The sequence below is a fragment of the Bufo gargarizans genome, chromosome 2 (assembly GCF_014858855.1).
Source record: "Bufo gargarizans isolate SCDJY-AF-19 chromosome 2, ASM1485885v1, whole genome shotgun sequence".
In the NCBI taxonomy this organism is placed as follows: Eukaryota; Metazoa; Chordata; class Amphibia; order Anura; family Bufonidae; genus Bufo; species Bufo gargarizans.
In genome coordinates, this window is record NC_058081.1 from 326011190 (window position 1) to 326155368 (window position 144179).

Here is a 144179-nt window from a genome sequence, read left to right on the forward strand (position 1 = left end):
GTGTGTGTGAAGTTATTGAGAATGACCCTATGTGCACCTTGAATCTTATATACCCTTTTAGGGATAGATTTAAAGGAGGTCTGATACAGCAGAAACCACTAATTTAGAGAATTGCTAAATTGGGAATTGTATTTCAACCCAGAACAAAAACTGTGCTTTGACGGACACGAAATAACTTGACCAGATACAGCAATAACCACAGATTTAGCTGACTATAAATTTGAGGCCTATTATTTAGGCGCTGGGTGACAGGTATACGTTTACAGACAGAATTAAACTGGGATATGCACAGTAGCGTGTGCGTGAAGTTATTGAGAATGACCCTATGTGCACCTTGAATCTTATATACCCTTTTAGGGATAGATTTAATGTAGGTCTGATACAGCAGAAACCACTAAATTAGGAAATTGCAAAATTGGGAATTGTATTGAAACCCAGAACAAAAAGTGTGCTTTGACGGACACTAAATAACTTGACCAGCTACAGCAATAATGACAGATTTGGATGAATATAAATTTGAGGCCTATTATTTAGGCGCTGGGTGACAGGTATACGTTTACAGTCAGAATTAGACTGGGATATGGCCAAAAAATAACCACACTATTGATGGTTAAATGCACTTGGTGTGACAGCTTGACCCTGATGTAGGATATAGCCAAAAAACAACCACACTATTGAGGGTTAAATGCACTTGGTGACAGCTTGCCCCTGATGTAGTCTATGGCCAAAAAATAACCACACTATTGAGGGTTAAATGCACTTGGTGGCAGCTTGTGCTGGCACACCACAATACACAAAATGGCCGCCGATCACCCCAGAAAAAAGTGACTGAAAAACGCTCTGGGCAGCCTAAAAACAGTAAGCAATTCAATAGCAGCAGTTCAATCATACACAGCTGCAGATCGATCTCTGAATGAAGTCTTTTGGAGGAGTTAATCACTGCCTAATCTCGCCCTAACGTCGCAGCTGCAACCTCTCCCTATACTGATCAGAGCAGAGGGACGTGCGGCGCTACGTGACTCCAGCTTAAATAGAGGCTGGGTCACATGCTGCACTGGCCAATCACAGCCATGCCAAGAGTAGGCATGGCTGTGACGGCCTCTTGGGGCAAGTAGTATGACGCTTGTTGATTGGCTGCTTTGCAGCCTTTCAAAAAGCGCCAAGAAAGCGACGAACACCGAACCCGGACTTTTACGAAAATGTCCGGGTTCGGGTCCGTGTCACGGACACCCCAAAATTCGGTACGAACCTGAACTATACAGTTCGGGTTCGCTCATCCCTAGTCAGGTATATATATATTTACACATGTTTGGGTGGGATTTTATTATGTGTGGAAAAAGGATTGTCCGGGCTAGTACTCTATTGTTCCATGCCTCCAATCACCTGTGTTATTTTTTTTTTCCTCTCCCCCTCCCCCCCCCCCCTATTTTTATTTTTTTCTCTCCTCCTCCCCGCATCTGATTGGAGGATGGGTCTTACAAGTTCGTCCGAGTTCCGGCCATTTACAGATCATTAATAAGAACCGTCTGGTTCGAAACATGTCAGTCTGACAGGAGGTGAAGGGAGGTGATGACCACTGCTTTTGTACATTGACTGTATCTACGATGGAATAAAGATAATGCAGCGTTTCAACCTACTACGTGCTGGACGTTTCTTCTGTTTCAAGTGTCTATACTGAGCCAGTCTTGGCTTGTCTGTGCACTGTGGATTACTAGTGAGCTGGACTATTACTCTTTCTATTGTATAAGTTATACATACCATTTACACAGTACTGAAGCACCTTTGACACAGATTACAGCCTCCAGTTCTTGTGTATAATGTTACAAGGTTTACACACCTGGATTTGCTTATTTTCTGTCATTATTCTCTGCAGATCCTCTTAAGCTCTGTCAGTTAAGATGGGGACCGTCGGTGGACAGACACTTTCAGGACTTTCCAGAGATGTTTGATTGGGTTCAAGTCATGGCTTTTGCTGGGCTACGCAAAGACATTCACAAAGTTGTTCCTAAGCCACTCCAGTATTGTCTTGTCTATGTGCTTAGGATCATTGTTTTGTTGGAAGGTAAACCTTCAGTCTGAGGTCCAGATCTCTCTGGATCAGGTTTTCATTAAGAATATGTACTTTGCTCCATTAAGCTTTCCCTCAATTCTGACCCTGTTCCAGCCACTGAAAACACCCCATACAGCATGATGCTACCACTAGAGATGAGCAAATTTCTAAAAAATGCAATTTGGCCGGTTCGCCAAATTTTTGTAAAAAATGTGGTTCAATCTGAATTTATTCGCGGCAAATCACATTAAAAAACGTCTATTTCCTGGCTTCAGAGAGCCATTATAGTGGTGTAGAACACTGTGCTTGCAGTAACACGCATAGGGAGTCTGCTGTGGTAGTGAAATAATACTGTAAGTCAGTATGACAAACACATGACAGGTGTCGCTCTTAGAATCACTGCACACTTCACTTATTTAGGCAGTAACGGGGCCCAAACTGACCAAATAACTATGAACTCAGCCTTACAGATCAATGTTAGCATCAAGAAGAAGTGCACTCCTTTCACACTGTCGTCAGTTGACATAGATGTCTACAGAACCTGTTCTATTCAACGCTTATACAAGTAGAGTCCCCCGACAGAGTGTAGAGGGTGTCAGCAGTATGTTTCTGTTGATATTACTGATTATTTTGCCCTTCCTCTGATCCGTCAGAGCAATAACTCCAAAAAAACGGATCCTGTCTGTTGAGCATCCACCTTCATTCGGTCAGCATTTGGTCAGTAATCCATAAGTATTGCTAATGCCAAAATAAACAGGAGTGGATCCAAAACAGAGATGACTGAGTCAACCATTCAAGAACCGCTGGGTTGCTGGTCAAGACTCAACCGCTAGATGACACAGGGAGCTCAGGCCTCTCACTGCGACTCCTGCTGCCACACCCAGGGCCAGCGCTACCATAAGGCAGACCAAGCGGCTGCCTTAGGGCGCGCCCTGCGCAGGGCGGAAGAATGAATGAATGAATGCCTTTTTTTTTTTTTTTTTTAGCACTTACTTGTGCCGCAGCGCCGCCGCCGCCCGTTCACCTGCCCTGCCCCCAGCCTGCGTGTGCCGGCTTTCGGCCGCAGCGCTCGTAGTCACGGCAACATTACACAACACTTTAACATAGGCTCAGGCTGCCTGCCACGGGGGCCTGACTGGTGTGTGAGCGCCGTGGTGGCGGGTAGCGCAGGTACCATAGGCGAGACCCGAGCTGACTGATTGTGTCTGAGTCAGACAGACACAGGCAGCCGTCAGCCAGATTAGATCAGATAATTCAGATCAGAGTCAGACTGACACTGGCAGCCAGCAGCAGCAGACGTGGTCAGGACAGACAGGTCAGGACTTGTTAGGTTAAGTCCGAATTGAATTTTAAATGGTATTTTATAATAATTAATATGATAATTTGATTTTAAATGAATTAAAAATCACACAAACTAGTGCCAGAGCAGAGGCGCTCAGGCTTAGCACGGCATCAATGATGTGTTTGTTTAAAAAAAGCAATTACAAAACAACAATCAATAATATTGGGGGGGTATCTCCCCCCCCCCCAATATTAATGATTGTTGTTTTGTAATTGCTTTTTTTAAACAAACACATCGTTGATGCCGTGCTAAGCCTGAGCACCTCTGCTCTGGCGCTAGTTTGTGGATCGGCGGGGGAAAATGATGTGCCATGGGGGGCAAAAGGTGACACAATAGGGGGTAATGATGTGATCATGGATGTGGCCAGAGCCGTCCGGGTGGGGGGGGATTAACTGCCATGGGGGGGAGAAATGTGACACAATAGCCTATTGTGTTACATTTCTCCTCCCCTCATGGAACATCATTCCCCCTCCCTGGCCGGACGGCCATGGCCCCATCCATGATCACATCATTACCCCCTATTGTCAATAGGTGGTAATGATGTGATAATGGACGTGGCCAGGGCCGTCCAGGCGGAGGGGTAATTTTGTGATCATGGATGGGGCCAGGGCTGTCCGGGCGGGGGGGGAATGATGTGCCATGGGTGGAGGAGAAATGTGACACAATAGGGGGTAATTATGTGATCATGGATGGGGCCAGGGCCGTCCGGGCGGGGGGTAATGATGTGATCATGGATGTGGCCAGGGCCGTCCGGGCTGGGGGGGGTCGATGATGTGCCATGGGGGAGCGCCAAAATTTAGCTTCGCTTGTGTTGGCAAAAATCCTTGCACCGGCCCTGGCCACACCCCCTTACTCTGCTGTAACCAGTGACTGCACCAGAAATATTTAGGTCTCTGGCACTCCCCTGTGCAGGGGCTGGCACTTCTTTGTCTGACATACTGTTAGATCAGATAAAGAAATAAATAGGAAATTAAAACACCCCAAAAAGGGCTGTAATTTTCTCACTTCACCACACAACGGCAAATATTTTTTTATGCCCCTAATACACGCAATAAAGGACTTTATAACATATAACTACACTGCTGAACGGCAAATATATTTTTCTTTTGCCACTAATACACAACATAAAGGGCTTTAGAACATATAACTGGCTGCACTGCTGAACAGAAAATATATTTTTCATTTTTCCACTTATACACTCTACAAAAGCCTTTAGAACATATAACTGCACCGCTGAATGGCAAATATATTTTTCTTTTTTCCACTTATACACTCCAAAAAAAGGCTTTAGAACATATAACTGCAGCGCTGAACGGCAAATGTATTTTTCTTTTGCCACTAGTACATGACAAAAAGGGCTTTAAAACATAAAACTGCACCGCTGAATGTCAAATAGGCCCTTATTTTTTTCCACTCATGCACTCCACAAAAGGCTTTAGAACATATAACGCACTAATACACGACAAAAAGGGCTTTAGAACATATAACTGCACCTGCTGAACAGCAAATATATTTTTCTTTTGCCACTAATGCACGATAAAAAGGAATTTAGAATATTTAACTGCACCGCTGAACGGCAAATACATTATTTTTTGTGCTACTAATACATGCCAAAAAGGGCTATAATTTTTCCACTTCACCACACAAAGGCTAATAAACCCCTTTTTCCCACTAATACAAGCCAAAAAATGCTTTAGAATATATAACTGCACTGCACAAGAGCAAATAAGACGTATAAATATTTCCTTGTAATAAACCCTGTTAATGGCTGTATCAAACAGTACTTGCACCCCAATAAAAAGAATGATTTTCTGGAATTGCAGAGCTATATAATGGCAATTTGGATCCCCAGTCAGTGCAGCAAGGTGTAATAGGAATGTTCCTATTACCCAGGCTGTAACTTCCCCTACTGAACCCTGTTCTACATAAATGCTGTGGAATGATTCCTCACTATCCTTTCCCTACACCTTGAATAATCTTTCCCTGAACTTGTAAATATATATTTTTTTTTTTTAGCAAAATGAAGTCTTCCCTAGCATTGTCCCTAGTGCCTGCTGATATCTCTCTCCCTGCACTAAGTACAAATGGCAAATGGAAAATTGCAGAATCCAAGATGGCTGAGGTTATTTATAGGGCTGTGACATCACAGGGCTGGCTGGCTGCTGATTGGCTGCATGCATGGCATTATGGGTGATCCCCCATCCCCAGAGTTACTTGCTTCATGTCCTCACATGTGCAGCAGCCATTTTACGAAAAAATGTGATTCGTTACCACAAAGTGTGAGGAAATTCGGATTCGGTTAGAATCAAATTTTTCCTGAAATTCGAACTGAACTCCACTTCGCAACTTCGATTCGCTAATCTCTAGCTACCACCATTATGCTTCACTGTAGGGATGGTATTGGAAAGTGCCTGGTTTCCTCCAAACATTATGCTTAAAACTGAGGCCAAAAAGTTAAATCAGAGAATTTTGTTTCTCCTAGTCCTTTAGTATATCTGTAAAGAATAAATCAAGGCAACTGGACGTACTGGACGTACTCAGCCAGGGAGAAATCTACAGTACGTCCAGTTGCCTTGATTTATTCTTTACAGATATACAATGACCTGGATAAATGAGAACCTTCACAGACCTAGTCCTTTAGGTGATTTTTTGCAAACTTTAATGCATCTTACTGATTAGAGGCTTCTTTGTGGCCACTCTGCCATAATGCACAGATTGGTGGAGTGCTGCAGTGATGGTTTAGCTTCTAGAAGTTTCTCTCAGCTTCATACAGAATCTTTGGAGCTCCTCCAGAGTGACGATTGAGCTCTTGGTCACTTCTCTTACCAATGCCATTTTCTCGCAATTTTTTACTTTGGTGGAGCGGCCAGTTCAAGGAAGATTCCCGGTTGTTTCAAACTTCCACCTTTTAAGAATTATGGAGGCCACTGTGCTCTTGGGAACTTTCAGTGTAGCAGAATTTTTTTGGTACTCTTTGCCTGATCTGTGCCTCCATAAAATGTGTCTACAGTCTCTGGGCTCCACAGGCAGTTTTTTCTCCTCGTGTTTTTTTGCTCTAATATGTATCGTCAGCTGTAAAACCTTATAAAGACAGGGGTGTATCTTCCCAAATCACATCCAATCAACTGAATTTACCATAAATTGCCTCCTATCAAGGTGTAGAAACATCTAGGAGAAACGAGGCCTCTAGAATGAAAGTCTTGTCATAGCAAAGGGTCTGAGTGCTGATTGGTATTTGTTTTATTTTATCACAAGGCTGCAACTTAATAAAATAAAAAGTGAAAGGGTCTGAGGACTTTCCAGATGCACTGTAGATGGTGTAATGCCAGGAGTCAGTCTCCCACTGATCTGATATTGATGGCATAGTCTGAGTATAGATTATTAGTGTTGTGCGAATCAAAGTTAAACAAATTGACTTCAATCCAAATTTCAGGAATAATTTGATTCGCCACAAATCTGAATTTTTTTGCAGGGTAGCATATAATATTTTTCCCTAAAATGGCAGCTACACATCTGATACCCATCCCTTGTGATGTTACAGCCCTATAAAACCCTCATCCTGTACAGTCTCCACCATTTCACTGTGAACTGAGCGTGGGTAGAGACGTGGCAAGTGCTAGGGACAGTGTGTTAGAAAGCTTTCAATTGTAGAATATTGGATAGGGACAGTGCACGGATAGTGCAGTGGCAGTGTAGGGAAAACATAGGAAGAGTTTTTAGACACTGTAGGGAGAGCATAGGAAGACTGCATGGACAATGCGGGCTCAGTTTAATTGCACTCTGTCTGGTAGCCAGAGAGACAGACACAGTCTGACCGGAAGCATGTCACCACGCAAAGACGTGTCTCTCATTCTCCCAGGGGTCTCTGGCCCTCCAGCGGGACATCCCTGACCTCTCGCTGGCAATGAAGGGTGGGTTGTCACTTCCGGAGGGCGCCCATCACTCTGTGGAATCCATTCTCGATCTTAGTGCTGCTGGGAGATGGGATGCAGTCATTCCCAGCGCTGACGCTGGTCAGGGGTCCTGGGATGTCAGAACCCCTAGTGTCAGCTGTTGCCAGGGAACCTCTGTTGTCATGTCTTCTGACTTAGACATATGATGGGAGGTTCCTTCCTCTGCACACTCTTAGCCCTCACCTGTGCTTCACTGGTCTGAGGGTGGAGATTGGGTGTGACCTCAGCTGTGTCAGGAAATCTGTGGAGGAATATTTAAACCTGGTCTTTTCCCCCACTCACTGCTGATTATTCATTTTCTTCCCTGGCTCTGGATTTGAAGCTATCTGGTGAGTGGTTTCTGTGCTTATTGACTCTGGCTTTGGTTTTGGTTGTCTTCTGGTTCTTGTGCCCTGGATTACGTTTACTGACCTTTCTCATGTTTCCCTATTCCCCATTGCATAGTGTCACAGTATTTACTTAGGTTTTTTTTACCCAACTGTGGCCGGTGTGCCCAGCCACCAGCCTCCCTGCTATTTGACACCTGGCAAGGGCTCTGTCAAAGTCCCCCTGCTGGAGGCGGGTGAAGAGTACATCGGCCCTCAAGGGTATTCAGAGTGTGACGGCTTCTGCAAAGTGTGTCTGGTATGCCGCATTTGCTGGCCGTCAGTTTGGCTTTATCATTTCATTAGCATTACACTGTGTGCATCTTGTTCACCTTCTGCGCCATTCATGCTTAAAGTGTAACTGTCAGATGATTTTTTTCTTTGCTAGTTTATTAGAGCCAGGCATGTATACTTGAGTTAGTCTGTCAATGATTGTCAAAGATCTGTAATAACCTTATACTAACATCTTTCATTAATGTCCCCTTGTCTTTTTCCACTGGTCCCTTAAAAGACCATTGCTATGGCTTTTCTGTCTTCCCTTTAGTATAACCAGAAGTGAGTGGGATATTGTATGCCTGCATTAGGCTTCAGATTGAGGAGGCGTGTCTCCCAGTAATCCAATCTGATTGGCTGGCAGGAAGCCGCTCGCTACAGAAAGTGTGTATGAGAAGTGAGGGTAGTTTTGGCCTCAGAGAAGTGGCAGAGAAGCCATCTGGAGAACATCCTCATTATGTAGAGGTTAAAACAGCCATAACTAAGGGAAAAACAGTGGTATGTGAAAAAACTAAAGATTGCTTTATGCATAATGCTGCAGCAGTAGTAACATATGCTGAAATAGTTTTACCGTGCATCAGACTGAGTCTCAACAAGCGGTCTAATATATAGGCACAATTATCTAGTTCATTTGCTGAGACATGAATAATTAATCTGTTGTGTTATAGATAGGCACATTGATTAATAGATAAGCAATTCAATTAGGCCCTGATTCACAAATTGGCGTGATATACTTGTCTTATTATCCTTTTTGTGGAGTGTCCGCATTGATATTTAACTGCTTCTATTAGCCAAACAGCTAGGCCTCCTGTACACGACCGTATGTTTTTTTCAGTATTTTGTGGTCCGTTTTTAATGGATCCGTTGTTCTGTTAGCTGCGTCCGTTGTGTTTCAGTTTCCGTTCCGTTCCTGTTCCGTAGTTCCACAAAAAATCTTGGTATGATTTCCTTATGCGATCCGTTGTTTGCAGATCGCAAACAGAAACATAAAATTTTTACTCATTAATGTAATGTACAGTAATGTGTTTTAACAGTATACATATGGGAAAAGTTGGCATGGATCCGCAAAAAATGGATGACATACAGATGTGTTCCGTATGCATTCCGTATTTTTTGCAGACCCTTTGACTTGAATGGAGCCACAGATCGTTGCGGGCAATAATAGAACAAGTTCTATCTTTCAGCGGAACGGATATACAAAAATACGGAAACGGAATGCATAAGGAGTACATTTGTTTTTTTATGCAGAACCATTGAAATGAATGGTTCCGCATACGGACCGTAAACAGAATCCGCAAAAACGGAACGGAAATTAAAAAAAAGAGGCCTTACTGTGATTTAGTGTTGCAGAGTGGTCTTATTTAACACCCTGTCGGCAGTGCAAATAAATGTATTTCTTCGCTCAGAGTTGCCCACAAGTTGTCAGAAAAATTATGCTTTTACATGAAAAAGTATTCTTTTAGCAAAAACATTAGTCCTGGAGCAAATAAATAAATAAAATAAATTAGTCTGCTCTAGTATTACAATATACGAACCCTATGACATACAATGTTGAGCGGGTAATCAACACCTGTTAGCAAAGGTTGACACACGGCGATCCCTTTAGTGCAGCATGTGCGTCACAGAACAGTTAGTCCTGAACGCCACTTGGCCCTTTGGGAAATTGGATGTGGAATGCCTAAGGTCAAATAGCTCCTTGTTTTAGGGTTAAAACCAGATGGGCCGAATTTGCTTATTTGTTTTACAGGGTCAGCTCACCTGCAGGCCCTCACATATAATGTTTTACAGGGTCAGCTCACCTGCAGGCCCTCACATATAATGTTTAACAGGGTCAGCTCACCTGCAGGCCCTCGCATATAATGTTTTATAAGCTATATTTCTATTAAGACGGCTCAAAACGGAATGCCTCTTAAATACTTCCATTTTTACTTCTGTCTGATGGATTCCGTTATTTTCCGTTATAACCATGTTATAATGAAAAGCCAAAACGAAATCCATAACACAGATGTGAATCCACCCTAAACCATCAAAATTCGGCAGTCACCTATACACTGAAACAGTAAGAGTCAATTATTAAAGACCGGCATTTCACACTTCAGTCTTAATACAAATCCAACAGGAGTAAGAGAGACCAATTTATTTAGGTGCACACTTCTTAAAAATTTGTTGCATCTTCTGTTCTCCGGGCACCAAAAACTGAAATCTAATCTAGCTAGGAACTCGAGTAGATTTCAGTAATAATTAGGGCAGCTTTCCGGCGTAAATGATAGAAAATGCGTCAGTCCACTAAGCCCCACACACTATTAAAATGTTTCAGTAGTGACATAGTTACATAGTACATAAGGCCAAAAAAAGACCTTTGTCCATCCAGTTCAGCCTGTTTTCCTGCAAGTCGATCCAGAGAAGGGCAAAAATAACCTCTGTGAGCTAGAAGCCAATTTGCTCCACTTTAGGGGAATAAAAAAGAAAACAAAAAGTTGCAACAGCTCCCTTAGCAACAACTTTTGCAGCTTTTTCTATGCCAGAAACCTGGCGTAAAGGTTTGGCAAATGACCCCCATTGTGTAATTCATTTAGAGATTTTACATTTTATAAACATTTTTACTTTGCAACGTTTTAAAAGATATGGGGTCATTTTTCAAACTAGTGTAAAGTAGAACTGGCTTAGTTGTCCATAGCAACGAGATTCCACCTTTCATTTTTTACAGCTCCTTTAAAAAATGAAAGGTGGAGTCTGATTTGTTGTCTATAGGCAACTAATCCAGTTTTACTTTACACCAGTTTGATAAATGAAAGTTTACTAAAAAGACTATTATGTTTCATGTGAAATACATAGAAAAGCACATATTTAATCCTAAAGTATGAATATTTGCAATGTATTTGCCTTTTGTGAAAGCTACAGTACTGTACATAGATTACTTAAAGAGGACTGTTCTCATGGGTCTCAATAAATGCTTGTATTCCCCATAAAAAAACTATTTAGCTTTTTCAATAACAGCTTTTCTTCCTCTGTTATTCCTGGAAATTTGTGAACAAATTGACAACTAGATATAACTTATTTACTTGCTAATAGAACATGTCCTTACACACTGAGACACTGTGCTGTCAGTGCTGACAGTGCCAGACTTACATATAGCAGTGCATTACCAAATCTTATCAAGTACAGTATATGGAAAACAACAAAAATCATTTCAGATCAGTTTAATTAAAAATTATCTTCATAAATGTTTAGCTGTCTGATTTGGAAATATTAGCAGTTGTTTCAACAATTAATAATGATGATTACTGAGAAACAAAGAATTATGGAATTCAATATAATTTTATTTAATTTTATATTATATTAAATTGCTACATTTATTTACTAATGAATGTATTTGATTATACTAACAGTGCTAACTCATCTGATATTTCATATGTTAACATACTGGCAAACACTGAAAAAAATCAAAATCTCACCGAGTCTATGACCTGAGACGCTTGGACACAGGCAGCCAGTCACGATGATGTCACCACACTGTGCAGGCAGGCGAGATAATGTTATCACTCACACCTGTGCCAGGATTTACTGTCTCAGAGATGTCAGGCATACTAAATCCGAGGCCTATAAGGGAGAACGGAGGAGCAGGGAACCATGGGCTACCAGGCCCAGCTGTTGTATCCAACTGCATCGCCATATATACAGTTGAATTCAGAAGGGGACTTGCGATTCCAGCATTAATTAATTCTGGGAAAGACAGATCACTATATACCAAGCCTGTGGTCATGCGTAGTTGTTTGGGTAGCCCACTGGGCATCGACCCAACAGGAATCATCCGAGTAGGGTCTATAACCAGTCCACACCTGATACCTGGCTATGTCAGCAACTCCATTTGCAGAACTAAATCAATTACTTAGTGGAATGCTACCCCCTAACTTCCTGGCACCCTAGGCACATGCCCTTGGCGCCCTTATTAAAGATATGGTCTTGCATTTTTTTCTTTTTTGTGTCAATTTTGGGCATTTTTTATTTTTTTACAAAGGCTACATAAAATATTTCCTGTCATATTTACATAAAAAACAACCCAAAGCACTATAGATAATGTTGCAAAAATGCACCAGAAAGGCTATATGTGAATACATCCTATAAAAGTTGCTAAATTCTGCATTACATCGTGAAGCCATAGATATATAGGGGTCATTTACTATCCAGAAATACTCCTATAAAGAAGTAGGTGTGGCGTGGGCGGGGAAAGGAACGTGCCAGGAGGCCATTCCCTACATGTGCCGAAGTTATGTAGAGGCCTGTCTAAAACGCTGGTCTTAATAAATGACTCCCATAGTAATTAGTGTAAAGTTCTGCGCTGCTTGAACACCAAATGCAAGGGTTAAAGTTAAGTGCTTCTACAGACAGTAATAACATTTCACAGTGCTTCAGAATCCACATGTGAAGTAAGTGTGTAAAAATGTTCTCTCCAAAGTTCAAAGATTTTAAATCTACTAGACCTGTCACTGTATGTTAAATCAAAATCTGTAAGTAATGTCAAAATCTTAAAGGTCCTCTTTCTCAAATTGCAAATCTGTGTGAAAGCCATGTTTTCTGGACTCTCCTCCCACCTATGTTCTTATGGCCAGCTAGTGTGTGCTCCTTCATACTGTCTATTGGGCACAGTGAGCCAGGATCAACTTGTACAGAAACAGTCAAAGCCCGCATTGTACAAGCATGGCTATGCCCCTACAATAAGGAATATAGGACAGGAGCATGGACCAGCTATGTCACTATTAGTTTTGGCTTTGGGATAATCTGAGGGGTAGGGTCTAAGGAATTAAGTATATATTTATTTTCAAGTTAAAACCCCCTCTTACAGGGGTAAGTTTCTTGCAGGTAATCCTCAGTTCTTTTCTCTGGAATATCCTCAATGAGTAGTTTCAGGTTTAGCGCTTTTAGTGCATTTTTCCTAGTGTGTTTTTTTTTCTAAATAAAATACTATGGCCAGGTATTATCTGTAAGACACTGTGGAAATATTAAACACACTACAGTTGTTTCACTCACTTTTGGATTATATTTTGAGTCGATAGTATATTTTTTTTTCTAAATGTGGCATGTTTGAGGTTTGACAATAATGTATGCATAAAAAATGCCATCCAATAATGCTTTGTAAACAATGGATTTATTTAATATATTTTTTACAAGCCACAAAAAAGATCACAAAAAAACTATGGCTCTGATTTCTCAAACTAATTTTGTCTCTATTTGAGACAGGCCACAGTTATTTTTTGCTCCTGCTAAGTTGACTTCAGAAATCCAGCTGTTTTTTGGGGTTACTATATAGTATGTTGGTTGGTTTTTGGCCTTTTTTTTATCATAGGGATTGCCTAAAAAAATTGGTCTCAAATGCACTCCACTCCTGACCTGCTGTAGCTGCAGCAGGGGAAAATAAGTCAGATTTTTTTGCTTGTGCGAAATGTAACACATGCTGCGTGACACTTTCATAAATCTGACCATTCACAAATAGACAAATTTGAGACAAACTTCAAATTGTTCCCTGTTGCTAAATCAGGGCCTATGTGTCAAGGAAGCCTCTTTGAATATTCTCTGATAAAAAACTTTAATGGCCTACAGATGCATAGTTGCCAAGTAGTCAGGGCCAGGTTTGTGCAAATTTAAGGTTGGTCCTGGTGACGGGAAAGTACTTGCCAACTATGCAGACTGTATTTTCAGAGTAAGATGCCAGAAATGATAAACAGAAGCATGGTCATGCACAGGGGCGTAACTAGAAGTGACTGGGCCCCACAGCAAATATTTGTAAGGGCCCCCCTCAGCGCGCTTCGCACCTCCCTCCTCCTGTGTAAACCCCACTCCTTTGCCACAGTGTAGCGGTATACTGTATATTGTGGGGCACAGTGTATGCTATATGTGTATAACATAAACATATTTCACATGAAAACTTACAATTACTTGGCTTGACCCTTGGGGATCTCGGACGCCACTTCCACACTTTGGCCGGGGGCTCGGCGGAGCTGATGATGTGTTTTATCCTAATGAGAAAGATTTCATAATAAGGATTTGGAGAAGGGGCAGAGGGATAGCAGAGCAGGGAGATGCTGGTGCTGCTACTAGGGGGGTCATACCATGGGGGAGTAATAAAGCCCACCATAATGCCCCCCCAGTAGTAATAATTCTCCTTAAAATGTGACAGTGCAAAAATACCCCATTGTAATGCCCCCAGTTGAGCTAATGTCCCTATAGTGCCCCCATAATGTGCCATTATAAAATACCCCTATATAGTGCCCCCAGTAAATTCCCCCATAGTGCTCATCTCCCCCCTTCCTGCTAGTGCCCCCCCATAATGTACCAGTATAAAATGCCCCATATATAGTGCCCCAGTAGATGCCCCTCAGTGTCCGGCCTCTGATAGGCTGCCGGCCTAGTGTCCCCCATAATGCCCCTCAATAATGTGCCAGTAAGTGTCCCCATAGATGCCCCCCCATCATGTGCCAGTATCAAGTGCCTCTCCCCCCCCACATGTCCCAGTATCATAGTGCCATGTCCCCCCTATGTGCCAGTATCAAGTGCCTCTCTCCTTCCCACTCCACATGTGCCAGTATCATAGTGCCAACCCCCCATGTGCCAGTATCATGTGCCTCTCTCTTCCCCCCATGTCCCAGTATCATAGTGCGATCTTCCCCCCTATGTGCCAGTATCAAGTGCCTCTCTCCTTCCCACCCCCCATGTGCCAGTATCATAGTGCCAAACCCCCCCCCCATGTGCCAGTATCAAGTGCCTCTCTCTTCCCCCCCCATGTCCCAGTATCATAGTGCCATCTCCCCCCCAAAAACCCGCATTGTACAAGCATGGCTATGCCTCCCACTCCCCCATGGCAGTAACAGTCGGGTATTAAAAAAAATAACAAACACTTCTACTTACCTCCATGTCAGCAATGCGATGCAGCCTCTTCCTGTGTCCCGCCTTGTATTGTGTCCCACTCTGTATGTCCATATATGGAGTCAGTGCTTGTATTTCAGAAAAGTTTCTGGTGGGATTCGAACCCACGACTTTCTGCTTCAGAGGCAAAGCATTTAACCACAAGACCATACCAGCTGCCTTGCTGTTGACTGAAAAAATATGAGACTTCTACTGTTATAGCTGGCTAAGTGTACATCTATACACATGACAGCTGCTCATATATAGAGATATAGCAGAGCTGAGTGTGCTGGGACAGCTGTCATATACAGATATAGCAGTGCTAGGTGTGTTGGGGCAGCTGTCATGTGTATAGATGTACATTTAGCCAGCTATAACAGTAGAAGTCTCCATCAGTTCCAATGCAGCCTTTATGGCTGTGTGGGTTAATGCTTTGCCACTGATACATTGGAGTTTGTGGGTTTGAATCCCAGACACACTAGGAGTCTTTAGGAGACAGTAAGATTAGATCACTTTAGCGAGGGGGCCTGGTCAGCCGCGGCTGCTGCTGTGAAGGAGCCCTGAACACGATATTTAACTAACTTGAAAATAAACTGTCACACACGCCGGGGGGGGACCCGAAGCAGCTGCTTCCCCGGTAGTTACGCCACTGGTCATACAAATACGAAGTTTGTACTAAGCCTTTTTTTTGTTTTGTTTCATAGCTGCATTCTAAGAGACATAACTTTATTTTCTCATCTATGCAACTCTATTAAGAGATTGTTTTTTGTTTTTTTTTGTGAGATGAGTTATATTTTTCAAAGGCAATATTTTGTGGTACATATAATTTACTGAGTAACATTGAATTTGGGGAAACATTTTTTATACTGTTTACCATGCAGTATATGTTCTAGCTTGACTGCTCAATAAAATAATTTTTTAAGGAAAAACTATTTTTGGATCACTGCATTTCAAAACAATTATTTTTTTCTTTTGATGAAGTTTTATGAGGGCTTGATACAAGTAAAAAAAAATACAAATCCTAAGACGCCTCAGAGTGTCGTACACAAATTTTAAGGTCAATTGGAGCAAATCAGGTAGAATCAACTCGGACCTAAACCCATTTAGCTTATCTCTACCTGTCTCCTCTTCTGACATGTCTGTTTTAGTAAGTACTTGTATTCCCCATGAAATAATATTTGATCATCTGTTTTGATAACTCTGTGTTGTTGTTTTCTCTTGTTTTTGCTGATAACAAACTGAATTGAAATTTAAGAATAAATTGGCAACTGGCTATTAGCATTCCTCTTGTCAAAGGGGTGTTTCCTTACATAGTCTGACAGTGTAAGCACTAATTGGACACGCATCCAACCATTAAGAATCAGTTGTAAATTTATTCATGAATATCTAGGAGAAAGAGCAGTGGATCAGCTCAATGTAAGGTTCTAAGAAAAGATGCTCTACAATAAGAATTATACCAGGAATTCAACCAGACGTGAACAAAAGGTAAAACCCTTGTAAGAAGGTACAAGGAATCATCGTGGATGATAGGTACGTGTCACAGAGGTTCCTGGCTGGTTTTTATGTTCCAGCAGAAGTTGATGTTGGGTTTTGCCAGGCATAAAAAACTGCCAGCACTTCCAGGTGAAGAGAATTACCTCCATCTGACAGTGGAGCTTAGGAGGTCTGTGTGCTATGGTCTGAGGTCTGTGTTGAGCCGGGCTCAGACCCCTGTGAGGGCGAACAGGCCGCCTAACGCCTGCCTGTGGACTTGACAAGGCTGAACTTCCAACAGTGTGTGAAGTAACACCCAGGAGAAAAGGTGACTTTTGTATATTAACTTTTCATGTGTGTGAACGACCACCAAGCAACTTGCATTTTTGTTTTGCTTTCATATGTGAATAAACACTGATGTTTTGAACCAAGAACTTGTACTTTGCCTCTGTGCTGCACCCGCTAATCCTAACTACCAGAGCGAATCCCCAAATTTGGTGGAGGATACGTGCAAACGCAGTGAGGCTGGCGTGAACGCTGATATATATTTTTGGTTTGCATTTTTGGGCACGGTTGTATGTCGTACATCAAACCAGTGGTTTCACAACCCATACCCCAGGACAAAATGGAGGCTGTTGTGAAGGCCTTCATGGAAGCTAATCTACAGACGCCAGAGACCAACCTGCAGCAATGGGAGGCTAATAAGCAGCAACAAGAGACCAACCAGTTGCTGCTAAAACATGTGATGGCTTTGCAGACAGCAGAAGCAACCCCAAGCATCCACTATGTGGATAATATTTTGTGGAAGCAGGTATATCGCACCGCTCATTCTGTATTTTGTGTAAGCAGGTACAGCACAGACCAAAAGTTTGGACACACCTTCTCATTCAAAGAGTTTTCTTTATTTTCATGACTGTGAAAATTGTAGACTCACACTGAAGGCATCAAAACTAAGAATTAACACATGTGGAATTATATACATAACAAAAAAGTGTGAAACAACTGAAAATATGTCATATTCTAGGTTCTTCAAAGTAGCCACCTTTTGCTTTGATTACTGCTTTGCACACTCTTGGCATTTTCTTGATGAGCTTCAAGAGGTAGTCACCTGAAATGGTCTTCCAACAGTCTTGAAGGAGTTCCCAGAGATGTTTAGCACTTGTTGGCCCTTTTGCCTTCACTCTGCGGTCCAGCTCACCCCAAACCATCTCGATTGGGTTCAGGTCCGGTGACTGTGGAGGCCAGGTCATCTGGCGCAGCACCCCATCACTCTCCTTCATGGTCAAATAGCCCTTACACAGCCTGGAGGTGTGTTTGGAGTCATTGTCCTGTTGAAAAATAAATGATGGTCCAACTAAACGCAAACCGGATGGAATAGCATACCGCTGCAAGATGCTGTGGTAACCATGCTGGTTCAGTATGCCTTCAATTTTGAATAAATCCCCAACAGTGTCACCAGCAAAGCACCCCCACACCATCACACCTCCTCCTCCATGCTTCATGGTGGGAACCAGGTATGTAAAGTCCATCCGTTCACCGTTTCTGCGTCGCACAAAGATGCGGTGGTTGGAACCAAAGATCTCAAATTTGGACTCATCAGACCAAAGCACAGATTTCCACTGGTCTAATATCCATTCCTTGTGTTCTTTAGCCCAAACAAGTCTCTTCTGCTTGTTGCCTGTCCTTAGCAGTGGTTTCCTAGCAGATATTCTACCATCAAGGCCTGATTCACACAGTTTCCTCTTAACAGTTGTTCTACAGATGTGTCTGCTGCTAGAACTCTGTGTGGCATTGACCTGGTCTCTAATCTGAGCTGCTGTTAACCTGCGATTTCTTAGGCTGGTGACTCGGAAGAACTTATCCTCCGCAGCAGAGGTGACTCTTGGTCTTCCTTTCCTGGGGCGGTCCGAACAACTCTAGAACATCTCTAGAACAACTGTTAAGAGGAGACTGTGTGAATCAGGCCTTGATGGTAGAATATCTACTAGGAAACCACTGCTAAGGACAAGCAACAAGCAGAAGAGACTTGTTTGGGCTAAAGAACACAAGGAATGGACATTAGACCAGTGGAAATCTGTGCTTTGGTCTGATAAGTCCAAATTTGAGATCTTTGGTTCCAACCACCGCATCTTTGTGCGACGCAGAAACGGTGAACGGATGGACTTTACATGCCTGGTTCCCACCGTGAAGCATGGAGGAGGAGGTGTGATGGTGTGGGGGTGCTTTGCTGGTGACACTGTTGGGGATTTATTCAAAATTGAAGGCATACTGAACCAGCATGGCTACCACAGCATCTTGCAGCGGTATGCTATTCCATCCGGTTTGCGTTTAGTTGGACCATCATTTATTTTTCAACAGGACAATGACTCCAAACACACCTCCAGGCTGTGTAAGGGCTATTTGACCATGAAGGAGAGTGATGGGATGCTGCGCCAGATGACCTGGCCTCCACAGTCACCGGACCTGAACCCAATCGAGATGGTTTGGGGTGAGCTGGACCGCAGAGTGAAGGCAAAAGGGCCAGCAAGTGCTAAGCATCTCTGGGAACTCCTTCAAGACTGTTGAAAGACCATTTCAGGTGTCTACCTCTTGAAGCTCATCAAGAGAATGCCAAGAGTGTGCAAAGCAGTGATCAAAGCATAAGGTGGCTACTTTGAAGAACCTAGAATATGACATATTTTCAGTTGTTTCACACTTTTTTGTTATGTATATAATTCCACATGCGTTAATTGATAGTTTTGATGCCTTCAGTGTGAATCTACAATTTTCATAGTCATGAAAATAAAGAAAACTCTTTGAATGAGAAGGTGTGTCCAAACTTTTGGTCTGTACTGTATATCAAACCCCTCAATCAGTATTTTGTGAAAGCAGGTATATTGCAATGCTCAATCAGTATTTTGTAGAAGCAAGTATATCACACCCCTCAATCAATATTTTGTGGAAACAGGTGTATAGAACACCTGAATCAATATTTGGTGGAAGCAGGTATATCGCACCCCATAATCGGTATTTTGTGGAAGAAGGTATATCCCACCCCTCAATCTGTTTTTTGTGGAAGCAGTTATATCAAACCCCTTAATCAGTATTTGGTGGAAGCAGGTATATCACACCCCTCAGTAAGTATTTTGTGGAAGCCGGTGTATTTCAGGCTTCAATCAATATTTGGTGGTAGCAGGTATATTGCACCCCACAATTAGTATTTTGTGGAAGCCGGTGTATAACAGGCCTCAATCAATATTTGGTGGAAACAGGAACAAACCGGATTCCCAAAAAGTTGGGACACTATCCAAATCGTGAATAAATACTGAATGCAATGATTTGGAGGTGCCAAATTCTAATATTTTATTCAGAATAGAACATAAATCACGGAACAAAAGTTTAAACTGAGAAAATGTACAATTTTAAGGGAAAAATATGTTGAATTAGAATTTCATGGTGTCAACAAATCCCCAAAAAGTTGGGACAAGGCCATTTTCACCACTGTGTGGCATCTCCCCTTCTTCTTACAACACTCAATAGACGTCTGGGGACTGAGGAGACCAGTTTCTCAAGTTTAGAAATAGGAATGCTCTCCCATTCTTGTCTAATACAGGCCTCTAACTGTTCAATCGTCTTGGGCCTTCTTTGTTGCACCTTCCTCTTTATGATGCGCCAAATATAAGTGAAAGATCTGAACTGCAGACTGGCCATTTCAGTACCCGGATACTTCTCCTACGCAGCCATGATGTTGTGATTGATGCAGAATGTGGTCTGGCGTTATCTTGTTGAAAAATGCAGGGTCTTCCCTGAAAGAGATGACATCTGGATGGGAGCATATGTTGTTCTAGAACCTGAATATATTTTTATGCATTGATGGTGCCTTTCCAGACATGCAAGCTGCCCATGCCACACGCACTCATGCAACCCCATACTATCAGAGATGCAGGCTTCTGAACTGAGCATTGATAACAACTTGGGTTGTCCTTGTCCTCTTTGGTCCGGATGACATGGCGTCCCAGATTTCCAAAAAGAACTTCAAATCGTGACTCATCTGACCACAGAACAGTCTTCCATTTTGCCACACTCCATTTCAAATGATCATTGGCCCAGTGAAAACGCCTGAGCTTGTGGATCTTGCTTAGAAATGGCTTCTTCTTTGCACTGTAGAGTTTCAGCTGGCAACGGCGGATGGCACGGTGGATTGTGTTCACTGACAATGGTTTCTGGAAGTATTCCTGAGCCCATTCTGTGATTTCCTTTACAGCAGCATTCCTGTTTGTGGTGCAGTGTCGTTTAAGGGCCCGGAGATCACGGGCATTCAGTATGGTTTTACGGCCTTGACCCTTACGCACAGAGATTGTTCCAGATTCTCTGAATCTTCGGATGATGTTATGCACAGTTGATGATGATAGATGCAAAGTCTTTGCAATTTTTCGCTGGGTAACACCTTTCTGATATTGCTCCACTATCTTTCTGCTCAACATTGTGGGAATTGGTGATCCTCTACCCATCTTGGCTTCTGAGAGAGACTGCCACTCTGAGAAGCTCTTTTTATACCCAATCATGTTGCCAATTGACCCAATTAGTGTTAATTGGTGTTCCAGCTCTTTGTTATGCTCAAATTTACTTTTTCCAGCCTCTTATTGCTACTTGTCCCAACTTTTTTGGGATTTGTTGACACCGTGAAATTTTGAATCAACGTATTTTTCCTTTAAAATGATACACTTACTCGGATTAAACGTTTGATTTGTCATCTACGTTCTATTACAAATAAAATATTGACATTTGCCATCTCTACATCATTGCATTCAGTTTTTATTCACGATTTGTATAGTGTCCCAACTTTTTGGGAATCCGGTTTGTATATTGCACCCCTTAATCAGTATTTTGCGAAAGCAGGTATATCGCAACCCTCAATCAGTATTTTGTGAAAGTAGGTATATAGAACCCCTCAATCAGTATTTTGTGGAAGCAGGTATATCGCACCCCTCGATCAGTATTTTGTGAAAACAGGTATATAGAACACCTGAATCAATATTTGGTGAAAGCAGGTATATTGCACCCTTAATCTGTATTTTGTGGAAGTGGGTATATCAAACCCCTTAATAAGTATTTTATGGAAGCAAGAATATTGCACCCATCAATCAGTATTTTGTAGAAGCAAGTATATAGAACCCCTTAATCAGTATTTTGTAGACACAGATATATCGCACCCCTCAATCAATATTTTGTTGAGACAGATATATAGAACCCTTGAATCAAAATTTGGTGAAAGCAGGTATATTACTCCCTTCAATCAGTATTTTGAGGAAGCCGGTGTATTGCAGACCTCAATCCATATTTGGTAGAAGCAGGTATATTGCACCCTTCAATCACTATATTATGGAAGCCGGTGCATTGCAGCCCTCAATTAATATTTGGTGAAAGCAGGTATATTGCACCCCTTAATAAGTATTTTGCGTAATCAGGTATATAGAACCCCTTAATCAGTATACTGTAGAAGCAGGTATATCCCACCCCTCAATCAGTTTTTTGTGGAAACAGGTATATAGAACACTTGAATCAAAATTTAGTGGAAGCAGGTATATCGCACCCCTCAATCAGTTTTTTGTGGAAGCCGGTGTATCATAGGCTTTAATTAATATTTGGTGGAAGCAGGTATATCGCACCCATCAATTGGTATTTTGTGGAAGTAGGTATTTACAACCCATTAATGAGTATTTTGTAGAAGCAGGTATATTGCGCCCCTCAATCAGTATTTTGTGGATACAGGTATATAGAACCCCTAAATCAATATTTGGTGGAAGCAGGTATATCGCACCCCTCAATCAGTATTTTGTGGAAGCAGATATATCAAACCCCTTTATCAAAATTTTGTGGAAACAGGTATATCGCACCCCTCAATCAGTTTATTTTGGTATATCTCACACATATTGCAAATAGTTGTTCCAATAACGCTTGTCCCTCTATATATCTGCAGTATCGCAGCAGAACCGCACACAACTGCTACACAATACAAATGCTCTATAATATACTTTCTATGTTAGAAAGAATATTATAGGCATATCACACTCCTCAATCAGTCTTTTTGTGGCAACAGGTATATCACACCAGTTGCAATTAGTTATTCCAATAGCGTTTGTCCCTCTACAGTTGTGTTCAACCCCCACTGAAATTGAGTGTTTTGGCCAGTTTGACATTGATTTTGATCATTTCAGTCATCTTGTTTACAATTAAATCAAAGAGGCACTTGTAAGTCAGACAAATATAACATAACATTTATAATGAAATAACCACAAATGTCTTTTCTGTGCTCACATTATCAGTTTTATTCAACCCCCAAGTGACATTCAATCTTAGTACTTAGTACAACATCCTTTTCCAGTTATAACAGCTTTTAAAAGTGAAGCATAGCTTGACACAAGTGTCTTGCAGCGATCTACGGGTATCTTCGCCCATTCTTCATGGGCAAAAGCCTCCAGTTCAGTCACATTCTTAGGCTTGCACGCTGCAACTGCTTTCTTTAAGTCCCACTAGAGGTTCTTAATCGGATTTAAGTCTGGTGACTGTGATGGCCACTTCAAAATGTTCCAGCCTTTAATCTGCAACCATGCTCTAGTGGACTTGGAGGTATGCTTGGGATCATTGTCCTGTTGAAAGGTCCAACGTCTCCCAAGCCTCAGGTTTGTGACGGACTGCATCACATTTTCATCTAATATCTCCTGGTACTGAAGAGAATTCATGGTACCTTGCACACGCTGAAGCTTCCCTGTACCTGTAGAAGCAAAACAGCCCCAAAGCATGATTGACCCCCCGCCATGCTTCACAGTAGGCAAGGTGTTCTTTTCTTCATAGGCCTTGTTCTTCCTCCTCCAAACATAGCGTTGATCCATGGGCCCAAACAGTTCTAATTTTGTTTCATCAGTCCACAGAACACTATCCCAAAACTTTTGTGGTTTGTCCACATGACTTTTGGCATACTGCAGTCGACTCTTCTTATTCTTTGGAGACAGCAAGGGGGTGCGCCTGGGAGTTCTGGCATGGAGGCCTTCATTACGCAGTGTGCACCTTATTGTCTGAGCTGAAACTTCAGTACCCACATCTGACAAATCTTTTTTCAGTTCCTCAGCAGTCACACGGGGACTTTTCTCCACTTTGCGCTTCAGGTAGCGCACAGAAGTCAAAGTCAGCATCTTCTTTCTGCCACGACCAGGTAGCGTTTCAACAGTGCCCTTTGCCTTGAATTTGCGAATGATGCTTCCTATGGTGTCTCTTGGTATGTTTAACATCTTTGCAATCTTCTTATAGCCATTGCCCTTCCTGTGAAGAGAAATCACCTCTTCTCTTGTCTTCCTGGACCATTCTCTTGACTTCACCATGTTTGTAAACACTCCAGTAAATGTCTAGAAGGAGCTGAGTATCACAGTCCTTTTAAATCTGCCTAATTGGTGCTTATTATGCTTGATTGCTGCTCCTTGACATCCACAGGTGTTTTCAATACCTGATCGAAAACACTTGAATGAACCTCTGTTCTTAAGAGTGGTAGTCTTTAAGGGGTTGAATAATTGTGTCAATGAAGAAATCACAAAAAAAAACTATTTAATACTGTATTACAAAAACAATTGATGTCATTTTAGTTGCATTTGGTTCTTTAAAAAGTCCTTGTAAGATTTCATTCTGAACACAATTACAAATGTACACTAAATTCCCTAAAACCCCTTACAGCATTGGGGGTTGAATAATTTTGAACACAACTGATTATAGCTGCGATATCGCAGCAGAACCGCACACAACTGCTGCACAATACAAATGCACTATAATATACTTTCTATGTTAGAAAGTATATTGTAAGAATAGCACACCCCTCAATATACCACACCTATCGATAGCACACCTATACCAGTCCTTAAAATGACTTTTGGGGCCCTATTAGCTTGCTTTTGGTGTCCCTAACAGTTTGTCTCTGCTCCACAAACAACCTCCCCCTTCACTGGCAAAACACAGAATGTAAAATGGCTGCCAGATCTGGTTCTGTTATAGGGTGGAGGTGTTTCCACGTGCTGAAATGTCTCAATTGGCTGTCCTGTCTGACCTGATGGATGTGTAATGGGTCAAAGTTCAGCGCATTGCAAAAAAATATGATGCATGCGAACATTGCCATATGTTCGCATGTTCGGCAAATCCCGAGCAAGCAAAGTTCAGCGCGAAATGACCGTCGGGCGAACCGCAAGGCCACCTCTACACAGGAATAGTTATCTATTCCAGTGTATGGAACCTGTCACTTTACCCCTGGCTTTATAGGCTTCTTTTTGCGTTACACTGCAGATCTGCAAGGGTTTGTAAGACCTCAGTTGCCATAGCAACCATCAGAATCCTGCGATTGCATCACTGGGGGGGGGGGCAGACCCTCCCTCCGTAAACCCCATAGATGTAGCAATCGATACGGTGTGTGGCTTCTAAGGGGTTAAATGGATAGGATCAGCTCTATCATTGATCTCGGCCATTGTAACGTATGTGTATGTGACAGCTGACACCCTTTGTAGTTAGCACTGGGTCGGTTACTGAGCTAGCTCCATCGATATGATGTAAATATACGGCATGGTGCGGCAATGTGATAATTGCCATGCTATTCAATAACAACATGGTGCGGGAAGGGCTTAAAGGGGTTTTCCATTTTAAAAACAATAGGGGGGAATTGTATAAAATAATAAAAGTTGCTACTCTCTGTTTTCTGTTTATTAGGCTACTGTACATCGAAAACATGTGAACACTGCAGCCAATTGATAGGAAATTTAACATGTAGTTAAATCATCTTTTTTAATTTTATACTATTTCCTGCCAGCCAAGTTTTTAAAACGATAAAAGAACTGCTAAATAAAATACAGAACAAATGCAATCTCAAACTAAAATGAACATGTTTCCTATAGAATGAGGTATGTTAAAGGGACCTGAAGTGGGCTCAATGCCACGTCTCTGTATTTACTGTATATTCAGCCTAAAGGGAATAATTTACATTGTAAAACATCTCATTTTTTTCCATAGCTGAACATTAATATTTCACGGCTTATCACTGCTTCTTAAAACATCCTCCCTACTTCTGAACTCCAAACTTCCCTGGAGGCCTGTTTGATTTGGACTACAATTCTTTATTATATGAGCTGAAACAAGAGATTTGATAGATCCAGATATTGTTGACACTGGCAACTAAATAAATGTCTTTTTGCAGAGGGGTCATAGTATTTTCCTATGTATTGTCATGTTGTAAGGTCAGTTCTTTCATCCCGGAAAGATTTTATTAGTTATTTTAATTATGTAATTGGAAAATATTAAGCCTCTTATAGCTTGCACAGATGGGCTATGAACTTTAATACCTATCAGTAGGGACACATCTGCATGGAAGTTTTCCATATATATATATATATATATATATATATATAACATTTAGAAAGGTAAAATAAATTAATTAGTGAAAATAAAGCAAAAGATGGTCAGCTATTATACGTAACTTTAAGCAGTAATTATGATTTCCTGGAGGAGATTAATAACCTAATCATTTCCCATATGAATATTTAGAGTTTTACCCTCAACTATATACCATCATTAAGAGATTGGATACAGTTAAAATAGACAATCTGATTGGCTGAGTGGGAATCAGGAGCAGGAACTGCAGCACAGCAGGGACTCCAGCATCATCAGAACAGCAATGGTGCTGAATCAGTGAGGTGACGATAAGGTCTGTTGTTTTTTTTTTTTCCTTTTTAAAACATTTGCAGATTATGATTAATGTTTTCTACAGTTGAAACTCGAAAAATTAGAATATCGTGCAAAGGTTATTTATTTCAGTAATGCAACTTAAAATATTAAACTAACATATGAGATAGACTCATTACATGCAAAGCGAGATATTTCAAGCCTTTATTTGTTATAATTTGGATGATTATGGCTTACAGTTTATGAAAGTCACAATCTCAGGTCCCCTTTGCTCAGGCAGGGGGTATGGATTATTAGCTGACTAGAGTGTGACACTTTGAGCCTAGAATATTGAACCTTTTCACAATATTCTAATTTTAAGTTGCATTACTGAAATTCAGTTGCAAGAAAAAGTATGTGAACCCTTTGGAATGATATGGATTTCTGCACAAATTGGTCATAAAATGTGATCTGATCTTCATCTAAGTCACAACAATAGACAATCACAGTCTGCTTAAACTAATAACACAAAAGGAATAAATGTTACCATGTTTTTATTGAACACACCATGTAAACATTCACAGTGCAGGTGGAAAAAGTATGTGAACCCTTAGACTAATGACATCTCCAAGATATAATTGGAGTGAGGTGTCAGCCAACTGGAGTCCAATCAATCAATGAGATGAGATTGGAGGTGTTGGTTACAGCTGCCTTGCCCTATAAAAAAACACACACCAGTTCTGGGTTTGCTTTTCACAAAAAGCATTGCCTGATGTGAATGATGCCTCACACAAAAGAGCTCTCAGAAGACCTACGATTAAGAATTGTTGACTTGCATAAAGCTGGAAAGGGTTATAAAAGTATCTCCAAAAGCCTTGCTGTTCATCAGTCCACGGTAAGACAAAGTGTCTATAAATGAAGAAAGTTCAGCACTGCTGCTACTCTCCCTAGGAGTGGCCATCCTGTAAAGATGACTGCAAGAGCCCAGCGCAGACTGCTCAATGAGGTGAAGAAGAATCCCAGACAGTCAGCTAAAGACTTACAAAAGTTTCTGGCATATGCTAACATCCCTGTTAGCGAATCTACAATATGTAAAACAGTAAACAAGAATGGATTTCATGGGTATCAGGATACCACAGAGGAAGCCACTGCTGTCCCAAAAAAAATATTGCTGCACGTTTACAGTTTGCACAAGAGCACCTGGATGTTCCACAGCAGTACTGGCAAAATATTCTGTGGACATATGAAACCAAAGTTGAGTTGTTTGGAATAAACACACAACACTATGTATGGAGAAAAAGAGGCACAGCACACCAACATCAAAACCTCATCCCAACTGTTAAGTATAGTGGTGGGGGCATCATGGTTTGGGGCTGCTTTGCTGTGTCAGGGCCTGGACAGATTGCTATCATTGAAGGAAAAATTAATTCCCAAGTTTATCAAGACATTTTGCAGGAGAACTTGAGGCCATCTGTCCACCAGCTGAAGCTCAACAGAAGATGGGTGTTGCAGCAGGACAACGACACAAAGCATAGAAGTAAATCAACAACAGAATGGCTTAAACATAAGAAAATACGCCTTCTGGAGTGGCCCAGTCAGAGTCCTGACCTCAACCTGATTGAGATGCTGTGGCATGACCTCAAGAAAGCGATTCACATCAGACATCCCAAGAATATTGCTGAACTGAAACAGTTCTGTAAAGAGGAATGGTCAAGAATTACTCCTGACCGTTGTGCATACCTGATCTGCAACTACAGGAAACGTTTGGTTGAAGTTATTGCTGCTAAAGGAGGTTCAACTGGTTATTAAATCCTAGGGTTCACATACTTTTTCCATCTGCACTGTGAATGTTTACATGGTGTGTTCAATAAAAACATGGTAACATTTAATTCTTTGTGTGTTATTAGTTTAAGCAGACTGTGATTGTCTATTGTTGTGACTTAGATGAAGATCAGATCACTTGTTATGACCAATTTGTGCAGAAATCCGTATCATTCCAAAGGGTTCACATACTTTTTCTTGCAACTGTAAATTAACTTTTGCACAATATTTTAATTTTTCGAGTTTCACCTGTATTCTGCTGAAATACTCATTTAATGTTTCCCTTAGCAGGCTACAGTTGTATTACATACTCCTCTTTCTAATATCTGTCTGCTATTGTAATATTCCAGCTATATATTTCATTAGTTTAAATGTCCATACTCTATCAAACTGTACATTATGTCAGCCACTGAAAATTCACATATCTCAAATACAAATAGTGCAATGTGTCCCTGCTTCATAATCTTATTATTTTTGGAACAGCAAACTGAATGGCTTTAGAACTCTTAGCAAAGCAATCATCTATAACAATCATCTTATGCTGTTTGTTAGTCCATTTTCTAAGTAGTGATAAGCGGCAGGTGCAATATTCAAAATTTTGTAGAATATTCGTCATATATTCATGAATTCGAGATTATATTCTTGATTGCGAAAATAGTCAATGTAATATTTGCTACATTTATAAGCTGGTATAAGTTTTCTGAGACTGGAGAAAATGGTTGGCATGGCAGAACATTGGAATAGCTTTATATGCAGATCGAGTGCTTCAATATGTTCGCTCTTGCGAATTTTCAGCAATATCTGCTACACTATAGATCAATCTAATTTCACCATAATTATTAATAGATATTCACAATTACGTCTCCAATAATTCCAGATCACAGTATTTGTAGGGATGCTAAAATAAAATAACAAACCAACTTTATTACGTTATTTACTTAAAATAGGGGACACTGCCTAAGAATACGTTATTATCCAATATTACACCAAGGAGCTATCACAGTATTTTGTAACTATAAAGCTGAATACATGTGTATAAACATAACCACATTCACTCCAGTACCTGTTACTGAGCGTAACCCATGGCAACTGCTCAAAACACACTATGTATCTGTGATATTTAACTCTGGTATAATATCGCTAGTGAGGATCGGTAGTAGCAAGGTATGGTATAACTCTTGGTATTAGGCCCCTTATCCAATAGGTCACTAATCCTTCAACACCAGTAAACAGACAAACAAACATACAACGAGCGCACCACCTCTCACATGTGGCTACACTCCTGGCACTGGTGCAGCCATGAAGCAGCCGTCGAAAGCCGAATGCTATAACAGAGTGGCTCCTCCCACTACCGTCCAGCACTTCCAATCAGCTGACTACTGCTCGGGAGGCAGGAGCGCTCGCTGAGACACTCCCCTGGGCAGACGTCAGCTGCACAACATGAAGGCCAGTCTTATGTATATAGGTATCATACCTATATATTCCAGGAATACTACGGCACATTTTATTGTTTGTCAGGCGATACAAAAAATTAGGGCAATGTAAAACCAGGTACACAAAAGCGGAGAAGGGGAAGGGAAAAATTTTATAACCTAAACTAAATATGACTTTTGACACACAATCTAAGAACCAAAATCGCCATAAGGGCATTGTATTTAAATAAGGAGCGACATATATACCTCAAAATCAGTATTGGGACATGATTATACCACAGAGTCACAAGATGTATTAAATTGTCTATCACTCAAATATTTATTGCCTGCAACCACTGTAACTCATTTAGTCCTCTAATGTGCAAATGTCGTTGTTGCGAATCCGCAATCATAGATAGATTATACAAAGCACTACAAAAGTTCACAGAACTACCCTGCTAAATTTATAGGATGAACCACAAGTCATCCATAATCTAGCTAACACATAATACAGGTCACTACTGCTCCACTAAGATATCACAGGAAACAGTTGTACGAAATATGATCATTTAAGTCTACGGGGCGTACTGTTCCAAGGCGAAAGGTCCATTGGGCTTCTTTTTGGGGCAGACTTTTATCCATATCACCCCCTCTGGGTAATGCTCTGACCACTTCAACGCCTTGGAAACTCAGGGAGGCTGTACAATCTGAGTGACACTCAGTCATATGACGCGCAATAGGGGTATCTGCCTCTTAATGTATTTCCCCAAGATGCTCCCCTATACGCCGCCTGAACTCTCTCAACGTCTTGCCTAAAAATTGCATACCGCATGTACAGGTAGCAAGGTACACCAGTCCCAAGGTCTTAGAGTTAATAAATGTTCTAATGTCATAGGACTGGTCTGTAGATGTACTTGTGAACGTGCTACCTTTTTGGATGAAACTGTAGGCAATGCACTTGCCACATCTAAACGTGTCCTTTAACGGGTTCTGTAGCCAATTGCAACTGGCTACAGCTGGTTGAAAGAAGCTATGTACCAAACGGTCTCTGATGTTACGGCCTCGACGATATGTGATAACTGGTCTCTCTCCAACCAGAGGTCCAACATCCAGATCAGCACTCAAAATACCCCAGAATTCTGACAGCACTCCTCTCATGGGAATTATCAAAGTTGCCTATAATGCGAATTTGTTCAGATAATTCATCCCTTACTCGCGGGTTTAACAAAGATGCTCTATCCTTACTCAGGGCATATTGATATGCCTGTTTAAGAACTCTGTCAGGATATCCATAGTCAATTAGTCATAGGAACGTTGCCTTATACTATCAAAAGAAAAATCGCAATACGCGATTAATTAAATCGCATATTATTAGCGATAATTGGAATAATTACGAATATTCGATTTCGACGAATATAACACAAATATTCAATCGAATATTCGCAAAATATTGCGAAATCGAATATGGCACCTCCCGCTCATCACTAGTTATATGTTCTAAAGCCTTTTTTGGCGCGTATTAGTGGCAAAATATATATTATTTGCCGTTCAGAGGAGCAGTTATAGGTTCTAAAGCCGTTTTTGGTGTGTATTAGTGGCACAAAAAAAAGTATTTGCCGTTGCGTGGTGAAGTTAGAAAATTACAGCCCTTTTTGGCGTGTATTAACCACCTCAGCCCCCTTAAACACCCTTAATAACCAGACCACTTTTTACAATTCTGCACTACACTACTTTCACGGTTTATTGCTCGGTCATGAAACTTACCACCCAAATGAATTTTACCTCCTTTTCTTCTCACTAATAGAGCTTTCATTTGGTGGTATTTCATTGCTGCTGACATTTTAACTTTTTTGTTATTAATCGAAATTTACCAAAATTTTTGCAAAAAAATTACATTTTTCACTTTCAGTTGTAATTTTTTTTTAAACTATATTTCTATATAAATTTTTCTCTAAATGTATTGTTCTACATGTCTTTGATAAAAAAAAAATGTTTGGGTAAAAAAAAATGGTTTGGGTAAAAGTTATAGCATTTGCAAACTATGGTACAAAAATGTGAATTTCCGCTTTTTGAAGCAGCTCTGACTTTCTGACTTTTCCTTACAAAGTCTCATATTCCACTAACTTGTGACAAAAAATAAAAACTTCCATGAACTCACTATGCTGATCAAAAAATACCTTGGGGTGTCTTCTTTCCAAAATGGGGTCACTTGTGGGGTAGTTATACTGTCCTGGCATTTTAGGGGGCCTAATGCGTGAGAAATAGTTTGAAATCAAAATGTGTAAAAAATGCCCTGTGAAATCCTAAAGGTGCTCTTTGGAAGTTTGCCCACCTAGGCTGCAAAAAAGTGTCACACATGTGGTATTGCCGTACTCAGGAGAAGTCGGGCAATGTGTTTTGGGGTGTCTTTTTACACATGCCCATGCTGGGTGAGATAAATATCTCTGTCAAATGACAACTTTGTATAAAAAAATGGGAAAAGTTGTCTTTTAGAGAGATATTTCTCTCACCCAGCATGGGTATATGTAAAAAGACACCCCAAAACACATTGCCCAACTTCTCCTGAGTACGGCGATACCACATGTGTGACACTTTTTTGCAGCCTAGGTGGGCAAAGGGGCCCACATTCCAAAGAGCACCTTTAGGATTTCACAAGGCATTTTTTACACATTTTGATTTCAAACTACTTCTCACGCATTAGGGCCCCTAAAATGCCAGGGCAGTATAACTACCCCACAAGTGACCCAATTTTGGAAAGAAGATACCCCACGGTATTTCGTGATGGGCATAGTGAGTTCATGGAAGTTTTTATTTTTTGTCACAAGTTAGTGGAATATGAAACTTTGTAAGACTTGTGACAAAAAATAAAAAATTCTAGGAACTCGCCATGCCACTCACGGAATACCTTGGGGTGTGTTCTTTCCAAAATGGGGTCACTTGTGGGGTAGTTATACTGCCCTGGCATTTTAGGGGCCCTAATGCGTGAGAAGTAGTTTGAAATCAAAATGTGTAAAAAATGCCCTGTGAAATCCTAAAGGTGCTCTTTGGAATGTGGACCCCTTTGCCCACCTAGGCTGCAAAAAAGTGTCACACATGTGGTATCACCGTACTCAGGAGAAGTTGGGCAACGTGTTTTGGGGTGTCTTTTGACATATACCCATGCTGGGTGAGAGAAATATCTCTCTAAAAGACAACTTTTCCCATATTTTTATACAAAGTTGTCATTATAGAGAGATATTTCTCTCACCCAGCATGGGTATAGGTAAAAAGATACCCCAAAACACATTGCTCTACTTCTCCTGAGTACGGCGATACCACATGTGTGACACTTTTTTGCAGCCTAGATGCGCAAAGGGGCCCAAATTCCTTTTAGGAGGGAATTTTTAGACATTTGGATCCCAGACTTCTTCTCACGCCCCTAAAATGCCAGGGCAGTATAAATACCCCACATGTGACCCCATTTTGGAAAGAAAACAACCCAAGGTATTTAATGAGGGGCATGGCGAGTTCATAGAAGATTTTTTTTTTTTGCACAAGTTAGCGGAAATTGATTTTTTTTTGTTTTTTCTCACAAAGTCTCCCTTTTCCGCTAACTTGGGACAAAAAGTTAAATCTTTCATGGACTTAATATGCCTCTCAGCGAATACCTTGGGGTGTCTTCTTTCCGAAATGGGGTCACATGTGGGGTATTTATACTGTCCTGGCTTTTAAGGGCCCTAAAGCGTGAGAAGTCTGGAATATAAATGTCTAAAAAAATTTACGCATTTGGATTCCGTGAGGGGTATGGAGAGTTCATGTGAGATTCTATTTTTTGTCACAAGTTAGTGGAATATGAGACTTTGTAAGAAAAAACAAACAAAAAAAAAACAAATCAATTTCCGCTAACTTGTGCCCAAAAAATGTCTGAATGGAGCCTTACAGTGGGGTGATCAATGACAGGGGGGTGATCACCCCATATAGACTCCCTGATCACTCCCCTGTCATTGATCATCCCCCTGTAAGGCTCCATTCAGACGTCCGTATGTGTTTTGCGGATCCGATCCATGAATCCGTGGATCCGAAAAGCACATACGGACGTCTGAATGGAGCCTTACAGGGGGGTGATCAATGACACGGGGGTGATCAATGACAGGGGGTGATCAGGGAGTCTATATGGGGTGATCACCCCCCTGTCATTGATCATCCCCCTGTAAGGCTCCATTCAGACGTCCGTATGTGTTTTGCGGATCGAATCCATGGATCCGTGGATCCGTAAAACACATACGGACTTCTGAATGGAGCCAGCCTTACAGGGGGATGATCAATGACAGGGGGTGATCAGGGAGTCTATATGGGGTGATCACCCCCCTGTCATTGATCATCCCCCTGTAAGGCTCCATTCAGACGTCCGTATGTGTTTTGCGGATCCGAGGACCCGTAAAACACATACGGACGTCTGAATGGAGCCAGCCTTACAGGGGGGTGATCAATGACAGGGGGGTGATCAGGATCCACGGATCCATGCATCCGTGGATCCGTAAAACACATACGGATGTCTGAATGGAGTCTTACAGGGGGGTGATCAATGACAGGGGGGTGATCAGGGAGTCTATATGGCAAGATCAGTGGTTCATAAGTAGTTAATAAGTGACAAGGGGGTTGTAGTGTCGTGTGGTGCTTGGTGCTACTTATTACAGAGCTGCCTGTGTCCTCTGGTGGTCGATCCAAGCAAAAGGGATCACCAGAGGACCAGGTAGCAGGTATATTAGACGCTGTTATCAAAACAGCGTCAAATATGCCTGTTAGGGGTTTAAAAAATCGCATCTACAGCCTGCCAGCGAACGATCGCCGCTGGCAGGCTGTAGATCAGCTAGTTTACCTCCGGTTCCTGTAAACGCGCGTGCCTGTGTGCGCGCTGTCACAGGAATTCTCGCATCTCGCGAGATGATGCGCCGGCGCGTCCAGGAGGAATAACAGGGCCGCCGCCAGGACGCAATCCTGCGTATGGTGGTCCTGTAAAGGTTAAAGGCAAAAAAATATACATTTGCTTTTCAGCGGTTCAGTCATATCTTCTAAAGCCCTTTTTGGTATGTATTAGTTGCACAAAAAAAGTATTTGCCATTGCGTGGTGAAGTGAGAAAATGACAGCCCTTTTTGGCGTGTATAAGTGGAAAAAAATATATAATTGCCATTCAGCGGTGCAGTTATATGTTCTAAAGCACTTTTTTGCGTGTATTAGTGGCACAAAAAAGTATTTAGCATTGTATAGTGAAGTGAGAAAATTACAGCCCTTTTTGGCATGCATTAGTGGTAAAAATATATACACTCACCTAAAGAATTATTAGGAACACCTGTTCTATTTCTCATTAATGCGATTATCTAGTCAACCAATCACATGGCAGTTGCTTCAATGCATGTAGGGTTGTGGTCCTGGTCAAGACAATCTCCGGAACTCCAAACTGAATGTCAGAATGGGAAAGAAAGGTGATTTAAGAAATTTTGAGCGTGGCATGGTTGTTGGTGCCAGACGGGCCGGTCTGAGTATTTCACAAACTGCTCAGTTACTGGGATTTATTTGCCAGGCCCTGCACAGGGGACTGGCAGAGGCCTAAATGTTTCTGGCACAGGTCGCAGCAGAGTAAGGGGTCGCAGCGAGAGACCTGAGCTCCTGGTGTCATCTAGCGGTCCTGTTTTGACCAGCAACCCAGCGGTTCTTGAATGGTTGACTCTGTCATCCACTTCATCCCAAGTAACATCAGACACCCGCAGCCATAGTTGGCATGGCCCGGGAGCAGGCATTGTGCCCTCAGCTGTCCTTAACCTGCCTCTGTCCTTTTCTGTTCCCTCACCCTGACAAGTATTATATGCTGTGGGCTCAGCTCCACTATACAGCAAAGACAAGCTACTAGAGGACAATCAGCAGCTACAGGCCAGCCAAGATGTGTAGGAGACATACGCCGCTGTCTCCAGTAGGCGGGCAAGTAGTGATGAGGAGAGTGGCGTGGGAGCTGGTGTTACGAGCGGTCAGACTCCTGACCCAGAGACTGTTGAGGACGACATCAGTGACGTGCAGACAGTACCCGATGATGAGCAGATAGTGGCAGCTTGCCCGTAAGGCAGCAGCGGAGCCAGCAAGTCGCTAGCGAGGTCGAAAGTCAGCAGGATGGCAGCAGTGGGAGGTTGGGAGCCAAACGTTCCCCGGGGTAGACCACACTCTTTGCTGGAGCTTACCTGCCTGGAAAGTAGTGGTTCAGGGGTTCACGGAAGTAGTGGCGGTAGCAGTCAGTCAGTGCAGAGTGTTGGGGGTAAAATCACCTACTCGACGGTGTGGTAGTTTTTTGCTAAAGGTAACCTGTCATCAACTTTATGCTGACCTCACTGAGGGCAGCATAAAATTGTGACAGAAATGCTGATTTCAGCGGTGTGTCACTCATGAGCTAAACGTAAGTGTTTGCTGAGAACCAGCATCATAATCATTGCAGCACAATGAAAAGAGTCAAATTTTCTTGAGAAGAGTCATGGTTATTCATAATCTCCTGCACTCTCACCCATCTGTTGATGATTGGCAGTTCTCTCCTAGAGAGAAAGGGAGAAAACTACAGGTAGGTAGAAGACTGTCAGTCATCAGCATTTGGGCGGGGAGAGCAGGAATTCATGAATAACCATGATTCTTCTCAGGTGGCCCTGACTCTTTTCCAGGCCTAGTCTGCATTGATGGTGATGTTGATTCTTGGCAACCACTTACTTTTAACTTTTAAATGACACACTGCTGAAATCAACTCACCTGTCTCTACGTTATGGTGCCATTAGTATGGGCAGCATAAAGTTGATGACAGGCTCCCTTTAAGCCACCGGAAGAGGTGAACATGGTCATTTCTAGAATCTGTGGGCAGCATGGCCCTCCGTCAACATGCAGCGTCACCATAAAGTGGCCTGGGAGAACCGTGGCTTTGATGTGGTGGTTCAGCCTGCCGCTGCATCACCCAGTGGCACGCACCCGGTTTCACCCAGTCAAGGCTCCACCACCTCAGCCGAAGGAAGCTGTCTGTCCTTCACATCATCTGCTGGTCCTGATGCTCCTGCTCCTCCTCCTACTCCTCGTCAGTCATTCCGTCAGCAATCGATCACCAAAGCGATTGACAAGAGACAACAGTATACGTGCACTCATCCAACGGCGCAGAAGCAAAATGTGCTCCTAACCAAGTTGCTGGCACTGCAGTCCCTCCTTCCCAAGTGGACAAGAACTGATGGCTTGTGCCGAGCCGAGGTGGAGAGTCCCAAGCCATCATTTCTTTGCCAAAAAGGCAGTAACAGCCCTGCACAAGTATGTAGAACAGAAGGTGGGCCAGTCCTTGAGCCTGTCGGTGTCTGCCAAAGAGCCCGGCAGTACCGACGTGTGGAGCTGTAACTACGGTCAGGGACAATACATGTCCTTTACGGACCACTTGGTGAATGTGGTTCCTGCACAGCCACACCAGCAACTTTTCCAGGTGACGCCACTTCTGCCTCCACGTTCTCACGCCGTTGGTCCTGTGACAATGTCCGCCTCTGCCTCCTCATCCACCACTGTGTCCTCAGCCTCCACTGCAGGGACAATTCACAGTGGCCCTCCAGCATACCACATGTGCAGGGCACGGCGGTGTCACGCTGTTCTGCACCTCGTTTGCCTGGGCGAACTGAATCACACAGAGGAGGAACTGCTCCGTGTCCTATATCAAGAAATCGAATCCTGGCTTTCTCTGCGACAACTCAAAATAGGAATCATGGTGACTGACAACGGTAAGAACACGGTGTCGGCACTGCTTCAAGGACAATCTGGTTGTAAAGCAGTTCCTGAAGTCTTCCATCCCTCTGTAAGACATCCTAAAATGTCCAGGAAGCTTTGCATGCACTTAAGCCACTCATACACCACAAAGCACAACCTCCTTGAGCTGCAGAAGCAGAATGGCATCCCCCAACTTAGGCTGATATGCGACGTTTCCACCCGTTGGAATTCCAGCCTCCATATATTGGACTGACTATACGAACAGAGATAGGCCATAAACGATTTATTGATGATCCAAGTGGACAGGAGTACTCCCCTGTGTAACTTAGATGTCAGCCAGTGGCAGCTCATGCGTCACACCTGCCATCTTCTCAGGTCCTTTGAGGCGGCCACGTTATTTTTCAGTCGCCAGGGCTACGGGATGAACGTCATTCCACTACTTTATGTCCTGGAACAGATGCTGGTAAATCTGGCTGGTCAGGGGATTGGAGACGTGGTGCCTAGATCTCACGGCCACATGAGCTCTGTGGAGGCTGAACTGGAGGAGGAGGAGAACATTGGAGCACAAGCAACTTGTAGAGAAATGGGTGGTTTTTATACACAGCTGACAGGAGAGGGGAGCAGCCAGAGGAGCTACAGAGCTACAGGGCGATGAGGAAGACGAGGCAGAGGACCCAGACACACCATGGCAGTATGCAGTGGAGAAGAAGGCAGGCAGTCCCTCCGAGTCACTTGCACAAATGACCCGATGCATGCTCACTTGCTTGCGTAGTGACAGCCGAATTGTCACTATTTGGCAGAGGGATGACTTCTGGCTCACCATCTGTTGGATCCTCTCTACCGGTCCAAAATGGGGGCCTTTTTTACATCCGTTGATTGGGAGGACAAACTGAACTACTATAGAGACATCCTATGTAGTCAGTTGGACGCTGCCTATCTTCGCCATCGTCCATCCTCTCGCAGGTCTGACAGGGGGTTCCTCTGTGCTCACATTCCTCTGTCATGGCTGCTGTGGCATGGTAGGGGAGTAGGAGCAGTTCTAGCTCCATCAGTAGCAACTTGAGTCTAGAGTCTCTGATGAGCACCTTTCTTCACCAGCAGCAGCAGCTAGACATTGAGCAGGACCTGAACCAGCAGGTGGTGGCAAACTTGGACAGCACCCTGCCACCTCAAATTGAAGATTCGGTGGACTATTTGGCAGCCAAACTGGATTTGAAGCTGCAACTGGTAGAGTTAGCCCTGGAAAAGCTAAATAGTAGAGAATTGCGGCACACAGTCTCTTTTTATCTGCAGTTAATTATTTATTTGTATTACATCACATAAAGTCCATGATCCAGTTCTATCATAGGATATTTACAGTGATCACATTCATTAAATATAGCCACCAGATGTTTGAGCCCGTGGAGGCCTTTCTCAGCGGTCTATTATCTGAGAAAAACAATAACACACATTCCATGAGTGACCGGATACATCAACGTGAGATATGGATGAACATCACAAGATATATATCATCAGCATAGAATTGATAGCATGAATAACAAAAAAGTATAAAAGAAATTGAATAGATACAATAAAATTTTATGTATTCCTAAAGAAAGGGGGGAATATCAAATACCCAATGTGCTGCCTAAGTCTAAATTGAGCTGACGTTATAACATAGTTTGATATGAAGCCAAGCCACAGCAAAATCGCCTGTTGTCTATGTTATAGGATGATGTAATGTCCCAAATCATCTATGGGCATACAAGCGTTCAGAGAAAATAATATGCATGGTTATAGAAATAAAATATACCAAATGAGCGTCCAAAAGTAGTAATATAAAGGGATTTAGGAATAAGATCTTTACCATGATGTGGCTGCCAGGAATGGCGCTGGATCATCTGATGTGTGTCCGTGCGCAGTTTTTAAAGTGTATGGGCTCTAGTTGGCGCCGGACACGTGGTGCAGAAGTCACGTTGTGTGGGCGGCGCTGACGTGCGTTCAATCTGCATACCACGTGTCTCCGGCCTCATCATCCGGCGTTCAAATCATGTGGGGAGGGAGACAAATCATGTGCGGAGTGTATAAGTCATGTGATCCAGAAGTCATGCGTAAGGTTGAGCGAACCCGAACTGTAAAGTTCAGGTTCGTACCGAACTTTAGGGTTTTTGGACCTATCAATAAAAGTTTGGGTTCGGGTTCGGTGTTCGTCGATTTCTTAGTGCTTTTTGAAAGGCTGCAGAGCAGCCAATCAACAAGCGTTTAACTCTGTGACCTTAGAAGCCTCTATATAAGCTGGAGTCACGTAGCGCTGCACATCACTCTGCTGTGCTTACTGTAGGGATAGGATGCTGCTGCTTTGAGGAAGAGAATAGGGCAGAATCTTTAATCAGAACTGCAATTGAACTCAGCGATCTACATAGATTTAGTTGTGTGGGTGCAGTGCACAATCTTTTTACCCTGTCTTGAGCACAGTGACAGAGAAAAATAACTTTTATCCGTCTGTTAGTTAGGTGGGCGTCGGCGGCCATTTTATGCAAGCTCAGTCCACCAGCACTGCATATGTGCTTTTGTGACATTCAAATCCAAGCTTGAAAGACTGCAATAATAAACTGGTTTAAAAAAAACGCCCTTTTTTAGCAATATCCTACATCTTTGCAGCATTAATCAGTGTGCAATTTAAGGTAGAAATACAGCTATAATTTTCTGGGTTTTAAAAAACACCCTTTTTGGGCAAAATGCACAATTTTACAGCCCTTGCTCCATCTGCACGTGTGAAATTCAAGCATTATATACAGCTGTCATATTCTGTTAGTAAAAAAACACCCTTTTTGAGCAAAATACTAATATTGCAGACCTTGCTGCATCTGTTATTGTTAAAAACAAGTTTGAAATACTTGAAAAAACACAAATTTTTGGCAATAACCTTCATTTTGGGCCTCTGCCGCATTATTCAGTGTGCAATTTAAGCTAGAAATACAGCTATAATTTTCTGGGTTTTAGAAAACACCCTTTTTGGGCAAAATACACAATTTTACAGCCCTTGCTGCATCTGAACGTGTGAAATTCAAGCGTTATATACTGCTGTCATAGTCTGTTATTAAAAATACACCCATTTTAGGCAAAAAACGTAATTTGTCATTGCAAAATACACCCTTTAGATACTGTGGTTCTATTCTGCTATTAATAAAACACCACTTTTGGGCAAAAATCTTATTGCGGCCTAGTCTGGATCTGTACGTGTGAGATACACCATTTACATACTGTGGTTCTATTCTGCTTTTAATAAAACACCCATTTTGGGCAAAAATCTTTAATTGTGGCACAGTCTGCATCTGTACGTGTGAGATACACACTTTAGATACTGTGGTTCTATTCTGCTATTAAAAAAACACCCATTTTGTGCAAAAAACATAATTTTGCAGCATTTGCTGCATATGTCATTGTTAGATACACCCTTTAGATACTGTGGTTCTATTCTATTTGAAAAACTACCATTTTGGGTAAAAAACATAATTTTGCAGCCTTTGCTTGCATATGTCTTTGTGAAATACACCCTTTAGATACTGTGGTTCTATTCTGCTATTAATAAAACACCCCTTTTGGGCAAAAATCTTTAATTGCGCCCTAGTCTGCATCTGTACATGTGAGATACACACTTTAGACAATGTGGTTCTATTCTGCTATTAAAAAACACAAATTTTTGGCAAAAAACATAATTTTGCAGCCGTTGCTGGATATGTCATTGTGAGATACACCCTTTAGATACTGTGGTTCTATTCTGCTATTAGAAAAACACCCATTTTGGGCAAAAAAAATTAATTGCAGCCTAGTCTCCATCTGTACGTGTGAGATACACACTTTAGATACTGTGGTTCTATTCTGCTACTAGAAAAAATACATTTTGGGCATAAAACTAAATTTTGCAGCCTTTGCTGCATATGCATTTGTGAGATACACCATTTAGATACTGTGGTTCTAGTCTGCTGTTAGAAAAACACCCATTTTGGGGAAAAATCTTTAATTGCGGCCTAGTCTGCATCTGTACATGTGAGATACACCCTTTAGATACTGTGGTTCTATTCTGCTATTAGAAAAAAAAACATTTTGGGCAAAAAAACTAAATTTTGCAGCCTTTGCTGCATATATCATTGTGAGATACACCATGTAGATACTGTGGTTCTATTCTGCTATTAATAAAACACCCATTTTGGTCAAAAATCTTTAATTGCGGCCTAGTCTACATCTGTACGTGTGAAATACACCCTTTAGATACTGCGGTACTATTCTGCTATTTGAAAAACTACCATTTTGGGCAAAAAACATAATTTTGACACTTTTGCTGCATATGTCATTGTGAGATACACCCTTTACATACTGTGGTTCTATTCTGCTATAATAAAACACCCAGTTTGGGCAAAAATCTTTAATTGCGGCCTAGTTTGCCTCTTTACGTGTGAGATGCACCCTTTACATACTGTGGTTCTATTCTGCTATTAATTAAACACCCATTTGGGGCAAAAATCTTTAATTGTGGCCAAATCTGCATCTGTACTTGTGAGATACACCCTTTACATACTGTCATTCTATTCTGCTATTAATAAAACACCCATTTAGGGCAAGATCCTAAATTTGAGAAATATGAGGAGAGATTCAAATAAGGGACGTGGCCCAGGTCATGGGGCTGCTGGTGGAGCTCCTGTTGCAGGGAGAGGACGTGGTTGATCTGTGCCAGCTACACGCACAAGTGAAACCCCTTCCCCAGGTGCGAGTAGGAGACAGAACCTGCAGCGGTATTTAGTCGAGCCTAATGCGGGTCTATGAATGGTGAGGCCAGAACAAGTACAGGCGATAGTAGATTGGGTTGCTGACAGTGCCTCCAGTTACTTCACATTGTTTCCCACCCAGTCTCCTGGTGAAAGATCAGAGTTGGCACCTGCAGCCGATGTCCATAAGTCTTTCACCTCACCCCCTTGCAAATCAGCCAAGCAGTCTGAGCCCCAAGTCATGCAGTAGTCCCTTCTGCTTTTTGATGACTCTGTTAGCAGGGTTTCCCAGGGCAATCCACCTATCCCTGCCCCAGAAGTGAAAGAGATTGAGTGCACCGATGCCCAACCACTTATGTTTCAAGATGAGTACATGGGAGGACCATCGCAGCACGTGGTGCCAACTGCTGTGGCTTTCAAAATTGTGCAGACCAACAAAGAGGGCAAGGGTGAAGACTGGGTGGAAGATGATGTGGAGGACGATGAGGTCCTCGACCCCACATGGATTCAAGGTCATGCGATCGACCTGTGTAGTTCGGCGAAGAGGCGGTGGTCGCACAGAGCCACCAGCACAGCAGAAGAGGGAGCAGGGTGCAAAAGCGGAGCGGCCATCCACTAGACAGTACGCCTGCTACTGCCCACCACAGCAAGGGACCGAGCACACCAAAGCTAGCTCCAAGGAGTGCCCTGGCGTGGCAGTTATTCAGACAATGTGCTGATGACAAGACACGGGTGGTTTGCACGCTGTGCAATCAGAGCCTGAAGCGAGGTATAAACATTCTCAACATGAGCACAAACTGCATGACCAGGCATCTAAGTGCAAAGCACGAGCTGCAGTGGAGTAGACACCTCAAAAACCAGTAAAGGTCTCTGGCTCCTCCTGCTTCCTCTTCTGCTGCAGTCTCGGCCTCTTCATCCACCTCTGGAGTGACAGTGCCACCAACATAGGATCTGCCAGCAACACCACCATCTGGGTCACCAAGCATCTCCACAATATCCCATTGAAGTGTTCAGCTCTCCATCGCCCAAACACTGGAGCAGAAGAGGAAGAACCCCCCTACCCACCCGTGATCCCTGGCCCTAAATGCCAGCATTTAAAAATTACTGGCCTTTGAAATGCTGTCATTCCGTCTGGTGGAGACGGAGAGTTTTAAAAGCCTTATGGCGGTGGCTGTCCCATAGTATGTCGTGCCCAGCCACCACTACTTTTCTAAGCGTGCCATCACTTCCCTGCACAACCAAGTGGGGGACAAAATCAGGTGTGCACTGCGCAACGCCATCTGTGGCAGAGTAAACCTCACTATGGATACGTGGACCAGTAAGCACGGTCAGGGACGTTATATCTCCATAAAAGCACACTGGGTAAATGCAGTGGCGGCTGGGCCTGAGGCAGATAGCAGTTTGGTCCTTCCACCACCGAGGATTGCAGGGTGCTTCAGTTTGCCTCCTGTTGCTTCCTCCTCCTACTCCCCTTTCTCATCCTCTATCGGCTCCTCATCTGGTCAGCGTAACACCTTCACCACCAACCTCCTCACAGCTAGGGGTAAACGACAGCAGGCAGTTTCTCAAACTTATCTGTTTGGGGGACAAACCCCACACCGCGTAGGAGCTGTGGACGAGCATTGAACAACAGACCGATGAGTGGTTGGTGCCAGTGAGCCTCAAGCCTGGCCTGGTGGTGTGCGATAATGGGTGAAATCTCGTAGCATCTCTGGGACTAGGCGGTTTGACGCACATCCCTTGCCTGGCGCATGTGCTGAATTTGGTGGTGCAGAGGTTCCCTAAAAATTACCCTAATATGTCAGAGCTGCTGCATAAAGTGCGGGCCGTCTGTGTGTGCTTTCGGCTTTCTCACCCTGCTGCTGCTTGCCTGTCAGCGCTGAAGCGTAACTTCGGCCTTCCAGCTCACCGCCTCATATGCAACCTGCGACATGGTTGAACTCCACCTTGCACATGCTGGCCAGACTGTGTGAGCAGCAGCAGGCGATAGTGGAGTTTCAGCTGCAGCACGCACAGGTGAGTCGCTCTGCTGAACAGCACCACTTCACCATCAATGACTGGGCCTCCATGCGAGACCTGTGTTCCTTGTTGCTCTGTTTCGAGTACTTCACCAACATGGCCAGTGCCGATAATGCCGTTCTCAGCGTTACTATCCCACTTCTATGCCTCCTTGAGGAAGAGGGATCATTTTGCAGGGTTTCCGGCCAGTCATTCACAAGTGGCTCCGAGGGTGGGTTCCTGCATCCACAAACGCCAGGTACACAATTGTCCAGCCAGGGCACAGTTATGGAGAATGACGAGGTGGAGGATGAGGAGGAGGAGATGGAGGAGGAGGAAAATTGCTCACAGCAGGATGGCACCCAGACCAGCTCATGGCCATGACTGATGCGAGGCTGGGGGATACAAATGTAACAGACGATACACCTCCCACAGAGGACAGCTTTTCGTTGCCTCTGGGCAACCTGGCACGCATAAGCGATTACATGCTGCAATGTCTCCGCAACGACCGCCGAGTTGCCCACATTCTAACTTGTGCTGATTACTGGGTGGCCACACTGCTGGATCCCCGTTACAAGGACAACGTACCGTCCTTAATTCACTCACTGGAGCGTGATCGTAAGAAGCGCGAGTACAAGCGCACGCTGGTAGATGCGCTGCTGGTGGCATTCCCACCTGACAGTGGGGGCACAGTGGAAGCACAAGGCGAAGGCAGAGGAGGAGGAAAAGGTCGCCAATGCAGCTGGGGCACCACCAGCACCTCAGAAGGCAGGGTTAGCATGGCCGAAATGTGGAAAAGCTTTTTCAGCACGCCACAACAACCAGCACCACCAGCTGATATGGAACGTCTTAGCAGGAGACAGCATTTCACCAACATGGTTGAGCAGTATGTGTGCACACGCCTACACGTACTGTATGACGGGTCTGCCCCCTTCATCTTCTGAGTCTCCAAATTGGGCACATGGCCTGAGCTTGCCCTTTACGCCTTGGAGGTGCTGGCCTGCCCTACAGCCAGTGTATTATCTGAACGTGTGTTTAGCACGGCAGGGGGCGTTATCACAGACAAGTGGATCCCACAGGACTTGTCCGTACCTTGTGCAGAATAGAGATGTATACCGGCTTTACCCAGCCATTGTTATACTACAGCGCAATTGCTCATTCTTGTATTTTGGATATTTCAAACTCTTTTGGGGTGTACCCAAATAAAAATAAAATAAAAAAATCAAAACCCAAAACCAGTGTTGGCTACCTCGTCCTCCTCCACCGCAACTTCCACCTACACCGCTATGTCCAACGCCCCCTCAAAATCCTACTCCATATGGACCTCCACCTCATAAATCAATTTTTTTTTTTTATTTGTATGTATTTTATTTTATGTCATTTCACTAATTGGTGTGTTCCAAGTGAAATTCACCAATTTTTGGGTGTGATATGCTACTGCTCTACCTAGTAGACAGGTTAAAAAAAAATCATTAATTTGTGTGTTACATTTTCAGGTTAAATTCACCAATTTTTGAGTGTGATATACCACTCCTATATATAGTAAACAGGTAAAAAAAAATCACTAATTTGTCTGTTACATTTTTCGTGTGAAATTAACCTATTTTTGGGTGTGATATACCACTGCTATACCTAGTTGACAGCTTAACAAAGTTCACTAATTTTTATTTTACGTTTTCGGGTGACATTCAACAATTTTTGGCTGTGATAGACCCCTGCTCTACCTAGTAGACAGGTTAATAAATTTCACAAACTTTTCTGTTACATTCTTGGATTGACATTTTACAATTTTTGACGTGAATAAACCCCTGCTCTGCATAGGTGACAGGGACCGAAATTTTTAAAATAATCTGTTCCATTGGTGGGTGACATTAACCCATTTCTGGTGATGAAAAACCCCTACTCTGCATAGGTGACAGTGACTTAAATTTCTAAAATTCGTCTTTAACCCTCCTCTTGTGTTAGGGTCAGAACCGACCCGTTTTCAGGTTTTGAATGTCTATAAGTATCACATAAATTTGTTTATTGCATCAAGATTTTTTTACTTTGTCAGGAACCTCTATTTAAACAATGTAATAGAAAAAGAATCCTTTTCACCAAATTATAAAATACTGTGGTTAAAATTAAGACGTTTATGGTGTTAGGATCAATTCTGACCCAGTTATAATATAGGATTATAGGACACTAATAAACCCTCTCTCTGCTTAGTAACACTGACAGCCAATCCCCTCTCAGCCCTGTGAGCTGTAGTTAGGGAGGGGCCCATCTCTTTGCCTGCTTGTCTGCTTCTCTAAATAAAGTAAAGAAACATAGGACCAATACATTTCAGAGTTGCTGACTTTCAGAGTAATCATCTCCAATATGCAGCATGCAAGAGTGAGAAGATTTACAGGAAGCCAAATACTGTATTATATCTTGGATGAAAATGAGGCAGAGGACACAGAGCAGCATAGCGATATGGATGAGCAGGTTTCTGAGGCTGAAGATGAAGTAGAGTATCAACCAGGATACACAGACACATCTGATGAGTCTGATGAGGAGGCCACCAGTGCTGAACCTGCTGCTGTTCCTGCTGAAACATTCAAATCCAAAAGTGGTAAGATCTGTTGGAGTTCAGAACCTCCTGACTTACATGGCAGGGCAGCTGCTGCAGATGTAATCAAAATGACCCCTGGGATCACAAGGTTTGCTGTGACAAGAGTAAGTGGCATCAAAACATGTTTTGAACTGTTCATGCCATTGTCACTAAAAAAAGTGATCATTGCAATGACAAACCTTGAAGGAAAAAAAGTCCATGGCAACATGTGGAATGACATAAATGAGGAATGCCTAGATGCTTATATTGGTGTTCTTCTTGCTGGAGTGTACAGATACTATAATGAGGCCACTGATATTCTCTGGGACAAGTCAAGAGGCAGATATATCTTCCCAGCAACAATGTCACTTCACACCTTTTGAATGATATCAAGAGTTTTCAGATTTGACAACAGAGATACTAGAGCAAAATCTGACAAGCTTGCTCCCATAAGGGATGTCTGGGAGAAATGGGTTCAGCTCCTTCCACTAATGTTTAACCCTGGGCCTCAGGTAACAGTAGATGAACGTTTGATCCCTTTCCGTGGAAATTGCCCCTTCCAGCAGTATATGCCCAGTAAGCCAGGCAAATACGGCATAATAATCTGGGCAGCCTGTGATGCAAAAACAAGGTATGCATGGAACCTACACATTTACACCGGCAAACCCGAAAGTGGCATCCCTGAGAAAAAACAATGTGTAGTCCTTGATTTGACTACTGGACTGCGGGGTCACAATATCACAAGTGACAATTTTTTTTACCAGCTATGACCTTGGACAAGAACTTCTCAGGAGGAAACTCACCATGGTAGGCACAATAAAAAAATAAATAAACCTGAGCTGCACACTGAAATTTTGCAGGTGAAGGACAGAGCTCCACTTTCTTCAAAATTTGCTTTTACAGACACCACCACTGTTGTTTCATATTGTCCAAAAAAAAAAAAAAAGTGATACTTATGTCCACTTTTCACAAAGATGCAGCTGTGTCATCAAGAAGTGACAAAAAGCCCACAATTATCCTGGATTACAATAAAAACAAAGGAGGAGTGGAGAACCTGGACAAGCTGACTGCTACCTATACTTGTCAGCGAATGACCAGCAGATGGCCGATGGCTGTGTTTTATAACATCCTAGATGTGTCTGCATACAATGCATTAGTGTTATGGACCCACATCCACCCAGAATATTTCTCGAGGAGCTAGGAAGTTCCCTTGTCAAGGCACACATTGAGCAAAGGAAACAGGTGTCTCAAGATCCAATCGCTGCAGCCGTGATCAGACAGATGCAGAGTTCATCAAGCACTCCATCCACACCATCAACAACACAAAGAGAATCAGTGCCAGCATCCTCATCATCTAGCCTTGCCTCAACATCAACCAGCACAGCCACAGCCATAACTCCAGTGATGCCATCTGATTCTAAAAGAAAGAGGTGTCAGGTCTGCCCCAGCAATAAGGACAGAAAGACACACATTATGCTTCCACTGTAAAAAATATATCTGCAAAGAACATTCTAAAAGTGTCAGCTTTTGCCACACATGCATCTAAAAACACCCACACAAACACATGCAAGTTCTTGCACAAAGATGCTTTGAAACTAGTACTTGATTTCTATTGGTTTGCCTTGCTTGATTGTATGTTGTTTGTTTGACCTTGCAAGTCTACATTTTGCATTATTACTTGCTTTTCATTGTTTATGAAGGTTTTATGTTTTCATTGTTTATGAACGTTTTATGTTAAAAAAAAAAGACCTTTGTCTATTTTCTTGAAGTAAATATATATGGGTCAAAATTGACCCTAACACCATCAATGTTATTATAGTTAATGTTATTAAAATAAAAATAAAAATATAAAATAAAAAATTTAAGAGATGTGTTCAAATATTCCTCAGCAACATTCTGGTGACATAACAACCTTTTATTTACTGATAATATTCTATTGAGGTTTATTTTACCATTTTTAAAATGTGAAAATGAGAGGTATGCTATCAAAAGAAAGGTCTAAGGGGTCACACCAAAAATATTAAAACCAATCTTTTCAAGGATAAAGAAGCCTAACAAGGTAACCAAGAGGTAAGAAACAAATTGGATGATAAATAATTGTTCAGAGGGGATTTTATGGCTGATTTAAGACACGGGTCAAAACCGACCCGTTAAAATCATGGATAGTAACAGAAAGCTAACATAAGAGGAGGGTTAATTGGCCCTTTCCTTCGATCCTTCTGCTTTTATAACTTTTCCCATATTTCCGCTTGATCAAAATAAAACTTCATCCATTGATCTCCCTTGGGTGTGGTCTCTCTTTCTCACACTCCCACTCCGGCGCGGAACCCTGATTCGCCGATAACCTTGATCAACATGGTAGGCTGAGAAAAGAACATCGAAAGTTGATAGAGAAGATATCCAAATGTATGGTGGACGTCACAGGGACGTGCGATCAGGCAGAAGTTATCTAGAGTCAACAAAGCGGCAGCAGGGCCTCTCCTGTCTAACGTTTCTTAATCCAAAATACCGCAGTGACATTCCCTGTAATTTTTCATTAATCATTCAAATAACAGGGCATCTAAATAGTCCTGTATTGTTATTTATCGTCACTACCTCCCCGAGTCGGGAGTGGGTAATTGCCGTGCGCCTCCTCCTTTCCTTCAATTCTTCAGTTTTAATAGCTTCTCCCAAATTTCCGCTCGATCACAATTAAATTTCATCCATTGATCTCCCTTGGATATGGTCTCTCTTTCTCACGCTCCCTCTCCGGGGTGGAACCCTGATTCGCCGCTAACAGTGATCAACATGGTAGGCGCAAAAAAGAACATCGAAAGTTGATAGAGCAGATATCCAATTGGATCGTGTACCTTACAGGGACATGCGACATGGCGGGACGGTATTTTTGCACATGCCTACACGAACTGACTGATGGTTCTGCCCCCTGCAACTTCTGGGTCTCCAAATTGGGCACATGGCCTGAGCTTGCCCTTTACGCCTTGGAGGTGCTGGCCTGTCCTGCAGCCAGTGTATTGTCTGAACATGTGTTTAGCACAACTGGAGGGGGTTATCACAGGTTATATTTCCCAATGTTTTGGGGTGTACCCTAATTTAAAAAAATACAAATAAATTTAAATCCAAAAAGCAGTGTAGGCTACCTTTTCCTCCTCCACAGCCGCTTCCACCTACACCACCACATCCACCGCCTCCTCAACCTTCTACTCCATATGGACCTCATCCTCCTAGATCAAGATTATTTTTTATTTTTACATATTTTATGTTATTTAAAGTCATTTCCCTATCCACATTTGTTTGCAGAGCACTTGCCATGCTCTTAACCACAATCTGATGCCATTTGCAGCCCTCTAGCCCTTTCCATGACATTTTTACAGCCATTTTAGTGCTCAAAAGTTCATGTCCTTATTGACTTCAATGGGGTTCGGGGTCAAGTTCGGGTCAACAACCAGGTGTCTGCTCTACTCTACTCAGATTGGCTAATCGGTCAAGTACACAGATGGACCGGGAAACCATGTGGATTGTGTACATGTCAAGCAGTAACCCCAACAGCCCTACTTCAGACTCTTTTGGGGTGGGGTGGTGAGGTAAGTATATTACATAAGATTCTGAATGATCATGTGATATGCCATGTCACTCCTTGGGACTGTAAAGTACTTACTCTTCAGCTCCCCTCTTTGTCACATTGGGGGCAATGTATTGGGCATATTGTTCTTATAGAACTCTAGGGCAACATACCAATACACTAAATTAATTAAATCAACTTTAGTTAAGGCTTATCTTTAAACAATTTTATATACATTATAAAAATAAAAAAATAAAAACTAGAGAAGATATCTGGGATCGGATAACAGCTATAATTTTGTTTACATGTGTAAGGCACAACAAAGAGCGAGATGATCTTTCAGTAGACCTGAGCTGTGACACAATAAAAAGACTACCTCATTTGGAGCATTTCTTTTTTCAGTCAAAGGGAACCTGTCATGTTGAACATGGGGTTTGAGCTGAAGGCATCATGTTACAGAGCAGGAGGAGCTGAGCAGAATTATATACAGTTTTAAGAGAAAAGATTCATTATAAATTGTAATTTATTGATTTCAATTCCTGCTCTTTCTGGTCTTTGAAGTCTAGGAGGAGGTCCTATCAGTGACTCACATTCTTACCTCTATGACTGTGCATACAGAGCTAGCTGTCAATCACTGATATGACCGCCTCCTTGCCTTTAAAGCCACAAAAGAGCAGCAATTTTAGGCTACATTCACACGTCCTGATTTTTCTATAATCCGATTTTCTGTCCGTTTTTTGCGGATCCGTTGTTCCTGAAAATGTTTCCGTATGTCATCCGTTTTTTGCGGATCCGCAAAAAACGGATAGATGTCTAAAGTTGGAAGCAAATAAAGTTATTTGGATTTCTTTGAAAAAAAGTGAAAAAAAAGTGAATAAAAAGACAAGATATGATTACCTCAGGTGCCATTTTCTTTGGTTCATCGTGAGGTAAAGAGCTCTGTGTAGAAATTTTGCTGTATAGCCATTTTTCCGTGCATACTCTACTGCGATAAAATGCCGAAGGATATTTGTGGAGTTCTGTTCCATTGGGTCCTATTTCGGTTATTCGGACAACAACAACCAATGTTGGAAGAAGAACCGGAGAGGAGGAGGAGGAGACACTGGATTCATCCCATTGTTGCGCAGAGAATTCAGAAGGGACAATTTCACACACTTTATAACGATCTGCGTCAAGACCCCTTCAAGTTTCACAATTTTTGCCGTATGTCCATGGAGTCATTTGATCACCTTTTGACGTCTCTCCACCCTGACCTTAACTTCAGGGACACAAGCATGCGGCGCAGCATCTCTGCTGAACAAAGGCTTATTGTCACGTTGAGGTAAGTTTTTTTCGGTAATGTGAATATTTTGTGTATTTTAATTTTAATTGAACTAAAACCTTTTTTTTTTTTCCACAGATTCCTTGCAACTGGAAATTCGTTTGCATCGCTGCACTTTGAATTTTTGCTAGGGATCTCAACTATCTCTGGGATTGTCTGCCATACGTGTAAAGTCATATGGCAGCGACTCAGAGATGCGGTGATGCCCACCCCCAAGGCGGAAGATTGGCTTCGTATCGCCGAGGGTTTTTTCCAATCCGCGCAGTTTCCAAACTGCATTGGGGCACTGGACGGAAAGCACATCCGTGTGAAGAAACCGCCTCACTCAGGGTCCCGGTTCTTCAATTACAAACAATATTTTTCTGTAGTGCTGATGGCCTTGGTTGACAGTAACTACAAGTTTGTAATTGTGGATATCGGGGCCTACGGGAGCACTTCAGACAGCCGCATCTTTAGTGTTTCCAGAATGGGTGAACGGCTTCGTGAAAACCAGCTTGCCCTGCCAGAGCCAAGAAGACTACCCGGATCTGCAGGTCCGCCGGCTCCATTTGTGATCGTGGCAGACGAAGGATTCGCATTGTCACATCACCTGATGCGGCCCTTCCCTAGACGCGATCTGGATGACAGGAAGCGTATCTTCAATTATCGATTGACTCGCGCCCGTCGGTATGTGGAGTGCGCTTTTGGAATACTGTCCAGTAAGTGGAGAGTATTCATGTCATCCATACAAATGAATCCGGACAATGCCACCCTGGTGATACAGGCTTGTGTAGTGCTGCACAACTTCACCAGGATACATGATGCCTCCGCTGATGCTGATTTGGGTCAAAATGTGCCATCTTCAGTCAATTTTGATCTCAGTCGGACTGGAAGACCGGGAACGGCTGGGCTAGCTGTTCGGGATTTCTATGCCGACTTTTTCAGCAGTCCAGAGGGGGCATTACCGTGGCAATTGGAAGCCATCCGTGGAAGTCGTTGATTTCAGCTTGAATCTGGTTTCCAAATTACTATTCAAATTTACATTTTCTTAGTTTAGTTAGATCCCCTGTTGTTAGTTTAGTTTAGGGACTCGCAAGATAATGAGGACCCTTGACGTGGGCTTGCGAGCTGAGGTATTTAATATTTGACAAATTACTATCATTATATAAAATTTGGGTGATAGTGTTTTAAATTTTTTTACATTTTTTGGTATTAAATACCTTCAAATACCTCTAAATAACATTTATTAATAAATGGTTAAAATGTGTTTTGGAATTGTGCTTTTGTCTCCACATATTTTTTTTTTTCACTATTAAATTTTACCAAAATGTGTGTTGAACTTTAATTGAAAAACCTTTATGCTATTATCTTTAATTGTGTAAATAAAAATTATTAGACAGATTTAAATGAAAAATCTCATTTATTCAACATCTTTATTTTTTTCTTTTAACTTGATAAAATTAGAGATCAAACAATTCCCTTGTAAAAGGGCCGGTATTAGAACTTTGGGGACGAGATCCCTCGGAAGACCTGGGGTGTCCATGTTGAGCTTGGTAACTCCCCTGGGTAGAGGTTTCTCCAAGAAAATACTGTGATGAGGATGGATGATGAGAAAATCTTTGCCCAAATGGCCTCCAATTCAGCATCTCATCGCGATCCCTCTCCAAATTGTGGACTGTCGCAATAGGTTCTTGAGGACCAGCAAAAAGGTCCATTAGAAGTGCCACAGCAGATAGACACCGAGCTTTTCGTTCCTCGGGTACTTTTTTCAGTAGGGGCACCAAACTTTTCACCATCGTTTCATCATGACTCTCACCACGATTCTGGTTTAAATACTCCATAACCCTTGATTCAACAATGGTTCGAGTATCTAAACCAGAATCGGGTGGAGGGGGACCCCTACGCCTACCCGAGGCACGACGCTGGGTGTTTATCTGCTGTGGCCCAGCAATATTTTCGGGGGGGACCGTTCCTTCTGTGACCGTTGCCAACGGTGGAGAACCTTCCAAGGATGGAGGGGCAGTTGGATTCTCCGTGGAAGAAGGTCCAGAAGCCGCTTCCACTTCAACCGGGTCTTGACTCAGGTTATCCACGGTTCTGAGAAATAATTTTTAAAGTTTTATTAAAGTTAATTATTCAAGGAAATCAAAAAATCCAATTAGATTATTATTTGACAAACATGCTGATCCTGGAAACGTCTAGCAGTTTCAGAGTTATTACAAACAAACTTACATCCAATGGTATATTCTAGGCACGCTCAGCCAGCGGCCATCAAGCTATTGTCCAACTAAAACTCCCACGTTGGACTGCTGTGAGCTGATAGCTGTATGCTGTTCTGGCATGCTGGTAGTTGTAGTTTGGCATCAGCTGGAGGGCCACAGGTTGAGCATGCCTGGTTTATTATAACATACAGGCTCTCTCAGGGTGTTGGGAACGATTCAAGTTACAAATTCCCATTGGATTTGCGAAAACTCAAATCCAATGGTATATTAATAGGGACTCCTGGCTTTACATTGAAAGGCGATGTGAAATGGATCCGTTTACAATTGCACCATATTGTGTAACTGCAAAAGGATCCGTACACATTTACTTACATTGTACCTCAGGACGGATCCCTTTGGTTCGGCACCTCAAGGAGCACCACAAAATTCAGCATACATCATCTAGATGCCCGCCTCCGGAGCAGAAAGAGGCATGATGGTGCAAAATGTATGCATTCTAAATGGAACTATATTCAATCAAAATGCATAGTTCCCGAACTGATCATTCGTGGACCGCTTCATAGAGCCTTAAAAAAATGATGCAGTCTATATGGACGCGGATCCGCTGAGACTGCATCAGTCTGGCGGCGTTCTCCCTCCGCTCCGCTCGCCTCCGCACGGCCAGGCGGACAGCTGACCGCTGTTTGCAGCGTTCGGGTGTCCGCCTGGCCGTGCGGAGGCGTGCGGATCCGTCCAGACTTACAATGTAAGTCAATGGGAACGGATCCGCTTGAAGATGACACCATATGGCTCAATCTTCAAGCGGATCCGTCCCCCATTGACTAAACATTGAAGGTCTGAACGGATCCGCTCAGGCATCTTGCGCACTTATACATTTTTCAAAGTTATTAATGCAGACGGATCCGTACTGAACGGAGCCTCCGTCTGCATTAATATAATCGGATCCGTTCCGAAGGGATCCGATCAAGCGCTAGTGTGAAAGTAGACTAAAGTCAATGGGGACGGATCCGCTTGAAGATGACACCATATGGCTCAATCTTCAAGCGGATCCGTCCCCCATTGACTTTCAATTTAAAAGTCTGGACGGATCCGCTCAGGCTAATTTCACACTTTTCTTTTTTTTGCGAATATAATGCAGACGGATCCGTTCAGAACAGAGCCTACGTCGTTATTATTATGATTGGATCCGTTCAGAACGGATCCGATCGAACGCTAGTGTGAAAGTAGCCTGAAGGCACCAAACTATAATCATCAAGGTGACATTGAAATTTTATCTTTAAAAAACATTACTTACGGTCGAGTTTCCATGATTGGGCGCAAGAACTGGAGGTTGGCCGTATACAAATATGGCTTTTTGGCCAAGGAACCGTCGCCACTTCTTTGGCGCTGATTCATTTCGCGCTTAAACTGGTCCCGGCACGAGTACCAGCGGTTTTTAATTTTGCTGACTAGGTAAAAAAAACAAAAAAACAACAACATATACAGACGTGGACAAAATTGTTGGTACCCTTTGGTCAATGAAAGAAAAAGTCACAATGGTCACAGAAATAACTTTAATCTGACAAAAGTAATAATAAATTAAAATTCTATAAATGTTAACCAATGAAAGTCAGACATTGTTTTTCAACCATGCTTCAACAGAATTATGTAAAAAAATAAACTCATGAAACAGGCATGGACAAAAATGATGGTACCCCTAACTTAATATTTTGTTGCGCAACCTTTTGAGGCAATCACTGCAATCAAACGCTTCCTGTAACTGTCAATGAGACATCTGCACCTCTCAGCAGGTATTTTGGCCCACTCCTCATGAGCAAACTGCTCCAGTTGTGTCCGGTTTGAAGGGTGCCTTTTCCAGACTGCATGTTTCAGCTCCTTCCAAAGATGCTCAATAGGATTGAGGTCAGGGCTCATAGAAGGCCACTTTAGAATAGTCCAATTTTTTCCTCTTAGCCATTCTTGGGTGTTTTTAGCGGTGTGTTTTGGGTCATTGTCCTGTTGCAAGACCCATGACCTGCGACTGAGACCAAGCTTTCTGACACTGGCTAGTACATTTCTCTCTAGAATTCCTTGATAGTCTTGAGATTTCATTGTACCCTGCACAGATTCAAGACACCCTGTGCCAGACGCAGCAAAGCAGCCCCAGAACATAACAGAGCCTCCTCCATGTTTCACAGTAGGGACAGTGTTCTTTTCTTGATATGCTTCATTTTTTCGTCTGTGAACATACAGCTGATGTGCCTTGGCAAAAACTTCGATTTTTGTCTCATCTGTCCACAGGACATTCTCCCAGAAGCTTTGTGGCTTGTCAACATGTAGTTTGGCATATTCCAGTCTTGCTTTTTATGATTCGTTTTCAACAATGGTGTCCTCCTTGGTCGTCTCCCATGTAGTCCACTTTGGCTCAAACAACGACGGATGGTGCGATCTGACACTGATGTTCCTTGAGCATGAAGTTCACCTTGAATCTCTTTAGAAGTCTTTCTAGGCTCTTTTGTTACCATTCGGATTATCCGTCTCTTAGATTTGTCATCAATTTTCCTCCTGCGGCCACGTCCAGGGAGGTTGGCTACAGTCCCATGGATCTTAAACTTATGAATAATATGTGCAACTGTACTCACAGGAACATCTAGTTGCTTGGAGATGGTCTTATAGCCTTTACCTTTAACATGCTTGTCTATAATTTTCTTTCTGATCTCTTGAGACAGCTCTTTCCTTTGCTTCCTCTGGTCCATGTCGAGTGTGGTACACACCATATCACCAAACAACACAGTGATTACCTGGAGCCATATATATAGGCCCAATGGCTGATTACAAGGTTGTAGACACCTGTGATGCTAATTAGTGGACACACCTTGAATTAACATGTCCCTTTGGTCACATTATGTTCTGTGTTTTCTAGGGGTACCATCATTTTTGTCCATGCCTGTTTCATGAGTTTATTTTTTTACATAATTCTGTTGAAGCATGGTTGAAAAACAATGTCTGACTTTCATTGGTTAACATTTATAGAATTTTAATTTATTATTACTTTTGTCAGATTAAAGTTATTTCTGTGACCATTGTGACTTTTTCTTTCATTGACCAAAGGGTACCAACAATTTTGTCCACGTCTGTATTTAAAATTTTCAAGAATAAAAAAAAAAAAAAAACATATCTGAGATTTAAACAGTATTCAAACACTCATCTCCTCAATTTATTTACTGTATTATCTGTAAGGCAGGCATGCACTACCTCAGGCCCTCATGCTGTTTCCAAACTACAACTCCCAGCATTTCTGCACAGGCGACAGCTATCAGCCTATAGCATGGCATGTTAGGAGTTGTAGATTGTCCAAAGCTGGATGGCCACACCTAGAGCAGCCATGCTCTAAGGAGTTAACATGTTTGCAAGGCCTCAAAAAAAAGTAGCCATATGCAGCTGTTTAATAATGCCTTGCTATGCATAGGTTTGCAAAGTAAAAATCTAGGACTGGGGGCTTAAAATGTTTGCAAACCAGCAAAAAAGCATGCATATGCAGCTGTATATTAATGAGTTGCTATGCACAGGTTTCCAAAGTAGAAATCTAGGACGGGGGGGGGGGGGGGGGTTAAAATGTTTGCAAACCAGTAAAAAAGCATGCATATGCAGATGTGTAGTAATGCCTTGCTATGCACAGGTTTCCAAAGTAAAAATCTAGGACGGGGGGGTTAAAATGTTTGCAAACCAGTAAAAAAGCATGCATATGCAGATGTGTAGTAATGCCTTGCTATGCACAGGTTTGCAAAGTAAAATTCAAAGACGTAAGGATTTGAATAGTTTGCAAAGCCAAACAAAGCAAGAATATGCAGCTGGATCTTTATGCTATATGGAAAGCATGGTCAGTCTGCTGCTCTCCAAATGCTGAAAAACTACTACTCTACACAGCACGTCATAGGAGGAGTAGTAGTAGTTTGTAGAGCCATAGTTTTCACATTCCTGAATACATGCACTTCATACAAGAAATATGACAGCAGACATAAATACATATATAAATTACTCACTGATGATGTGCCGCTTCTTTGAGTCTGCTTTGGAAAATTCCCCATCTAATTCCTGAGCGATCTCTTCCCAGGACCTATCCTTCAGGACTCGGTCATGGTAGGAGTCCAATCGCGTATCCCATAGGTTGGGCCGCTCTTCTATCAGGGTAATTAAACGCTCCACATCATAGACTGGCATCTTGCCAACTTTTCTATCCAGACAGATTCAAAAAAAAGATGATCCAGCTCTGCCAAGCCCTTCCCCTTTGGTTTCTGTGGGCAGGATTTAATTTCCAGGAACGGAATCCGCAAAAAACGGATGACATACGGAATGACATCCGAATATCTTCCGTTTTTTGCGGAACCATTGACTTTGCATTGTACCAGGATCCGATTTTTCAGGAACATAATAGGACATGTTTTATATTTAAACGGACATGCGGAACGGAACAACGGAAACGGACAGCACACATTGTGCTGTCCGATTTTTTCCAGGACCCATTGAAAATGAATGGGTCCAGATCTGGTCCTGATCTGTTCCTGAAAAAACGGAACAGATCAGGAAAGAAAAAACGGACGTGTGAATGGACCCTTAAATGAATAAATTACAAGTTATACTGAATCTTTCCCAACAAAACCATATATCAATCTGCTCAGCTCCTCCTGTTCTGCAGCTTACATTACTTTTTCATGGTGACAGGCTCCCTTTAAGTGCATGCATTATGTATCAATGAAGAGTGGCCATAATTTCCTCTGTTGGACCTAAGGAATCCAAGGTATGAAGCTGGTAAATTAAGGTAGAAAAGGAAACAAGTCAGCTAATTTGATTCTCAATGAAAAACTCCACTTGTATATAACACAGTATATTAGGCTTCTTGTGTACTGTGTACTCAAGTGTAATGTGTGAAAAGACAAAGTCAAACGTGCCTAGTTAAACTACATCTAAATGCATAATATACATTGCTTATAGGCAATATTTCAGGAAGGTGTTAAAATGGTAATGATTGAGCTGAAAACTGATAGTGTTGTAATATTTTGAAGCCATTTGTAGATCTGACAGATATTGCTTTGAGCCTCTTTTATGTGTCTTTTAAAGAGTGCCCTGTAAGCTAACCTAAAAAAATAGGGAATGAGCAGCTGGGAGCCATGGAAGAAAACAAACAGACTTGACAGCTACTTTATAAGATCAAGTGAATTTTACCAAGGCTACAGATGCAGCTGTTTATTATTTTTCATTTGCTCTTCTAGGCTTTTTAAAAGAGAATCTGCAATGGTGACGTCAAATTGTGAGCAGATTAATGTTTCCTCCGGGACCAGTGGAACTATAGGAAAGTGAACAATGTTATTCCCCACTCCATTAAATAAGAGTTAGATTATTTTTATTCATCAAACTTACATTACATTGTGAATCTGTTGGCTGTTATCCATAAGAGAACTTTCATTAGCCAAGCATCTTATATAATAGCTACATTTGTTCCTCTGTTGTAAATGCAAATGTCAGGAGCATAAATAGACTACCAGTGCCAACATAGATATATTAAATAGTGAAAATTATGCAGAAATTGAAATAAAAATACATAACAATTCAACTCAAATAATTTAAATTGGCTATTACAGGGTGAACAAATTGACTTGTAACAAGGTACTAAAAATACTATATTTAAGACTAAAGATCTGTGAATAGTGCAACATTTGATAGACTGAATCATCAGAACCAAGTGTCCTATTCAAATTGGGTCCAAATCGATTTTACCCAACCTCACTTTTGGATATTTTCAATCAACATGACTTTTTTTAAATATCAACAATGGTGTACATGCTCATTACACTACAATGAATAAAGATACGGCCAAATGGTCAAGATTCTGAATGCAGTCTTGGAAGCCAAAACCAGGCATGTCCTTAATATCTTTTATAATCCACTCCTGATTTTGGCATTACTACATCAGGAAACCTGAACGTGTGGGTGTACACCAACACAATATATAAGCATTAGGAAGCCCATAACATTCAACCTTTGCCTAAACTCAGTGTCAGACGAGTACCAGAGTATACTTCAGTGGGCCCAGTCTCTAATACTATAGTGGTCCATAAAGGTCCAGGACAAAAAAATCCTTTGGAGCTGCCTTTGGAGCCAGTGATTTACCACTAGGATCTATTTCTCTGAATCAAAACCTATTAGACTTTACTGATTACATGGGGGTTGGGCCCAAATAATAATTTCCTCTGGTGTGTCCAAAGAATTCCAGTCCAACCCTGTCTGAACTTAACACTTTTACAGGAACTGTTCACATCTAGAGATGAGCGAATCGAAGTTGACGAAGTCCAATTCTTTCCGAATTTCAGGAAAAAATTTATTCTGAACGAAAGCAAATTTCCTCGCGCTTCGTGGTAGCGAATCACAGTTTTTCATAACATGGCGGCCAGCTGGCTACAATGGTGGCCAAAATGACGGCTAAACGTGTGAGGACATGGGGCAAGGAACTCTGGGAAGGCGGAATGACCCATAATGCCTTGCATGCAGCAATCAGCAGCCAGCCCGGTGATGTCACAGCCCTATAAATACGGCTGCCATCTTAGAGTCTGCCATTCACTATCATACTTTGTTCAGCGACAGATGTGTATGCAAGTGCTAGGGAGAGTGAAAGAAAAACTAATTGTAAAAAAAAAATAGGTAAGAAGCAGTTTACTAGTGCAGGGAAAGGATAGTGAGAGGAATTATTTCACAGGCAGGGAGAGACGTGTGCAGATGCTAGGGAGAGTTATAGGAAAATCCTCATTGTGAAAACAAGCGATTTACAAGTGCAGGGAAAAATTACTTGGGGATCCAGATAGTCTCATAATACAGCTCTGTCATTCCAGCAATTAGTTATTGGGGTGCAAGTGCTATGTTAGAAGCCTTTAGGGGCTTCTATCTGTGGAAAAGATAAATATATACGCTGATATCATTTAGTGGCCTATTTCAATACAATACGAGAAATATTCAAGCAGGTCACGTTTGTTATTTGTGCTAAAAGTGTTTATTGCCATATTTCTAGAGAAAAAGAGAAAATTAGACTAAGTTCATATTCGCTGTTATTTGCGCTAAAAGCGTTTCTTGTCATATTTCACTAGAATTGAAAAAAATAAACGAAGGTCACATTTGGAGTTATTTGTGCTAAAAGCGTTTATTGTCATATTTCTAGAGAAAAAGAGAAAAATATTCGCAGTTCACATTTTCTGTTATTTATTTAGAAATCGTTTAGTGGCCTATTTAGTCCAATACGAGAAATATAAAGGCAGTTCACTTTTTCTGTTTACGCTGAAATCGTTTTGTTTCCAATTTCAAATCCTTTAGTTGTCTTTCTTAGTAAAAAAGAAAAATATATTTGGGATTTTTAGGGGTGTTTTAGTTTAATTTATTTAGTTCAGCTAAAAGTATGTAAGACGAGAAGTGCCAGGCCCTGCACAGGGGAGTGTCAGAGGCGCAAATGATTCTGGCGCAGGCACAGGTCACAGCAAAGTAAGGGGGCATAGCAACAGGGGTTTCTTCCCAAGGACTCAGGTCCACATGTCAGCTAGTGGTCGTGTCTTGACCAGCAACCCAGGGGTTCTTGATTGGTTGTAAAACAGAAGTAACAGCTCACGATCCTTTACGCTGCACAGGAAGGGGCAATCCCCAGATCAAATTCAGCAAAAAAGGTCCCAGCAGACGTTCTAGTTTTCAATCAGTTGTATTCTTTTATTGTGACTAACAAAGTAATAACAGGATGTGTCTCGGCCCGTCCAGCCGTTCCTCAACTGCATGATGACAATGAAAGCCTGGTTACATTTATAAGTGCAGGATCACCTGGTCATGACATCATCAGCTGATTAAACAAACAGGAAATTACATATAGAAAATGACATATATAACATAATAGAGTGTCCATACTTATTTCAAATCATGTTATTCTTCAGGCCCAAAAACCATCGGCTATCAGCGCGGTATTGCAGTCTGTGAACAAAACACTCCAAATTATACACTATTAAAACACATAATCTCATAGTCCTATTCATCCCCTTGGGTTGTAGAGTATCCAATGTGTGGATCCAGTATGCCTCCCTTCTAAGTAATAATTTTTTCAAATCACCTCCCCTTCTTGGTTGATAAATCCGCTCTATAGTTTGGAATTTTAATTGTGAGCACAGGGAGTGCTGTCCGCATCGGCCCCATTAAAGTAAATGTGTCCGCATTCAAGACGCAAAAACTGCGTTTCGGAAGCAGAGGTAATAGAATAGATTCACCAGCTTTAGGATTTGCAGTGATTCAGAGGGAGTCACATATTTTTAAATTCAATAAACCTGCTGCATTATTTTAAAGAATGATCACAGAGCACAAACTATGCAGTCTCTAAAAAGTTAAATCACAAAATCACTTTACTCATTTTGAAATTTTGAAGTAAAGATTGTCTGTGTTATCTGTCCACCAGGAAAAGACTGTAATTACAAGTGAGCGCTTTCTAGGCCTTTAGCAACTGGCTGAAATATTGTAGAAAAGGTCACTAAATATTTTGCCAGCTACAGTCATGGTAGACTGAAACGCCCTTAGGCCTTTAAATACAGTTTGCGGCTCAATAATACCAGTAATATTCCAAGTCATGCTTGGTTCTACAACATGAAGAAAATGAAAAGTTCAAAAATTCTCATCTGTTTAATTGTATAAAATTCTGGCAATTTTAAAATGTCATAATAAACTTGAAACATGAATTTTGGTGTATGCCGATGTTTAGGTTATCGCTAGCCAAGTTCTGATTTATTTCTATTGTACCTGACACGTTTATTCCATATACAGTTTTCATGTACAGAAGTTTTCCCACAAAGCTTAAAATGTATATGTAGCTTTTTCATGGAAAAAATTCTTTCAGATGTGTATCTATGTACTTTGAGAGGCTCAAGTTGCTCTATTTTGTTGGCTGATTTTGCTGTTGCTTCTTTTTAATTGCAAGACATACTTTCTTTGACTTTTACGTATCTGGAGCTGCAGGTTCTGAGCTCTGTAGATATTTCCTGTGAAGGTCTCTCTTAAAGAGGTAGCCCAGCTTTCAAATAATTTTGGGCACAATCCCTTCGTCAAACCTGAGGAGGGAACTCTCTCACTGAGATTGACTTCCAGGGAGGGTTGACAGAAAAGCAGGGCTTCCTAGATGTTTGTGAGAGGGAAAAAATTCTGCTGTATAAGAGCTAATATTGTTGTCAATTGTGTCAGACAGCTTCTTCTTTCCTTTCCAGTGTCTGACAAGGCAAAGACGGCAAACATTTCCTGGATGGAAGATTGCATTTTTGGCTAGAGGTATGATGTACCTTGCATATTTGTCTTTTTGTTTGCATATTCCATATTGAACAGCCACCGTATAGTGATTACTATTTTATATGAACAATCACATTACCAAAAATCCTAAAATTTTTAAAATACGAAAAAGTTTAGAAAAGTATAAAGTCACTAGCTAAGGCTACTTTCACACTGGCGTTTCTGGGTCCACGTGTCAGATCCGTTTCAGGGCTCTCACAAGCGGCCCAAAACGGATCAGTTCAGCCCCAATGCATTCTGAATGGATAAGGATTCGTTCAGAATGCATCAGTTTGCCTCCGTTCAGACTCCATTCCGCTTTGGAGGCGGACACCAAAATGCTGATCCGTTTGCATTATCATGAACAAAATTTTTTTTTTTTTTTTTTTGTTCATGGTAATGCAAACGGATCCGTTCAGAACGGATACAAGCGTTTGCATTATAGGTGCGGATCCGTCTGTACAGATACCAGACGGATCCGCACCTAACGCAGGTGTAAAAGTAGCCTAACATTCACAGAGAACATTTTTGTATTGCTTCAAACTAGGACAAGCTAAATGGATTAACCATGTCACAAATAGAAGTAAGCAAATAGAATTAAAAAAATTCCCCCAAAAATCGGATTTTGAATTTTAAGCACTTGTGATTATTTCCAAACAAACTGCTCGAAATGGCAGCCACCATTTCACAGCCAAGAGGTATTTTTTTTATTTTTGGACCATTTTTTTATTTAAAAGAAAACAGACACTGCAGCGTGCCACCTGCTTCCATTTGTTTAACCAAAGCCATCTCACTGTCACTTTGACATTATTAATGCTGTTTTGTACGATACATACCCCTGCACTGATCGAGTGCTCGCGGTTCCTGTGCCCGCCCAATCAGCAAACCGTACTATTACGGTGGTTTGCAGTAAGTCACTTCATGCTGTTCCGAAATAGTGTGGAAGATGTCAGGAAGGGACATCTTCGTGCCCTTGAATTAACAGACCATTTGGAAGGGACATCTAGAGTAAAATCACATGGTGCACATCATCCACATGTTGAGAAAAAATCTGCAGTGTAGATTTGTTTGTAGTGTGGATTTAAAATCTTAGGCATGTCAATTTATTGTTGAATATTTCCACTGTGGATGTACAGTGGCTGTACATTTATGCAGATTTCTCATTATTCTGGAAACACTGGCCAGGTTCACTGCATTCTAAAATCTTGGTGCATTTTGGTGCAAAATATCACATCTAGTGGTTTTTTGCCACTGAATGACAAGAATCGCGGTTTAGTTCTAAAGGAGTGTAGGTTAGTGGGGAAAGTTACACGGCCTAAAATATGCTCTAGATACAGTAAGACAGCTAAAAGTTGTCTTCAATTTTTAGACAGGTCATCTATAGATTTGCCAGATTTATTATACAACCTGATACACTGTGATAATCCTGGCACATTTAAAGACTACGTGGGGGAATATATTTGTAGTACCCCAGAGCGGGCACTACCATTCCTTTACCCTGCTACTGTCTCTAATGGCTAACAAATAATGTAACGTGTATTAATTCCAGGTCCTCTGATACTATGCCTTAATAATATTGCTATGTAACTGTTATGTATTGTTATTGCATGCACTGTGCCTAGTTGTCCAGAAGTTGGCAGTGTATCTGGCAGACGGAGATCTTTAGATAGAATAGAACTTACCATTCCATTCTTCCCCCTTTTGGTCAGAAGTGGGTTAGTCCTTCCTACCAAGGGAGGGGTAGCAGGAAGCTATAGGAGTCGATAGGAGAATTGGAAAGAGACAAGACATGGTGCAGTGAGGGGAGCGTTGCCCCCACCTGTACCAAGAGTCTTCCAGAGGAAGCAGCTCATAGAGCACAAAATTCCTTGCAGTTTATAGACCGAGTATTACAACGGGTCAACGGCCAAAGGTACCCCACTCAAAGGTACCAGAACTCTTAGAAAGTCCAGTAGCCAGACTGAAGCCAGAGATTAGCACAGCAGAAAAATATAGCAAGGTATCCAAGTTTGCCTACCAGTTTACCCCAAAACCTGCTGGAACCCAAAAAAAAATCTGGATTCGACTTATTCTCCACCAATTACAACTCTCTTCTTTAAATGCTACAAAGCCTAACCCTGGGGAGTGACGGTATCCAGGCAGGAGATTGGTTGTGGATCTCAGTCCCAGCACCCCCACCGCTCAGCTGTTACCTGCAGTTGTGGTTGAAGTGAACAGTGTAGTTGAAGCGAACAGTGTAAACAGGAAGTAAATGCAGTTCAAATTCCATTCAAGTGGCTGGTAGCTGAGCTGCAGTACCCGAGAATAGCCACTAAACATTGTATGGAGCTGTAGTGTTCTAACTATGTACACTTTTTACTTCCTGGAACTGGGACTGCAGGTAACAGTGTGGGGGTGCTGGATCTATACCGATCTGAAATTGCTGACTTATTCATTAATATCTATGACCAGGAAAACCCCTTCAATGCTGACTAGTCAGCTAACTGTACCTTTCCAGAAGCACACGTTAGGGCAGCATGGTGGCTGAGTGGGTAGTACTAGTGCCTTACAGCGCTGGGGTCCCAGGTTCAAATCAGACCAAGGACAACATCTGACGGTTTCCTCTGGGTACTCCGGTTTCCTCCCACACTCCAAAGACATACTGATAGGGACCTTTCATTGTGAGCCCCATTGGGGACAGCTTGATGCTAATTTCTGTAAAGCGCTGCTGAATATAGCAGCTCTATATAAGTGCATTAAATACATGTCCATAAAACTATGGTAAACTGTATAGTATACCGGTAATGATTCCTGAGCTACAGTATAATATTCCTAAAGCCTTCCCATGAAGAAGATCAAATCCTACCACCTGACATCAGGAAATGTGCATCTAAACGGCAAATTAAGACCACTATGTTCAGATAAAGCTGTTTGAGCCACAATTGCTTTGACATGGGTTGCACTGACCTTTATAGTGCATGTCTGCTTTGAATTAATCTCTATATTTTATTAGCTATTATAAAGTAAGAATTTGAAAGCTATTTTAGTGATTAACATCTAGCTCAATTTTTTATGCAGCTGCAACCAGCATGTGTCAGCCCTCCCTTTGCTTCTATTAAAAAACAAGCATACTGTTTAATTGTTGCATTAGTATATTATTATCTAAGCAAGATAATGTATACAGTATGTTTGTGCTATGTTTTATACTATATTTGATATATATTTCTTTGTAATTGTACCATTTAACATGTAGGTTACACACAAATGTTGAAAATTTCTGTGTGACAGCCATTTAAGTGCCAATTGGTTTTAGCACCAATTAAAGTCTATAGGGCTATTCACATGGCTGTTTTTTTTTAACGGCCAGTGAATAGTGGACATCAAAAATAGGGCATGTCCTATTTCTGGGCATTTTCACGACCAGACGGACCCCATTGAAATGGAACCATTTTTAACGGCCGCTTAAACAGGAGTGCACTGATCTAATGGCTGTTAAAAACGGGGTTAAAAAAATCATTCACCTCATCCACTTCCACACACAGAGGTAGTTTCTGTTCTACTGATTGTGGGACCTGCGCTAAGCATAATGACATCACCACGCGATTATGCTGGGGCACACAGTGGCGTCATCATGCTTAGTGCAGGTTCTTTGGCAGGTCCTTCACAATCAAGAGCGAAGCTACTGCCCCCGTGTGTGCAAGTGGATGAGGTGGGTAATTTTTGTTTTATTTGCAAAAAAAAAACAACATTTGAGCTGAGGACCGCTATAGGGGACATTGGGAGCTACTATTGGAGACATTATTACTGCTGAGGCCATTATGGGATACCTTATTACTGTTGGGGGCCATTATGTATACTGCAGGGGTTGGGAATTTATTTAGAATAAACTATGAAATTCGTACATTTTTAACAGCCATGAAAACTGATGCAATACGAATGCATAACACCCATTAAAACGGACAGGGGGCAAGAAAATGGATGCGCAAATGGTTGAAAAATGACCATGAAAAACTGACAGTGTGTCCGTTTTTAACTGCCGTATGCATGAAGCTTGTGGTATAGTTATATGTTCCCTGCTTTGATATTCATCTGAATTATGTTTGTAGAAATCTGTGTTCAGTACATGCTGCAGAACTAACCCAATTCAGATGCATGGAATTGATTTCCATGTGAATATGTGAATTTGGATCTTTTGGGCAGCAAGATGTGTATTAACATGTGAAGGTTGATCCTACTATTGTCTATATCTATAACATAACTGAGTGGAACATATTCAAGGGGCCTGCTGGTAAAGGTTAAAGAGAAGTTTCAGCAAATAATGCTTATTAAGTTTGAGATTCCCTATATACCTTGAGTATCAATTTCCTATTGTTTTTTGGATCTCTGTTTGTTGTTAGTAATAGTGATGAGCGGCAGGGGTCATATTCGAATTCGTGATATTTCGTGAATATTTTGTAGAATATTTGTCGAATATTTGCGAATTCAAATATTCGTTATATTCTACATTCTTTTTTTTTTTACTCGAAAATCGGCAAGGTAATGATTGCGTAACATGCGAATATTACGCAATCAATAAAGGCGTGGGTCAAAAACGAATATATAGCACTATATTGAATATAGTGCTATATATTCGTTTTTTAGAATATTCATCATTTTTTTCCATCTGAAGGGAACACTGAACACTGTTCACTTCAGATGGAAAAAAAAGACGAATATTCTAAAAAACTAATATATAGCATTATATTGAATATAGTGCTATATTTTAGTTTTTTAGAATATTCTTATTTCTTTCCATCTGAAGTGAACACTGAACACTGTTCACTTCAGATGGAAGAAAATTAAGAATATTCTAAAAAACTAATATATAGCACTATATTCAATATAGTGCTATATATTTGTTTGTTTTTATATTCGTCATTTTTTTCCATCTGAAGTCATGATTCCTCCCTGGCCCAAAAGCAAGAAGCAGGAAGGAATCATGTGTTCAGATGGAAAAAATGATGAATATTTGATAAAACGAATATATAGCACTATATTCTAAATATTTGCAAATTCTAGAAGTGGCGATATTCGAGATAAAAATTTGCTTTTCGAATATTCGCGCTCAACACTAGTTAGTAAATAGGAAACTTAAGTAATTATATATAGAAGAGCAGGTCTGAAGCAATGTAATGATTATGACACTTCACAGCTAGTTACAGTAGCAATCTTTACATTGCATGAAATGTTTTTTGTCCAGCCTAAACTCGGTACTCATGCCGGAAAAGTGCCAGATTCCATTTAGTCTATGTGGTCCATCAGTGAACAGCAGTATCTGGCAATGCCAGATAGAACAGAGAACAGCCAACCAGATCAACTAACCGGATATGTGAACTTAGCCTAAATAAATAGTTGCAAGAAACTTTTACTTATCTTTTTCAATGGCTTTTGTGATATGGTATGACAATCATTGGAATTAAGGTGCAGATATATTTGGCTGAGGATTGTGTCTCTTTGCCACATCAGCTTTTTCTACCTCTACAGGACCTACCTACACAGCAAACAACTAGGCTCCTTGAGCAGGACAGTTTCTAGGCAATATTGCCAACGAGGCAAACATCAAAAAAGCCACTCCCCACACACACCTGCATATAGAAAGCGAATGTAGGAATTTCACTCTCTATATTACAAACCGGATTCTCAAAAAGGTGGGACACTAAACAAATTGTGAATAAAAACTGAATGCAATGATGTGGAGATGGCAAATGTCAATATTTTATTTGTAATAGAACGTAGATGACAGATCAAACGTTTAATCCGAGTAAATGTATCATTTTAAAGGAAAAATACGTTGATTCAAATTTTCACGGTGTCAACAAATCCCCAAAAAGTTGGGACAAGTAGCATTAAGAGGCTGGAAAAAGTAAATTTGAGCATAACGAAGAGCTGGAAGACCAATTAACACTAATTAGGTCAATTGGCAACATGATTGGGTATAAAAAGAGCTTCTCAGAGTGGTAGTGTCTCTCAGAAGTCAAGATGGGTAGAGGATCACCAATTCCCACAATGTTGCGCAGAAAGATAGTGGAGCAATATCAGAAAGGTGTTACCCAGCGAAAAATTGCAAAGACTTTGCATCTATCATCATCAACTGTGCATAACATCATCCGAAGATTCAGAGAATCTGGAACAATCTCTGTGCGTAAGGGTCAAGGCCATAAAACCATACTGGATGCCCGTGATCTCCGGGCCCTTAAACGACACTGCACCACAAACAGGAATGCTACTGTAAAGGAAATCACAGAATGGGCTCAGGAATACTTCCAGAAACCATTGTCAGTGAATACAATCCACCTTGCCATCCGCCGTTGCCAGCTGAAACTCTACAGTGCAAAGAAGAAGCCATTTCTAAGCAAGATCCACAAGCTCAGGCGTTTTCACTGGGCCAGGGATCATTTAAAATGGAGTGTGGCAAAATGGAAGACTGTTCTGTGGTCAGACGAGTCACGATTCGAAGTTCTTTTTGGAAATCTGGGACGCCATGTCATCCGGACCAAAGAGGACAAGGACAACCCAAGTTGTTATCAACACTCAGTTCAGAAGCCTGCATCTCTGATGGTATGGGGTTGCATGAGTGCGTGTGGCATGGGCAGCTTGCATGTCTGGAAAGGCACCATCAATGCAGAAAAATATATTCAGGTTCTAGAACAACATATGCTCCCATCCAGACATCATCTCTTTCAGGGAAGACCCTGCATTTTTTAACAAGATAATGCCAGACCACATTCTGCATCAATCACAACATCATGGCTGCGTAGGAGAAGGATCCGGGTACTGAAAAGGCCAGTCTGCAGTCCAGATCTTTCACCTATAGAGAACATTTGGCGCATCATAAAGAGGAAGGTGCAACAAAGAAGGCCCAAGACGATTGAACAGTTAGAGGCCTGTATTAGACAAGAATGGGAGAGCATTCCTATTTCTAAACTTGAGAAACTGGTCTCCTCGGTCCCCAGACGTCTGTTGAGTGTTGTAAGAAGAAGGGGAGAATGGCCTTGTCCCAACTTTTTGGGGATTTGTTGACACCATGAAATTCTGATTCAACATATTTTTCCCTTAAAATGGTACATTTTCTCAGTTTAAACTTTTGTTCCGTGATTTATGTTCTATTCTGAATAAAATATTAGAAGTTGGCACCTCCACATCATTGCATTCAGTTTTTATTCACGATTTGTATAGTGTTCCAACTTTTTTGGAATCCGGTTTGTAGAAAAAAGTGATACACTTCTCAGGGGGAACACACACTAGCTTAATGCTCCCCCCTCAAGAACTGGGAACGTTAAATGACAACCAATAACATCCCCCAAGAACTAGGAAAGTTGAGTTACACCTATGTCATAGGCTCTGTTACAAGAACCTGTCAGCAGTTCCTTCAGATTCCACAGAGAGATTAGCACAACCTGCAGCACTAATCTTTCTGTCAAAAAGACAGACACCACATTAGGACCCATGATGGATCACTGTTACTATTTAAATTACATTCTGCAGCACCACTTACATCTTACATCCTGTGACATCTCCTCTGATTATCTCTTTATTCACCTTCTCCATTTGTTCCAGACTGCCATGATAACTTATTTCAGCCATGTCTTGTCTCTGCAGTTTCACATCTTCATCAGCTTCCTACTTTTCGATCATCCTCTCCACCTTCTGAAAATCTCATCCTGCCACCCCTAATACTGTGACCACTGTACTCCTCAGTATTCCAGAAACCAATAATCCCCTGAAACTACTAGTAAAACACAGATAGTGCCGCCTTCAAAAATTTACACACACTGCCTTCCAAAACTATTGTGCAAAAAAACTGACAGTAATATTTCCACAAGCATAGTGTCCACACAAATTATTTTTACTAATCTGGTACTGTTCAAGGGTGGCTCAACAGTAACAGTGCTTCAAAAATGTCCCACCAATAGTAATAATTCTCTCCCAGAGTGCACTTACTAATAACAGTGCCCCAACAGTACCCCCAATAGTAATAATGTCCTCCATTGTTCCCCAAAAGTAATAATGCCCCCAAAGTCCCCAAACTAGTAACCATGTTCTCCATAGTCCCCCGTTAGTAATAAAGCCCACCATAATTCCCTGTAGTAAAAACTACACTTATAATATGTGCCAGTACAAACATAACCTCTTGTAAAGTGTGTAGTACAAAAATGTCCCATATAACATCTGCCAGTACAAAAAATACCCCCTTTTATTTCCCGCAGTAGAACTAATGTCCTCATAGTGTTGCCCCCAGTTATAATAATGATGCCCCCCCCCCATCGTGAAATAATGTGGATTAAGGGGTTAAGTAAATTATAATTCAAGCATAATTAACAAAAAATAAGCTCTAATAATTTTTTTTTTTATTTAATTGCATTTTACAAATTTTTACTGTTGTTTATTCTCAGTATTAGAACCCCAAAAATGCATAAATCCTACCTTGGCAACCATACAAATGAATACATGGAAAGGTTTTTATTATGTTGTAGGACTAGCACACTTCATTCACTCAATCCTAAATAAATATTTGCTTGGTGTAAGCAACGTATGACACCTTATTTAAAATATCATTTACAAAATTTTGAACTCTTGCCAAAATGTTTTACGTTTCCTTGGCTGAATTTTGCAACAGTTTGCTGTAAACATTAGTGTTGGCATCACATGTAACACAAGATTATAAATCATATTCCCTGAAGAAAAATTATATTTTAGCATTATAACATATGGCTGGAATATTAGAAGGAACAGCAGCAAGCAGTCTTTTCTAAGGGGATTTGCAACCCATTTAGAAGAAGTTGACACATACACTTGTAAAGACAAAATGTATTTTGTTGGATTGCAGAAAATTTGTTCCCTAACAATCTGAGTTTATGGCAGATATAATGCATCACTTCATGAAACTGTAGTCTAGGGAGTCCTTAAATATACTTAACTATTAATTAGATCACATAACTGTTTGCTGTTTTGCAGAAATAAAAAAGACAGAAAAGACCAAAAAAGATGTAAATAAAGAAAACATTTAAAAGTCATATGGAGGGAGTCTGTCCATCAAGAAGGAGACTGAGGGGCTGACAGAGGACCAGGAGGAGCAAGGGCACACAGAAAGACATGGGCCCGTCCTCGGTGCACTTAACTGTTCACTTACATATGGATTAAAACGCTGCAAGCTGCCAAATTGATGCATTCTGAACAGATCCTTATCCATTCAAAATGCATTGGGGCTGAACTGATCTATTTTGGGCCGCTTGTGAGAGCCCTGAAACGGATTCTCACAAGTGGACCCAAAAACGCCAGTGTGAAAGTAGCCTTAGTGTATAATTACATTCAGCTGAGCAAGCCTTACAATTGTGCCTGGTGTAGCAATGAATTTTCTGGGGACAGATTTCCTTTAAAGAAAATATATAGCCACTGACATACTGAGAGTTACACAAGCATCAGTGTTACTGCACTCAAAATTGAGGTGTGACATTAGTTATCACACATATCCCTCTTCCCTATGTCATACTTACAAGTACAGATGTGTCCACTCTTACTATAGCTCAAATTTGGATAAAGGTTGTAGTTAATATATACTACATATGCCTATAAATATGCAAGGACACTTTCTATAAACACGACAAAACACAGACCCCTATTGAAAGATCTGGTCCAAATGATGAAAAATATATTTATTGCTAATTTACTATTTATTTACTATTTATTGCTGATTACTAGTCATTACTAATTAATGACAGTAAAAAACATAGGGGCACATTTATTAAGACCTGCGTGTTAGACACTGGTCTTACTAAAGCCATGCACTGACAGCAGAGGCCGCAGTTATGAAGAGGCTCCAATCTCAACATAACTTCTGCAGATCCACCGTCTCTTCTAAATGTAAGTCAGGTGCCTTGCTGTCTTAAATTTAGACAATTTTCTATGCCTAAAACAGGTTCAGAAATGGTAAATGAAATGGGTCTGCCAGCCAGCCCCCTTTCCCGCCAAAGTCTTGCTCACTATTTTAGACCTGGCGTGAGCGGGGGAAAGTCGCAGATTGCAGTCTGCTCAAGAAATACACTTAATGGTGTATTTCTGTTTTATAAATGACCCCCATAATATATAAACCAAAATCTAAAAGGGCAGTAGTAAAATATAACTTTTAATAAGAAATCTAAAAAGTTAAATGGCCCAAATTGTAACCATGAGGCCACACTAATCAGGCAATAAGCATCACAAAGTCCATGTCGGACACATGTATATGGATAGGTATACTGTAGTATATACACCGCTTACCCAAATGGATGTGTAGGTAAAGGTAGACAAAACCAGCATCCACACGAAATAAATCTCGTCCTCACACACAGATGACTTCGGCTCCAGTTGTATTCAATCCACAAACACGTCACCCCCTAATCATCTATTTTAATAGTGTATAGTGTTTCAGAGGACAGTGAAATGATAGACCCCTAACCATCCTGATTAAAAGGGTGCTGAAGAATCCTACTCAAAGGTGCTCAGATACAGTGAACATTTTTTGTTCCTACGCGTTTTATTTATTTATATAGTCCAAAAACTCATCAGGGGACAAAGGGCTTATGCAACCTAGAGTTGGAAGCAAAAAGAAAACCGAAAATAAATATATATAAATCTGTTTAAAATAGGAGGTAATCTAGCCACCCATTATCACTATTCAGGGCAGCCATTAAACCTCTCACTCACATATACATGGGATAGTCCAATCCTAGAATAGTTGTCCTGAACGGGTATAAGGTCGCACCTCCTGTGATATTCACCCAGAAAGAGATGTGGGTGTTGTAACAGAGGGTGAAAGGCCACTGTAGATGTGTGGCGTCTCCTATCCGATGTGGCATCATAGCAATCAGGGGCCGTAGCGCGCCTCCTTTGCAATGCAATCTCCGCACACCAGTCCTGATGTCACCCCACGTCCGTGTTGCGCGTCATCGTGCACGTGGGAAGCGTCACATGGAATTGCAACATGCGTCCAAGGGGGAGGGCGGGGATCTATTAGGTCAGTTACGTCTAGTCCCGCCTACTCCCAGGTCCTGAAAGATCATTGTGCCACCAGAGGTCCGTCAGGTGCCGCCCGCTCCTAGGTCCTGGAAGTTTAACACCTCACCCGTATATACAGGTCATAACGGTACCAATAAGGGGCAAGCAAAGGGTTACCCATATAAGGGATTAGATACATAGAATGCCTCAATAGGTTATTGATCCACAAAGGGACCATCAATCAATAGATGCAAGGAACAATTACAAATAGACATTTAAGGCTGGTTCTTCACCATGTCATATCAAAGAGCATATGACTAACGAGATATGATATTTTATTTTAAATAAAACAACTAAAATTCAGTTGTTCATTGAGGCCGTGGGGATTAGACGTATCAAGCTCAAAGATCCAACGACATTCTCTTTGCAAGATACATCTATCCCAGTCACCTCCTTGTTTGGGTTTTTGGACTTGTTCAATACCTGTAAATTTGAGCACCATTAATCGTCCACCATGGACCGTGTTTACATGTCTGGCTATCGACGTGTCTCTATTGTTCCGGAAATCATCAAAATGTTTGCCTACCCGACCGTGCAGTTCTCTACCCGTCTTACCCACATACTGTATCCCGCATGTGCAGGTAACCAGGTAGATGACCCCCCGGGTCCGGTAGGTGATGAGATCACGTATAACATATTGTTTCTGTGTGTTCGTGCTGGTAAAGTTTTTTCCTGGTCTTGGATATGGTGGTAGCCTTGCAGGACTGTATCTTTGACCCATGAGTGGTAACAGCTCATGTGGTGGCTGTATTGATTTTTTGGATTGAATATCTTGACATGGCTGGTTTTCTTGCCACTGGCGGTGTTTTCGGAGGAAGCCCTGGTTCAGAGAAAATACACTCCAACACTGAATGGGGCTTTCTCAGAGCTAACTAGACTGTACAAGGAACATACCGTTTCGTGGTGGGATCTGCAGGGACTGGAAAACTATACTTAACATGGTCTTGTTCCTCGTGCCTTATGCATTACCCTGATCGCAGCTGCACGCTGTAGAAATCCTGATCTTATGCGTAAATGGGAGAAAGAAGCAACAAGCAGCTCTCTTCGATTTATGCAGCTCTTATTAGAGGAGGAGAGGGTAACGTTTGAACAGGCGGAGAAATGACTAGTGGAAGAAATTGATATTATTAGGAAATTTTGTCAGGAGTTTAGTACTAAAGAGAAAAATTTAGAAAGCATGATCGAACAGTTCCAATACCACCTAAAGGAACGAAAACACAGATTGTTTGCTAAAGATTTACAGGATTTTAAAGAGAACAGGGCTTATGTGTTTATCAATAACTCTGACCTAACGCAAAATAAAAAGTCAGAACTCTCCTCAACACAAACGGAAAACTCTGACTTGGATAGAAACAAACTGTCACTCGCCAGTTCTGTGAGAAGGTCTGGCAGACGTTCTTCTCTACCACTTGCATGACGTTCTTTGTTTTGGTTTCACTTTGTGATCTCCTTTCCTTCTGCCAGGTGTCACCTATTTAGACTAATTGTCTCCCTTTATATTCCCTCCCATACTGCCTCACTTTGCGGTTTATACTACTTCCTGGATGAGGTGTTTACTGCTGGAGGCTGCTGCTGCTGTTTGCTAAGATAAGTCTTTTTCTTTATTTGTGTTGTCTTGCTGGCTTGATTCTAGGTGACCCTGACTCTGTCCGTATTAAGTGCAGGGAGCTGGTGGTCATGTCCCCTCACTATTATAGGGTCTTCAGGTGTCACACAGTCTTAGGTACGTGGGCATGCAATCGTCATCCATTCAGACCCTTGCATGGGCATAGCAGTCAGGGAGAGCTCTTAGGGTTTTATAGGGCTCACCCATATGCTCCTTAGTTTGGGATCAAGCCAGTCAGATGTTTATTTATAAGTTCCAGCTATCTGCAACATCATCCGTGACATTATAAACCGCTGTAACCGTCTTAAGCATGGATCCGATTTCAACCTTGATTGACCGCATGCAAGGTCTTTCGCTGGAGGTAGCAGATCTCTGTAAAACTGTGTCTCAGTTTCAGGTGACCGATTCTGCTGGCATTCATAGAATTTGTTCCGAGCCTAAGATCTCGCTTCCGGATACGTTCTCCGGGGGTAGTGAGAATTTTGTTTGCTTTAGAGAGGCTTGCAAACTCCATTTTCGCCTACTTCCCCATTCCTCTGGTGATGAGGAGCAGAGGGTGGGGATCATCATCTCGCTGCTCAGGGATAATGCTCAGTCTTTGGCCTTTTTCACTGCCGTGGGGGCACGGCCCCTCCGATCGGTGGATGAATTTTTTGTAGCCCTGGGGCAGATATATAATGGCCCGGATCATATTGCTCTGGCTGAATCTAAACTGCGTCTTTTATGCCAGGGTAAACAGTCCGCAGAGATATATTGTTCTGAATTTCGGAGATGGGCAGCTAATACTGGTTGGAATGATGCTGCACTCTGAAGTCAATTTTGCCATGGTCTTTCGGAAAGATTGAAAGATGTATTTGCTTTTCATGAGAGACCAGCCTCGTTAGAGTCTGCCATGTCTCTAGCTGTTCGCATTGACAGGCGTCATTGAGAGAGCGAAGAGACTTTTCCTTCCTGTCATATTCAGCCCAAGGACAGCGGGGCTGTCTCATTCAGTGCGCAGGGGTCTCAGTCTGTCTCAATCCCCTCCGAGGAGGAGGCCATGTAGCTGGGTTTGCTTGCCTCTGAGAGTAAAGGATTCAGCTCTCAGAGGAGGGTTTTTTTCTGTTGTGGGGGTATAAATCATTTGGCTAATGTTTGCCCCTCTAGGAGATTCATGGAGTTTTCTGAGGGTAATAAAAGAAAAACAAAAATAAAAAACCCTCAAAAAACTTTCTATTTGCTACTATTGGCAAGGTTGATGCGGAAATTGAAGGTTTGCTGTTTGCTTGTAGTACCCATTTTCTCCTACCTGCCAGGGTGGCGCTAGACAGCAAGAACATTGTTTGTGAGATTTTTGTAGATAGTGGAGTGTTGTGGAATCATATATATGAAATGTATACTTGCTTGTATATATGTAACAGTTTGCTTAACAAAATGGCCCCACGTTGGGCGCCAGCTGATAAGGTTCTGGTTCTGACCCAATAGTCAGTCTAGGTTGATGTACTGCTCCGAATGGTATCAAATGGTAATCTACAGCCGTCAATCTCATTGATAATCAATTTGCAATAACGTCTGGTTTCCAGGTATGCACTTTCGAAAAGGATATACCTGTTTTTGCTATCAATTCCGCTCCACTTTCTCAAAGATCGTTAAAGGGCATAGTTCACAATATCTGTTTGACTCTGGCTGACGCTCATGTTGGAATTGTCGTGTTTCGTCCCAAGCAGATTACCTACTCCTCTAGTGTTGGGGTTACCCTGGCTCACTAAACATTACGCCTCCATTTATTGGCAAGAAAGGCAAATAAATGGTTGGAGTGAGTTTTGCAGAGAGAATTGCTTAACGGCGTCTCTTTCAGAGGTTTCTACCAAGACTGTACCATCTTTTCTCTCAGAATTTTCAAATGTGTTTTCTGAGAGTGGCGTCCAGGAGTTGCCCCCTCACTGGGAGTACGACTGCCCTATTAATCTCATTCCAGGCGCCAAGCTGCCAAAATCACATTTATACAATCTCTCCCAACCTGAAAGAGTCGCTATGCGTACTTATATCTCTGAGAGCCTGAGAAAGGGACACATTTGACCCTCAAAGTCACCTGTTGCCGCTGTTTTTTTTTTTTTGTTAAAAAAAACGATGGCTCTTTAAGACCTTGTCTGGATTTCAGGGAGCTGAACCGTTTTACAATTCGTGACCCATATCTGCTTCCTCTGATCCTGGACCTGTTTAACCAGATTGTTGTGGCTAAAGTTTTTTCTAAGTTGGATTTAAGAGGGGCATACAACCTAGTCGGGGTCAGGGAAGGGGACGAATGGAAGACGGCCTTTAATACCCCTGAGGGTCATTTCGCAAATTTGGTTATGCCCTTTGGTTTGGTGAATGCTCCGGCCGTCTTCTAACATTTTGTGAACAGTATTTTTTATCATTTAATGGGGTAATTTGTACTGGTGTATCTAGATGACATTTTGATTTTTTCTCCTGATTTCAAGACTCATCGGGACCACCTACGTCAGGTCTTGCTGATTCTGCGGGAGAATAAATTGTACGCTAAACTGGAAAAATGTGTGTTTGCGGTTCCAGAAATTCTATTTCTTGGTTTTCTTCTCTCCGCTTCTGGTTTTCGCATGGACCCTGAGAAGGTCCGCGCTGTGCTTGATTGGGAGCTTCCTGAGAATCAGAAGGCGCTGATGCGGTTTTTGGTTTTGCCAATTATTACAGAAAGTTCATTTTGAATTATTCATCTGTTGTTAAGCCACTCACTGATATGACTAAAAAGGGGGTAGATTTTTCCTTGTGGTCAGTAGATGCGCTTAAAGCCTTTTTTAGTATCAAAGAGACTTTTGGTACAACCTGATGTCTCTCTACCTTTTATTGTTGAGGTGGATGCTTCTGAGGTGGGTGTGCGTGCGGTCTTATCTCAGGGTCCCTCTCCTACCAAATGGCGACTGTGTGCCTTTTTCTCAAGGAAACTCTCCTCTGCAGAGAGAAATTACAATGTGGGAGATAGGGAGTTGTTGGCCAACAAATTAGCTTTTGAGGAATGGCGCCATTGGTTAGAGGGAGCCAGACACTCCATTACCTCGTTTACCGACCATAAGAATCTGGCCTACTCGGAATCGGCCAAGCATCTGAACCCGAGACAGGCCAGATGGTCTTTGTTCTTTTCTAGGTTTAATTTTGTTGTTCCGCCCTGGGGTTAAAAATGTGAAGGCGGATGCCTTGTCATGTTGTTTTCCGGGAGGGGGGAACTTTGAAGACCCATGTCCCATTTTGGCTGACGGGGTGGTCGTCTCTGCTCTTTATCCTGATTTGGAGGCAGAGGTTCAGGCAGCCCAGGGAGAGGCTCCTGATCTTTGTCCTCCTGGGAGGTTGTTTGTGCCTCTTTCTTTACGACACCAGGTTTTTAAGGAGCACCACGATACTGTCCTTGCTGGGCACCCGGGGAGTAGAGCCACATGGATCTCATTGCTCAGAGATTCTGGTGGCCGGCTCTTCGTAAGACGGTCGAGGGTTTTGTGGCAGCTTGCGAGACCTGCGCTCGTGCCAAGGTCCCTCATTCATGGCCATTGGGTTCTCTCCTCCCGTTACCCATTCCTTCCCGCATCTGTCCATGGACTTCATTACGGATCTGCCTCATTCCTTGGGGAAGACTGTAATTCTGGTGGTAGTGGACCATTTTAGCAAAATGGCGCATTTCATTCTCTTTCCTGGGTTACCCAATGCTAAGATGTTGGCGCAAGCGTTTGTTGATCACATTGTTAAATTGCATGGCATTCCTTCAGACATCGTTTCTGATAGGGGCACACAATTTGTTTCCAGATTCTGGAAGGCCTTCTGTTCTCGCTTGGGGATTCGGATGTCGTTCTCTTCTGCTTTTCACCCGCAGTCGAATGGTCAGACCGAACGTGTCAATCAGAATCTGGAGACATATCTGCTCTGTTTTGTGGCGGAGAATCAGGAGGATTGGTGTTCTTTTTTGAACCCTTGCTGAGTTTCCTTTAAATAACCGTCTCCAGGAGTCCTCTGATAAGTCACCATTTTTTTGTACATATGGGTTTCATCCGCGGTTTGGGACATTCTCTGGAGAGGGGTCTTCTGGTTTACCAGATGAGGAGAGATTTTCCTCGTCTTTGTCATTTATTTGGCAAAAGAAAGGATAATCTGAAGAGGATGAGTGAGATAAGAGACGTGTGCCTGGCCTGGACCTGAATGTGGGTTGGATCCTAGGTTTATTGGGCCTTACAAGATCTTGTCTGTCATCAATCCCATTGCCTTCCGTCTTGATCTTCCTCAGACTTGGAAGATCCATAATGTTTTTCACAGGTCCCTATTAAAACCTTATATCCAACCCAATGTACCCTCCTCTTTGCCTCCTCCTCCGATTTTTGTTGATGGCAATCTTGATTTTCCGGTCTCTAGGATTGTGGATTCTCGCATTATCTGCGGTTCTCTCCAGTACCTCGTTCATTGGTAGGGCTATGGTCCTGAGGAGAGGATGTGGGTCCCAGTAGCGGACATTAAGGCCACTCGTTTCATCAGGGCTTTCCATAGGTCTCATCCTGAGAAGGTGGGCTCTGAGTGTCCAGAGTCCACCTGTAGGGGGAGGGGTACTGTCACCGCCAGTTCTGTGAGAAGGTCTGGCAGATGTTCTTCTCTACCTCTTGCATGACATTCTTTGTTTTGGTTTCACTTTGTCATCGCCTTTCCTTCTCCCAGGTGTCACCTATTTAGACTAATTGTCTCTCTTTATATTCCCTCCCATACTACCTTACTTTGTGGTTTATACTACTTCCTGAATGAGGTGTTCACTGCTGGAGGCTGCTGCTGCTGTTTGCTAAAATAAGTCTTTTTCTTTATTTGTGTTACCTTGCTGGCTTGATTCTAGGTGACCCTGACTCTGTCCGTATTAATTGCAGGGAGCCGGTGGTCGTGTCCACTCACTATTATAGGGTCTTCAGGTGTCACACAGTCTTAAGTACGTGGGCATGCAATCGTCTACCATTCAGACCCTTGCATGGGCATAGCAGTCAGGGAGAGCTCTTAGGGTTTTATAGGGCTCACCCATATGCTCCTTAGTTTGGGATCAAGCCAGTCGGATGTTTATTTATAAGTTCCAGCTATCTGCAACATCATCCGTGACACATACAGTCTAGAGTAAGGGGTAGGGGTAGGGCTTCCTCCAGACAGAGAAGAAGGGCTGGACAATATACATCAAATCAACCTACCCTTCCCCATTTTTTGGATCAGGGAGTAAATTACCCCCTGCGAAACCAGAACCCGCAGCCATCAACGACAGTATAACTATGGATGAAAGATTGGTTATCAATCCGCAAATTGACATCTATTGAGGAAGGAACTTTGAGAAGAGGCTTGTCTTTCGTCCCCACGTGTAAATTTGACATCTTTGAATGGATCAAGGATCTCCACCTGTTCGCCAGGAGTGGCATAAACATTTCACGATTGCGGCCAAAAAAGAGAACAGTGAATTAGGGGTGTCGGTGGAGATCCTTAAGGATGTCAAATTGCTGCACAGTTTACAGACTTGATGATTAAAAGTCAGAAAATGCCCCCACAGAGTGACATATCACGTGTAGATGTGTTACCTCCGATTTGGCTTCATTGAACCCGACGTTGAAGAGGTCCAATTGTAGCAGGGAGGAATGGAAGGCAATTCATGCTCTTGAGGCGGATAAATCCATCACAATTTAGCCCTCCGATAAGGGGGGCAACATCGTTGTGATGGATATATCTATGTACAAGAATATGTGCCTAGACATACTACAGGATAAAGGGGGTTATGAGACTTTATTGTATGAACGCACTGTACAGTTTCAGAAAGAATTGAGGGAGAGCCTAGTTAGAGGGAAGAGGGATCTCCTCATTAGTGAGGACGAATTTGTATTTTTGTATCCACACTACCCAGTCACCGCGACATTTTACTGCCTGCCCAAGGTACAAAAGGTCACTATGCCCCTGAGGGGACGCCCGATTGTATCAGGGGTGGGCAGTTTGTCGCAGAACTGCGGTATCTATATCGATAAGATCTTATGTACATTTGTGCAGAGTTTACCCTCATATATCAGGGATACTGGGGATCTCTTGAACAAACTGGAGGGCACATCTGTCGAGCCAGAATGGTTTTTGGCTTCGATAGACATTGAGACTCTCTATTTATCGATTCCGCATGATATTGGCATCACGGCCGTTGAATTTTTCTTGAGGGCCAGAGGGCAACAATTTTTTCCCCACAATGCTTTCGTACTGGAACTTTTGAGATTTGTTCTCACCAGAATCTTCTTTCTCTTTAATAACAAACACTCAGCTCAGGGGCAGAGCAATGGGCAGTTCGTGTGTGCTGTCTTATGCAAATTTTCTCCTGGGCTGGTGGGAGGAGACTTTAGTTTTTGGTGAGACCCCGTTAAAAGAACTGGAGAATGTTGTCTTGTGGTCCCGCTTCATAGATGACATTTTTGTCCTATGGAGCGGGACCAAGGCTGACTTTGAAGATCCCCTGACAAAACTCAATGTCAATCAGATCAATCTTCACTTTACGTCTGTAATAGTGCCGGACAAATGACCTTTTCTTGATGTTCTAATTTAAAAAAATAGTCGGGGAGGACTCAATGCTACCATCTACCCAAAACCCACTGCTACTAATTCATTACTTAGGTGGGAGAGCAACCATCCAACTTCACTGAAGCGTGGGGTCCCAACTGGCCAATATCTAAGGCCTCATGCACACGACATTTTTTTTTCACGGTCCGCAAAAGCGGGGTCCGTAGGTCCGTTATCCGTGACCGTTTTTTCGTCCGTGGGTCTTCCTTGATTTTTGGAGGATCCACGGACATTAAAAAAAAATCGTTTTGGTGTCCGCCTGGCCGTGCGGAGCCAAACGGATCCGTCCTGAATTACAATGCAAGTCAATGGGGACGGATCCGTTTGACGTTGACACAATATGGTGCCATTTCAAACGGATCCGTCCCCATTGACTTTCAATGTAAAGTCTGGAGTTCTTTTATACCATCGGTGTCACGGCTGGAGGTGGGGGAAACCCCCAGCCGTGCGGTACCCGTAGGTGTTTTGTCGCTGCAAGGCCAGGACCACAGGATCAGGGAGCAGGTCACCTCCTAAAGTCTCCCTGATCTGACCCTAACTCCTAACCTGCATGGGCCGACCTTTAAGGTAGGAGGACCCATGTGCAGGAACCTCGGGTCCCTACTATCCCTCCGCAGGTCCCTAGGCTAGGAGCTGGATAGACTACCTGTTCCTCCAGAACACGGAGGAACAGGAGCCTAGAAAGGCCAAGCTGGTAATAAGGGGAATCCAATACAACTTATGGCAGTGGCAGGTATGTGGAACTACAACCTCACCTACCTGCCACAAACACACAGCCCGGAACCCATGCAAAAGTGCTGTTTGTCTACAACAACAGAAAAGACAACAGCACACACCATACATCACACGGGGAACCAGGGAACCATAAGGTGCAACAAACCAGCAACCACATACACATAAACATAACATCAGACAAGGTAACAAAGTTTTATGACCAGAAGGGAGGCCCCCACTGGTAGATGGTAATATACAGGAGGCTGCTCCAGCTATGCCTGGCTGAGAGCAACCTACTGAGCCAAGCCAGAGACAGAGGCTTTATAGGCCTGAGTGGCCACACCCACCGGTCAGAACACACCCAGTGACATCACACACACTGGGAAGGGAGTTAACCCTTCCTACACCACAGAAGGGAAGGGAAAACACCAACTTAAAGGGGAATAGCACACACACTCACTCACCTGTTACTGCTGGCAACGGCATGCGTGGCAACCGTGTCCTGAAGAACAACCAGCAGGCCGAGACCCTGCCACCACATGCACACAACACCAGACGTTGCCGCGGACAACCGCAGTTGAAGGGAGGTGTCCAAGTGCATACAACCAACACAACCTAGTGCACCACAAACAGACAAAGGGAGTGCACATAAAACACGTTGCCAAGGGCAACCACACGCATGCCTGTTATCCGCGGCAACCGCACCTGAGGCAAACCACTAAGTGCCCCCAGCTGCGGTTGACACAACACCAAAACCGCGGGTAACTGCATGCGGCTCAAAGAGTCACGACCATGACCAAGGGTCGTGACAATCGGATTGGAGTTTTCTCCAATCCGATGGTATATTTTAACTTGAAGCGTCCCCATCACCATGGGAACACCTCTATGTTAGAATATACTGTCGGATATGAGCTACATCGTGAAACTCAGATCCGACAGAGGCGTTCCCATGGTGATGGGGACGCTTCAGGTTAGAATATACAAAAAAACTGTGTACATGACTGCCCCCCCCCCCGTTTTTAACTCATTGGTGGCCAGTGGGCCCCCCCTCCCTCCCCTGTAGTTAACTCGTTGGTGGCCAGTGTGCGCCCCCCGCCCTCCCTCCCTCCCTCTATTGTAATAATAGCATTGGTGGCAGTGTGCGCCCCCGCCCCCCCTCCCTCCCTCTATTGTAATAATAGCATTGGTGGCAGTGTGCGCCCCCCCTCCCTCCCTCTATTGTAATAATAGCATTGGTGGCAGTGTGCGCCCCCCCCCTCCCTCCCTCTATTGTAATAATAGCATTGGTGGCAGTGTGCGCCCCCCCCCTCTATTGTAATAATCGCATTGGTGGCAGTGTGAGGCCTCCCCTCTTCCCCCCCCCCCCCCCCCGATCATTGGTGGCAGCGGAGTAGAAGCATCATACTTACCTGGCTGCTGGCTGCTGCGATCTCTGTGTCCGGCCGGGAGCTCCTCCTACTGGTAAGTGACAGGTCTGTGCGGCGCATTGCTGTCACTTACCAGTAGGAGGAGCTCCCGGCCGGACGCAGACATCGCAGCAGCCAGCAGGTAAGTATGAATCTTCTACTATTACTAAGGCTAAGTAACCATGGAAACCAGGACTGCAGTAAACTGGGACTCCGATCGGAACTCCGCTGCCACCAATGATCTGGGGGGGGGGGGGAGGGGAGGCCGCACACTGCCACCAATGTATTGAAAGAATAGAGGGAGGAAGGGGGGGGGGGCGCACACTACCACCAATGTATTAAAACAATAGAGGGAGGAAGGGGGGGGGCGCACACTGCCACCAATGTATTAAAACAATAGAGGGAGGAGGGGGGGGGGCGCACACTGCTACCAATGTTAATGCAATAGAGGGAGGGAGGGGGGGCCGCACACTGTGCCACCAATGCTATTATTACAATAGAGGGAGGGAGGAGGGGGCCGGGGGGGGGGGTGCACACTGTGCCACCAATGTTATCATTACAATAGAGGGAGGGAGGGGGGGCGCACTGGCTACCAATGAAATTTAAACTGGGGAGGGAGGGGGGTCTGCCCCCTGCTGCCTGGCAGCCCCGGATCTCTTACAGGGGGCTATGATAGCACAATTAACCCCTTCAGGTGCAGCACCTGAGGGGTTAATTGTACAGATCACGGCCCCCTGTAAGAGATCGGGTGCTGCCAGGCAGCAGGGGGCAGTCATGTACACAGTTTGTTGTATATTCTCCATGGGAACGCCTCTGTGTTAGAATATACTGTCGGATCTGAGTTTTCACGAAGTGAAAACTCAGCTATGAAAAAGCTTTTATGCAGACGGATCTTCGGATCCGTCTGTATGAAAGTAACCTACGGCCACGGATCACGGACACGGATGCCAATCTTGTGTGCTTCCGTGTTCTTTCACGGACCCATTGACTTGAATGGGTCCTTGAACCGTTGTCCATCAAAAAAATAGGACAGGTCATATTTTTTTTGACGGACAGGATACACGGATCACGGTCTCGGCTGCAAAACGGTGCATTTTCCGATTTTCCCATGGACCCATTGAAAGTCAATGGGTCCGTGAAAAAAAACCGGAAAACGGCACAACGGCCACGGATGCACACAATGGTCGTGTGCATGAGGCCTAAGACTGAGACGAAATTGTACTAACCTAAGAGAATTTAAAAATCAGGCTGGGGACCTGAGAAATAGATTCCGGGATCGGGCTTACCCAGAAACTGAACACGGCACCCGGGACTGCGGCGGTAATTAGGGGGACAGCGGCGCACAGTAGCCGCTTTTTTTTTTTTTACTCGCTTTATTAAAAGATAATAAGACAAGTATGGCACAAACAAGACAGCGCAATGACCCGCGCAGGGGCCAAACGAAGATGCAGATACGATACACATATGAAGCTGTGATAACATATAGCAGGAGTCAAACATGCAAAAGTTACATGACAAAGGCACAGGTGTCGCAGTCATAGATCAATACAGTACAAGTACGTTGCACATTCAAGTGATCCACAAGGCATTGACACTTTTAAGCCAGCCACATAGCTCCCCCAGCAGTAATAGAAACCTAGAGGTCGTCGGCTGACGAGTGCAAATGCAAAGCATGCAAAGTGAGTGGAGATGCGCACCAGTCACCCCACACCCTATCAAATTTCTGCGGGCATCCCCTGTGTTTATAGACAATGTTCTCCATGGAGACCACATCATTCACCAGAGCGAGCTACTGTCTCTTTGAGGGAGGGGAATCACCCATTCATCGCAGTGCAATCGCCTTCCTAGCAAGGAACAAAGTCTCCTCTAAGAAAATGTTGTGGTAATGTGTCCAAGACTCGTCGTCCACTACACCCAAGACACACATCTTAGGACATAGCTGCAGCGGCAGAGGGACCAAGGCTTTGAGAACCTCCAGTACAGATATCCAGTACTGCTGAATGATTAGGCAGTCCCATATCATATGCCAAAAATCGGCACCCTCTGCTCCACACCTATGACACCTGGAATGATCGATCCTACCCATCCTGTGAAGTCTAATAGGAGTCAGATAACTACAATGTAGAATAAATAGCTGAGTCATTTTATTGTTAATGGAGGGGGAAACTCTAGTTGGGGCTATCAGAGCATCCTCCCACTCTTCAGGGATTAAGGAAGGTATGAGCATCTTCCACCTGCCCTCGACAGCCAACGGGGCCCCCAGCATATGACAGTTGAGCAAGTGTGTATAGAGGGCTGACACAATCCCCCTGTGACCCTGAGGTCTCAAAACCCCAATGAGGGGATACTTAGACAAGTTTCTGTTTCCGCCCCGGAATTGGGCCTGCAGTGCATGACGCAGCTGTAGGTACCTGTAGAAGAGAGTGCGCGGCACCAAAAATCTGTCTTGTATCTGTAGAAAACGAATCAGCTGACCCCCTCATATACATCCCCCAACACTTAGATTCCATATCTCTGCCACTCTGCCACACCCTCTAACCGTGACAAGTGAGGGAACATACAATTGTCCCAAATAGGAACCTCACTAGGTAAATCCATATATGTATTCAATTTGGACGCCTGCCATATCTGGTGGGCTAGTTTGTGAACTGGAAGGGTGCACTTTTGTAAATGCCCAGATTCCTCCAGAACGGGCCATAGGGTGGACACTTGCAGATATTCATGCAGGTAGGTTTCCGCATTTGATCGAGGGGCCTCAGTGACCCAGGATCTCAAAAATCTCAGCTGACCTGCTATAAAGTACAGAAAAAAATCAGGAAGGGCAGCACCCCCCTGCAGCTTTGACCTCTGAAGGACCGAGAAGGAGAGCTTTCTTCTGGATTTGCCCCAGATAAAGGCCGCAATCAAAGCATGAATGCGTTTAAAGAAACCACGAGGGATCGGGGTGCAAGCATGCGACAACAAGTACAGACCCTTGGGTAGCAAGATCATCTTCACCAGGTTCAGCCTTCCCATGACTGACAGTGGGAGAGACTCCCATGTTTTAACCTTATCCTGAAACAGGGCTTCCAGGGGCTCAGTATTCAAGGCATAGGATAGCTGCGGTTCTTTGGTGATCATAACACATAGATACTTAAACCTATCTACCACAGGCAAATTGTGGTGACATTCCGGCCAGTCGTGCGCCCACAAGGGCATTATGGCTGACTTGCCCCAGTTTATGTGTAGCCCAGAGTATCTCCCAAAGGATGCTATAACTGCAATCGCTCTTGGGAGGGACACATCTGGATCAGACATAAACAGGATCAGATCGTCCGCATACAATCCCACTCTATCCTCTCTGCCCCCCGCAGACACCCCAGTGTAGATTGGATCCTGTCTGAGTAGATTGGATTCCTCGGTGTTGAGTGGGCATCCCTGCCTCGTACCCCTAAGTAGAGAGATTCTGTCAGAGCACGAGCCATTAAGCTGGATATCTGCCGAGGGCTTGCTATAAAGGATGTCAATCCATCTAATAAAATTAGGGCCAAAGCCGAAGCATCTCAACACAGCAGTTAAAAAGGGCCACTCTAGAGAGTCGAAGGCTTTAGCTGTATCTAGAGAGGCTAGGGCCCACCTTGCCTCTTCAGCAACTCCCACTTGCGCAATAACCTGCGCTCTTCTAATGTTATCCGAGGTGGATCTCCCTGGCATAAAGCCAGACTGGTCAGGATGAATCACAGACGTTATCACCTTATTCAGTCTATTAGCTAGAATCCTGGTCAGGATTTTATAGTCCAAATTCAAAAGAGATATTGGACGATAAGATCCACAGTCCAACGGAACCTTGCCGGGTTTTAAAATCACAACAATGGGGGCATCATACATCGAGTCCGGCAACGCTCCGCAGGAGTGTGCCGCTCTATAAAGCTTCAGCAGCTGCGGACCCAGGCTATCCCTATACCTAGAGTATACCCACTTCCACCGGGATGCCGTCCGGACCCGTGGCCTTTCCAGATGGCAGATCCATAATAGCCCTCTCCACCTCCACTAGCGTGATATCCTCTTCCATAATACCCCTGTCCAGATAATTCAGTCTAGTATAGGACACCCCACCAAGGTACGATTCTAGCTCCTGCTCCGAGTAGCTAGCCGCTGACCTATACAGATCAGCATAGAAGGCGTGTAGACATTTCAATATATCCCCAACCGTCTCTACTATGCTTCCATCAGCCTCTCGCAAGCGAAGTACTGGCGGAGCCATAGTATTGACCCTCGCTATGTGAGCAAGTAATTTCCCTGTCTGATTGCCTGTTTCAAACGCCTGCTGCTTGAGAAAGAAAAGTTTTCTCTTGCTCTTTTCCTCCAAGTGCAACATGTAACTCCGACCCCTAGACATCCATTCCACCCTGTGCTCCTCCGTGGGGTATTCAGTAAACGCCCTCTCAGCCTCCCTGCAGCTAACATGTAATTCATCCTCCCTACGCTGCGACTCCCTCTTGACATATGAAATGGAGGACTTGAGACACCCTCTGAGATATGCCTTCAGGGTCTTCCACAATAATAAGGGATCAGTAGAACCACTCAGCCAGTACCGGGGCATGATCAGAGGGCCCATGCGGACCATGGCGAATATCTACCAAGTCGGTGTATACTATGGAATTACCGAATAAGTAGTCTATTCTAGACAGAGCACCTCTAGAGGGGGTAAAACAGGAATATTCTCTAGTGTGTGGGTTCCTAGCCCTTCACATATCTATCCTCCCATCTCGTGGGCGATTCTGGCAAGGGTTGTGCAGTCTCCTCCCCTCCCACTCCTGTCAGTTCCTCTGCTAAATCTGTTCAGGTCCTCACTCATAACCTGATTGAAGTCCCCCATACACAAGAGGCGAGCAGTGGGGTAAAGGGTCACAAATCCCACAATTGCCTGCAGCAAGGATAGAGATGCAGGAGGTGAGTTATACAGGTTGACAATCACATAGGGAATACAATCAATATGAGCAGATATGCAAATATACTGTCCCCCAGGGTCCACTACTGAGCGGTGGATCTCACACCTGAGGCTTCTATGAAACAGGAGTGCAACACCTCTGGAATGAGAGCTACTGTATGCGCTAAATAAATGCTGGGCCCAGGGTTTTTTAAGCCTACTACCTGTTTCCGGGGTGAGGTGGGTCTCTTGGAGCCCTATTATATGTGGGTTAAAGGATCGAACCTGTGAGAATACTGCAATCCTCTTCTTAGGATCCCCCAGACCTCTGACATTCCATGACATAATTCTCAGGGGGGCCATGATAACACCAGTGTTGGATTAATGACATATAACCTCTCACCCCTTGCGTGTGCCAGCGGTGCAGACACCAGAACCATATGAATCAGCACCTTCCCTGCTAATAAGTTGAAAGTATTTGGCCATACTTGACATAAGTAAATTTGAGCATACATTAACATAACGTACAACAATAACATAGGTACCCTGAGAGCGTCAGGTACATAACCACATAACTCGGTGGACCTAAACTTGGGGACCTGCATGGTGTAGGTAGGTGTTATTACCACACAGGTGATGCCCCTTCCCTCTTCACAGCTAGATATTAAAAAAGCTGCCAACAGAGACATTAGATGCTGGAACATGCTGAAATAACGTCCACAAGATGATTATGTGGACCACGTAGGCCAAAGCGATTCATCCCTAAAGCACAGCAACGTGGTGCAACCATCTTAAAGCAAGGCAAAAAGTTACTATATCACTTAGGTATGTCAGAGCAACTCAGAACAGGGCTCACCCATGAACAACACGGGGAGCGAGTGATAATTGCTGTATACAGACAACGCGTGGATCAGCGCGGGGGAGGACGCGCCACTTTCCTCGATGCCCAGTCCTCTGCCTCCCTGGGATCGCTGAAGAAAACGGTCTTGTCGCCATCGATCACCCTAAGGCGAGCTGGGTAGGCCATAGAGTACTGTAGATTCAGCTCCTGAAGGCGGCGTTTGACCGCAACAAACGTGGCCCTTCGCTTTTGAAGATCAGCCGAGAAATCCGGCAATAGGGAAACCCTTGCGTTGTCATGCCGGATATCTTGCTTGCTTCTAGCCTGGCTAAGGATGAGGTCCCGGTCCCTCCAATTCAAGAGGCGCGCCAAAAGTGGTCTCGGGGGAGCCCCGGGTGGGGGTTGTCTAGCTGGAACCTGATGAGCTCATTCCACGGCATATGCAGGAGTGAATGGCGCCTCGGGAAACTGCTCCTTGAACCATGCCTCCAGAAACGCCGCCGGGTCCCGGCCCTCAGCCTTCTCAGGTAGGTCCAGAATCCGCACATTGTTGCGACGCGATCGAATTTCCAAATTGTCGCATTTCTATTGCCACTGACCCACCGACCTCTCCAAGTCCTGCACCCTCCCCTCCAAGGGCCTGGTCAGGTCTTCCAGGGCGGATACCCGGTCCTCAGTGGTCTTGACCCGGTCTCTTAATTGCTGCATATCATGGCGGAGCAGGCTAACATCTACTCTCACCTCCTCCAGCTTCCCGGTGAGAGAGGACTGGCACGATGATATCGCCATCAACAGCTGGTCATAAGCGGCTTTGAGGGTAAACTCCGGCTCGGTAGGTTCCTCCACCTCTGCCTGGTGTGCGGCCTGCCCACGGGTGACCGCCGAGCGGGATGGTGATGCGGTCGCGGCGCCATTTTGAGCCTCTGACCTGGCGAACTCTTTCAGCCTCTCAGCGGCTGTCTGCGCTTTATTGGGCCCCATATTCGGTGTGCGGGCTCTCCTCTTATGTTTACACACCATCCACTCTGTTCCTGGAGTCGGCAGCTTGTCAGGATGGGACAGGATTGCAGAGGGTGAGCGGAGCTGCTCTCAAACGCGTGCTCTCGTGCCGGCAGTTGGCCACGCCCCCACAGCAGCCACTTTTACAGTCTTTTCTTTCTTTGTTGGCTCTAAACTGCGCCTGATTTAAGTTCACAGCGGGACACAGGTGATTGCAGCTTCTTCTCTTCACTAGTGTTAGGTGGAAGGTTTCAAGACCTTTGGTTCCTGCTGAGGCTGCATGTGATTTTATAAAAACTGCAGCGAGGCATCCAGTAAGTGATACACCTGGAATTAGGGTCTCTGTCATCACCTAATGTTGCCTCCAGATCGGGTAATATAAACCTGGTGACAGAATTACATTAGAACAGCTTACTAAATCTAACATTGACATAGATAATGAGGGTTTAGAATTGTGAGTTATGGAATCTATCCATCTTACTTTGTCTTTTGAAGATGTCCAAATAAAAGAAGCAGTTTTAATGTGAAGTTGGTAATTGCTCAAATTCTCCTCTGTTTTCAGGCTACCTTACTCTCTCTCCTTCGGAAATAAATCTTTAACAAGCGCCATGCTCCTCTACAGACTTAAATGAGAAATGATGAACGAGAGAGAATACTTCAGCAGTAGCTCAAGGTAGGATTTATCATATCCATGAAGTCAAGGTCAGGTCCATTCTACAAAGCAATAGCAATTTTTTGCAGTGAAAACCTTAGTGTTTGGTGAAAAATAGAATTTCGAAAGACCTCTTAATTCTATCTACAACAATTTCCTGGGGGTGAGGTAGAATGAAATGTATCACTTACAAAATATTGGAGTATTTCCCAGGGGAACTTTGCTTAAACCTTCACTTTTCTCTCTAACCTGTAAAGCCATATTTCAGTCCTGACTCAATAAAAGACCTAGTGTTACATTTTTCGATTTAGTAATATTATACTAATGTGATTTCCCTTCATAAAAACAGCAGCAGGAAGTAGTTGAGATTTATCTGTTACAGGCCAGTGATATGATATGACAGGTCAAAGGTAAAATATAATATTACCAGTTTAGTGTAATGGTATGAGAAGATCAGCTGATAATATTGTTCAATGCGGAATGGTTACATTAGTCATGAAAGTTTAATCATTTATATTAAGAGAGAATGGTGAAGAAAAGTATAATTTTACAGGCAACCATTTCTAGTTCAATACCACAATGACATTTTTCACACTTTTCAGCAGCAAAAAATCTATAAACATATTCACACATGGGCACTGATTTTTTTTCCCTCCATGGGTGCATGCTATGAGTTTTCAAATCTACATAAAATCGACAACTATTAATTCTATTATTACATATTATTATGTTAAGAACTTTCACACTTATTATAAAAGATGCAGTGAAGATAAACCATTAAAGGAATTTTCCATATTTGTTTTTTACTTCTTTAATTTTCAACCATAGCCTATAAAATATTAAAAAAAACATACTCATTTGATCTGTTCCAGTTACCTGGCTCCCTTCATTGGTCTTCCAGTCCCTTTCCTGTAAATGTCCAGACAAATAAGATGACATTCGCCTCTGCAGCCAAGGACTGGCCTCTGAAGTCGTGTCCCCAATCAGCACATAGCTGTGTCACATGCTACTTGGTGACATGTGACTGTTGAGGCTAGTAATTGGTTTCAGCAACACACGTGTCCCCCTCTATCCAAAAGTTTACAGGAGAAACTGGAAGACAAGAGAAGGGAGTAGGGAACCTGAACTGAGCCGTGAGTAGCAGGTGAGTACAGTATGTTTTTTTTTTCCACAGGCGCAACAGACTAGGGAACTAAACATTCCCTCTTATGATCATATGTTCAACGCTACATGTTTCCATTCCAAACAATTAATAAGGAGCTTAAAACATCTTTTGTGTCAGAAAACTGTGGCAAAGTTCAATGTTAAGTCCAAATGAAATATACTATTATCGGGCGGCTCCACCGGAAGTTACTGTGGTTGAGGTGTACTGCACTGACTCACCCAGTCAAATAGTAACAAAATGTAAACGAATTGTGGTAGCAGTTAGAGAGTGCCTGCTACCACAATTCGTTTAAATTTCAATGTTAGCTCAATGTGATGGAAAGGGTTATTTAGGCACTTCCCTTCTATTCAGAATCCCATCATATCTGTTGGCTATATCTTCATTATTCTCCTCCCACTTTCTAAAACTCAGCATGGAGAAAACTGTATTCGTCAGCTTGTAGTGCCACTGTTTAGGACAAGTGCATCTCCTGATCCTTAGCACCCGATTGCAGACGTAGACGTAAAAACATCTGCTTTCGTTACAGATATATCGTAGGACTACCTTGCTGTCCATATAAAACTATTCTAGGTTAATTCCAGAAGTTATACGTTCAGCCAACTCCACTGCAAGCACAGCAGCGCAGAGTTCCAGTCTGGGAATAGTGTGTTCGCAGAGTGGCACCAGTTTGGTCCGGCTCATGACAAATCCTAAATGGCATTATTCTTTGACATCAATGGTCTCTAGGTATGCTACAGTAGCAATTAGCTTGCCTAAAGCATCGCAGAAGATACGGATGTAGTAGGGTTAACACACATGCTTTATGAGATGTGTTATCTAAACTAAATGCAACTAAATGCATTAAGCAATTGCCTTTCAATAGCTTTTGTTTCAAGATAACGCGATGAGTTAAGAAATTTGAGTTAGGAGCTTGTGTGCTACCCCTGCTACATCTGTATATAATCTTTGCATCCTGACTTCAGTAGATTGCACGGAAGCATATGGTCGTGCCACATGAAGGCTGGTCAAAGCTTCGAGAGACTTCTTCCAATCTGTCCACAGGTCCTTTTTCTCCATGGGAAGCGGATCATCCCAAACAGACGTCTGTGGTGAAGTCTCTTAGCATCATTTTGCCTATGGTGCTATGAATCCCAGAGGATCATATAAGCTGTTTATGGTGGACAGAACTCCTCTGCGCATGAAGGGCTATTCTTCCTTGCTGATTTGGAAGGTGAATGTGTCTGCCTTTAAATCCCAGTTCAAACCGAGGCTCCGTTGCATGGGAAGGGAGTCGTTGCTAAGATCCAAGTCCTTTCACTTGAATAGTCTAGGGGTGAGAATACTTCCATTAACTCACGGCTGTTGGAGGCGATTTTGTGCAACCTAAAATTTGATAGAGCAAGCATTTCTTGAGTCCTTTTCAGGAGACTGATTGCGGTCTCGTTCGTGGGTGTGGATTTCAAGCAGTCGTCCACGTAGAAATCTTTTTCCACAAAAGATCTGACATTTGACCCATACTTTGCTTCACCCTTTCGGGCTGAATGCCTGACTGCAGGGGAAGGACTGTTTCCGAAGATGTGCACTCTCATTTGGTACTCTACAATGTCTTCATTGGGGTCGTTGTTGCGGTACCAGAAGCACTTCAAGTAGTTTCTATGTTCTTCCTTGATGAGGAAGCAGTGGAACATCTGTTGTATGTCAGCCATAAATGCTACAGAATTTCTGCAGAAGCAGTGAAGTACCTCCAGAACTCTGTTGTTGAGGTCTGGACCAGACAGTAAGACATCATTTAGCTAGACGTCTTCGCACCTGTCCCTTGAGTCGAATACTACTCGTATATATCCTGTTTTTTTAGGATGATACACACAAAATATGGGTAAGTACCAACACTCCTCGGAGCCTGCATGGCTGTTCTGGAATATTCTTTCCATAAAAGTAAAGAAATGCTGTTTCGTCTCTGGTGTCCTCTGAAGTTTGTGCTTGAGGGAGATGAATCAACTGTAGACAAGTTCTTTGTTGTTAGGTAAGCATTGTCTCCGGGGTTTAAACAGTAAAGATGCAACCCAGCTTTTTGACTTGTCTTTTACCATTCCTTGATCCATAATCTCCAAGAACAGCCTGTCTTCTATGCCCATTGTGACCCTGTTGTCTTCTCTTGTCCTGTGGAAAACTGTGCAAGTGTTTTTGCTCACCATCGCAGGTGTGGTCTTCACAGGAGGGATCTGCGAAAGGACAAGGCAGAGGATCTCTGTGTGGCAATTCTTTTATTAGGAAACTGCTCTGACATGGCTGGAATAGGGAAAGACGTCCATTTTCAAGTGTGTTGGTAAGCATACTGTTGACTGAGGTTGGTGTGTGTGCTCCTAGAGACAGACGTCACCTATGATGACCCATCCTAGGTCAAGTCCCTGGGCGTATGGAGCGTTTTGGGGAACGTTAATCTGTCCTCTAGCCTTGTTAACTTGTAGTATATCTTCTTCCAAGGAGTAAGACTATTGGGGCTTTTGGGTCCAGTTCCGGTATCAGGTGAGCTATATGCTTCAGATGGAGGTGGTATGCTGCTACCTCTGGTGTAGATAGCTTAGAACGGTTGTCAGGAATGTGATTGCACTCCAGTATAGTTGGCAGGGACAAGCAGGTATGACAATGTAAAACCAAAACTGGGATCGTTTCTTAACCTTGCCTGTTGAGTAACAAAGTCTACAAACACCACAAAGGGGGTAATGGTACTATATGAACCTGTTTATAATGAAAACCATGTGCGATCCACTTCTCCTGTAGGTTATATATTTTTGGACAATCGGGTTGACAGCTCTGGCGGTGTCCAGGAATGCTAGCCCTGGCAGATCTCCTTCTGCTTGAGCAACCTGTACCTCTATTAACAAGTCGCTGAGTTCCCTGAGCTTCTGGTGACCCCTACCCAGTATTCTGGGAAAATTAACAATTCTCTTAAATAAAGCATTTTCTATAGCTTCTATTGACCCATAACACTCATCAAGTTTTTCCCACACCATTTTTAGGCCTTTGCCCGGATAGTTTATGTTAATGTCTCTGATTCTATTGGCGTGTTCACCAAACTCGCTTCCAAGCCACTTTACCAAGAGATCTAACTCCTCACTATAGGAAAAATCGAAGTCTCTTATGGCATTCTGGAAGGAGGCTCGCCATGTCCTGTAGTTCTCGGCGTGATCTGTGAACTTTATAAGTCCCTTGGTAACCAGCCCCCATTTAGCAAAGAACTTAGCGAAGTCCAAAGCGGCCGGGTTAGCGCCAATACTACCCGGTGTATTGTTGTTATGTTGCATATGTGGTGTATCACCATACCTTTTAGGGGTTTCTGGCTTAGGGAAGTCTATATAATACCGTTCTGACATGAAGGGTATCCCTTTAAGTCGAAGTGAAGGTTGTAGCTTTTGTTCTGTAGGGTGGTAGTTATGGTCAGTATCGCTTTGTTGTATACCGTCCTGCTGGAGGTACTGTGGCTCAAAGTAGGATCTTTGACACTCTGTATAAGCTGGCTGATATACTGGATCATAGTCGTCATCTGTCTTGGGATGCTGATGGACATATTCTGAGACACGCTGTGTTGGATATTGTTGATCTAGGTCTGGCCCAAGTACTCGGCTGTGTTTCTCGGATTCGGGGAACTCCAAGGCTTCTAGGAACTCTGCTTTGGCCACTGCAGCTGCCGCTTCTTTCTCTGCAGAATGCATTACACTCCCACAATGCCTTGCACCACCCACAAATACAATAATCTTTATTAACAGAAAAACAAGGTGCAGTTCATTTTTAGGGCCGCTAGATGGTGCTATAACCTAACTAATCACTACAGAAATACGAGAATATCAGCAGAATGAATTAGAAATTAAATAGACGTGATCTGAAATGAATCTCCCTGTGCTGGGGCAGAACAACAATATTTCTCATGTGCCTCTCTCCTACTCTGGAACTTACTACCCCAGCACACCAGACTCATCCCCAACATCCAAACTTTCAAAAGTAACCTGAAAGCCACCTCTTAGGGAAATTCTACCACCTGCAATGAGCATGCTGCCACCACACAGCTATGAGGACAGGGAGTAGCATCAGAAATTTCTGTATACAGCTCTAAAAATACATAAATAGTATGTAATAAATTGATGTGTAATAAAAAACTAATACCCTGTATACCACCTAAAGTTCTATATATAACTTTACTAATTACTATAGATGCTAGACATCCAACAACTTGACCTTGTAGGGTGGCCCTAGGCAAGGGACACCCCAAAATCCAAACTTAAAAAACACATTTATAACAAAACAAATCACTTTACATGACAGGTATTACATATGTAGGTATTGTCATAGCAAAAATTATTAGCTCTATTTTTTCCTACTATACTAAGGGTACTTTCACTCTAGCGTTTTTCTTTTCCGGCATAGAGTTCTGTCCTAGGGGCTCTATACCGGAAAATAACTGATCAGTTTTATCCCCATGCATTCTGAATAGAGAGCAATCCGTACAGGATGCATCAGGATGTATTCAGTTCAGTCTTTTTGACTGTTCAGGACGGAGATAATAATACCGCAGCATGCTGAACACTTGCCTGAATGCTGCATCTGGCATTGTTTTCCATAGGGATGTATTAGTGCCGGATGCAGCATGCGCAGACGTTTTAAAATGTGAAAAAAAATAGAAACGGATCCATTTGTCCGTATGACAAACGGACAGACAGATCCGATCTTGCAATGCAAATGCTGGCCGTTTGCATGCAAATTGCCGGTGACAGAACTGCTTGCCAGATCACTCTGCCGCAAGCGTGAAAGTACCCTTTGTAATGTCATAAGGTAAATTGGAAATTATTTACTAAATTGTACATCATTTCTTACCCTTTATTATTGTAAAACACTTAGGCCTCTTTCACACGGGCGTCGCGTGTGAGGGCCGAATAGGATGCGGGTGTATAGCGGGAAAATTTGCTATTTTTCCACGCGAGTGCAAAGCGTTTTAATGCTTTTTGCACGCGTGTGAGAAAAATCTGCATGTTTTGTACCCAGACCCAAACTTCTTCACAGAAGTTCGGGTTTGGGTTAGGTGTTGTGTAAATTTGATTATTTTCCCTTATAACATGGTTATAAGGGAAAATAATAGCATTCTTAATACAGAATACAGAAAGTTAGGGATGGAGGGGTAAAAAATAAAATGAAAATTAAACTCACCTCATCCACTTGTTCGCGAAGCCCTGCTCGTCTTCATACTTCTTCTCTGATGAGCTGGGAGGAAAAGGACCTTTGGTGACGTCACATGTGATGAGCACAGAGCCATCACATGGCAATCACATGGCCCATCACTATGGTGATGGACCATGTGATGAGTGCAGTGACGTCACCAAAGGTCCTTTTCTCCCAGGTCATCAAAGAAGAAGAAAGAAGAGAAGCCGGGCTGCGTGAACAAGTGGATGAGGGGAGTTTAATAATTTTATATTTATTTTTTTAACCCCTCCAGCCCTATTTTACTAAGCATTCTGTATTAAAAATGCTATTATTTTCCCTTATAACCATGTTACAAGGGAAAAGAATAAAGATCGGGTCCCCATCCCGATCGTCACCTAGAAACCATGCGTGAAAATCGCACCGCATTTGCACTTGCTTGCGGATGCTTGCAATTTTCACGCAGCCCCATTCACTTCTATGGGGCCTGCGTTGCGTGAAAAACTTCACGCAACGCAGGCCCCATATAATATAGAGCATGCTGCAATTTTCACGCAACCCAAAAGTGATGCGTGAAAATCACTGCTCATGTGCACAGCCCCATAGAAATGAATGGGTCCGGATTCAGTGCGGGTGCAATGCGTTTACCTCACGCATTGCACCCGTGTGGAAAACTCGCCCGTGTGAAAGAGGCCTTACTACATACTATATAGTGTTTAAGGCATCTACTAAAACAGCGCTGAAAACATTGTTATTTTTAGTTTTTATAAAAACTTTTTAAGATTGATACACCCAAAATAGATGGCAAAAAAATTATAATCATATTTTCACTTTTACTTAAAAAATAACATTTGCTTAGCAGAGACCACATCTAAAAGCCAAGGACTATTTCCAAGACATATCATATGCTTTTTTTCCAAGGAATTGTTTAAAATAAATTCTAAATGATGTACTGAAATATTTAACCTGCTGCTTTGCATTAATGTGCTGGCAGTCAAAATATAGAAACCAGACATTGGTCTGAAAGTGATGTAACTGTTTCTCTACCTATGATATAATGTGATCACATTGATAGACAGAAATATTTATAGTAGCCGATGCATAGGAGAAGGCAGAAGTGGTAATAAAGTGCTTCTGTCTTCTCCTTAGTGTCCCTGGCTGTCACTAACAGCAAGGCATCCAACCTAAATTACACGAACAGGAACTTTACTCCCATGCCAAACATGTAAAGTGCTCCGAATTAAAGACTTTGTAAACAAGGGGCATACTGTCAGCACAGTAGGCGGGGAAAATATTATACGGTGAGCCCTAACTTGCAACCAACCCGCTATCCCTGCCTACTTTAGAGCAAGCCCTAAGCAGCACGTCCACAACAACATAGCCGTCCCCAAAATCATGTTCAGGAAATAGAATAAAAAAAAAATGTGTAATCAGAAAATGAAAACAGATTAGAAAAATAAATATATGTTGCTATCTGGTTTTAACTAGAGATAACATTTTTGGTGACACATTTCCTTTAACCAATTTAGAGGTACGATAAGGGTGGACGCGTGTAGACGACAGATTGAGCATCTTTATGCATCCCATAATTTAGGTCAACATGGCAGCTCAGTGCTCAGCACTGGATACCTTCAGATTTAGCAGCCATTAAAACTACGGACCTGGCATACTTTGAGATACTTTTTATTAGAATGACTATATTATGAAATTGCCTAGAGTTCCATGGAGCGCTACATTAATAGCCTAGCTCAAAGCCTCCTACTTTCCAAAAAACAAACTGATCATTTGGCATTCTATGAAGATATAATACAGAATACATTTGCACCATATACTGTGCATATCAAGAAATAACTAACATTTGAATATAGACAAACATATCTTGGACATGATATTACTTTTGTATGAGGAGATTAAATGCTGCTATATAGAATAAGGTATATAAAGTATGGTATATATAGTATGATTTTAATTTTATAAAATATCATTTTTCTGGATGAGTCTATGCAACTTTCTTTCCACAAGACCATATTGTGAGTAAAATATAATGTAATATGCAGATTAGATTATATAAAAAATTATTGGAACATGGCCTAACCAGAACAGTCAACAGCAGTCTTTATGTTCAGTTCATAGTCATTCTAAATGTTAATAGTCTTGATAATGGTATTTAATTTTAAATGACTAAACCTCAGCATATTATGCTTAATGAGAGTTTACCCAGCAGTTAACAATACATTATGCATGCTAATAATAAAACTATCAGTTGAATGTCTTAAACATATGCAGGATTTTGGCAGAATGGCACAGCAAACCTGATATTGTCAGAATAGATTTTCAGCAAATTCTTTAAAGAGCGAAGAAACTGTGACTCTTGCATAAAAATAATTTAAAATGCAGCTCTATAAAAATGTGTGAGGGAAGCACCTCTGCTCATGTAGTTCATTAAATGGATCTGCTATTTCTAACACCTAAGCATCTGTTGAATGCAAACTTTCTGTCTTTGTATCCATTTAAAGGAGTCCCACAATTACAAGAAGAAAGCTGAGACAACACAGAACAAGAAATATATGACAATGTTCCTTTAATTAATAAGAAGGGACAATGCAGTATACATACACAGTACAGGTTCTCAGTACTAGAAACAATAACGCTCATTAATTGTGTAGCTTGTAAGAAATTCACTTTTATTGCAAGTCAACCAAGATTCAGTTATCTGTCTTGGAGTATTCATAAACTTGGCAAAGCATGGCGTATTAGGCGTATTTCAGGCACAGATGGCAGTGCAATGATTAGTTGCGCTTGCTATCTGTGACTTTGACCTGCTCACGCCAGGTCTAAAATTGTGGGTGGGGAAGGGCGAAGGGCAGGTATTTTCTATGCCTGTTTTAGGTGTGGAAAAGCTCTAAATATAAGAGAGCAGACGGAGGAACCACCGAAGTTGTCCACCGCCAGCTTAGGAGTTTATGAAGACTGGTGCCTAAAACACCAGTCTTAATAAATGTGCTCATTAGTGTCATAAAAAGTTGTTATAGCTGTATGTCACTGGTCACAAAAAGGGTACATTTCTGAAGGAAAGGCCTTATAAAAGTTTGCTTATGCTGAACCAAGTGTCCAGAGTGGCGGAGGTTCCTCTTTTGGCCAGTACAAAATGTGATATGTTGTTTCTACAAAGTGTACTCCCCCACCCAATCATTTACTATAGTGGGGGAGTTACAGGTTATTCAGCTAGTTACTGTTCCAACCCCCTTCTCCACTATACCTACTGTCCAGTTATAACCCAAGCTTTTGCCTATTAAATTACTGAGAGAACCTAAGGGCTCATTCACACGAGCGTGTGTGCCCCGTGCCCATGCTTGGGCATCGGCACCATCCATGTGCACGCCGTTTGTGGAAGTAGACCCATTAATTTGAATGGGTCCACAATCCGCACAAGACAGTCATGTCTATTTCTTTGTGGTGTGGAGGCACGGACCAAAATCCCATGGAAGCGTTTCTTAGTGCTTCTGTGGATTTCCGATCCATGCCTCTGTAAGAACGAGACCCCCCCAGGATACAGCGAAGTCACAGACGAGGAAAGCGACAACACACAGCTTTGTGCAAGACAGAAACTTTACTAAAACAGTAATATAGACATAAATTGAAGGTGCACCAAAGATCTTATACCCCGGGCCCACAGTCACTATCCCTGTCCGGTTGGACAGATCTATTGCGATGGCATGCATAGCAGAACCTGCAAGTTGAGGCTGTGCCACAAAAGAGAACAAACCTAGCCGATGGTGCACACAGCAGAGCCTGCAAGTCAATACTGTGCCGCAGAAAAATTCTATAAAGCCTGCCAAGAATGCAACTCCTAACTAACTAATTATTTGCAGGCCTAAACTTAGTCTCTGATGCTTCAGGCACCACTAGTATAAGGTAAAGAGTAAACTGATTTACTGACCTGCGTTTGTTCTGTGTCAGAGGATGTCTTTTAACCGAGATGATCACCAGGCCCCCAGTCCTTTTGCGGCCTTGCTTGGTAATTAAACTTCTGTTCAAACGCTGTAAAAAATCCTCCTGGAACAATCCCTCTTCCAAAAATCAGGATCTAGGTGAGGGACAATGACAAGTCCCCCTCCACTGAGTCCCCGAACACTCTAGGACACTCTGAAACCAGATTCTAACTCACACATTTTATTTATTTTTATTTATGCACTTATATAGTACTACTATATTCCCCAGTACTTTACAGACATTAGCAACCAACTGTTCCCAATGGGGCTCACAATCTAACGTCCCTATCAGTATGTCTTTGGAGTGTGGGAGGAAACTGGAGTACCCGGAGGAAACCCACAAAAACATGGGGAGAACATACAAACTCTATGAAGATGATGTCCTTGGTCGGATTCGAACCTAGGACCCCAGCGCTGATAGGCACCAGTGCTAACCACTGAGCCTTTCACCACCTCAGCTCTCACTTCCTGGTTCTTCTTTCAGCAACCAGCAGCATGAGTCATCCTCTACTTTGCATATTTAAATCCAGCAGTAACTTAACTGTAACAGAGAACCAGCGGCCTCCTGTGGCCGAAATGCAAAATGACATTCCTAAAGTTAAATTATGCATAGCATTATACAGAAAGAGCTGTTCCACAATCTCATACCTCCACTCCGCATCTTGAGGATTGCAGACTCATTCAAGTCAATGGCCTGTTTGTGGTCCGCAATATGGGCATGGATAGCCTACAGTCATGTGAATGAGCCCTAAGGATGGGGGTATACAACTGAGACATGAATCCATTTTCTCTGCCTACCGTCAAGGCATACATTTGTTACCTTAAAGTGTTAAGTCTCCTGCTATGTTGTGCCTTTTATTTTATAACTATTGTGCCATTTCTATGTCATTTTATTTAGTCTCTTTTTATATTTTGTAAGCAATGTGACTTTACCTTTTTCTATTAAAGTCTTAAAAAGTTAACGTTCGTTCTTGTAGACCTAAAAACCTATATACAGACCTAGAGACTCTTTTAAATGAACGATCACATATGTAAAACATGGACCTGCTGGATTTGCCAAAACGGAGCTTCTAGAGAGTGGTCTAGTGCTACCAGAGTCAGGAATATGTACAGGATAGGAGTGCAGTGTGTGTGTGTTAGTCTGAATTGGAATATGGTCATGGATTATCATGGTGACACAACTCTTTTAGTGGAGAATGTTGATGTAGGTGTCTGTAAAATTACCAGTAGGGTCAAAAATGTTTTTTTTTTTTTCACTATATGAAGGGTTGGCTTAGCTTTCCTCTGGATCAGTCAAGATAACTTAGTATAAATGGATGAATGTGATGGCTTTTTTTGTAATTTATAACTACGTATTTCCAGTCTAATGTGGTAAAAACGTAGGTAATGAAATATGATCTTTATTAAAATGCTTGTTTTAGCAAAGTTAATTTCATATTCATGCCAGGTGTCATACTGTATACTGAAGACAACTTCTCATATTTATATCTTTCTCAGTAACTCCAGATAAAATATTACATTCTTATTAGACACAAAAGGAAGCTTGGGTGCTAAACAGCATTGTCCCACCTCATCAAATTGTAAAGCATGTTTTCCATTATCTGATAAAACTAACAGTTCATTAAACCACAACACAAGCCGAAGCAAACGTCCACCACAACAGACTTCAACTGAACTTGTATTTTCAGCAATTCACTGAAGTCATAAATAAGAAACACAAGTAAATCACTGCAGCAGACTTTACTTTCTGCTCTTTAAGCAGCAGGATTCTGCTAGACTACAGGTCAAAATCAGGTTCTTATGAATCATACTGTTTGGCTTTATTAGGAACACAACCTTTGCCCTTACATTTTCCAGATGCTAATTTACTGGGTAATGGTCAAAACAGATTTGTATCTCCTATTAACATTAGAATGCAGGCCAATGTTTAACTCAATGCTCAACATATTATCTAGGTCTTCTTTACACATGGTATGCAATTGGAGAGATTTTATTTTAACTTTTATGTTAAAACTATTTTATTTAGTCTGGCAAACTTGTTACTTTAGAGAGGACCTCTCACCTCTTCTGACATGTTTGTTTCAATAAATACTCAATAGATGCTCAATCCCACTGCCACTAATGCATTTCTAAGGTACAACAGTTACCATCCTGAACATCAAAAACGCTTTGCCCTATGGTCAATTCCTCAGGTTGAGGTGGATTAACCGCGAGGACAGGTTTTGATGAAGAGGCTGAGGATCTAAGTGTTAGACAGAAAAATAGAGGATATCCAGATATTTTTATCAGGTATTGTCACAAGAAAGTAATCCATTTTTGCAAAATTCTAGATAATAAAAAAAGAGCAGCTTTTTGTGTTTATATTTCATCACAGTCTGATATGTAATGTAATTTGTTTGGTTATTAATAAAAATTGGAAATTGGTGGAGAACAATCCTTTGTTAAAAGATGCAGGTATTGGGAGACCTATTGCATTATTTAGATGCAGTACAAACCTATGTGGATTATTTGTAAAAGATTATTTCATGGATCAACCATTAAATAAAATTTGGCTCCAGAGTACAGTGCCGAGAGGCAATAACAGATGTAGTCGGTGTAGATTGTAGATTTTGCAACTACCTGAATCGCACAGAGAAAGTAAAGTTAGATGACCATGGGATTCAGAGCCTCAATTTTTTGTCATGTGTGACTGAGGGTGGTTTTCTACAAGCAAGACAATAAGACCAATGTTTAAGAGATTTGGGGATTGTGTCTGTTCTTAGAAAACAGGGGTTGGATACCCCAGTTAATTGAACATATGAGTAAGCAACATGGGTGCAACCCTTGGTGTATGTGGTTTGCGGGTTTGATACGAATTTCACTGTTAAAGAGAGGAGTTGATAGGCTCAATGAACTGCAGACAAATATAGTTAATCTTGCTCTTGGAAGCTTTGGGCACACTCAGTCTGAATGATCATAATGATAGTGATGAGCGAAGTTATCAAAACTTCAATTCAGCTGCTTTGTTCAATTTCAAAAAAAAAAAAATTGAAGTACTTACTTAAATGTAATAAAAGGAAGAAGAGAACAAAACGAGCGGCACTCACCGATGATGGGCAGGTAACTTTATTCCATGGCAGGAGGGGGGTGCAAGGGTTGCAGATACAGCAGCAAGTAAGCGACAGCCGTTTCGCGCGTATATGCGCTTCTTCTGGCTTTCCATCACTGAAGGGGTCAGGGCAATTGAAAGATATGAAACCAGTGATAGCGTTTAGAAGATGCCATACTATATGCGATCAAGTGGTAACTAGCCATTTCAGAAAAAAACGTCTCACATGGCTGTCTGAACAGAGCCCAAAAGGGAATAGGAGTTGCAGAAGCTGCTCTTTGTGCAGCTTCAATTCCCAATTACAAGTGATCTCTGTTGCAGGGATAGAACATAGGGTTTTTCCACTTATTACCTGCCGCAGCAAATTTGTGGTTTATATAATTTTATGTAGCTGCGGACGCTTCTACATCGGAAAAAACATTCGCTGCTTATTTGAAAGATTCCGCGAACACCTAAATTCCTTAAAAACAGGAAAGGGTGTTCCGCGGTAAATAGAGCAAGTGAACAGGGCACATAGTGGAAATCACAATGTGTTGACTTTCGCTGGCCTTGAAGTAGTTAACCGCACTGAAAGAGGTGGTGATAGAGAAAGGGAGCTTCTGAGAAGAGAAGCTATATGGATCCTACGCACGGATGCAATGGGTCCTCTGGGACTAAATGGAAAAATAGATATGAGCGTATTTTTGTAATGAACCACTCTTGCTTATTGTATTTTCGTATTTTGATTTGTTCTTATTGGTTTATGTATTTTCATATATGCACCTTACATCATTGAAGAGGTCCCGCTAGATTGAAATCCCTGCCCTCCCTTTGAGAGGCCAGGTGTTGATTATTTAGTAATTAAGCAAATTACTGTGATGACGCGGCTTCCTGTGCACTATATAAGGTGCAGAAGCTGAAAAAAAGAGAAGAAAAAGAAGGAGGTTATCCTAAAGCGACACGGGACTGTGCTTAGCCCCTGAAGAGAAGGATAAAGAAAAGGCGCCAACAGGACTGTATGATGGAGGGATTGGGAAGAAGGGAAACAGTAAGATGGGAAGGCAGCTCTGGTGTAGAAAACAAAACTAGACACCACAAAGATATCAGGATGAATCAGTGATAGGTGGGGAACAAGGGGTAGTCACCTACCCCCAGTGTCACACCGGTCACTAAAAAAAAAAAAAAAAAAAAAAAAAAAAAGATGCGGTTGAGCGCCAAATTCCCAAATGACAAGGTGTAGGTGGGTGGTGGTACAGGTAGTCCTTATTAGTATCGAAAAAATCACCCAAGTTGAGGTGCTGTGGGCTGATAGGTAGCGCACAGTGGTGGGTAGGTGAATGGTACAGGAATAAGTCGACGTTTAACAGTAGTATTAGGTAAACTCTTAAAAACATGAAAATCACATATACATGCATAAAAATTGAGTGAATTCTTTAGAATCGTTCAAAACATATAATGGTAAAAATAAAGATAAAATTAAAACAATGTTAAAAATCCACTCACTTCACAGGGGGGGTTGCCAACAGGATGACCTTGAGGCACCTGTGGCAAGTAACCCCCCTAAGCCGGGATCGCGTGTAGGTTTGTTAGAGGTTGACGTCTACGACCTGGGTGTACAGCCTGGTTGGTAAAGCAGCAGACAAATCCAAGGGTATGTAATCAATCCTCTTTAATGGTTTAAAATAAGGCTCAACGCGTTTCAGGGGTCATAGTACCCCCTTCATCAGGAGCAGTATATGGCCCCTGAAACGCGTTGAGCCTTATTTTAAACCATTAAAGAGGATTGATTACATACCCTTGGATTTGTCTGCTGCTTTACCAACCAGGCTGTACACCCAGGTCGTAGACGTCAACCTCTAACAAACCTACACGCGATCCCGGCTTAGGGGGGTTACTTGCCACAGGTGCCTCAAGGTCATCCTGTTGGCAACCCCCCCTGTGAAGTGAGTGGATTTTTAACATTGTTTTAATTTTATCTTTATTTTTACCATTATATGTTTTGAACGATTCTAAAGAATTCACTCAATTTTTATGCATGTATATGTGATTGATTTTCAGGTTTTTAAGAGTTTACCTAATACTACTGTTAAACGTCATCTTATTCCTGTACCATTCACCTACCCACCACTGTGCGCTACCTATCAGCCCACAGCACCTCAACTTGGGTGATTTTTTTCGATACTAATAAGGACTACCTGTACCACCACCCACCTACACCTTGTCATTTGGGAATTTGGCGCTCAACCGCATCCTTTTTTTTTTTTTTTTTGTGACCGGTGTGACACTGGGGGTAGGTGACTACCCCTTGTTCCCCACCTATCACTGATTCATCCTGATCACTATATAAGGTGCCGTGACCCCTTCAGTGATGGAAAGCCAGAAGAAGCGCATATACGCGCAAAACAGCTGTCACTTACTTGCTGCTGTATCTGCAACCCTTACACCCCCCTCCTACCATGGAATAAAGTTACCTGCCCATCATCGTGAGTGCCGCTCGTTTTGTTCTCTTCTTCCTTTTATTATATATGCTCACTGCAGCTACAAGCTGAGCACCTCCGTGAGGCACCACTCCTCAGCAGTCGCATCCTGATAATTTTAGGTTTGGTGTAGTGCCACTGGTCTTCTGCTCTACATTTCATATGTACTTACTTAAATGTGTTTTATAGGTATATTCACAGCACCACAAGCAGCAAATATTTTTTTGCATATGTTGTGCAATTATACCCTTTTCTTTCTAAAAACCAGTTGCAATTTTGCTACTGTTTATAAATCTGCTATTTAGCATATTTTAGTATGTCAATACTAGCGTACAATGTGATTGTAGCAGGGGACATTTAATTGAGCCAGTCTTTATTACAAGAAAAAAACTTTTAAAATTTTGCTACCATTTATAAATGCCCAATTTGCGTATTTTGGCACGTCAATATCAGTGTACATTGTGTTAATAGCAAGGTATGTTTAACTTCACCTGTATTTCTTACTTAAAAAAATGCAATTTTGCTACCGTATATAGGTGTACGATTTAGTGCATTGTAGTGCATCAATACCAGGGTACAGTATGTTTATTGAAGGGGACATTTTATTGTGCCTGTGTTTATCACTAGAGATGAGCGAATTTCTCAACAATTCGATTCGGATGGTTTGCTGAATTCTCCAAAAAGATTTGTTTCGATCCAAATTTATTTGCGGTGAATCGTGTTAAAAAACAGCTATTTCCTGGCTTCAGAGAGCCTGTATAGTGGTTTAGAACACTGTGCCTTGCAGTAACACACATAGGAAGTCTGCTGCGGTACAATAGTCAGTATCACATGCACAATAGTCAGTATCACATGCACATGACAGGCGCCGCTCTTAGAATCACTGCTCACTTCACTTATTTGGGCAGTTACGGGGCCAAAACTGACCAAATAACTCAAGTGTCAACTCAGCTTTACAGGTCGATGTTAGCGTCAGGTATAAAGAACCGTACAGAGGCCCAAGATCCTACCGTAGCATGAAAGAGCGCACTCCTTTTACACCGTCGTCAGCTAATTCCACATAGATGTCTCCAGAACTTGTTCTACTAAAGGAGTTGTCCGGGTTCAGAGCTAAACCCGTACATACCTCTATTTTCACCCAGGCAGCCCCCCTGACTTGAGTATCGGAGCAGTTCATTCCCTGATGCTCTCCTTTGCCCTGCGCTAAATCGAGCAGGGCAAAGGCATTTTTTGGCGTTCAGGTGATGTACCGGGCTCACCATGGGGCTGACGGGAAGCCCGGTGAAGTCACTAGCACTGATGGGCGGGCTTTAGCGCTGCCCTAGCCAGTAAAGCGGCTAGGGCAATGCTAAAGCACGCCCATCACAGCTGGTGATGTCACCGAAGACACTGCCGGGCAGAAGCTTCTGCCGTCAGTGTGTGATTGTAAACATAAGAGCCTTTGCCCTGCGCGATCTAGCACAGGGCAAAGGAGAGCATTGGAGCACAAACTGCTCCAATGCTCAAGTCAGGGGGGCTGCCGGGGAGAAATTATGGGTATGTCCTGGTTCAGCTCTGAACCCGGACAACCCCTTTAGACGCTTATATAACTAAAGTTCCCCTGAAAGAGTGGAGAGGGTGTCAGCAGTATATTTGTGTTGACATCACTGATTATGTCGCCCTTCATCTGATCCATAAGAACAATAACCCCGTAAAAAACAAATCCTGTTTGTTGAGCATCCGCCTTCACTCGGTCAGCATTTGGTCAGTAATACATCAATATTGCTAAAGCCCAAAATATACAGGAGTGGATCCAAAACAGAGATGTCACGTGAATGGAATATTTGCATGTCTTCTGTTTTTTGTACCTACTCCTGCTTTTGGCTACCAAATCATAAGCCAATTCTGATGGGACCATACAGCCCTTACAGCTGCTACACAGACAGGATCTGTTGTGCTTCTCATTTTCCTTCCTTCTGACAGATCAGAATAAGGGTCAAATAAATGATTATGTCAACCAGGCCATAAAGGCAAAATAGTGGCCCAGTCATGGAGTGGGGAGGTAGAACAGCTTGAGAAGTCCACAGAGTGGCCCAATGACATAGTGTTGAGGTAGCAGCAGCAGCATGAGGAGACCACAGTGGTCCATTTACATAGTGTGGAGGTGGCAGCAGCATGAGCAAGCCACAGAGTGGCCCAGTGACATAGTGTTGAGTTAGCAGCAGCATAAGAAGGCTACTGAGTGGCAAGGTGACAAAGTTTGGAGGTGACAGCAACAGCAGCATGAGGAGGCCTCAGAGTGATCCAGTGACAAAGGGTTGAGTTAGCAGCTTCATGAGGAGGCCACAGAGTGGCCCAGTGATATAGTGTTGATTTAGCAGCAGTATGAGGCGACCACAGAGTGGCAAGGTGACATAGTGTGGCGGTGGCAGCAGCAGCAGCATGAGGAAGCCACAAAGTTGCCCAGTGACATAGTGTTGATTTAGCAGCAGCATGAGGAGACCACAGAGTGGCAAGGTGACATAGTGTGGAGGTGGCAGCAGCATGAGGAGGCCACAGACTGGCAAGGTGACATAGTGTGGAGGTGGCAGCAGCAGCATGAGGAGACTAAATGACAGAGTGTGGAGGTGGCAGCAGCATGAGGAGACCACAGAGTGGCACAATGAGTATGGAGGTGGCAGAAACATGTCCATTTATTCTTCCGTTGCGCTGAGTGTGCAGGCATTTCTATTACATGACCACATCCCTGTTATCATCACCTAGAAAACCCATCAGTGAGGTGAGTAGGTTACCATGGGTGTGGCGAAACCAACCTCGCCACTGGGTTTTGGAGAGGACTGTTTAAAAGCCTCTTGCCTCAGGATTATGGTCCCTTAAGTTATTGGGTCTTAAGGCACTTGGGACGGAGCCCTCTGTCCCTGGATTGCATCATTTGCCTTACTTGCTTGGATGAAGCACATGGTGAGAACAATAGATAGCGGCCATTTTAGCTCACAGACACTGTTCTGACTTTTCCACACGGTGCTATCTTGCCTGTATTTGGTGCACAGAGACATCATTCAGTAGTTTGCAACTGTATAACTTGTATATTTTCAGTGTAACTGGCATAAAACTGTATCTTCCAAACTACTGAACGGATGTGGGTGAATTTTGGATATGTGGTTCACCCAGATCCCCCAGTTCCGAGGATATATTGGTTATGGGGTTATTGCATGTTTTGGGGTTCCTGTGATATGTTTTATAAAACTGTATTGCTCTGCCTTTGATAATTATATTCGTCATTGTGTTCAATGGTCATCATCGGCAGAGGGGAGGATTTTGTGTGGGTGTGTTTCTATTGTCCCATTGTGTGTTTAAATGGTGATATCTGTCTTGTTGTCTCCACATGTGTATTGGCGATCTTCCTTTTGTCCTGAGAGATAATTGGATTGTCTTCGGTCGTCTCCGGGACAGAGAGGAGGAAACCATGATGCATTGTGGGGATATGTTGTATCTGTCCTGTGTCGCAGTCTCCCTTCTGGTCCTCTAGGGGGCGGGAACGATTGGTTGCTGTATTTACATTGTGTGTGTTGTGAATTACTGATTGGTTTGATTTCAAAACCCTGTGGGCAGTACTATGTTTGTTTTTTTATCAATAAAAGAGGCTGTACTTGAAATACAGTCAGAGCACTGTTTGACCCTCAACACGGAGCCTTGTCTCGTTATTGGGGGGATTCCCTGTATGCTGTTGGAGACTGATTGCCAGGAGTGTAAGCTGACTGATACGCTTTTCTTGTTCGTCTGCTGACAGCTATTCGCGAGATTCCAGTTTGTATTTTGTATCCAGTTCGGGAGGTTGGTGTTCTGCAGTAGCTGTGCCTGTCTCTCAGAAAAGAGGCATATCGCCTAAACGGATTTTAACCCCTTGTCTGCTGAAACGGTCCGTTACATTTGGGTATGGACGGACTCCACACCATTTTCTCTATCTATCTGTGTGATTTAGATAATGACTCACTGAGGATTTAAAAGTGGATACCGTGATTTGGTTTCATGTGATATTATTTTCCTGTTTTGATGTGACCGTCAGGGATTGGCACAGGTTTGTGACCTTTACCTGTGTTCTCATCTATTACAGTTGGGGCAGTACTCCTGATATTTTAGTGAGTCTTGTGTCACCTAAATGGTGACCTCACCTTTGCTGGATTCCTGAACCCCCTCTTCTTCGCATGAAACATGTATATTTGATCGCTGTAGTGCCCGAATAGAGGTGTGGATTAGTCATCTAAAGACCTCACCCTATGGGCAAATAGTGCCACTGAATGCAGATCACTTGCTCTATGAACCTATGTACAAACCGGATTCCCAAAAAGTTGGGACACTATACAAATCGTGAATAAATACTGAATGCAATGATGTGGAGGTGCCAACTTCTAATATTTTATTCAGAATAGAACATAAATCACGGAACAAAAGTTTAAACTGAGAAAATGTACCATTTTAAGGGAAAAATATGTTGAATCAGAATTTCATGGTGTCAACAAATCCCCCAAAAGTTGGGACAAGGCCATTTTCACCACTGTGTGGCATCTCCCCTTCTTCTTACAACACTCAACAGATGTCTGGGGACCGAGGAGACCAGTTTCTCAAGTTTAGAAATAGGAATGCTCTCCCATTCTTGTCTAATACAGGCCTCTAACTGTTCAATCGTCTTGGGCCTTCTTTGTTGCACCTTCCTCTTTATGATGCGCCAAATGTTCTCTATAGGTGAAAGATCTGGACTGCAGACTGGCCATTTCAGTACCCGGATCCTTCTCCTACGCAGCCATGATGTTGTGATTAGTGATGAGCGGGAGGTGCCATATTCGATTTTGCGATATTTAGCGAATATTCGAATGAATACTCGTCGAAATCGAATATACTCGTCGAAATTGAATATTCGTAATTATTCCAATTATCGCGAATAATATGCGATTTAATTAATCGCGTATTGCGATTATTTCTTTTGCTAGTATAAGGCAACGTTCCTATGCTAATTGACTATGGCTAGGCTAATATGTGTATTTTATGAAATTTCGTAATATTGCTCTAACTTCGTCTTTTAGAATATTACGAATATTCTAAAAGACGAAGTTAGAGCAATATTACGAAATTTTGTAAAATACGCATATAGATTTTAATTTAGCTAATATAGTGCTATAATTATTTTTTTTTCTCAAATTTTTTTTGCCTCTTCTGAACTTAAGTTTTGTAAAATATGTACACTATTAAAAAAATTAGCTAAATTACAATCTATGTGTATTTTACGAAATTTCGTAATATTGCGCTAACTTCGTCTTTTAGAATATTCGTAATATTGCTCTAACTTCATCTTTTAGAATATTCGTAATATTGCTCTTAACAGTGTTAAGTTGAAATCGCAATCCGATTAATTCAAGTTATTATAATCGAATTGCGATTTCAACTTCACACTGCTATATTCCATATTCGTTAATTCTAGCCTAATATGGAATATAGCAGTGCTAAGTTGAAATCGCCATGCGATTACTTCGAGTTATATTAATCGCATTGCGATTTCAACTTTTTACGTATATTCTTAATATTGCTCTAACTTCGTCTTTTAGAATATTCATAATATTCTAAAGGATGAAGTTAGAGCAATATTACGAATATTCTAAAAGACGAAGTTAGAGCAATATTACGAATATTCTAAAAGACGAAGTTAGAGCAATATTACAAAATTTCGTAAAATACCCATATAGATTGTAATTTAGCTAAAATGGAATATAGCAGTGTTAAGTTGAAATCGCAATGCGATTAATTCAAGTTATAATAATCAAATTGCGATTTCAACTTACTGCTATATTCCATATTCGTTAAAACGAATATGGAATATAGTAGTGTTAAGTTAAAAACGCAATTCGATTATTATAACTTGAATTAATCGAATTGCGATTTCAATGTAATTCTCAAATCCGACAGTACATTCTAGTATATGGAAACGTTCCCATGGTGATGGGGACGCTCTATGAACACGGAAGTCGGCAGAAGCGGCAACGGGCACTGACTGGAGCAGCCAGGAAGCCAGGAATCCAAAGGACAGGTAGGAACAACTTTAGGGAAGTGGGAAAGAAAAAAATATAACAATAAAAAAAAAAATGAAAATGAATATTCGATTTCGCGAATATATAGAACGATATTCTAAATATTCGCGAAATCTCGAAATTCCGATATTCGAAAAAAAAAATCGCAATTTGAATATTCGCGCTCAACACTAGTTGTGATTGATGCAGAATGTGGTCTGGCATTATCTTGTTGAAAAATGCAGGGTCTTCCCTGAAAGAGATGACGTCTGGATGGGAGCATATGTTGTTCTAGAACCTGAATATATTTTTCTGCATTGATGGTGCCTTTCCAGACATGCAAGCTGCCCATGCCACACGCACTCATGCAACCCCATACCATCAGAGAAGCAGGCTTCTGAACTGAGCGTTGATAACAACTTGGGTTGTCCTTGTCCTCTTTGGTCCGGATGACATGGCGTCCCAGATTTCCAAAAAGAACTTCGAATCGTGACTCGTCTGACCACAGAACAGTCTTCCATTTTGCCACACTCCATTTTAAATGATCCCTGGCCCAGTGAAAACACCTGAGCTTGTGGATCTTGCTTAGAAATGGCTTCTTCTTTGCACTGTAGAGTTTCAGCTGGCAACGGCGGATGGCACGGTGGATTGTGTTCACTGACAATGGTTTCTGGAAGTATTCCTGAGCCCATTCTGTGATTTCCTTTACAGTAGCATTCCTGTTTGTGGTGCAGTGTCGTTTAAGGGCCCAGAGATCACGGGCATCCAGTATGGTTTTACGGCCTTGACCCTTACGCACAGAGATTGTTCCAGATTCTCTGAATCTTCGGATGATGTTATGCACAGTTGATGATGATAGATGCAAAGTCTTTGCAATTTTTCGCTGGGTAACACCTTTCTGATATTGCTCCACTATCTTTCTGCGCAACATTGTGGGAATTGGTGATCCTCTACCCAGCTTGGCTTCTGAGAGACACTGCCACTCTGAGAAGCTCTTTTTATACCCAATCATGTTGCCAATTTACCTAATTAGTGTTAATTGGTCTTCCAGCTCTTCGTTATGCTCAAATTTACTTTTTCCAGCCTCTTGTTAACACCGTGAAATTTTGAATGAACGTATTTTTCCTTTAAAATGATACATTTATTCGGATTAAAAGTTTGATCTGTCATCTACATTCTATTACAAATAAGATATTGACATTTGCCATCTCCACATCATTGCATTCAGTTTTTATTCACGATTTGTATAGTGTCCCAACTTTTTGGGAATCCGGTTTGTAGTAGCCCCTCACCTATCTTTTATTTGGTTCTCTGGCTTTACCTACACTTGACTACCGATATATGGGACTTAAACTATCATTTTTATTGGCCCTTTACCATTAGATCTTCTAATCATCTGTTATGAAATAGTTTCGTTACTATATATCTTCCCAGCTTTGTAAAGCAACCAGCGATGTCACCAGTTTAATTATTCTCATTGACGATATAGTGGAGAAATTTCTTCACCAGGCAACCACTGACGTCACTGGTGGGGTGACGTTCCTACAGCTGATTGGCCGTTATATCGCGTGCGCTGCCCTCTGCCTGCAGCGCACCTGCGCACTCCCCGCCTGGGAACGCCAGACCTTGGGAGATTTCTCTCATAATGGACACCACGACTCTGCATGGATACCTGTGTTTATGTGAGTGTCATCACATTTATCTATTGCACATATACTCACCCTTTAACCACTGAGAGGTTTTTATTAGTGAGCTGTATGATCAGAGGTGTTTTTAAACAGAGGGATACCGTAAACTTTTTGTTAATTATGCACACCTTTAGAGGAGGAGTTTATCTACTCCCCACCTACACTTGGGGCTACTTAAGTTTCATTTTGTTACCAGTGATAAGCAGCAGGGGAAATATTTGAATTTTCAATATTTTGCAAATTCGAGTATTCGTGATCTCCAGTCATTATTTTTTTGATTGCAAAAATCAGCAATTGGAAAATTTGCAATAGAAATTTGCGATACGAAAATTTACGATCGACACTACTTCAAAAGTAAAAAATATTGCAGCCTTCTCATTGGCCCACAAGCAAGAAGCAGTGAGGGATCATGGGCACTGATGAAAAGAAAAATCTAGAATATTCGCAATTATGAAGATATTCACGAATTCTCGAAGTGACAATATTCACAATAAAAATTTGCAATTAGAATATTCGCGATCAACACTATTTGTTACATGACCCATTGCTTGATAAAGACCACAGGTTGAAACGTCGCTATGTTTGTTGCTCTTCAATAAACCACAAGATCATCTGAATATACCGAGTGCTGTGGATTTTCTACGGTACATATTTAGCAGCATGAGGAGAGTGTGGAGGTGGCAGCAGCAGCATGAGGATGCCACACACTGGCAAGGTGACATAGTGTGGAGGTGGCAGCAGCAGCAGCACGAGGAGGCCACAGACTGGCAAGGTGACATAGTGTGGAGGTGGCAGCAGCAGCAGCACGAGGAGGCCACAGACTGGCAAGGTGACATAGTGTGGAGGTGGCAGCAGCAGCATGAGGAGACCTGAGTGGTGAGGTGGCAGCAGCATCAGGAGACCTGAGAGTGACCCAGTGACAGAGTAGGGAGGTGGGTGGCAATAACAGTACCCGCTGACGATGGTGGGTGTTGGAAGGAGCACTTGGCTGAGGCAGGTAGCCAGAGGAAACTGGTCTCTTTTTTCAAGGTTTGGATGAGGCAGCTTGGATGATCTAATATGATGCATCAGACATTGGTGGGTGGAAATCCTGGCTGATCTATGCTTGATTCATATTGACAATGGTCAGTCTCTCCACATTTTGGGTGGACAGGCGAGTTCTCCTTGACTATTTCCCCTGCCACACTAAACACCCACTCTGATCCCACACTACTGGCCAGGCAGGACAGCTTTTCCAGGGCAAACATGGCCAGTTGCACCCACAAATCCAGTTTGGCTGCCCAGTAGTCCAGCAGATGTGCAACGTGGGGTGGCAGGGTGCTGTCCATGCATGCCAACACCTGCTGGTTCAGTATCTGCTCGGGGTCTAGCTGCTATTGGTGGTGAGTAGTTTCTTTACTAGGCAGGTTAAGAAAGCTGCTTATCATCGACTCTAGAATCAAGCTGCTGTTGATGGAGCTGGTTCTTGGAAAGGGAAGCACTGCAGCACCAGCAACTTGACCAGGAGCAGGTTCAGCTACAGTGCCGTTGGATGAGTGCACGCATACTGTTGTCTCTTGGCAATCGCTTCAGTGATTGATTGCTGACGGAATGACTGACGAGGAGCAGGAGGGTGAGGAGCAGGAGCATCAGGACCGGTAGATGAAGGGAAGGACAGACAGCTTCCTTCGGCTGAGGTGGTGGAGCCTTGACTGCCTGAAATCGGGTTGCGTGCCTCTGGGTAGTGCAGGGTTGCTGCAGCAGGCTGGACCACCACATCGGAGCCACGGTTCTCCCAGGCTAGTTTATGCGGACGCTGCATATGTTGATGGAGGGCTGTGGTGCCAACATTGGCACCCTAGCCACGCTTCACCTTCTGCCCACAGATTCTAAAAATGGCCATGTTCACTAGTGATAAGCGGGAGGTGCCATATTCGATTTTGCCGAAATTCGCAAATATTCGCTTAAATATTTGTCTCATATTCGTCGAAATCGAATATTCGTCATTATTCTTTTTATCGCGATTAATATGTGATTTACATAATCGCGTATTGCGATTTTAACTTAAGGTAACTTTCCTATTGGTTTGATATCTAGAAAAGGCGAAGATGACGAATATGACGAATGTATTCGTCATATTCCTCAAAACGAAGATAACAAAGTATTCTCCATCTTCGTTTTAGCTCCATATTCGTCAGCTTCGATAATTCTAGCAATCAAATGGGAAAGTTGACTATAGAGACAGCTGTGTTAAATTTGTTATTCGATAATATTACTTAACTTTTTTTTATAAATAGAATAATTATAATAATTATCAAGTATTATAATTATTTTCGAGTTTTACCTTAGTGCAGTGTGTTTTTAAACATGCTGTTTGTTAACTCTGTCAACAATACGTTTACCTATGGCTATATATATAAGTGTCACTCTGTTTATAATCTTTGTCACACTTGTATGTCCACTCTGCTTCTTTGGTATTCTATTTTGCTTTGTGTTTGTTATAGTGTTTCTGTAGGAAAAAGCAAAAATCTTTAATAAAACGAAATTTGATTTAAAAAGTGCACATAATTTGCATGGCGAATGCCATAAAAAAAAGGCCAGAATCAATGTTTTTTGCTCATCCCGCCTCCTAAAAAAAAAAAAATGGATCAAAAAATTATACAGTGTATCCCCCCAAAAATGTGCCAATAAAAATGTAAACTCCTGCCTCATGCCTACCCATAGCTCAATTAAAGGAAAAATAAAGTTGTGGTTCTCAGAATAAGGTGACATGAAAAGATGATACTAAAAAGAAAACACTAAAAGGAGTGATTTTTTTTCCAGTCCTAAATTAAAAAGAGCAATTAAAGAAAAATATGAATTATTATGGACACCCACATGGTACATTTAAAAGATACAACTCATTCCACAAAAAACAAGCCATCATATAGCTGTGTCAGTGGAAAACTAAAGTCAGGGTTATAAGTTTCAATCTGTTTCTGCTTTCAGGTTACACTTCTCTCTTCTACCCACACATAATCAATCCCCCGTACCCTAAATTGGCTGCTATTAATCTGATGGTACATATACTATAACTGTCCTTATATACAGTAGAACAGTTTCCCCCTGCCTCCCTGCATTGACAATAGTGAGCGCTTACTGCTCGATGACACATATCTCTCGGCGGCTGGTTAATAACTCTCTGGGAATAACGCGCTGGGAATACAGCAGAAGCACTCACTGACAGCGCTAGCCATGTTGATCAATGAGAAAGAGCAAGGAATATAAATATATATTTAGTCTATAGATATTAATCTATTGTTCTCTATGTGAAGGAGTAGTGAGGGCAGACATCCAGCAGCTCCCAGCCCAGCCCATCTTCCTAGTAGGTACTGCACTGTACTATATTAGGAAGACGGATATGCCTTAGCAACTCTCATTTAAGAGAGCACTGCTAAGTGACATTTCTGGCCAAGTTTTCTAGTATAAATTGTGGGAATTAACTCTACAAATTGTAGGCAACCAGCAGGCTTGGATGCAGGATAGGGTTTTATAATAAAAAAAAAAAAAAAAAAACTACAACAAAATTACCCCAACAGGATGGCTTAATGTCAGTCGTTTAAAGTTCAATCACATAAGGCAATTATCTTCAGCCAAAACAATAGTTAGTTCTCATACCACCATGTGTCTTGTCACAGTCTAGCAGAAATGCTAGAGTCACCTTGTGCAGGGTCTCGTTCTCTGTCTCTCTGGTGCACTCTGGAGAATAATGCTCCCAGATCCTCTCCATCAGAGTCTTTCCTCCCCCTGCTCCCAGGCAGCCTTTCCCTTTTAACTACCTCTGGGAACTGTACCTGGACTCTTTTGTCAGTGGTGTGAAAAGTCCGGGGGTGAACTGCCGGAATAGCCACACTGTAATCCCTGGAACTAGATCAATGAGATTAGCAGCCTACATGGCACATAACTGCCCTCTAGTACCTTCCCTGCTGGTTACCTACAAAATGTACAATTTCTATAAATAAAGTATATTACAAAAAAGTTCCCTATCTCTGTCCTTACACATTATCAAAAAACAAACAAACAAAAAAACATGACAGTTATACTTTAAATGTTTTGAGAATGTCTTCAACCTGTAAAGGTCTTTGATCGTGCTGATTCGATACACAACACATGGTCCTGTACATGTTTTTGAGCTCGGACAATGCAGACATGCATCCATAAATAAGATTACAGGGGCACGTGGTATGATAGGTGGTACAAACTATGCAATGGCTAATTGAATATTCTTTCTTAGCAGCAGAATCCTAAAATTTTGTCACAGTGTCTATGTTCCTGCACGCCACACATTTTCCACAAAGTCGACAGCCACATTTCTGTGCTCCAGTTCCAAAAAGGCCCATATTCATTTCAATAATGACTTCAGGACTACAATATGCCAGGTACCTTCACTTGATTTATGTCCTTTTACATCCCTGTACTCACACAATTTAATTTCATTAAATAAAGAATGGTGTAACTAGAAAATTACTTAATCACTTCATAAAAAATAAATACACTTGCATCCGCCTGAAAAAAAGCTGTAAAGTCATGGCCACTAGGGGTCTCACTTCCACCTAAATTGCCGTTCACTGCCTGTTGTCAGGCAAGATTTGTCCCTAGTAACAGAGACACAGATGATGGCTTTACAGGAAATGGGGGAGTTTCAGATATAGCTAAGATCCTGAGCCTGATAAAATAACTAGAAACTGAAGATAATAAGAGCCTCCTGTGTGTATGTAAGTGTAATTTCCCCCTCCATATTTATTCTGTGAGCTATGAAGCTAGGAATATAAACCCTGCTTGTGAGAGAAATGCATTTAGCTGTGCAGCTGCAACAGGGACTCATATGGCTGAAAGAGACATTATGGAAGTCCCAAAATACATGTTTCTTCACAGTTATGATTACACAAAGAAGCACAGCCATTTTGCTAACTTTTTTGGAAAACTCAGGTATGCTAAGGAATTCAGACATTCTAAGTTATGCATATTCAGGGACTGGATATATATCAGGGATTCAGGGGACAATAAAAGTTTCACACTTCTTATCTGTAACTGCTCTAACAACTTACTGTTACAAATGTGTGCTTCGCCCTCTACTCATACTGATCTGCTTTACATTAGTTGCCTCACTATCCTCATGTATTTTTGTGTTTAAATATGTGAATCTTCAGATACTGTGTTATAACATACCTGAGAAAGAGACCTGGGTAGTCTTAAAAACTTGCAATTTTATCATCTTTTCTGTTAGCCATTAAAAGGTATCAACCACTTTGGATTCTCATTTCTATATCTTCTATTTATTAGCTAACACAGTACAAAGACATTTGTTTTGTTCTTGGGACAGTGAACTGTGAATAATATTGTAGGAAATTCTGTACCCCTTTACAGGAGTTAATTTTAATGTCCAAGCATACCTTTTACTGTGCACCCCTAGTCTAGCCAATACAAAACCAGTTGCAGTTACAAGGATCCACATCAAAATCACAAGCAACTTTACTGTGTATTTAACATTGAAATTGTCAACTGATAGCTACATGTAGCTTTCATTACTGTTTCCATTGTCAGTAATAATGTAGCATGCTTTTAAAAATATATTCTGCTTTACAATTGTATTATCCTCTAATAGTGTTGAGCACGAATATTCGAAAAGCAAATTTTTATCTCGAATATCGGCACGTCGAGAATTCCCGAATATTTAGAATATAGTGCTATATATTCGCTATATCGAATATAAGTATTTTTTTCCATCTGAGCACATGATTCCTCCCTGCTTCTTGCTTGTGGGCCATTGAGTCATTGGACCACAAGCAACTTAAGCAGGGAGGAGTCAAAATCTAAAATATATAGCACTATATTCAATATAGTGCTATATATTCGTATTTTAGAATATTCGTAATTTTTTTCATCTGAAATGAACAGTGTTATCACTATATCACTATATTGAATATAGTGCTCTATATTCAAATATTTGTCATTTTTTTCCATCTGAAGTCATGATTCCTCCCTGCTTAAGTTGCTTGTGGGCCAATGACTCATTGGCCCACAAGCAAGAAGCAGGGAGGAATCATGTGTTTAGATGAAAAAAATAGCGAATATTCTAAAAACTAATATATAGTGTGTAATCTGAGAAATATCACAAATTCTAATATGACCCGTGCCGCTCATCACTATCCTGTAATACAACTGAATACAACACATCATTTTTCAAACTTTATTCAGCTTCAAAGGTTGATGTAAAGCTTTGGTCAAGATGTAAAGCTTTGAAATTAAGGCTACTTTCACACTTGCATTTGGGGTTCCGCTTGTGAGATCCGTTTGAGGGCTCTCACAAGCGGCCCCGAAAGGATCCGGTCATCCCCAATGCATTCTGAATGGATAACGATCCGTTCAGAATGCGTCAGTTTGGCTCCGTTCCGCCTCCATTCCACTCTGGAGGCGGACACCGAAACGCAGCTCGCCTGGCCGTGCGGAGCCAAACGGATCCGTCCTGACTTACAATGCAAGTCAATGGGGATGGATCCGTTTGACGTTGACACAATATGGTGCAATTGCAATCGGATCCGTCCCCCATTGACTTTCAATGTAAAGTCAGGAGTCCCTATTAATATACCATCGGATCAGAGTTTTCTCCAATCCGATGGTATATTTTAACTTGAAGCGTCCCCATCACCATGGGAACGTCTCTATGTTAGAATATACCATCGGATTTGAGTTAGATCGTGAAACTCAGATCCGACAGTATATTCTAACACAGAGGCGTTCCCATAGAGATGGGGACGCTTCAAGTTAGAATATACTAAGAACTGTGTACATAATTCCCCCCTGATGCCTGGCAGCACCTGATCTCTTACAGGGGGCCGTGATCAGCACAATTAACCCATCAGGTGTTGCACTGGTGCTGCCAGACAGCAGGGGCCAGACCCCCCTCCCCAGTATTAAAAGTATTGGTGGCCAGTGCGGCCCCCCTCCCTCCCCAGTATTAAAAGCATTGGTGGCCAGTGCGGCCCCCCCTCCCCAGTATTAAAAGCATTGGTGGCCAGCGCGGTCCCCCCCCTCCCCCCCATCATTGGTGGCAGCGGAGCGGCATTTCCGATCGGAGTCCCAGATTAATCGCTGGGGCTCCGATCAGTTACCATGGCACGTACAAATATCGCATTATTATAATATCATATTATGGTGTTGGTTTTTTAACATTAACGTCATAAAAACAACATTAAAAATGACTGGACTGACTATCAGAAAAGTGAATCTTCATCACTTAACTCGTGTAGTTTTTAGATCCAATGCTCATTTTGCCAAAAATTAGAGACATATTTATCTCAATGAGGAAGTCAGAAGGGATTAACAATAGGACATGTTGAAATGTATGTTGACATCTGATTTAGAAGACCGTTGGTAAACCCCTAATGTGGGTGGGGGGCTCAGACAACTCTCTTCTAGTGTATATGGCTACCTTTATGGTTAGAGCAGAATTGTTTTGAATCACTTTGTAAACCCAATTTCCAGACAATTTCAGACAGTCATTGTCTGAGGAAAGCTTTAGGTTTTATGGAATATACTGTATTGCTTACTACATTGCATTGCAACTATCTTACTACATTGCATTGCAACTATATAAACTTTTGTGGGGCTTCTATATGCTTACTATTCAAATATTGCTTCAACATGTTTTAATGTTTAATTTTTTTCTAAATAAACAATGTAAAGAGGTGCACTAATGTACATTGTGCTTCAAGTCCTCACTATTTCCATGACACCTGCTTGCTGTCTGTGAAAGGAAACATTCCATTTTTAATTCTAGGGGTTGAACTTCTGTCCTACAGTATATGTGTCAAATTGCATTTCAGTTTTTTTTGTTTAGTTTTTTTGCTATTATTGTTACTATTATCTTCTTGCAATAGGAGTAACAATATAATTTCTCAGACACATATCTACTTGGTGAAAACCCACAAAACACATGGATAATATACAAAGTCTGTGATAACATTGTTCTCAGTAAAATTTGAACCCTGGAGCCAAGTGACATAAGAAAACACTGAATAATTCTTTAGGCATATTCAGGAATTTATTTGTATCAAATCGTGTTAAAAAAAACAGCTATTTCCTGGCTGCAGAGAGCCTGTATAGTGGTGTAGAACACTGTGCCTTGCAGTAACCCGCATAGGGAGTCTGCTGTGGTAGTGAAACAATACTGTGAGTCAGTATGACATGCAGATGACAGGTGTCGCTCTTAGAATCACTGCACACTTCACTAATTTGGGCAGTTACGGAGACTAAAACAAAAAAATAACTCAAGTGTGAAAGCCTTACAGGTCAATGTCAGCGCTAGGTATAAAGAACCATGCAGAAGCCCAATATAATTCTATAGTGTGAAAGAGCACACTCCTTTTACACCATTTCACTGATTCCACATAGATTTCTACAGAACCTGTTCAATTAAAAGCTTATACAAGTAGAGCCCCTGACAGAGTGGAGAGGGTGTCAGAAGTAAGTTTGTGTTGACCTCACAAATTATTTTGCCCTTCCTCTGATCTGTCAGAACAATAACCCCCCAAAAATGGATCCTGTTTGTTGAGCATCCGCCTTCACTCGGTCAGCATTTGGTCAGTAGAGATGGCCTTGCAGTTCGCCCGGTGGTCATTTCACGGAGAACTTTGCTCGTTTGAGATTCGCTGAACATGCGAACATATGGCGATATTTGTACGTGCCATATTTTTTTTGCATAGCGCCGAACTTTGACCCATGACACATCCATCAGATGGGACAGGACAGCCAATTAAGACGTTTAAGCACATGGACACACCACCAACCCTATAAGAGAACCTGATTTGGCAGCCATTTTACATTATATGTTTTGCCAGAGTAGGGAGAGGTTGCATTTTGGAGCAGGGACAGTTAGGGACACCAAACGCTAGTTAATAGGGCCACAAAAGTCCTTTTAAGGACTGGTATAGGTGTGCTATCGATAGGTGTGATATACCTATAATATACTTTCTAACATAGAAAGTATATTATAGTGTATTTGTATTGTGCAGCAGTAGTGTGTGGTTCTGCTGCGATACCACAGCTAGATAGAGGGTCAAACGCTATTGGAGTAACTAATTGCAACGGGTGTGATATACCTGTTGCCCCCCAAAAAACTGCTTGACGGCTGCGATATAACTTCTTCCACAAAATCCTGATTGAGGGGTGCTATATACTTGTTTCCGCCAAATACTGATTGAGGGGTGCTATATACCAGTTTCTGCCAAATACTGGTCGAGGGGTGCTATATACCTGTTTCTGCCAAATACTGATTAAGGGTTTCAATATATCTTCTTCCACAAAATACTGATTAAAGGGTGCTATTGCTATATACCTTCTTCCACCAAATACTGATTGAAGGCTGCGATACACCTGCTTCCACAAAATACTGATTGAGGGGTGCCATATACCTTCTTCCACAAAATACTGATTGAGGTGTGCTATTGCTATATACCTTCTTCCACCAAATACTAATTGTCTTAAAGGTAAGGCAGACAATGTCATAGAGCAGCAGGAAATGCTAGCAGAATGCTTGGGTGTATAGGGAGAGGAATTACCAGTAGAAAGAGGGAGGTGCTCATGCCGCTCTACAGAGCACTAGTGAGACCTCATTTGGAGTATTGTGCTCAGTACTGGAGACCATATCTCCAGAAGTATATTGATACTTTGGAGAGAGTTCAGAGAAGAGCTACTAAACTGGTACATGGATTGCAGGATAAAACTTACCAGGAAAGATTAAAAGGACCTTAACATGTATAGCTTGGAAGAAAGACGAGACAGAGGGGATATGATAGAAAATTTTTAATACATAAAGGGAATCAACAAGGTAAAAGAGGAGAGATGTCACGGCTGAGGATGGGGGAAACCCTCAGCCGTGCGAGGCCAGGTGGTGCAGTGGCTACTCGGCCATGAGAACAGGATAGGGAGCAGGTCACCTCCTACAGCGTCCCTATCCTGACCCTAACTTGCATGGGCCGACCTTTGAGGTAGGAGGACCCATGCGCAGGAACCTCGGAGCCCTATCTTACCCTCCGCAGATCCCTGCGCTAGGAGCTGGGTAAGACGACCTACTCCTCCTTGACACGGAGGAGCAGGAGTCTCAATGGCCAAGCTGTTGGGAAGAGGGGAACAGAAACAACAATACGGAAATGGCAGGCGAACAACAAGTTCACCAACCTGCCACAGCCTTGCTGACTGGATCCCTACACAAACAGGGATCCAGAACCGTATGCTGCACAGAAACATATAAAGGTCCCAACAGAAACAACTTGCTACAACACACACAGAAAGACATAGGCATACAACTATACATTTTGACCATAACATAGACCTATGACCACAGTGGTGGCTCTCACAGGCAGAATGGGAAACACAGGAGGCTGCTCCAGCTAGCAAGGCTGCAGCAACCTACTGAGCCCTGGCAACGCCCCAGACTATATAGGCCAAGAAGCCACACCCACAGTCGGACACACCCAGTGACATCACACACACACTGGGAAGGGAGTTAACCCTACAAACATCACAGAAGGGAAACTCACATAAAAGGGAAAGTGTCCAACAGATCACACTGTGGCTGTTGCCGCTGGCCACGACATGGGTGGCAGCCGTCCAGGGAGTCAGCCCGAGGGCCGGGACAGTGCCACCACATGTACACAACAACCAAACGTCACCACGGGCAACCACAGTGCGGGGAATGATGTCCGTGCGCACACAAACATAAAACACAGTGCACAAAGACATAACACAGAGTGCACACAAACATAACACAGTGCACAACACACAGACACCTAACATAGAGGTTGCTAGGTGCAACCGCATGCACAGCAGGAAAGCTGCGACCAGACTAGCGTTGTCAGCGGCAACCACAGGTGAGGCAAATACCAGTGCCCTCACCTGTGATTGACAACAAAACCAAAACCGCTGACAACCACATGCGGTTGAAGAGTCACGGTCATAGCCATGGCCGTGACAAGAGATTATTAAAAAGAATAAAAACTGCTACAAGAGGACATAGTTTTAAATTAGAGGGGCAAATGTTTAAAAGTTATATCAGGAAGTATTACTTTACTGAGAGAGTAGTGGATGCATGGAATAGCCTTCCTGCAGAAGTGGTAGCTGCAAATACAGTGGAGGAGTTTAAGCATGCATGGGATAGGCATCATCCTTCATATAAGATAGGGCCAGGGGCTATCCATAGTATTTAGTATATTGGGCAGACTAGATGGGCCAAATGGTTCTTATCTGCCGACACATTCTATGTTTCCATGTTTCTATGTCACGGTCCCTCAGGTGACTGGTTTTAGGAGATCAGAGAGACTGGCTGAGCGTGGAGGAATCTAACAGCCTCCTTGATTTCTCTTTATCCAGTGTTTATAGGTTTAATGACCACTTCCCTTTTCTCAGCTGTTGCTCAGTGGTCATCACTTCTACCCTTTATAGTCTGACCGCATCCTTCTGACTATGCGGTAGATAGCTTAATTTGGGTTTGACTGAGCTGGTGTGAGGTCGTCTCTGGTGTTCTTATTCTTCCATCTCTACAGAAGTTAAGTGTCGTGTTTGTTTGTATTTGTTATATTCCCTGTTGTTGTATATGGGCTTGAGACAGAGACTTCCATTTGTCCATCTGGGGAGGAATGGGTTGTCTCTGGTCCTAAACTTGTTTCAGGGCCTTATAGGGAAATCAGGGCCTAGGTAGCCTGCATATGAATATTCCTACCTTCAAGGTATATTCATATTGATAGGTAGTCAGGGCCCAGATTAGGGTTGTCTAGGAGGCGACCTGTTTCTTCCCTAGTTTCCAGGCCCAGTTACTGTTCCCCTTCCCTCCTGTGTTCAGTGTGGAGTTTCTCCCACACACTCATTGTGACACTTATTGAGTGCTGCGATACACCTGCTTCCACAAAATACTGATTGAGGGGTGCCATATACCTGTTTCCGCCAAATCCTGATTGAGGGGTGCTATATACCTTCCTCCACAAAATCCCGATTGAGGGGTGCTATATACCTGTTTCCGCCAAATACTGATTGAGGGGTACTATATACTAGTTTCTGCCAAATACTGATTGAGACAATGAGGGGTGCTATATACCTTCTTCCACAAAATACTGATTGAGGGGTGCTATTGCTATATACCTTCTTCCACCAAATACCGATTTAGGGCTGCAATACACCTGCTTCTGCCATATACTGATTGAGGGCAGGGGCGTACATTTCAAGATTCTGAATTGGGCCCCCTAACTCTGCCTGCTACCCACCCCTGGCCCATCCCACCACCTGACCTGGCTCCTCCCCTGCCACACCCCCATTGTATTCCCCCTGACCCAGAGAATGAAAGGCCAGGACAGGCCAGTTTGACCGCAAAGGGAACGCCGTAGGAACAAAACCCGTAAAATGGTGGAGGAATTGCGGTTTTATTTTCCAATTCCACGAATTTGCCATATTAAATGGTGGCATTAGAAAGTACAACTTGTCCTGCAAAAAATAAGCCCTGATATGGATATGTGACCGGAAAAATAAAAAAGTTAGAGCTCAAGGAAGATAGGGAAGAAAAATGAAAAAAACTCTGGTATCCTAACTGTTAAAGGGGTTATACAAAACATATTATGCCCCCTAAAATGCCTGGCCACTGCATACAGGTAATACTTATGGGGGTGAAGCCATTAGCAGGCCATGAAGTAAATGAGCCTCCCTAGCGTCACGAGTGATGCTAAGGAGGCTCGTTCCCATTGTGGCCTGTTATTGACTGCCCCCCCCACGACTCCGGATGTTTTCATTAATGTGACAGGGGGGATATAGTGGCGGCCACGAACGCGTGGTTTGCAAACATTTGATCGCAAATCGTCCCGGCCGATGTTCGGCCATCACTAGGGATCAGCTGATGGCCCTGCTCCATACACCTCTCATACTCACTGACATACTATTAGGTAAGGGGTCGCAAAGAAGTTAAAAAATATGAAAATTATTTGTCAAACTTTGATAAAATAAGATGTAATAGCTATGTAGAATATTATAGATATGAAAAGTATATCTTTTGGAATCACTTTTTTTCTTCAGAATCTAAGAAAAGCATAAAACTAAATATGCAGTATGCATTTGTAATATAGCCTTGAAAAATGCTCACGTTGAAGACTAGAAATGGGCTTGCGGTTTGCCCGGCGGTCGTTTTGTGGTGAATTTTGCGCGTTCGCGATTCACCGAACATATGGCAATGTTTGCAAGCACCATATTCTTTTGCATTGTGCCGAACTTTGACCCATGACACATCCATCAGGTGGGACAGGACAGCCAATTAAGATGTTTCAGCACATGGACACACCCCCACCCTATAAAAGAACCCGATCTCGCAGTCATTTTACATTCTGTGTTTTGCCAGTGTAGGGAGAGGTTGCTTTGTGGAGAAGGGACAGGCTGTTAGGGACACCAAACGTTAGCTAATAGGGACACAAAAGTGCTTTTAAGGACTGGTATAGGTGTGCTATCGATAGGTGTGTGATATACTGAGGGGTGTGATATACTTATAGAAAGTATATTATAGTGCATTTGTATACTGCAGTTATATAGAGGGACAAACGCTATTGGAACAACTAATTACAACGGGTATAATAAACCTGTTGACACCCAAAAAACTGATTGAGTGGAGTGATATACCTTCTTCCACAAAATACTGATTGAGGGCTGCGATATACCTGTTGCCCCAAAATAAACAGGGTGGTGTGATATAACTGTTGTGGCAAAAAAAATAATTGAGGGGTGTGATATACCTGCTTTCACAAAATACTGATTAAGGGGTTCGATATACCCGTTTACACCAAATATTGATTGAGTGGTGCCATATACCTGTTTCTACAAAATACTGATTAAGGGGTATGATATAACTGCTTCCATAAAATAAAGATTGTGGGCTTTGATATATCTGCTTCCACAAAATACTGATTAAGGGGTTCAATATACCTGTTTCTAGCAAATATTGATTGAGGCCTGCAATATACCTGCTTTCACAAAATACTGATTAAGTGGTTTGATATACCTGCCACCACAAAATACCAATTAAAGGGTTTGATATACCTGTTTCCACCAAATATTGATTAAGGGGTGTGATATACCTTCTTCCACAAAATACTGATTAAGGGGTTTGATATACCTACTTCCACCAAATATTGATTGAGGCCTACGATATCCCTGCTTCTGCAAAATATTGATTAAGGGGTTTGATATACCTGCTACCACCAAATATTGATTGAGGGCTGCAATATACAAGCTTCCAGAAAATATTGATTAAGGGGTTAGATATACCTGTTTCCTCCAAATATTGTCACGGATGTAGTAGGGGAGAACACCAAAAGACAACAAGAAGGAAGGGAAAAGACACTAGACCTCACCGCTAGGGAAGGAAAAGGGTCACCACCTATAAAACCCTGCTCCTGGCCCTAAATCCTATCCGTATGGGCACCTCTCGATGGTAGAGATGCCCATACAAAGGAACCTAGAAAACCCTGGTGGCCCTCGGATGCCCTAATGGTAATGACAGGGCAGAGACTACCCGCTCCTTTCCTGGTGAAGGAACCAGCATCTCACTGAGGCCTAGTAAACAACAAAGGTGGGGGAATACAAAATACAACAAACGGAACACTAAACTTCTGAGGCTGATGGATGATGGATGAACAGGACTTCAACTAGAACCACACTCCAGCTCTTCCAAAAACCAAATGAAGCTATCCAGGGCAAGGAGTGATGTGTAAAGTCAGACTAAATAGGGGGAGGTAAAGGTCACGTGATCCACACCTGAACAGGAGGTGTGGACATACAAGCAACACACAAAGTGAAACCAAAACCAAAAGAGGCTGTCAGATCACTAATGTGCAGATAATCTTTCAGACCTTCTAAAACCTGTGACCGGTGTGACAAAAATTGATTGAGGGGTGCGATGAACCTGCTTCCACAAAATACTGATTAAGGGGTTTAAAAAACCTGTTTCCACCAAATATTGACTGAGGCCTACGATATACCTGCTTCCGCAAAACACTTATTAAGGGGTTTAATATTCCTGTTTCCACCAAATATTGATTGAGGCATGCGATATATACCTGCTTCCACAAAATATTGATTAAGGGGTTTGATATAACTGCTTCCAGAAAATACTGATTGAGGGCTGTGATATACCGGCTTCCACAAAATACTGATTAAGGGGTTCAATATACCTGTTTCTACCAAATATTGATTGAGGCCTGCAATATACCTGCTTTAACAAAATACTGATTAAGGGGTTTGATATACCTGCTTCCACAAAATACTGATTAAGGGGTTCGATATATCTGTTTCCACCAAATATTGATTGAGGTCTACATTATACCTGCTACCACAAAATACCAATAAAAGGGTTTAAAATACCTGTTTCCACCAATAATTGATTATGGGGTGCGATATACCTTCTTCCACAAAATACTGATTAAGGGGTTTCATATACCTACTTCCACCAAATATTGATTGAGGCCTACGATATACCTGCTTCCACAAAATACAGATTGAAGGGTGCGATATACCTGCTTTCGCAAAATACAGATTAAGGGGTTCGATATATCTGTTTCCACTAAATATTGATTGAGGTCTACAATATACCTGCGACCACAAAATACCAATTAAAGGGTTTGATATACCTGTTTCCACCAAATATTGATTAAGGGGTGCGATATACAGGTCCTTCTCAAAAAACTTAGCATATTGTGATAAAGTTCATTATTTTCTGTAATGTACTGATAAACATTAGACTTTCATATATTTTAGATTCATTACACACCAACTGAATTAGTTCAAGCCTTTTATTGTTTTAATATTGATGATTTTGGCATACAGCTCATGAAAACCCAAATTTCCTATCTCAAAAAATTTGCTTATTTCATCCGACCAATAAAAGAAAAGTGTTTTTAATACAAAAAAAGTCAACCTTCAAATAATTATGTTCAGTTATGCACTCAATACTTGGTCGGGAATCCTTTTGCAGAAATGACTGCTTCAATGTGGCGTGGCATGGAGGCAATCAGCCTGTGGCACTGCTGACGTGTTATGGAGGCCCAGGATGCTTCGATAGCGGCCTTAAGCTCATCCAGAGTGTTGGGTCTTGCGTCTCTCAACTTTCTCTTCCCAATATCCCACAGATTCTCTATGGGGTTCAGGTCAGGAGAGTTGGCAGGCCAATTGAGCACAGTAATACCATGGCCAGTAAACCATTTACCAGTGGTTTTGGCACTGTGAGCAGGTGCCAGGTCATGCTGAAAAATGAAATCTTCATCTCCATAAAGCTTTTCAGCAAATGGAAGCATGAAGTGCTCCAAAATCTCCTGATAGCTAGCTGCATTGACCCTGCCCTTGATAAAACACAGTGGACCAACACCAGCAGCTGACATGGCACCCCAGACCATCACTGACTGTGGGTACTTGACACTGGACTTCAGGCATTTTGCCATTTCCCTCTCCCCAGTCTTCCTCCAGACTCTGGCACCTTGATTTCCGAATGACATGCAAAATTTGCTTTCATCCGAAAAAAGTACTTTGGACCACTGAGCAACAGTCCAGTGCTGCTTCTCTGTAGCCCAGGTCAGGCGCTTCTGCCGCTGTTTCTGGTTCAAAAGTGGCTTGACCTGGGGAATGCGGCACCTGTAGCCCATTTCCTGCACACGCCTGTACACGGTTGCTCTGGATGTTTCTACTCCAGACTCAGTCCACTGCTTCCGCAGGTCCCCCAAGGTCTGGAATCGGTCCTAATCCACAATCTTCCTCAGGGTCTGGTCACCTCTTCTCGTTGTGCAGCGTTTTCTGCCACACATTTTCCTTCCCACAGACTTACCACTGAGGTGCCTTGATACAGCACTCTGGGAACAGCCTATTCGTTCAGAAATTTCTTTCTGTGTCTTACCCTCTTGCTTGAGGTTGTCAATGATGGCCTTCTGGACAGCAGTCAGGTCGGCAGTCTTACCCATGATTCCGGTTTTGAGTAATGAACCAGGCTGGGAGTTTTTAAAAGCCTCAGGAATCTTTTGCAGGTGTTTAGAGTTAATTAGTTGATTCAGATGATAAGGTTAATAGCTACTTTAGAGAACCTTTTCATGATATGCTAATTTTTTTAGATAGGAATTTTGGGTTTTCATGAGCTGTATGCCCAAATTATCAATATTAAAACAATAAAAGGCTTGAACTACTTCAGTTGGTGTGTAATGAATCTAAAATATATGAAAGTCTAATGTTTGTCAGTACATTACAGAAAATAATGAACTTTATCACAATATGCTAATTTTTTTAGAAGGACCTGTACCTTCTTCCACAAAATACTGATTATGGGGTTTGATATACCTACTTCCACCAAATATTGATTGAGGCCTACGATATACCTGCTTCTGCAAAATATTGATTAAGGGGTTTGATATACCTGCTACCACCAAATATTGATTGAGGGCTGCGATATACAAGCTTCCAGAAAATATTGATTAAGGGGTTCGATATACCTGTTTCCTCCAAATATTGTCACCGATGTAGTAGGGGAGAACACCAAAAGACAACAAGAAGGAAGGGAATAGACACTAGGCCACACCGCTAGGGAAAGAAAAGGGTCACCACCTATAAAACCCTGCTCCTGGCCCTAAATCCTATCCGTATGGGCACCTCTCGATGGTAGAGATGCCCATACACAGGAACCTAGAAAACCCCGGTGGCCTTCGGATGCCCTAATGGTAATGACAGGGCAGAGACTACCGCTCCTTTCCTGGTGAAGGAATCAGCGTCTCGCTGAGGCCTAGTAAACAACAAAGGTGGGGGGAATACAAAATACAAAAAAACGGAACACTTAACTTCTGAGGATGATGGATGATGGATGAACAGGACTTCAACTAGAACCACACTTCAGCTTTTTCAAAAACCAAATGAAGCTATCCAGGGCAAGGAGTGATGTGTAAAGTCAGACTAAATAGGGGGAGGTAAAGATCACATGATCCACACCTGAACAGGAGGTGTGGACATACAAGCAACACACAAAGTGAAACCAAAACCAAAAGAGGCTGTCAGATCACTAATGTGCAGATAATCTTTCAGACCTTCTAAAACCTGTGACCGGTGTGACAAATATTGATTGAGGGGTGCGATATACCTGCTTCCACAAAACACTTATTAAGGGGTTTAATATTCCTGTTTCCACCAAATATTGATTGAGGCCTACGATATGCCTGCTTCCACAAAACACTTATTAAGGGGTTTAATATTCCTGTTTCCACAAAATATTGATTGAGGCATTTGATATAACTGCTTCCAGAAAATACTGATTGAGGGCTGTGATATACCTGCTTCCACAAAATACTGATTAAGGGGTTCAATATACCTGTTTCTACCAAATATTGATCGAGGCCTGCAATATACCTGCTTTAACAAAATACTGATTAAGGGGTTTGATATACCTGCTTCCACAAAATACTGATTAAGGGGTTCGATATATCTGTTTTCACCAAATATTGATTGAGGTCTACATTATACCTGCTACCACAAAATACCAATAAAAGGGTTTGATATACCTGTTTCCACCAAATATTGATTAAGAGGTGCGATATACCTGCTTCCACAAAATACTGATTAAGGGGTTCGATATATCTGTTTCCACCAAATATTGATTGAGGTCTACATTATACCTGCTACCACAAAATACCAATAAAAGGGTTTGATATACCTACTTCCACCAAATATTGATTGAGGCCTACGATATACCTGCTTCCGCAAAATATTGATTAAGGGGTTTGATATACCTCTTTCCACCAAATATTGATTGAGGCCTGCGATATACCTGCTTCCACAAAATACTGAATAAGGGGTTTGATATACCTGCTTCCACCAAATAATGATTGAGGCCTGCAAAATACCTGCTACCACAAAATATTGATTAAGGGGCTAGATATGCCTGTTTCCACCAAATATTGATTAAGGCCTGCGAAATACCTGCTTCCTCAAAATACTGATTGAGGGGTTTGATATACCTGCTTCCAGCAAATATTGATTGAGGTCTGCAATATAACTGCTTCCACAAATACTACTCTTCTCTAGAGACTTAGGCAAAGATTAATTTTTAAAATGACAGGCAGGGCTGCGATATACCTGCTTCCACAAAATACTGATTAAGGGGTTAAATATACCTGTTTCTACCAAATATTGATTGAGGGGTGCGATATACCTTCTTCCACAAAATACTGATTAAGGGGTTTGATATACCTGCTTCCACAAAATACTGATTAAAGGGTTTGATATACTTGTTTCCTCCAAATATTGATTGGGGCCTGTTATATACCTGCTTCCACAAAATACTGATTAAGGGGTTCAATACACCTGTTTCCACCAAATAATGATTGAGGCCTGCGATATACCTGCTTCCACAAAATACCGAATAAGGGGTTTGGTATACCTGCTTCCACCATATATTGATTGAGGCCTGCGATATACCTGATTCCACAAAATATTGATTAAGGGGTTAGATATACCTGTTTCCACTAAATATTGATTGAGGTCTGTGATATACCTGCTTCCACAAATACTGCTCTTCTCTAGGGACTTAGGCAAAGAGTATTTTTGAAAATGACAGGCAGAGGAAGAGGCCGGCCATTTCACAGGTGCACCAGGGCAGTTGCACCAGGCCAGAGCCTAAGTGGGAAGTTGGAGATGGTGCGTGCGATTACATCAAAGGACACACCAGAGTTGGTTGAGTGACTCACTCAGCCTTCCATTTTTGCACCCTCTTCATCCTCTGTATTTACACCCTCCTCACTCTTTGCTGTGTGCACCCCCAAATACACCACCACCACCATAGCCCCTCCACTCGAGTCAGAGGAATTATTTTCCCATCCATTCCCAGACCTTACCAATGCGCAGCCATTCTTGACATTGGATGAGGAAGAGGAGGTAGCAATGGCCGCCACCCAGTGGTCAGATTAGCCCAAGGATCTTGGTCCCCACTTTTCCTCCCTACTCTGAGATCTTAAATGTCAGTGTTGGTGAAGGTGACGATGATGACGTGTCGATGGACGTCACGTTGGTGTCCACAAGAGAAGAAGAGGATGGGAGTTCAGAGGGAAAAACGGAGCATCAGAGAGAGGAGAAGGAGGAGACGTAGGCAGAGCTCACAGGGCACAAGAGGCAAAAAGAAGACTACAAATGTATCTGGAGCGAGCTATCCACCCTGCACGGTCACTTCTGGCGCACTCAGGACTCCGGCACATGGCTCGGCAATGTGTTAATTTTTTAATGTGTCAGCTGCTAACAATAGTGTTGCCATCTGCAGCCTGTGCTGCCAATGCATAAGTCGCGGTAAGCCCAACACTCACCTAGGGCTCACTGCCTTAAGAAGGCACCTGGCCTCCCATCACGAGCCCAGTGGGAGCAATGCCGTCACAACCCACAAAGCCACACTCCCGGCTCTCCATGTCCTGCCTCTTCTCCTTCTCCTTCTCTTTCTCCTCTCTCCTCCCATTTGTTCTGCACTCCCCCTTCCACCGTGCCGTCACCACGTTCATCGGGCAGAAGGCAGGCTTCCTTGGCACAAATGTTCAAGCGTAAAAAGTTGATGACGCTGTATAACCCTCTTGCTTAACGGCTGACCGCTTGCTTGTCGGAAATGCTATCACGCCAACTGCTGCCATATAAACTGTGGACTCAGAGGCCTCTAGAATATTTGTGGCCAATAGAAGGTCCACGGAGGAAATAGTTCTTCCAAAAGGGCATCCCAGAGCTATATGGCCATGTTAAGCGGCAAGTGAATATATCTCTTGCACACAGTGTCGGTGCCAAGATACATCTGACCACAGACACAGTGTCTAGCAAACACGGGCAGGGAAGGTAAATAACTTTTACTGCCCACTGGATGAACCTTCTGACGGCCAACAAGCATGTAACCCGTGGCTCCCGTGTGGATTTGGTGTTACCGCCAAGGATTGCATGCAGGCCTGCCTCTTCTTCTCCTTCTCCTACTCCATCCTCCGTCTCCTCCTCGGCTGACTCCTCCTTTTCCACTGCTACCGCCTCTTCCGCTGCACCCACCAAGCTCCCCAGAACCTATTCGACATGCCAGGTGAGACGTTGACATGCTGAACTGCGGCTGTTGTGCCTGGAAGCCAAGAGCCACATCGGTCCTGCACTCCTTTCAGCTCTGCGGTCACAGGCCGATCAGTGGTTAACCCTGCTCAATTTGACAGTTCGTAAAGTGGTGTGCAACAACGGCCAATCTGCTGAGCGTGCTGAAACAGCGCAAAATGACACACAAGCCGTGCATGGCACTCGCCTTTAACTTAGTCTTGCAGCGATTCGTTGCTAAATACCCTGGGGTCCAGGAAATCTTGCAGCAGGCCAGGAAAATCTCTGGCCAATTTAGAGGATCTTACACGGCCATGGCTCGTCTTGCTAAGGTTCAACGGCGACACCACTTGCCCGTCAGAGGTCTGATTTGTGATGGCACGCGACGCACTGGAACTCCACCTTGTATATGCTTGATAGGCTTCTCCAGCAGTAACGTGCCGTTAATGACTACCTGTACGAACTCTACAGCAGGACAGGTTCTGGGGACCTTGGTTTCTTTTCACTGCACCATTGGCATGCAGACTTCTGCGGCCAATTGATGAGATCATCAAACTGGTTAGTCGCAGCCAGGGTGCCATCAGTGACATCGAACCTTATGCCTTCTTTCAGGAGCGTGCATTTCGTTGTGTAACTGATCAAGCCATCGAGGAACAGGAGCTGGAAGATGAGGAAGTCGCAATGCTGAATGAATTCCCAGGGGGGGCTACTCCATCTGAGACAAGTCAGCAGGAGTCTGAAGAGGAGTCAGAGGAGGATGGTGGCTGGGGGGAGGAGGAGGAGGAGGAGGAGGAGCAAGAAGAGCAGGCTTTGCGGGGGACTTTAAACTTTTCGGGGATCCCTGGTATTGTCCGTGGCAGGAGGGAGGACACCGAGGATGACATTCTCCTGGGTGATGAGCAGGAGCCAGAGCGTTCCACCGCTTCCAATTTTGTGAAAAAGGGGGGCCTTCATGCTCCAGTGATTTAAGAGGGACCCCCATATAAAAAGCATATAGGGCAAGGACCAGTACTGGGTGGCAACGTACTTAGACACCTGGGACAAACACAAAATAGCGGATATGTTACCAGCATTACAGAGGGCTGGCAGAATGCAGCATTTCCAGGCCTTGCTGCAGGAGATGCTGCATTCTGCTGTTGCGGGTGCTGGAAGAGAAATTTCCACCCACAGCAAAACAGGTTCGGGTACCAATCCTACCATGCCTGCAAGAAGAGGGCGGTTTGAAGATGTGTTGGTCACTTTGGATATGAGATTATTTTTGCAGCCAACCCATCAACAGCTGCCCTCCAGATCCAGTTTCAGGGAATGCCTAAACTGACAGGTGTCCGACTACATGAGGTTAACGGCCGATGTGGACACTCTGAGAAGCGAGGAACCCCTGGACTACTGGGTGTGCAGGCTTGACCTGAGGCCAGAGCTGGCACAATTTGCCATGGAACTCTTGGCTTGCCCCTCGTCGAGTGTCCTATCCAAAAAGATGTTCAGCGTAGCAGGGGGGATCGTGACTGATAAACGCACTCACCTAGCTCACGGCAGTGTGGGCTACCTCACATTTCTAAAAATAAAAGGCCTTTTCTGTCAGGTGAAAGGACAAATTTTTGTAGCCTGTACTGGTCTACAGTAAAAATTTTTACCCAGTGACCACCTAATGTACCTCCAAGCACATAATCACAAGTTCCTTTCTTTCATGCGAATGCCAAATTTTTTAGGCCTGTACTCCAGTAGCCTACAGTAAAAATTGTATCCAGTGACCACCTAATGTACCTCCAGCCACATCATTACAAGTTCTTTGCTGTCAGGTTAATACCTAATTTTTGGGGCCTCTACTCCAGGGGCTTACAGTAAAATTTGTATCCAGTGACCGCCTAATATACCTCCAGCCACATAATCACAAGTTCTTTCTGTCAGGTTAATGCCTAATTTATGGGGCCTGTACTGGCCTGCAGTAAAATTTGTATTCAGTGACCGCCTAATGTACCTCCAGCCACATAATCACAAGTTCTTTCTGTCAAGTTAATGACTCATTTTTGGGGCCTGTACTGGCCTACAGTAAAAATTTTATCCAGTGACCGTTTAATGTACCTCCAGCCACATAATCACAAGTTCTTTTCTGTCAGGTGAATGCCTAATTTTTGGGGCCTGTACTGGCCTGCAGTAAAAATTTTATCCAGTGACCGCCTAAAGTACCTCCAGCCGTATAATCACAGTTCTTTTCTGTCAGGCGACTGCCTAATTATTGTGGCCTTTTCTGTGGCCTACAGTAGAATTTGTATCCAGTGACCGCCTAATGTACCTCCAGCCACATCATCACAAGTTCTTTTCTGTCAGGTGAATGCCTAATTTTAGGGGCCTGTACTCCAGTGGCCTACATTAAATTTTTTATCCAGTGACCGCCTAATGTACCTCCAGCCACATCATCACAAGTTATTTTCTGTCAGGTTAATGCCTAATTTGTGGGGCCACTACTCCAGTAACTTACATTAAAATTTGTATCCAGTGACCGCCTAATATAAATTCAGCCACATAACCCCAAGTTCTTTCTGTCAGGTTAATGCCTATTTTTTAGGGCCTGTACTGGCCTGCAGTAAAATTTTTTCCAGTGAACGCCTAATGTACCTCCAGCCACATAATCACAAGTTATTTTCTGTCAGGTAAATGCCTAATTTTTGGGGCCTATACTCCCATGGCCTAGAATAAAAATTTTCCAATCTCCAGCAGGGCTAATTTTTTCGAGTTTCTATTTGAGAGGCATAAAAATAGCCCCTGATTAAAATAGATATTTTTTTGTGGGAATTTATGCCAATGATCTTCCTCTGTTATGTCACTGTCCATGTTGTGGGACTATTTGTGCACATCTAGTAAGTATTTGGTAGCTGCAAATTTGAACTTAAGGTTTTTCAGGTTCGCCTGCCATTAAAGTCAATGGGGCCCGCTGTGAACCCACGGCTCGCAAACATTTGATCATGAACGCATGTTCCCGTTCTTGAACTGTCCTGGTTGAAGAGATCAAGTATTAGAATATGTACAGTTATAACAGAACTGAATTTGTCATTGAACTTTTGTGCTCTGTGATTGAGTCTTGTGGTCACGTTTCATATATCCTCTCATTGTCCACTTTCCATTGTTCTAGTACTTCTGTTTAAAAGTAAATGTAGAAAAATAAAAATTCGCAGATTAGGGCTCATGCACAAGGTCATATTTTAGATTTGTGTGAAACAGATCTGTAATATAGTTATTGTACCATGCTATGTGTATTTACTCATATTGACCCCTTTTGACAATTTTTTTTTACAAAGATACATGAAGGTTTTTCTCAGAGACAACAAATGAATTTTTGAGAAAATTAATAGCAGCATGTTCAAGTATATTCTTCATTACAGAGATTGCATTTATGCTGCTTCACTGAGTCATACCTTTCAGCAGCATGCTGTGTGCCGACAGACCATTAATATGGACTCATGGGAACTGTGAAGGCTTCAAAGACACCACCAGGCTAATGATATTGTCTTTTTAATCAAATTAATTATTATAGAAAATTGTTTGGTCATTAAATATGATTACAAAAATAGTTGTAAGGTAGATGAGAGATAGATAGATAGATAGATAGATAGATAGATCGATAGATAATGGATGGGGAGATAGATCAAGTGTGCATGTGTTGTCAAAAAGAAAAGGAGAATTAGCTGCTGCTGGACACCTTTGGCAGTGGCCTTGAGAGCAAAAGCATTGACAATAATTAAATCCAACATGCAAGACCCATATTTCCTCCTTCATCTGCCATTGAGGGAGACTCGGGACACACCATACTCATTAGATGGTTGGCTGTTCCTGTTAACATTGGCAGGTTTTGCTGGCATTCTTTTACTGTGTGTGACCACTCAAAGGGACAAACATAATGAAGAGGTGAATACAGGTCATGCTCTCCTGTAAGTATCAAATGGTGAACAAGATGGTCCACAGTTTTCTTTGCCCTTTAGTTATCAGCAATTTCTAAGTGAACCTGATGCCAGCCTCCTCTTACGAGTTTACTATGAAGGAAAATGGGAGCTTTCTGTAATATCCATCAACGCCATGCCAAAAGTGGAATTCTGAGAGTTTATCTTTTACAAACTACAAAGTGTTTAACTAGATAAGCTGTGTTGTAGGAGAATAAGCTGTAATAATAAAACCAGCATGGTGTTCCCTATAATTAGGCAAAATAAATTGTTATGTCACCTTCCAATACCGTACAAGTAATGACTTAATGCTGAGATATAACCAGCACTTGCATCTATTTTATGATCTTTGTGACTGAATTGTAAACTTTCGCTTAGTTTAAACCCCAAATAAATTTATCCAGTGCATTTGAAGCACTATATCATAGACCTGTAGCAGAAGCACATAGTTTAATGGTTTGGGGTGTTTTAAAAGTAAGTTGAGCATGTAAGTTGATCATGTCACATAAACATAAAGGATTTGAAAGTAGCACGTTTGACCTTAAGAGCTGGCTCTTATGCAGTCAGCAACACGTCCCGGAGGCATACTTTATTATTATTCCTATGTTTTTGGCATCTCACAAGGTCAACAGACTTTAAAAAAATTATGGCATCCCATAGCCACAGCTGTTGGTGTGCCATGTATTTCTATAGCTGAAGCAATGATCCCTTTTGGTAATTTGTAGTATTGGAAATTATATGTTCTTGTTGGATATTGTATATATTGTATATATATCTGGATATTGTTTCCATGCAATCCTTTCTCAGTACTGGCCATTTTAAATTGTGATAAAATGAAATTAAAATAATATAATATATCTTTAGATATTCTTGGAGTCCCATTACTGTTTTACAGAATTCCACATCACCTGTATCCCCTTGTAATAATTTTGAAGGGGGGGGGGGGGGGTCTCCTTTAAATATTAATGCCCCTTTTAATTGCAACTGTTTTGGTAAATGGTTGTGCATGTTGTTTGTGTCTCTTGAGTGTCCTGCCTCTGTGTACCTGTTTTTATCTATGTGTTATAATCATTGGTGGAGCACAGCCCAACCAAATTTAGATGATAGCTGCTGTGACTCTAGTCAAGTCCTATCCAATGCTCCTCCACTTTAGAGGAAGCTGGCCAAATGCGGAGTGATGGGGTGGGATCACTGCAGTCTTAACTGCCATTGAATTGCATATTGTGCATAAGAGATGACTAATTTGATTATAAACAAATCAGATTCATTGATTTTGGTTTTTCATTCAGCACCATTTTACTGTGAATATTAGTGGGGAAAACCACAAAGGAGGAAGAAGATAGATGGTCATATGACACTGGGAGGAAGTGGAGGAGGCTTGTCCTGATTAGCTCAGAGGCTAACAGATAGCCCACATCAACCAATCAGGGCGCAGTGGGCATGCAGCTATTTATGTTGATTCTGTCTTCAGCTTGTGACTGGAAGGGTCTAATATGCCAGTGTCTGACATAAAGCTAGTACAGACACAAGCCACTAATTTAATATGGTAGGGACACTATAAGCAAAGTATATGGAGAGAATAGGAAGATATACAGATGTAGCTGAGCTAAAATTGACTCCTAACACGTCACAGTGTTATCTTGGTTATCTTGTGATACAAGCCATTGAAGTCCATTGAAAAGTGAGTTAACATTTTCTTGCCATTCTTTACTTAATGCGTTAACCATCAAGTTTAGGTTGACTGCATCCGTAATTGGGTAGAATTTAGGGAATTTGATCAGGGAAAGTGTTAACAAAAGCTTTGAGCGAGTGCAGGGATGGTCACACTGTGTATAAGATAGATGTTGCTTGCAACTAGTTCTGTATTTAAAAACCCCCTGCAAGAAAAATAAACTATTTTCTTTCTGTATAGGAACACACAGACAGCTTTAAAAAACACTCAAGTTTCGATAGTTCATAGGTATTTCAGTGCATTATATCGGCATTTTATGGTATGGTATGTTATTTGATAATTATGCCCATGTTAGTGAATGCATTACTGTATCAGACTGTGTAGGCCAAAGGTATTTCACAGCAAAAATTGCATTGTAATACCAATGTTATTGAACACTAGTGATGGACGAACATTGGTCGGGACGATTCGGGCCCCATTCACTTTAAAGGCAGGCGAAGCTGAAAAACCTTCAGGTCATGTTTGCAGCCACCAAATACTTACTAGAAGTGCACAAATTGTCCCACAACATGGACAGTGACATATTAAAGTGGGATCAATGGCAAAAATTCCCACAAAAACTATATATTTTAATAAGGGGCCATTTTTATGGGTCTTAAAGTGAAACTGTCAAAAATGTGCCCTGCTGGAGCCTAGAAATTTTTTATTTTAGACAACGTGAGTACAGGCCCCAAACATTAGGCATTTATCGGACAGAAAACATCAAGTAATTATGTGGCTGGAGGTATATTAGACAGTCATTGGATATTCATTTTACTGCAGGCCGGTGGAGTACAGGCCCCAAAAATACTGCTTTCACCGTACATAAAAGGTCAAGTGATTATGTGGCTGGAGGTATATTAGACAGTCAATGGATATCAATTTTATTGCAGGCCAGTGGACTACAGGCCCCAAAAATTATTCATTCACCGTACAGAAAAGAACAATTGATAATGTGGCTGGAGGTACATTAGGCAGTCACCATATAAGAATTTTACTGTTGGCCAGTTAGATTACAGGCCCCAAAAATTATGCATTCACCGTACAGAAAAGAACTAGTGATTATGTGGCTGGAGGTATATTAGATCCACATCGTATCATCGGATAACAATTTTACTTCAGGCCAGTGAAGTACAGGCCCCAAAAATTATTTATTCAACGTACAGAAATTAAATAGGCTCATCGCCTAGGAGAATGTTGTCCTCGGTCTCCTCCCCCCAGCCACAGACAACACCAGGGATCCCAGAAAAGTTTAAAGCCTGCTCTTCTTGCTTCTGCTCCTCCTCCCCCCAGGCACCATCCTCCTCTGACTCCTCTTCAGACTCTGCTGACTTGTCTCAGATGGAGTAGCCCAAAAAGAAGGCGTAAGGTATGATGTAACTGATGGCGCCCTGGCTGCGACTGACTAGTTTGGTGATCCCATCAAATGGACGCAGAAGTCTGCATGCATCGCGCATGAGCAGCCACTGGTGCGATGAAAAATAAACAAGCTCCCAGAACCTGTCCTGCCACAGAGTTTGTACAGGTAGTCTGCTGGAGCAGACAATCAGGCATATACAAGGTGGAGTTCCAGCGCGTCGGGCAGTCACAAATCAGACGTCTGACGGGCAAGGGGTGTAGCCGCTGAAGATCAGCAATGCGAGCCATGGTCGTGTAAGATCTTCTAAAATGGCCAGAGATTTTCCTGGCCTGCCGCGAGATGTCCTGGACCCCGGGGTATTTGGCATTGAATCGCTGCACGACTAAGTTAAGGACGTGTGCCATGCACAGCACATGTGTCATTTTGCCCTGTTTCAGCGTGCTTAGCAGATTGGCACCATTGTTGCACACCACTTTACCAGCTGTCAAATTGAGCGGGGTTAGCCAATGATCGGCCTGTGATCACAGAGCTGAAAGTAGTGCAGGACCGGTGTGGCTCGTGGCATCCAGGCACAACAGCCGCAGCACAGCATGGCAACTTCTCACCTGGCATGTCAAATAGATTTTGGGTAGCTTGGGGGGTGCAATGGAAGAGGCAGTAGCAGTGGAAAAGGAGGAGTCAGCCTAGGGGAGCGGAGGATGGAGGAGGAGAAGAAGAGGCAGGCTTGCATGCAATCCGTGGCGGTAACACCAAATCCACACGGGTGTCACAGGTTGCATGCTTGACAGCCGTCAGAAGATTCACCCAGTGGGCAGTAAATGTTATGTACCTTCCCTGCCCGTGTTTGCTAGACTGCGTGTTGTGGTCAGGGATACATTTACTTGCCGCTGAACATGGCCATATAGATCTGGGATGCCCTTCCGGGAGAAATATTTTCTTCCGAGGACCTTCCATTGCGTTGTGCCAATGGCCACAAATTTTCTAAAGGC

General features: G+C 42.6%; 1 protein-coding gene and 1 pseudogene across 1 annotated transcript; one reads left to right on the forward strand and one right to left on the reverse strand.

The window, feature by feature from the left end:
- Positions 1 to 46106: 46106 nt before the first annotated feature.
- LOC122925876 lies at positions 46107 to 47521 on the forward strand (annotated as a pseudogene).
- Positions 47522 to 52639: 5118 nt separating this feature from the next.
- Positions 52640 to 96334, reverse strand: LOC122925877. Its single transcript, XM_044277225.1, has 4 exons — positions 95946 to 96334; positions 57424 to 57614; positions 54696 to 54849; positions 52640 to 53276 (listed from the first exon to the last, which is right to left on the reverse strand). The coding sequence occupies exons 1-4, from the start codon at positions 96332 to 96334 to the stop codon at positions 52640 to 52642; spliced, it is 1371 nt and encodes a 456-aa protein (XP_044133160.1).
- Between the last annotated feature and the right edge of the window lie 47845 nt (positions 96335 to 144179).

Excerpts from the sequence above, each read along its gene's own strand:
- LOC122925877 (XM_044277225.1), bottom strand. The coding sequence starts at position 96,334 with ATGCATTCTGCAGAGAAAGAAGCGGCAGCTGCAGTGGCCAAAGCAGAG. Across the intron at positions 57,615-95,945 it reads AAGCCAGAAACCCCTAAAAG|AAAAGTTGGCAAGATGCCAG; the intron begins GTATGGTGATAC and ends CTGTCTGGATAG. Across the intron at positions 53,277-54,695 it reads CCAATCATGGAAACTCGACC|AACCGTGGATAACCTGAGTC; the intron begins GTAAGTAATGTT and ends ATTATTTCTCAG.